The following is a 144,179-nucleotide window of genomic DNA, read 5'->3' on the forward strand; positions in this document are numbered from 1 at the left end:
ACACTGGGCTGGGGTAAACATCTCCTAATGTGCTTGTCTCCATGACACTCAATCCTTGTCCCTTTAGTGGTTCTTAACATGTTGTACTGCAGTTGCCCCCTCTATCATTAAGACTGTAAACTGGCTGGGTGTGGTGGCTCACGCCTATAATCCCAGCACGTGGGAGGCCAAGGTGGGCGGATCACAAGGTCAAGAGTTCAAGACCAGCCTGGCCAACATAGTGAAACCCCATCTCTATTAAAAAAAAAAAAAAATTAGCTGGGCATGGTGGTGGGTGCCTGTAATTCCAGGTACTTGGGAGGCTGAGGCAGAAGAATCCATTGAACCCAGAAGGTGGAGGTTGCAGTGAGCGGAGATCTTGCCATTGCACTCTAGCCCGGGTGACAGTGTGAGACTCTGTCTCAAAAAAAAAAAAAAAAAAAAAGAAAGACTGTAAACCACCTTGAGGTAGAAAACAAATATACACATCTCAGTCCAGTGTCCGGACAAAAATAGGAGCTCACTAAATGTCTGTGGAAAGCATAAATGCGTCCGGCATATTTATGCCCATTTTATAGGACACCACTGGTCTTTCCTAATGGACATAGCACACATATGTGGAGTGGGCGGTGAGTGAAGACTTAACAGTAGTTCCTATTTCTTGTGCTGCCATTAACAAAACATGATTTTAGAGGGGGACAGGATAAATAATTAAAATTTTAAAGAATGACTTTATCATTTTATCTTTGCTTTTATAACGTAATACTATTCCCATGCATAATTTTTTTTTCTTTTTTTGAGAGTCTCTCTCTCGTCGCCCAGGCTGGAGTGCAGTGGCATGATCTCGGCTCACTGCCACCTCTGCCTCCGGGTTCAAGTGGAACCTCAGCCTTCTGAGTAGCTAGGATAACAGGTGCACCACCATGCCCAGCTAATTTTTGTATTTTTAGTAGAGACTGGGTTTCACCATGTTAGCCAGGCTGGTCTTGAACTCCTGATCTCAGATGATCTGTCTGCCTGGGCCTCTCAAAGTGCTGGGATTACAGGCGCGAGCCACCATGCCCGGCCTCCATGTATAATTTCTAAGCAAAGGTTTAACTTCTTATAAAAATATTCCTATAAATATGACAATTTATATACTTCCACATTAAAAAGTGGTTAAAATGCAGAAACTGGCACTGTAAAGCTCATGCATCTCCACCATGGAATACAGTGCCATGGAATACAGAAAAGTGTCCTGAGGTCTGAAAGATCTAAGTGCAAATGCTGTGTCAGCTACTTAGGAGTTGCGTGATTTGGGAGCAGTTCCTTGGATGGCTATGAATGTTTAAAGTGTGATAAGTACCCCATATTGCACTTGGCACACAGTAGGGACTAAAAGGTTAGTTTTCTTCCTCTCACTTATGGTTTTAGGGAGATCTGGGAATACAGAGATTCATTAAGATGTTTTTCTTTCACTTTTGAAATAAAAGGCATAGTTTCTTAATTGTTTTACTTTGATGAAGCTACCTTTTAAGCAATAGATGATTCTTTAAGTATACATGAAAAATGTAATTTTGTGTAGTGATATGTGCCCCTATTCTCTCTGACATCTTTTAAAGGAAATAAAATTGTATTTAAAAATATAAAGGACGTAAAAAACAAACTGACAACTGTAATGTCCCAATGAATCCTGAAAATTTATTATCTGGGAGAATAACCAATATTGATTCTTTGTTTTACAGCTCATAATAATCAGAAAATACACATTTAAAATGAAAGTAAAAGAAAAGAATAATTACATATAATATATATTACAGATTTATTTGTACATAAGCAAAGCAGTACTAAAAGCATATTTATGTGCTCACAATTAGTGAACATGGCAATTTTCTGTTTAAAGCTGCAGCAACTCAAATCCTCCTAGGGTCAATAAAGAAAAACATGTTGAGAAATACATTTAGGGCTATCACCATGTCTGGCTGTAAATCTATTTTTAATCTTCCCCCTCCCCCCATATATATGTATATACTTTATTGCCTTTATATTTCTGCTGGTTTAATATAATTAGTATACTAAATAGTTTTCTACATTTATTTGGTTTCTAAAAATATATAAAATGCATTGAAAAGAGCTCCTGCAGCTTTCAGGCAGTCACTGTCCTGGCATCGAAAGCTTATTCTGGAGATGTAAAGCAGCAATACTGAATAAATAGTGATTGTTTTGTCTTTTTGATACAGCTGATGGCCTTCACCCCAAACTTCAAAATACTGTAGCAAATAGTATAAACATGCAACTTAAAAAAATGAACATAATATAAAAGTAATACTTATGAGCTAATTTTAATACAATATAAACCAATAAAGACAACTTTACGTAGAAGAGGGATGTGAACACAGCATTGTTATTTACATATAAATTAAGGCTCAATTTATAAAAGGCAATGCACAACGGGAACTGTCCATCTGCCCACACACTTGGCATGCCTGAAATCAAAAGTTTTTGTCTTTTCTGTGTTATTTCCTCAATTGATTACAGTTCTATCTTGGAAGATGTTCACAGAAATGGCTTCAAATGAACAGTTTGTTTCTCTAAAAACCATTTTGCTCTTATTCACAGAGAAAATTATCCTTTAATGCAGGTGTAAATTACATTTATGCTGTGGAAGCAAGTGCTTACATGTTCTTGTTACATATTGCTATACTTCACATTTCACACCAGAAATTGTTGTTTTGTTTTTTGTTTTTTTTTTACTGTATTTATATAGTTTTTACTCTGTCAGTCTTGCTGTAGCTCTTGATTATGACTAATTTGAAGGAATTGACTATAGGAATTGATGATTGCTCATCGATGACTGGGAGAATTCAGTGGGTAACTCCTATTAATACCAGTTGAAGTCTCATATTATAAAAAGCCCCTGTGCATCAAGACAAAAAACCAAATGTTATCAAACCCAAATATCTCAGAAGGACAACAAAAGGACTATGGATACTATGTCCATAGGCAACACACTATGGGCCATTCTCTGAAGATGACAGACACGCAAAAAGTCAAAACATACCAATGCTATTCTAAATTATTTCTTGGTAAGATAAAAAGATCTTTAAATGTATCTAATAATTGTAGAAAATCACAATAAAACAAGTTGCATTATGATTTTTTTTAAAAAAAACACAAAACATTGTAATCTAATTTAGTATTTAGAACCTGAATATTCCTCCAGAGGAAAATTTTGTATTTGGTATTTTTGTATACCATTGCCCACTACCCCTCCAAAATGTATCCAAGATATGGCACTTATTAACTCATTTGTATCTGCAATAGATAAAAATGATCATAAATATACTAAAATATCTTCAGATGTTTCTATGAAAATGAGTTTTTTCCCTCTGAGACTTAGAAAATATTCCTTAGATATGTGCTTCCAGAAGTAATATAACTAATTAAAAAGTATAGCTTATTAATGTACTCATCATATTCACATTTCTATACTTTCCTCATCTAGGAAATTATTTTTAACTTGTAATTATGTCTATGAAGATTATTTGGCAGCTTGGAAATTCTAATGAAGTTGTCAGAGAGGCTAACTGTGATACTATGCTGGGAACCCAGGACTACTACAAGTTGCTAGGATGCTGCTTGTCCTTCTTTAAAGTAATTAGGTTAATTCTGATAACAATTCATAATTAGTCAGATATTGACTGTGTTTTTCATGGTATGCCAAGGCATCTCTGCAATTTCTAATTACAAAGTTTAATACTGTCTCCAGTTTAACATTTTGATTTAAATAAAATATGATCAATTTATAAAATGTTTTTCTTTGTGAATAAGATCTCGATTTCTCTGAACAACAACAAAATTACTTCATATAGAATGACTTTTTAAAAAATAAGGCATATATTGAGCATATGTAAATCATTACTGTCACAAAAGCTATAAATTATTTTAATTTTTAATTATCCTAATTTTAAATATAGGTAGATAGAAAATAACTATTATAAATTGTGAACAAATGTGTACAGGTTGTAGTTATTTGGGTAAGAATCATTTACTTCTTATTTGCAAAGTAATATAATGGCAAGATAAATTTGATAACTCCAAGAACCCAAAGAAAATCGTATCTTCAGTTGAGGTCCGCCGCTAAGCTGCACTAGAAAGGCAACTCTGCATTATTACTTTCAGTTCTCTAGAAGCTTCTATACAGTCTCATAGTCATTCTTAAAATTTTTCATAAGAAACCTAAGTAGAGCAGCATTCTCAGCATTCACTAAACCAAAAATAAGTCAAATGTGTTAAAACATCCAAAGTTGCCTTCATGCATAAGACATATCTCTATTGTTACCAAGCATTACCATATCAATCCACTTTTATTTTGTTGCATGTAAATAATATAGAGGATGTAATTTCTTCAGAATTAAAACTACTTTAAATTTCAGATTAAAGTCTTAATTATACTGTACCAAATCTGAACAGAGGGAATGTAAGAATGGCTAAGTGGTGTCTGAATCAATCTGTCTAAATATTACTTGTAAATCTTAAGTCACTACTCATGAAAAAGGTGTTGATTCATTTTTGGTTTTACAAATAAAACAACATATGTACAAATGGAGATTAGTGTCTGGTAAAAGTCAAGCCTAAAAATAAAAACATATACTGAATTTGACTTTATTTCCTTGCTAAAACGTACCTAAGTTTAATCTCCTTTCCATCTAAGTGACTGGAAGAAACCACAATGGTCCATAATATACAGAGTAAATTATGTGTGAGGAATAACTTACCCATGGTGTGTACACCAATAGATCATACATATGAAGCGGGTTATTTTAAAATACATCACTTAAAAAGCAATGTTCCTGAATTGGACCAATCCAGCCCTCAGATATCTATAACTTACATGCTAAATCAGTTCTGAAGGTCCAGGAGTGTAAATGATAAGGCAGGGCAGAAACAAAAGACATAATGTATCAGGAAACCCCATGCTTGTATGGATACATACTTAACAATTACATTTTTGTTCAACAGTGTCTGAAATATTGCAAATGTTTTATACATACAATTTACCTCATGAAAAATTTCTGTTATGCTATGTGGCCACACATATATTTAGAAATATTGTAATGGAAAGACTAAATTCCAGATTTTAAAAACCCCTGAATTATTTCACCTAATTAAGCAATGGCTAGGACAGTTTCACAAAATGAATGCAAGTGGGTTCTTCTGGAGTTAGTTTCGATGGTGGAGCACCCTAGGACACTTGTGTAGTGTAAATCAGCAATGCATGGATGGAGTCTGGCAACATGCACATAGTCATAATCACATAATATGTAACATAAGTCTGTCACAGAATAAGTCTTAATAAAAAATATTAAAACATCGACATTCATACATCAGTTGATTCCATGAAATAAATTAACTAAGCCAGTCACAAATTTCTCTTCATTCTTACTTAAGTCAACGGTTTATTTACGTACACACTATATAATACTTTCCTAAAGCTCTCAAAATGCTACAAAAAAGGAAGGCTTTGCATTACAGCTGCTGGACAAAAATATCAACACTGTTGATGTGTCAAAACACAGTTTCTTTGTTCTTTAGCATCAGTGCACAGGGTATGGCTCCAAATGGTATGCAATTTAGAAGAGAAAAAACATAGAGCGGCTTGTGGGATAGATCCTCTGTTCATCATTGGCACAAATCAAAAAGGAAGTTTACTGTCCTTGGTACCTCTGTTGGGTCTCCCCCCTAAAGACAGGTAATGTCATACATATATGCCTTCAGGATTAAAACCAGATGAGATAGGATTCTGCAGAATGCGGAGATTACTGGGGAGCTGCCGAGATGAACCAGGTCGCTTCAGGGACCCAGACTGGAATGCTGCCTCTAAACAGGAAACAAAGAAAGCCACTTGATGAGCTCGTCAACTTGGAGTACTTAGCAATATAAAAAATTAGACTCCTTCCTGCCCCGAAGAACCCGAAAGAGAAAACCACATAGAGCAATAACTGCAACCCTCTGTGTGCCCTGGGCTGGGAGGAAAGGCTAAAACCCTCTCAGGTTGAAGTCTATTTGATAAATTAGTTTTTGGTGATTTGAACAGTGAAATGATCTTTACAAAAGGTGAATATTTTTGCTTCTTTTTCTTGGTTGTTCACACCATATGCATATACAGACTTGGAACTGTCTTTTAAATAACAGCACAAATTAATAATAACTTTTAGAAGAAATGGAAGGAAAGAAGGGGCATAAGGAACATAAAGAGGGAAGCAAAAATTCAAATTAACAGACTATGACTCATATATACTTCAGAAAAAAAATTTTTAATAAAGCAGTTTAAAACTAATGATATGACATCTGGTGATTACATGCTCACCTAAGTAAATAAATAACCTAAATGTACTGGTTTTCCTCCCAAAATGGGAAATATGTAAAAAAAAAAAAAAAAAAAAAGAATCTTTAAGTGTCCCACTTAAAAATTATCTATAAATGCTGGGGTAATATTTTAACTGAATACAGGCAGTTTATTCAAAGTTAAGCAGATGGCCAGGGATGCTGGTTCATGCCCGTGATTCCAGGACTTTGGGAAGCTGAGGGAGGCAGATCGCTCGAGCTCAGGAATTTGAGACCAGTCTGGGCAACATGGTGAAACCCCATTTCTACAAAAAATACAAGAAAAGAAAATCAGCCAAGTGTGGCGGCATGCACCTGTAGCCCTGGCTTCTCAGGAGGCTGAGGTAGGAGGATCACCTGAGCCCAGGAGGCTGAGGCTGCAGTAAGCTGTGGTTATACCACTGGCATTCCAGCCTGGGCGACAGAGTGAGACACTGTCTCAAAAAACAAAAACAAAAACAAAAAAATTAAGCAGTGAGAATAAAGGGAAAATAAACCATATTTAGCAACATCTCACCCCTTTCAATGTCTGCATGTGAGGCCTCTATTTCAATGGGCTCCGCTGGCAAAACAGTAACTTTTGTCCCTGTCTGCTGGATGAATTGCTGGAGATTGACTTGCCGCAGCTCCTTAGTCAACTGCTCCAGTTCTTGTTCTTTGTCCTAGATGGAAATTATTATTATTTTAAATTTGAGGATTCACTATTGGACAGTGCAAGACAGTGACAATCTATCTGCTACAGGGGTTAAATGTGGGATATCTGCTTTCATAAAAGCACATTTAACAAATCTGGTTTATATTGATACAATGGGCTAAAGAGGTCACTTTCGCTCTGTGGTAGGCCAAGAAATAAGCTAAGGAAAACAATAGTTTCTTTAGCCTGTCCTCTTAAATGTGATGCTTTCCTCTGGGAAACCATTATGCACCCTTATGAAATAAATATATTTCTATAAACTTTCATTAAAAACAAAAACAAAAACCAGTTTCTCAGCCTATAAACTCGTTAGAACATAAAAGAAAAAAACCCCACAGGTTTTTACCCATCTCTGTGTTACAGCAATCTTGCTAAAGTGATCATAAATTTACATATTAATCAGTTCATATTAACATATGACTACAAAGTTAATTGTAACTTGGTCCATGAATTTAGAATTCTGGTTTTTTGTAAGCTGTTTCAATTTTCTTGGATACATTATTGAGATTTATCTTATAGCATGAGGAAAGCAAGATTCCCACAAGATTCTTACTATGGGATTTTTAATCCTTGACAAAGATCTTAGAACCACAGAGCCCTAAAGGAGGAGATCAAGTTTGGACAGTTGAAAAGCTGTAAAAGCAAGGAAGGGCATTCTATTATTTAAACAGTTTTCATTTCTTTCTTTCCTCTACTGTATATAAAAGTATCCTGGCTCTACCCAGGCTGGGTGGGTCTCAAGGATTTGGTAGGGGTTGGGAAGAGATTAGAAGTGAACAGTTGTTTTCTTTACTTATTTGGGTGTAGGGGGTCCTTGGGGATATATCAATATTTGATTATCAGACATTTTTCAGTGGGTAGAGGGATTTACTAGTAATGACTGTGATAAGTTGGTGTTTCCTGTAAGTGACATCAAAAGCAACACAACTTCCACTTGTACCTTTGTTAAAGGTTAAAATGAATCCCAATAGTAAAATACTGACAAATCAGAGGCTGACAACCTTCTATGGCATGAGAAATTCTTGATCTTCAAAATTTTGGTGGTAGTTTTATCTCTTACTACAGATAGTGACAGAGAAGGGAGATCACATCAGTTCTTCCTAAGACCTCAGCTTTCTCTGATTGTGGAACTGCTGATGTTCTAAAGCAGCTCTTCTCAAACCTCACTGTACACAGGTACTGCTTCGGCATCTTGTTTCAATGTAGGTTCTGAACTTCTTACAAGTGTACACTGAAGCTGCCTGGCATGGACTACACTTTGAATAGTAAGCTCTAAACCAGCACAGTCCAACAGAACTTCCTCTAATGGTGGAAATCTTGTGTGTCTACATGGCCAGCAGAGCAGCCAGATGTGCTACAGGGCACTTGAAATGTGACCATGTTTGACTAAAACCAGAATTTTAAATTACTTAATATTTTTAATTACCTTATTAATCATAATTTAAATATAAACGGCCATATTATAATCAATTATGTGTCTTTCTCATCTCATCTGATTGATACATCTTTGCAATTTCTGCAACACAATCACAGGGTTTCAAAAATGGGCAAAGAAATGTAAGTTGAGTAGTTACGTGGCAAAATAGAAATTTTCTTGTACGTGAATTAGAAAGGAGGAAAATCAGAGAAATCTCTGTGCCCCTCTCAGGAAAGCAAAGGAGAGTACTGTGGAGAGGGGAGAAGGGCTGGGGTCAGTTTACGTGTCAGGAAAGAAGCTGGGATTGGCTGGCAACATGGAGAAGTGATAGGTAAGCAGTCAGCTAGCCACAACTATCCTGGCCAACCAATCAGTGGACAGCTCTTTTGGCTCTGGTTTCCCTATCTCTGAAAGGAGAAGGTGAGATTTACTATCTCTTCATTAGTGTCCATTACATCCCATTATCTAATGCTACAACAGCCACAGTTAAGAAAAAGCTCATCCATGGAGAAGGATCCGTGTGGCTATTGCTCTCATCTTTATTCTGATCTTACATCTAAGCTCACTCAGATACAAGTCACAAGAATTCAACAAAACTTTTAAACAAGGCTGGGTTTCTAATTCTTTGAATATAAGGAAAAATGGACAATTATGAAAAGGAGATTCCAAGAAGATATTCTTTTAAATGGGCCAAGTGTCCTTACCTGTAAGCGTTTGGTGGCTTGTCCAAGAGATCTTTCCACAGCTTTAATGCCATTCTCCAACCTCAGACTCTGCTGGCCTTGAATGTCAATTTCCCCTTTGACCTTACCGATCTTTCCTTTAACCTCTTCCTCATTGACCTGTGCCTCCTGAACTTCCCGTTGCAATTTTTCTGCTTCCAGACCACTTTCCATAGTCTGGATCTGTGCCAAATAGTCCTTTAATTTGTTTTCACATTCTGTTATTTTCTGTCTTATTTCTTGAAGTTGATCCTTCAGCTGTTTTTCATTTTCCTGTTCAATCTGTAATTCATTTTCCCAAAATTCTTCCTCCTCGATTTCTACATCGTTTCTTTTGATCTTTTGCTCTAGACGGACAATTTCCTCTTCAAGGTTGGAATTATACTTTTGCTCCCAAAATCGTATTTCTATTTCATTAGATTCCAGCTGTTTCTCAATGGACTGAAGCTTCTCTGTCTGCAGACGGATCAGCTTCTTCAACTCATCTGCTGTTGTTTTGCAGTTATTCAGCACCTTTTGCTTAAACTCAGTTTCTTTACCTTTTCCAAAAATGTCCATTAATCCTTTGGCACCTCCTGTAAATGTTAATGATTTCCTTTTAGGCTCTCTCCTTTTGATTGATTTGTCAATTTGAGGCCTCAGTTTAGCTAACGGGGGCAGACTCTGCCTGTATAAAGTTCTTTCAGGAATTCGAGCCACACTGTCTGAAGTGGGTCGCTCACTGAGAGATGGCCCGGTTCGTCGTAGAATGAGCTGCACATCACTAGCATATTGCCCCCATTTGTTTAAGGATATGATAGGATTTTCATGAGGTGCTAAGTGTCTTTCAGTATCTCTCCATTTCTCTATAAGGGTGTACTTTCCAGTTCGACCTAGGTAAAAAAGGTAAGGATAAATTCTCAAAATGGGATACTGGAACAGTGAAAAAATGGAGTAAGAACACCATTGGATGATTGTGTATTTTTTATTAGCATCAGAGGGTCAAGTTTTATAGTCTAGTCCAGGTTGCCTTTAAAACCTTCACTTGAAGATACCAAGCCCCTCAAGACATGGAACAACACAAAATCAGAAGATGTGTATTGCACATACTCTTCAAACTTGCTTAGAAATTCAACTTTATATTTTAAACCTTGCCAAATACCTGACTGCCTAGAACTTCTCATTTGGGGCAAGACTGAACAAAGTTTGTTCTCCAGCTGAAACAAAGGACAACAGAATCGCCATGTGAAGTATGAGGAGCTGGCCCTGGAACTAAGTGGAACTTCAAAACTCAGATACACTTCCACTGTACAAATCCCTCAGCTATTTTTTCTGTATCAGAACTTGGGAGGGCTGGAGGCTCCATTTCTTCTCCTACAAGGAGACATGGGGACCAATGGAGAACCTGTGACTCAGCCACAGGAGCTGCCTAGGCCTCCTCTCCGTCTCCACCTGAGTGCTCTGCCAACCCATTGCTCACACAGCTGGCATCTTCCTGGACACACATGGCAAATAAAAAATCAGCTCAATGAAAAAAAACCCTTCAAAACACAATTCATATAAAAAGAGGGGCTGGAAGAGAAGACTTGTTCAGTTTTGATAATAATAGGATAGTATCAAAGATTCTTTTAAAAAAAACTCAAAGCAAAATATTATTAAAAACAAACCAATGGGCTGGGTGCAGTGCTCATGCCTGTAATCCCAGTGTTTTGGGAGGCAAGGTGGGCAGATTTCTTGAGCCCAGGAGTTCGAGACCAGCCTGGGAAACATGGCGAAATCCTGTCTCTACAAATAAAATATGAAAAAATTAGCCAGGCATAGTAGTGCACATCTTGAGAGTGGCAACTTCCAACTGTATAAAGCTAGACAGAGTAGACAGGACAAGGGTTCTGGAGTAGAAAGGTTTGGGTCCAAATGTGGTTCTGCTACCTACTGTGCTTACATGATCTAAACAAATTAAATTAGCCTCAGTTTCCTCATCTGTTAACAGTAGCATTTCCTTATCTGACAAGGTTGTTCTGAGAGTCAAGTGAGAATGTAAAATATAAAATGTTTGTGAAATTGAAAAGTACTATGCAATACTAGTTATGTTTATAAAAATGCGCAGGCTAATAAGGAGGACGAAAACAAAAAACAAAAAAAACTTAGCACATTAGATTAGCTTCTTGAAATAAAAAATGTTTCCAGTGATTTTGGGGTTAAAAATTACTCTAATTGCCCCCAAAGAAAAACCATATCACACATCAGCAATGTTAAAACTGTCCCATGCGTACAAACTGCTTCCAAGGTCACAGCATTTTGTGCTTTTGGCTCTGCTGCCTATCAATGGCTTTTAGAAATCTTACTCTTCTCTAAACCTCTGTGTCTTCCTTCACTAATAGGAGGGGTTAGCTAAACCGGCAGAGTCCTTTCCAATTCTATCAGGCCAATGAGTATCTTTAAAAGAAAAGCTGAATCATCACATTACATGAACTAAACAAAAAATTTTAAAGGCCCAAATGTATTCATAATTAAAAATAAATCTGATTTTCCAGTGCTTAATGGAGCTGCTGCCCTCTGAGAATGTCTTGGTAGAAAATTATTTAGAATTGCTTTTACTGCCAGTATTTGTTTTTTGTGAAATAATGCACATTTAGTACTATTAGGCCAAAAAAAATCCATTTAGCAATATAAAAAAAGCCTTTAAAAAAAGGTAAATGAATTAATAGATTTGATTTTATTATACAAATTGGGTTTAAAATATTTTATATAGGAATTAAATTCCATAATCACTGTTTCTAATACTTATAGCTTGGCAGCGCTCTACAGATCTTCTTTCTTTCATTAACACAGATTTTGATTCCTCCTGCAAAACTCCTTTTAGTGTATTTGACTACATGGATATATTTAGTTATACTTTGTGTGCTATTTTGATATAATCTTAAAATGAATACAAAGGAATATCTATCTATCTATCTATCTATCTACCTATCTATCTTCTATGGAATTTGGCACTGTAGGACTGTATGACATTGTCAAATAATTTTGATCCAATTTAGTGAGGTAAAAAAATATTAATTATGGCCAGCTGTGGTGGCTCAGGCTTGTATTCCTAGCACTTTGGGAGGCCGAGATGGGCAGATCACCTGACGTCAGAAGTTCGAGACCAGCCTGGCCAACATGGTGAAACCCCGTCTCTACAAAAAACACAAAAATTAGCCAGGTATGGTGGCAGGTGCTTGTAATCCCAGCTACTCGGGAGGCTGAGATGGGAGAATCACTTGAACCCAGGAGGCAGAGCTGCAGCAAGCAGAGATCCCACCACTGCACAACCATCTGGGCAACAAACAACAAAACTCCGTCACACAAAAAAAATTAATTATACTTTTAAATATTGAAGCAATTGAGACTAACCCCAAGAATCATTAAATTTCTATACTGAAGAAACTGACATACAGATTTTAATGCATTAATGAAATCTTATTGAATGACTGACATAAATTAAAAGAAAACAGGATAACAGCTTACTTTCATTTAAGAAAGCAGAATATACAACTATGAAGTAATATAAAATTTTTTAAAATACACACAAAAACTCGAACATGAGTCACCCAGAAATTTATGCCCTGAATTCAATCATTTTTTAATACTCCAACAATTTTTTATAATTTTAGGAAATTTCTCCTTATAGTCATAAATCAAAATCATGATTTAAGAGTTACATCTTATTATTTAGTTGACAAATGTATATTGAATACCACATATTTGTCAGAAACAGTGCCAGGCTGTAGAGATACAGATTCTACTAAACACCTTCATCACCAATCCTCTTCCTAAGTTTTCATTTTAACTGACATTTGATGCTCTCTTCAGTATCAAATCCTCCTCACTCCAAAGATGCATACTGGACATTATTCAAAAGAACATGACAAAGAAGTGGCACATATTTTCAAGTTTCTGGACATATGAGAAATGATGTCCGTAACACCTGACTTATTCTTTATCTATGTAGGATAAGCTATCCAATAGCACCGAATTTTCCCGATAGTAGATGCTTTGCTTCTTGGGCTGTAAACATTTTCATGAAAATTTTGTAAAATATATTATACAGTCCAGGATGCTTATGCAAACTCTAGTAAATACAGCTAACTTTTTCCATAATGACTTAGAATTCTTACAGTAAATGTTGATCTCTGTAACAGAACTTATACTTTATTATCTTATAGTCTGTAAAATGCTTTTGATGCTTTTATGTATATACTCTTACTTAGTTCTGTGAGTTAAGCAGTATAGATATTACATCTTCATCTTATCAGTGAAGAAATAAAGAACTTAAAGAATTTAAAGTAATTTTCTGATGACATTTATTTTTTATTACATTATTTAAGTTCTGAGTGAAACTACTAAAATGACTCTTACCCTATAGTATTTCTCAGAATGACAGTGATACAATAAAAAATTATCTCTGAATATACCTGTCAGCCAGTTGTGCATTCAACCCATAGTCACATCATCCACAGTATATTTTCCCAGTGTGTTGATAAGGATATCATGTCGAATTACTGTCTACTTAGAATTATATAAGCTCACTCCTACTAAACATAATAAAAACAGTAACAGAGTACCTATGATTTTCTGGGCATTGTGCTGGTTACTTTAAAAAAATACAAACCAAAATAATAGAAAACACTTATCACTACAAACCAGAAGATTCTGAAAACTGTTCGTTGATGCAGCACAATCTAACTCACCTTGACTGATGCATGCAATGAATTAACATGTATTCACGTTCATTAAAATAATATTTTACAGATGTGGAAAATACAGAAGCTCATTAAAACAAAAAATAATTAGACTATTGTTACAAATATTAAAATTGTAAATTAATATGTGGAAAATTAATTCATAATACAATAAATGAAATATGAGACAATGAGTCTCAAAACTACAAAGACCATATGAAGAGTATAATTTTTTAAAAGCTCATCTATGGGTACACAAAAAACATTGTTTATTGCTAGGAAGTAGAATCATGAGTGATTATCTTACCTTCTGTTTTCTAAATTTCAAGATAATCTACAATAAATAATACCACTTTGTAAACATAGAAAATCTATTCTTAAATTTCTAAAATTGATATTTTAAATGTGAAACTAAGAGTTAAGTGTGATGATATAAAATATATATTCCTTCCCTTGTCTTCTCAATGACACCAGGTATCAAAGTATTATGGATCAGAAATCCCTTCCCTCAATTTCCTTGATTTCTTTCTTTTCCTTTTTTCCTCTCTCATGTTTTGTTAGCTAGACTTTTATTTCTGTGTTAAGCTCTAAGCTACCTGAGGGCAGAAATACATCCTTGTCATGTTTTTGGTTTGATATATTATAAAAGCAAATGCATTTTCTCCACTATTTGAGATAGATGATCTGTCAAAAGCTTTCTATTTCACTTAGATTTGAGAAGCAGTTTAGACCCTGAAAAAAAATGCACTTCAGAGCTATTTTACAGGGGAAACAACGTAGAACATTTAAATTTGGAATGTTTCAGAAAGTTCAGAAGGTACAATGACAAACTCCCAGTGCACTCTTGCAGGGTAGTTTAACCACTTCATGCCAAGAAGAGGTTTCAACTAAGGTTTCACTTTTAGTTATTCTGTCATAATTTGAGCAAGTATCCTATATCCATCAGCTAAATCTAATCTGTAAAGGTGGTCAAAGATTAGTGTAGAAAAGATTTCTTCCTACAGTATTAGATACATTCAACATCTTTCATCAAACTATCTTGTTTTTGGCTCTTTTCTAATTCAATTTGATTGATTAGTAGCACAAAGAAAACATTAGCTGTCATATATATATATTTACAGGTTGACAACTTGTGTGCATGTTTTCATAGTAAGTCATTTTGAGAGTTTCTACAGTTTCCTAAAAATAATTTTGACTATCCAGAAATACCCAGCAACTCCTAATCAAGAATACAGTGTGTGTGTGTGTGTGTGTGTGTGTGTGTGTGTGTAGTGCCCCCATGAGGCAAAGAGATGCACTTAAACCTAAGAAACCAGGCTACAACTTGCTTCACTATACATTCTTGACAGCCACCTGTGGTTCCATTCATCAGTCCACGCTCTACTAATAATCTAGATAGCCATTTACTGTGTTAGGCCTTGAAAGTTCTGGGGTTACTTTTCAAAGCGGCATTTTTCTCTAATTAATAAACTCTCACCACAGAAACCAGGATCCACAGCTCTTGGCTACTTGCCGGTGGAGTCATCTTTAGATGAATTCTGAATTCAAAGCATTTACAATACAGAAAGAGTTGTTTAGCCAAGTTTGGAGGAATATCATAAAACATTTATATTTGTTGACTTTTCAAAACAGCTCTTGAATTGAGTTATTGAGAAAGTAAAAATGAAAGGACAGATTTAGTTAAAATGTCTTTTTGGCTGGTTCATAAATAAATATACTCTGTAGTCCAAGTGGGCAAACACACACGTGGAACCTCTGGGCATTTTCCCTTGAAATTCTGTGTAAAAAGTGTGATTATGGACAGATGCAGCTTATAGTATTACTCAACTACTTTGACTTTTGTAAAAACTATTTTTTTTTTTTTTTAAGGCACTGTCATGGCTTAATTCTCAGAAAGCCTTTGACAAACAAGGATAGCTAAGTTTGACAATTAATAAACCTGTTCTTCACTAAGAAAAAAAAAAGCTGTATATTTTAATTCAAATAAATTATGTGAGACTCTTAGTAGGGACAATTACTAAATAAGCTAGTAAAAAATATGAAAAGATTAAATGCCTTAAATTTCTCCTCTTCAATAATTAAACTTAAGTCTATGTGTATATTATTCCCAAATGCAAAAAAGTTTCATTGGATGTGAAAGCCCAGAATTTTCAGCATTGCTACAATATATTAGTGTGCTATAGTGTTTAAGGAAAAATCAAAAGATGTCAATATTAAAAGAAAGTCTTGCATAGGGCACTGTCAACCTCTAACAGTGCATCTGCCACATCACAGGTGGCACAATCATCTCTACCAAATGCTAAAGTGCCTTGACAACAGTATGACTCATTTCAGCGCTGGGCTAATTGACATGTTTCCAATATAAGCTGGCAAGACATAAAATCAACTTTTGATAAGGAGCTCAAAGACAAAGAGGCCCTGAGCACCTAGCATGGTGCTGGCCACACAGCTTCCTCTTAATACATGTTTGTTAAATGAAAGATTTAAGACACAAACATAAACTTTGAACCACATTACTGGTTTTACTGATTGAGGTGTTTACGCCCTCATCATTTAAGGCAACTAAACATACATAAACTATGATGAAGATAAGCTCAAAATAAATAAGAAGAAAAGGTACAACACGGTAGGAGAATAAGATGAAGCCAAGAGCTGTGCTTCATCTTCACTGTATAATAAGATTTTATTTATTTATTTAGACTGAGTTTCGCTCTGTCACCCAAGCTGGAGTGCAGTGGCATGATCTTGGCTCACTGCAACCTCCGTCTCCTGGGTTCAAGCAATTCTCCTTCCTCAGCCTCCATAGTAGCTGGGATTGCAGGTGTGCACCACCATGCCCAGCTAATTTTTGTAGTTTTATTAAAGATGGGATTGCCAGGCTGGTCTCAAACTCCTGACCTCAAGTGATCTACCTGCCTCGGCCTCCCAAAGTGCTGGGATTATAGGTGTGAGCCACTGTGCCCGGCCAATAATAAGATTTTGAAAGTATACATTATCCTTCGAGTGAAGAATGATGTTACTTCATTTTTTGTATTTTCCAAAAGTATAGAGAAATAAACAATTGGTGGGATTTTTCCTAATGAGGGATTCTGGGAACTAAGAATCTAGATTTTGGCTCAAGAAAACATCATTAGTTTCGGAAGTCATTGTGTAGGCTGAACAACAGGAGAGGAGAAGGCGGTGCAGATGCTAACTCAAGAGTTAGTAAAATCTGGGGGTGTCAGAGAACAAGCATCATCACAGATTTACCTAAATACAGACAAACTATAATAAGTACAAGTGTGCCTGTGAGACTTATTATGGAATCAAATGAACAAAATCCATTAGAAACCTGTATTTAAAACAAACACATACAACGAAAGGAAGCATAATGTACTTTCCTCAGATACCCAGAGTTCACTTACCTATTGCTTGAGCTAAGGCTATGACAACCTCCTGGCAAGTTGTGACTTCAGTGACTCCACAAACAATCCTCTGAACTCCATCCACCCATACTTTAAGTTCCATGGTGCACCAACCAGTCACCTAAGGGCCCTGAGAGTGGTCATCAGGGTGTTAGGTCATGTCTCTAGCTGCAGGAACACGGAGTGGACAAGGCTGAGTCTGTGTAGTTAGCTAAAAAAAAAAAAAAAAAAAAAAAAAAAAAAAAGGACAAAAAATCACTTTTAATAAAATGAATCAACATTTCTTCTAGTAAGTATTACACAAAACAAATTTTAATATATCATAATCTTACTACAGTACACAGGCCTACTTACTTTACAGAAATGAATTAAGAAACACAAATGCAACTATAGTCACCTATCATGACACTCTTTCATGTTACCACTATTTACATACTAATTTTAATTATGATCTCATGCTCCATTAGGTTAAAAATTCTTATTTACTTACCAAGCCCTATTCAATATATGAACTGTTTTTCTGTCCTGTTTTTTATTTTGAATTATTTCATTAGGATAATTTCTAAAGTTAAAATAAAGTTTGTCATTGTAGAAATTATCAATAAAATTGAACCAATGTGCAATGCTTTGCCAATACTGAGTATTAACAATTTTTTTTTTTTTTTTTTTTTTGGGACGGAGTTTCGCTCTTGTTACCCAGGCTGGAGTGCAATGGCGCGATCTCGGCTCACCGCAACCTCCGCCTCCTGGGTTCAGGCAATTCTCCTGCCTCAGCCTCCTGAGTAGCTGGGATTACAGGCACGCGCCACCATGCCCAGCTAATTTTTTGCATTTTTTTAGTAGAGACGGGGTTTCACCGTGCTGACCAGGATGGTCTCGATCTCTTGACCTCGTGATCCACCCGCCTCGGCCTCCCAAAGTGCTGGGATTACAGGCTTGAGCCACCGCGCCCGGCCAGTATTAACAATTTTTAAGAACAATTGTCAAGGTATTTTACTCAGTTCACATTCCTGATTAAAAAAAAAAAAAAACAAAAACAAAACTGCTACTTGCCTGCCTAATAAAGTTTTTCCTTTATTAGTTCACTCTCTCTTCTCATTCTCTCACAGGAATGCAAACTAAGTTAGTAAGATGTCTTGACAACTGTTTTTAATGTGTCCCTTGCCTCCCTCTCCCCACAGGATGGAGAGTGTCTGCCCTGTTGAAATGCCAACACCAGGCACAGCATGAGAACAGGTGGGCAAAAAAATCTTAGTTGAAGGAAATAATTCATTTGATGACCAAAAATTTCCTGATGTATAAACTTCTGATCCTTTTCTCATTTAACGGGTTTGATAGTTTTCTTAAATTATGAGAGCTATTCAAAAAAGGTAACTTTTGTTCTACTTGCTGTGTTTACCCAGTGTTTGATTTTGTATTTGGCTGAATTATATGCCAAGCAGAAATTTTTATTTTATCATATAGTCAAATCAAATATTCTTTATTTCTTATATTGATAAGAATGTTATTAGCCTGCTAAAAATGATCACAATTCTTTTCCCTGTGGGCTTTAAAAAAAACTCAACTCTTCCTATGTAAATTCTCCAAACAATATGTGATTTTTTTGTTTGTCCATTGTTTTGTGGTTTTCCCACGTACGTATTTGTTGTTTTAACAAACGGATGTCAAAATTCATGAGATGTAATAAACATTGATTTAGTTAAGAGAACATCTGGATATGTTTTTAGGTTTACAGCGGCACTGGTATTTCAGAATTAATAGCTTATCTAAAAGCTTATTTTTAAAACACTAATAAACTTTTCTTGTAAAATAGTAGTTACTACAAACAGTGGCTTAGTTCCTTGCACATTATCTTAAAAGACCTAAGACAGTTCTAGGCCAGCTGGTCACCTAGGTAGATGAGTCAGGTGACCTCTCACGCAAGAGGAAGGAGAATAAACCTAATTACTTTCTCCAGAGAAGGTACACACATCCTTTTTGTCATCCTAAAAACAAGAAAAGCCTGGCTGAACATTAATCTCATAGCATGTTGCTTTAGTGCTCTGTCTACGATGCAGTATAGGTTTCATTACCCTTTGTATGAAGAAAGAAGGGGTCACCTTGGCAATGACAAGCTGATTCCATAACTGTGCTCCTCAGTTATGAGGGCCTGTCAGATATTAAAGTTCCTGGGAATAAAAGTCTTCTAAAGTTAAAGAAATGTAAGAAAGCCAGTAAATAAAGTTTAAAAAGTTCCTTTACAGCTGGACTTCTCTGAGACTTTAATAGGCTGGTGTGGACTCTAAATTTCAGAGGAGAGTTTTATATGCTGCCCAATCTAGAGCACATTTAAGGAAAGAAGACAGAAAAGTTCTGGCTTGTTTCCTCTTCTGCAAGGCACCCTATTTACTGAAAATAGAACATGTTTTGTTCTTTCTTGGGATAACATTAAGGTATCAAAAATGGCCAAACATTAATATACTGCATTATTACATTTTTAAAGCTGGATTAAAGTCTATTTAAAGTATCTCATTAGTCATTAAAAGATCTTAAACTTGGAAAATCAAGCAAGAAAGCGTACAGATCTCATTAAAGCCCCCTGTCACCAAGAAACCCGTCATTTAAAAGAATCCTATGGAACATTATTTTTTTTTCAATTGTGGAAGAACACTTAAGATCTATCCTTTTAGCACATTTTTAATGACATGATACAGTATTATTGACTACAGGCATCATGTTGGACAGCAGATCTCCAGAACTTACTCATTCTGTGTAACTGAAACTTTACAGTCCTTCAACAACCAACTGCCTGTTTTGCCTGTCTGCAGCCCCTGACAACTTCCATTTGAATCTCTGTTTCTATAAATCTGACTACCTTAGATATCTCGCAGAAGTTCTGTATTCCTTTTTAGACTTTAGCATACTGCCACATATTTTCCTATCTGAATTATCACTGGTTCACTTTGAACTTTTAATCATGAAATGAATACAAACAAACATACAACACATGTACATCTGTTAAAATATTACAGGACACAGGAATCTTATGAGAAAACACTGAACATAAATACAATTTCTTAGTAATATAAACGTGCAGAATATTTATCTTGTCAATCAGGCTTCCCACCATGTATGGCTCATCACACAAAGAAGATGGGTATTTGCATTTTTGTTTTAATACCACTAATAATACCTTTCAAACTGAAACTTTAAGGAGGGTAAGAAATGCCTTAATGGATCAGATCAATGGACCATCATGCCCCCAATTTTATGTCTACGAGAACATGGCTTCCATCAGGTTTTGGCCTGTACTGACAATCATCCCTTGCTTTGCTAAAAATCATGACATTCAGCATCATTCTGATACCAAAACCTGGCAGAGATTCAATATAAAAAGAAAACTTCAGGTCAATATCCCTGATGTTCATCCATGTAAAAATCCTCAATAAAATACTGGCAAACCAAATCCAGCAGCACTTCAAAAATGTATCCACCACAATCAAGTTAGCTTTACCCCAGGATGCAAGGTTGGTTCAACACAGGCAAATCAATAATGTGATTCATCACATAAACAGAACTGAAGACAAAAACCATGACTATCTCAATAAACACAGAAAAGGCCTTCGATAAAATTCAACATCCCTTCATGTTAAAAACTCTCAATAAACTAGGTACTGAAGGAACATACCTCAAAATAGTAACAGCCATCTATGACAAACCCACAGCCAATATCATAGTGAATGGACAAAAGCTGGAGGCATTCCCGTTAAAAACGAGTGTAAGACAAGGATACTCTCTCTCACCACTTCCATTTTATTCTCTGTCTCTATAAATCTGACTATGTTAGATATTTCATAGACGTTCTATATTCCTTTTTAGGCTTTGGCATACTGCCACATATTTTCCTATCTGAATTATCATTGTTTCACTTTGAACTTTTAATCATATGTTGAATCATTAATTCAACATAGTATTGGAAGTTCAGGCCAGGGCAATCAGGCAAGAGAAAGAAGTAAAGGATATTCAAATAGGAAGAGAGGAAGTCAAATTGTCTTTGTTTGCAGATGACATGGTCCAATATCTTGGGGATCAAAGCCCCATCATCTCAGCCCAAAAGCTTCCTAAGCTGATAAGCAACTTCAGCTAAGTCTCAGAATACAAAATTTATGTGCAAAAATTAACAGCATTCCTATATACCAACAACAGGCAAGCAGAGAGCCAAATCATGAACGAATTCCCATTCACAATTGTTACAAAGAGAATAAAATACCCAGGAATACAGCTAACAAGAGAAGTGAAGGAAAGAGGAATGACAAGCCATTGTTAAAGAAAATCAAAGAGGACACAAACAAATGGAAAAACGTTCCATGTTCATGAATAGGAAGAATCAATAGCATGAAAATGGCCATACTGCCCAAAGTAATTTATAGATTTAGTGCTATTCCCATTAAACTACCACTGACATTCTTCACAAAACTAGAATAAACTATTTAAAAATTCATAAAGAACCAAAAAACAGCCCAAATAGCCAAGAAAATCCTAAGCAAAAAAGAACAAAGTTGGAGGTACCATGCTACCCAACTTCAAACTATACTACAAGGCTACAGTAACCAAAACAGCATGGTACTGATACAAAAACAGACACATAGACCAATTAGAACAGAATAGAGAACTCAGAAATGAGATCACACACCTTCAACCAATTGATCTTCAACAAACGTGACAAAAACAAGCAATGGGGAAAGGATTCCCTATTTAATAAATGGTGCTGGGTGAACTGGCTAGCCATACGCAGAAAACTGAAACTGGACCCCTTCCTTACACCTTATACAAAAATTAAATCAAGATGGATTAAAGACTTAAATGTAAACCCCAAAACTATAAAAGCCCTAGAAGAAAATCTAGGCAATATCATTGAGGACATGGACACGGGCAAAGACTTCATGACAAAAATGTTAAAAATCAGTTGCAATGAAAGCAAAAAATGACAAATGGGATCCAACGAGACTAAAGAGCCTCTGCACAGCAAAAGAAACTATCATCAGAGTCAAAAGACAACCTAAGGAATGGGAGAAAATTTTGCAATCTATCCATCTGACAAAGGTCTAATATCCAGAGTCTATGAGGAGTTTAAACAAATTTACAAGAACAAAAAACATTAAAAGTGAATAAAGTACACGAAGAAACACTTCTCAAAAGACATACATGCAGTCAACAAACATATGAAAAAAAAGCTCAACATCACTGATCATTATAGAAATGTAAATCCAAACCACAATGAGATATTAAAAAGTCTAGAAACAACAGATGCTGGCAAGGTTGTGGAGAAAAAGAAACACTTTTACACTGTTGGTGAGAGTGTAAATTAGCTCAACTATTGTGGAAGACAGTGTGGCAATTCCTCAAAGATCTAGATGTGGAAATACCATTTGACCTAGCAATCCCATTACTGGGTATACACCCAAAGGAATATAAATCATTCTATTATAAAGACACACACACATGTATGCTCATTGCAGCACTATTCACAATAGCAAAGACATGGAATCAACCCAAATGTCCATCAATGATAGACTGGATAAAGAAAATGTGGTACATGTATACCATGGAATACTATGCAGCCATAAAAAAGAAAACAAGATCATGTCCTTTGCAAAGACATGGATGGAGCTAGAAGCCATTATCCTGAGCAAACTAATACAGAAACAGAAAACCAAATACCTCATGCTCTCACTTATAAGTGGGAGCTGAACACAGGGGTAGGGGGCAACACACACTAGGGCTTGTTGTGGAGTGGGGAGAAAGAGTAACAGGAAGAATAGCTAGTGGTTGCTGAGCTTAATACCTAGGTGATGGGTTGATCTGTGTAGCAAACCACCATGGCACACATTTACCTAGGTAACAAACCTGCACATCCTGCACATATAACCCAGAACTTAAAGTTTGAAAAAAAAAAAAAAAAAAAAAAAGAAAAGTAAAAAAGCAAGTTTAAACGACGAAAAAAAATCACAGCATTATTCACGAAGTCATCTGAAGACAGCCTATCTCTCCATCTTCCCAGCAGAAGCCCCCAGGGGTTGTAACCCTGATCTTTCCTTTGTATCAACTCCAACAGTTCAATGTCCAGCCCCAGAACCAGACTAGAGGGGAAAATGAAAGTCCTACACTGTAGGTGCACGTGATGGATAGTTCATTATTTAGATTAAAGATCTGGGAAGCAAACGACATTCCAATTGGAATTTGGAATAAATTTTTCCATGGAAACAGTGATACGGATAGAAGAAAGGCTCTACTGCAAAGGTTTTAATATAGTTATCGCTTTCATTATGAAGTTTCCATATGCAAGTCACTATTATTTTAATTAATTTTTACAATGAAGCACGAAGCTTATTCACTAACATGCTACTAGGGCACAAGTATTCTTTAGCTAAGAACCATTTATTGTCATAATGTCCTCCTGGAATTGAGCATCTGCATTTGTAGAAACATTAACTCAAGATCAATGCTTTCTTAAAGGAATTAGAGCCAGTCTTTATTGTTTGCAGATTCTGGATTTGTGAATCTGCCTAGTTGCAAAAAATTTGTTTGTAATCCCAAAAATCAGTATTTGTGGTACTTTCAGAGTTATTTGTAGATATGCACAGAGTGTGAAAAAGTTTTGGGCTGCCTGACACACATGCTCCCAGCGGAGACTGAACAAGGTGACACTGCTTTTGTGTTTCAGCTCTCAGACTGTCAACATGTGTCTTTTCTCAGTCTATGTGGTGCCATGTTTTCGGCAAGTTTTGTTGGTGGGATTTCACCATTTAAAATGGCCCCCAAGCATAGGTGCTGAAGTGCTGTTCAGGGTTTCTGAGGCAAGAAGGCTGTGATGTGACTCATGGGGAAAAATATGTAAGCTTTGTTTAGGCACAAGTTATAGTGCTGTTGGGGTGGGTTCAATGTTATTGAATCAATAAGCACTCAGTTGAGTTTCTTATTCAAAGCCCATCTCCAGATAGTTTATTGACAATTATATTTTTCTCAACCATATACAATGTTAAAGCTCTGTCTTTGACTTTGAAATACAGACTTCTTTCATACCTAGTAGTGTTAATCAACAATGCATAAAACAGCATTGGAAATCTTTTGGGAGTACAGTATTTTGCAGAATAACTAAAGAATAGCACTTATTTCTGAATTAATAATTTGGGTAAGTTTTGGCCTGTCAATATTTACATTTACTGTACACTAAATATAAATATAAATGTTCATATTTAATATATATTAAATAAGTTATCTTTAAACAGAAAAAAACACATAAAGCAAGGATATATATTAGTGAGTTACCAAAGATGTTGTGACCAGAAGCTTCCCCAAAACTAATAGGAATATTCTTTATTAAATTGAGTAAGTCCATGCTCTTTCTTCTACTTTTCATTACTCTCAAGTGGCAGCATTCAAACATGCCCAACGATTTAACACTCAAATATTACACACTTAAGTATTCAGCAACTATGGCAATAAATGGCACAAGTACTTATATGCTAAGCACCATGTACCATGTTTCATTTCTTCCCCACAACATAATTCATCAAGTTAGATATGATTAGCCTCATTTCAATATGAGAAAAGTGAGTATCAGAGAGTTTAAATAACTTTTACAGTGTCAAAAATCTAGTAATTTAGGAACACATATTTGAAATTTAGCTGAATACAGAAACTAAAGAATAAATAAGGCTAGGATTCTCCAAAAGGATTCACCATACCCAAATAAATGTTTTTTTTTTAAATGTCACGAGCCACCCTAAGAAATCTTACCTTTAATTACCTGGAAATTGATTTTTGTTAGTAAACAATGATCAGATAACGTATACAAACTTGCCATTTCAAAAGAAAGAAAAGAGGTGCTAAATCATGCTAAGAAATGGCAAATAATTAATTAATTCAAAGAATCTATGAAAAACACAGGCCAGGAAAATGAGCATCTGATGCTCTGGTTCCTTTTTCAGCATCAATGAATTATTCCTTCAGTTTTGGAAAATCACATCCAGCTTTATTTCTACAGAATCCTAAATAAAATATCTCTGAACATACACATTAATTTTAACTCCTGTCTTAAATACAAAGCAAAATTTCTTAGAGATTTCCTGCATTTTTGTTACATTCACACTATTAAAATATACTTTCTGGAATAAGCCATTTTGTTTGAGGCAAAGTTGATTAGTAGAAACAAGATGCACCAAGGTTCAAATCCCTAGTCTACTAGTTCCTGTGTGATTTATGTCAAGATGCATATTTTTCCAAGTGGCATTTGTAAGAAATTGAATGAAATAATATCTTTTCAAACTGTACCTTACCTAGCACAGGGCTTGGCACACAGTTTGAGTTCAAGAGTTAGGTCTGGGTATGAAAGTGAAAGTTCTAACTTAAAAAGTGTAAACTTAATTTTTATGGAAGAACAAATAAATAGCAAAGCAAATCGTCAGAAACACTTATATTAATAAGAACATCTGAAAATAAAGGCATTTTAGTTTTTTAATCCATGTACCTAAGAGCAGCAGCACATTCAAAAATTTTAAGTGAACATTAGAAATGCTAATTCATATTTTAAAATTTCAGTCACATCTAGTAAAAAACATGCTATGAATCAAGTTAAAATTCTTGGTATGAGAATACTGATCCTTTATTAAGAATTAGGTCTTTTCCTTAGGATAAACTTTTTAAATGAATATAACTAGTAACTTTAGTTTTTCATTTAGCATCAAATTTAAACTGAGTGCTACAAGGGCGCTCAGCTGAGCTTCTTATTCAAAGTCCATCTCCAGATAGCTTATTGACAATTATATTTTTCTTAACTATATACAATGTTAAAGCTCTATTACTTTGAAATAGAGACTTCTCTCATACCCAGCAGGGTTAATCAATAGTGCATAAAACAGCATTGGAAATCTTTTGGGAGTACAATATTCTGCAGAATAAGTAAAGGATGGCATTTACTTCTAAATTAACAATTTGAGTAAATTTTGGCCTGTCAAAGTTCACAGTAGAAATACAAGACTTTTATGTAATAATTGTAATTCAAGAAAAAGCAAAATCCTTATGTAAAATTACCTGTTTTAGAAAACCAAGAGATATGTTTTCAATAATCAAGGCTCATCTCAAAAATTAGCCCAGATTCAGAATAATCTCGACACCACTAACAAGTCATTTCTTCCAAGTTATGTTTTGTAAAATCACTCTAATGCCCCATGGAAACATAAGAACATGCTTATTAGACTGAATTCTTCTTTGATGTCTATCTGACAGAAGAGCACTTACAAGGGAAGTATTTAGCTTGCGATTTTAAGCCTAGAACATCATACCTTAAAAAAGATAAGGGAGGAAGAAGGCACAGAGAGGCTGGAGAGCCATGAGTGGCATGAGAAAATGACCACTTGGGAGGTATAAAAAATGGAAATAATGAAAAGGAATGGAAAGCAACATATAGAAATGTATAACTGGCCCCGTAGCCCTCATTACAAGCCAATTCCTGATGGGCCCAATCTCTCCAGTAGCAGCAGCCCTGAGTTAACTCTAGCTGGAATGCCACCATTCCACACAAATGCCATTATTATCAGCATATGCATCTTTCTTCTCTTTTCTTCCCTCCTCTCTACCACTCCAGCCTTGCTATATTCTTCTTCCCAGGTCATAACCCTACCAACAACATTAAAAAATAAATTTGCTTCTACCTGGTGAAGGCTCTAAAGAAGCTGTTACTTCTCATGCCTAGAGATGCCAGGGGCGGGCACATGACAGCACTTTCTCCAGGCATGGAAAAGGTTATTCATTTTAGAGTTCACAATAACCAAATGGATCAGCACAGTGCACAGTGAGTGCTTTTAAGTTTATGCTGCCTCAGCATCCATTTTAAAATATAAGTAAACCCGGCTCAGTTGCCCTTGATACCGTTTCCAATACTACAACCTACCCAAATGGTTCCAGCCAGTAGCCAGAGATAAAAACTTGGGAAGCATCTCCCCACCTCATGGATCGGGCTTCCCACTTTCCAGCAGCTTCCTTGCTTCCTTCAAATGGACCATGCAGGCATCTGCCTGTAACTCACATTTTATTGCCCAAAATAGAATGCTACTTACCAGCTCCTTTTCTCTCTCTACCTGCTTGCCACCTGACCTTCCTACATGTGGCCTCCAGGCATGCTGTGTACCCTCCAGGGTCTGTAAGTATTACAAACTCTTAAAGCTTTCACAGTATGGCTATGTCTTTGAAGCCATGCCTACAATCTGACCCCTGATGGCAGGGTAGCCCTGAAGGGACCCAGGCAGGTGGATCCCCTGCTGGTACTCTTTTGTCCAGGCCTCTCTGCTGCTGGAGATGGTAGTTACCAGCTAAGGCGACGTAGTTTCATTCAAAACAATACATCTCACCTTTCACAGCTGGCAGACCACTGGCCATCAACCAGTATATTGAACACAGAAGGCTGAAGCCTGAGCAGGTTATACACGGGATCAAGGTCCAATGCACAGGTGATAGCAGAGCCGATCTTTGTATAAAACTGATTTAGATTATTCAGAAAACTGAAATTAAATGATTAAGTTTTACACATATTTAAATAAATGAAGTGCCCAGTACCGAAGATGTTGAGGGAGCTGCCCCTCTCAAGAATTCTAGTTAAAACAGACCATAAAATCAGTTATTAATGATATAAGAACATTAGCAAAAAAACCTACGTGTAGTCTGTTCTTGCTAATTTTCTTAAATGTTTATGGAAGGTGGAACAATATGGTACCTTACAATTTGACTTTACTGGCACAAAATCTCATAAATAAGAAACATAAAAGTAATATACCATTGGGCTCCATTTCTTGCTGCAGTATTATTAAAAAAGGAACATAAAAAGCCATCTGTTTTGCAATTATACTTTCTGTTAGGGTCCTAGACTACTTTGCAACCCTCCAGAGATAGTTTCACACATGTGTGTGGTGCCAAGTTCTATGATGGTTTAACTCCTGTTAAAGGTTTCAGAACCGGGATTAGAGACCACACTCTCAAAGTCTTAACGTGAAAATACCTGAAATCTGGCATCAGTGAAATCATGCTTTCTACTACATTTGCTATTTCATGGCTTTCTTTCATGAATCATGAGAAAACTGGCAGTGAGTGTAACAATACACTCCTACAGAAAAACAGAATTAGTGAAAACAGTGATATTTTATAAGGTAGATTTAAGTATAAATACATCTGTGATATTTCTCCTTAAGTAGGCACACTTTGGTACCTTCATTGAAAACCAACTAGCCAAATGGTAACACCTTGCTTTTACTGAGTGTAGCAACAAGAATTCTTACTATGTGAAAGATGCAATGGTAACGTTTTAAATACATACTTTTTTTTTTTTTTTTTTTAAAGAGATGGGGTCTCCTTATGTTGCCCAGCTGGTCTTGAACTTCTGGCCTCAAGTGATCTTCCTACCTCAACCTCCCAAAGTGTTAGGATTATAACCATAAGCCACCATGCCCAGCCACTCTTTTATTTAATCCTTTAAAAAATTTTTTTAAAAATCTTTTTGGCTGTCACCATAGGAGAACAGATATTTAACCCTTTCAATACTCATCTGTTGCTCTATGTGACATAAATTATTAAACAAATGAGGAAATGGAGACATAATCAGTAACTTACTCAGGGTTACCCACACAGTAAGTGGCAGATGCAAATCTGACAACACTCATAACCACATACAGTTACTTCTATCTATGAAATAAAGTTATTAGCAAAGTTCGCAAGGGCATTTGTAATCACTAACTCTGGCTTAGGAGAGAAAGTAATCAAGTAAATGTGACCATGGGAGTTATAATTTCTAACACTAGTAAACCAAATGATATAAATTTAGTCAAATTATTGCCATGGAAATGAGGAGAAGCAAAGAGCTGGTGTTCAATAACCAAATCAGACTTAGGAACATACAACCCCTGAGGTTCCTGGTGAAAACTGCTCCTTCCAGCCTCTCTCAGCTCAGTAAAGCAGGAATAGAGGTCTGGTCTGAATCCAGATGTCATCTGGTCGCCCAAATTTATGTCCTTCCCATTAAAAGCTGTCTGCCAAAAATAGAATTACTTTTCTTCTGCACAACTGAATAGGTATGGGCCACCTGATTAGGGACTTTTTTCTATTTAAGAGATGGTAAATTAGGTTCATTATCTGCTAGTCACCATTCAGGTATAATGACTCTAATTCCTAAATTTAACATTTAAAAATCAAATTGCTTGAATTATTTACATATTTAATATTTAACATTTTGCAATGAAATCCACCATTTTACTTAATGGGGGATAAAAAGACATTTATTTTTTATCTATAAAGCCAAGATGACCATGGACTTCTCATTTATGGTATTGTAAATATTGAGCCCATAAATTCTGACAAACAAGTACATTTCTATAATTACAATAAAGTAAATGTGAAAACTTTTCAACAAAACATTATCCATTGTTAGGACTACAGTGGTGGCTTTGAAGAGCCAAACCTCACGTATCAAAGCATATTCCTCTCCAGGTATATGTTTCTAAAGCTAAGTTGGTATGGAAATACTTCAAAGACAAAATTTAAAAATTTTGTGATGTAATGGTAATAAAACAGATATATACGGTTAAGGAAAATCTGAGCCCCTGACTCATGAGTCAGAATGGCTGCTAGACTATAAAACTTCTACTGGACTTCAATGGTAAAATTTAATGAGCACAGTGGGCAAAGCAGAAAAATTTTATGTTTCTTAAAATTTCTTTACTATACTTGTTCAGTTGATAAAGTACTAAATGCTTTAAGAGAATAGAGGCCAAAAAGAGTATCTGGCAAAACTAACCATGCATGATCCCGATGAGTCTTTGCTAAGTTAAGGCTATTTCAGTTCATAGAGAACAACAAAAAAAAAAGTGTCCATTCAAACAATTTGAAAAGGCAGTTTTTCCTTAATCTCTAAGGTTCAAGAATAATTCTGATTGTTCTATTTGTTTTCTGAAGAAAATCTAAGCCAATTAAATAATTAAGTCCCCACATGATATCCATAAATGGGTGCATCCTTTGGTGATCTTTCAAAGTAACAGTTATCTTTCACTGTGGCAAAATTTCAAGAGAGGCTAATTATTCAATGTAATAAAACAAATAATGCTATTGTTCCAAACAGCCATACTTTATTCTTCTTATTCTCTATAGTCGTCATTCTGTTGAAAGAGATACTGTGTGCTGCTCCACAATTAGTTGGGAAAGATTTGGGCTTCAAACAATCTAGGAGGCGCTGTGCTGTTTAACAAGCATTTCATACTACTGGAGAAGACAGATACTAAATTTAAGATGTGCATCGTGAAATTCCAGAGCAAAAGACCTGATATTTATTGTAAATATCAGTGATAGTGATACTGATTAAAGTGGTACTCTATTTTACAATATTCTACTTATGGAATCGAGTTTAGGCCTGGTCCTTGCCCTTTATTGAAAGTATGTCATCAGGTGTAGATGAATGTGACAGTCATCAGCAGTCAGAATGAATGAACTATATGTCTAACCTAGAGCACATGAATAATATAAATAGCTCAACTGCAGGGTACAGCTACTGAATCAACTGTATACAATTCTAACATACTTTCCAAAATAAATTGCGAGCTTAAGGTGGGAAAAAGCCCTGGTTTTTACTATGGTTAAATATATTTGCATTTCATTAGTATATCTGACTTCCACTAAGTGTTTATGTTCAAGTCCTACATTTTCAGAGTAAAAACCAAAACTCAAGCACTGCTATAGCAGTCACCCTGGCAGAGATTTCTTGCAGAAGTATCAACCCATGGAATGAAATGGGTTAAGCAAACTGGCAAAGATCACTCCAGCACTCACAAAAACTTCCAGCCTGCCTCAGTGAGCTGCAAAGTGGGAGGAAGTAGCGGCACGGCAATAGTGACTATTAAGATAGAAGACGGCTGGGAATCGTATTGGGACAGTGTTCATGCCTAGCAGTGGAGAAAACTGACTGGAATTTTAAAGAAACGTTTTAATTGCAATATAACATACAGAAAAATTCAGCAATTCTAAGTGTTACGAATTTTCACAAAGTGAAACACACTCGTCTAATCACCTCCAAGATTAACAAAAACCCCTCTCCTAGTCCCAATGCCCTCCCTTAAAGGCAACTATTATTATAATCTTTATCATCACATACATATTATTATGATCTTTATCATCACAGGCAAAACTACTTTTGGACTCTATATGTAAATGGACTGCATCATATGTAATGGTGCCTGGCTTCTTTGGCTTAACATTTATATTTGCTGAACTTCATCTGCATAGCAATTGTTCATTCTTTTTCTCTGCAATTGAGATTTTGATTGTATAAACAAACTACAATTTATTCATCTATTCTACTGCTGACAGGCAAATGAGTTTCCAGTTTTTTGGGTATTACAAATAATGCTGCTTTGAGCACTTGAATCTAGGAATGAAACTGCTGCATTTTGCAATTGCCTGCTAACTGATCTCCCTACCTTCCCATCCTGTCTCCCTCCATGCACATCCACTTTGCATATTACTGCTAGAGGAAAATGCTTTTCAAATACAAATTGGATTCCATTCTCCTGGTCAGAATCCTCCAATGGTTCTCCACTGCTTCGGGATAAAATCCAAACTCTGTACAGGTTACTGATGTACTTACCCCTTGTTCATCTTGCAACTCTCCCAGTTCCCCTCTACCCTTATGTCAAGACATTTCTGTTCTCTCAATCTAACACTCAAGTATCTCTGAGCTCCATATGCTGCTCTCCTTCCTTGGTAAATGCTTTGCATTCTTCTCTACTAATGTTTCTTTAATTTTCTTTGGTATACTTATTTTAGTTGATAAAGTACTAAATGCCTTAATAATATAGAAGCTGGCCGGGCATACTGGTTCAACGCCTGTAATCCAAGCACTTTGGAGGCCAAGGCGGGCGGATCACCTTGTGATTGGGAGTTCAAGACCAGCCTGACCAACATGGTGAAATCCATCTTAAAAAAAAAAAAAAAAAAAGAGTATAGAAGCCAAAAAGAATATCTGGCAAAACTAACCATACATGATCCCTATGAATCTTTGTTAAATTAAAGCTATTTCAGTTCATAGAGAACAACAAAAGGGTCCATTCAAACAATTTGAAAAGGCAGTTAGTTTTTCCTTAATCTCTAAGGGCCAAGAATAATTCTGATTGTTCTATTTGTCTTCTGAAGAAAATCTAAGCCAATTAAATAATTAAGTCCCTAGATGATACGCAGAAACAGGTGCATTCTTTGGTGATATATCAAAGTAACAGGTATCTTTCACTGTAGCAAAATTTCAAGAGGCATCCTTCAACAGGCAGCTTTCCCCAGTTTTTTGGTCTGGAGGTGGCCACTCTCCCTGTGCTTCCAAAGCATTAGGTGGTTTTGTTTCATATGGTGACCCCCAGAGGTGCTTCTCTGGCTGCTCCTCTGATTCTCCTACTACCTCTGGAACCCCTCAGCATAACAGCTGGCACAGAAAGGGTGATCCATGTGTATTTCTCGAATAATATAGGCATGAATTGTACAAGACAGAAATAAACAGAGTTTATGCTTAACTGGGAGGAGGGGGGTAAGGCACAATACTAACAAGAAAATGTCAGTGTGATCCCAGAGGCAATAAAATTGGCATTCAAGTATTTTAAGTAGACATTCAAGTATTTTAAGCAATACTGCAGTAAAGCCCTTCAGTATTGATTTAAACTCCTGAAGTAAATGTTAAATCTTAACACTAATTGATGCTACTGTGAATATTATACCACACTGTAAAACTCTTAAATATATCCCAATGCACTATCTCAAGAAAAAATGCTATTGTTCTAAACTACAATTTGTGATTTCCATATGATCTTAAATGAAACAGTTTATTGAAGAAATTTATAAATATTTTAAAAACAGTGACAGGAAATGCTCAAGTAAATCATATTTACAGAGGTAGAAAAGTAATTACAAAAATATCTAATAGAGCTTGGAAATGAAAAAAAAATCAGTACAGAATAAAATCGTCCTGACACGTTTCTTAATACCTTATCACTTAAGCAAAGCCTTTTCCTTCCTAAAAGCGAATTAATCAAAATAGACTGAATGCCACCAGGAAAGAAGACATGCTCCACCCTACACACTCAGAAGGTTTTAATAAAAAGAAAGTGGGCTTGTTAAACAATGCAGACTTTTCAAGCCATTTTCAGATTCCGGTTTATAAATTATCTATCTGAATAACTTGTCTTAGATTATGAAAAACAAAAAACAAAAAAGCCCAGACCCATAGATAGGCCTAGACAGGCTGTGATTAATATTATCTCCCACTCCTAGGCTTGGGACGTATGGAGTGAACACAGCACAGCAAGTGCTCTCTTCCTAACCCTTCCTTCAAACGTCTTGTTTTCTCAGTTGACAAAATCTTAAATTGCTATGCTCCCCCTTTAACTGGAGAAATGATAAACCAACCTTTCTAATTTATAACTACATTTTGGAAAGGAATTATATTAAACATATACCTTGTTTCCTTTCTAAAATCAGACTGAAAATTCCAAAACATTTACAATGACTAGCAATTCATTCTCTCAGTATGATCCTGCCGTAAGTAAGAACAGTTGTCAAGTTTTGGGTATTCTGAATTTGTAAGGACAATACATATTTCTGTAGAGCTATCCAGCAAACTTTAAAATTTGCATCTAGAATTAAGACAGATACAATATATTAAATTATCAGAGATGTGACATAAAGCTATAAAACTCATTTAAGTATACTCTATACTTTAGCATCTCCTTAGCATTATTATACAGATTCATGTCATATTGTCCTATGCTTCCGCTTTAAGACTGATATAGGCTTGAAATTTAGTATTTTACTGTGTGTGTGTGTGTGTGTGTGTGTGTATACATAAAAATATACAGACTTACGTATGTAGATATATATGTGTGTATGTATACACACACACACACACACACACACACACACACCACTCTGTTTCTTTATCATTTAAGCTAGAAATCAGTTTCCCCCACTTCTTCACAATTCCTAATCTTGTGAACATAGTGCATAGTCATTAAATTAACTGTATTATCCAGTTGATAAAACTGAACTCAAATAAAAACAAACTGAACTCAAATATTCATGTTAGTCCTATATGAATATATTTAATGTCCAGAAAACAGGAAAAAGCCACGGTCCAAGAAAGGGTAAGCAGTTACCTTGCTAATAAAATGGGAAGGGGCCGGGCGCGGTGGCTCACGCCTGTAATCCCAGCACTTTGGGAGGCCGAGACGGGTGGATCACGAGGTCAAGAGATCGAGACCATCCTGGTCAACATGGTGAAACCCCGTCTCTACTAAAAATACAAAAATTCAGCTGGGCATGGTGGCACGTGCCTGTAATCCCAGCTACTCAGGAGGCTGATGCTGGCGAATTGCCCGAACCCAGGAGGCGGAGGTTGCGGTGAGCCGAGATCGCGCCATTGCATTCCAGCCTGGGTAACAAGAGCGAAACTCCGTCTCAAAAAAAAACAAAAAAAAAGAAAAGAAAAAAAAAATGGGAAGGAAATATTCAGGGACTAAGTAAGTTACTACTGAGGAGGCCAGGTGAAGTGGGGTGTTAGGAAAGATGTCAGCCCTGGGGCATGGGACAGATGCTTTCCCATCAGTCAAGAGATATCTCTCTGTAAGTATTCAACTGAAGCACTACCAGGAGCTGCAGATTCTACTGACCTGGTTCTCAAACTCTGTGGCACAAGCCCATCAGAAAAAAACACTTCCTACCCTTTCCTTGCCTCTTCCAAACTTTAGATCAAATTACTTTTCCTCCTCCAGGTAAGATACCACTTCATTACTCCCCTTGGCCACTATTACCCCTCAATAACCTTTACTGCATATCCCACCTCACTGACATTAGCCTACTTTGCAAGTTTTTCCACTGCTCAAAATTTACTTACTAATGGCAGAATGATAAGGGAATGAAATTGGGAAATTTTTTTTGGTTCAAATCCAAGGAGCCAATTATTTGTGTTTAGCTATCAAACTAAAAATCTTACGTTAAAGAGATAATTTCCTAATTTCTTCTTTAAAAGTCAAGAACACAAATATATTTCAAGTTATGATTCAACAATTAAAAAGGCAAAAAACAGATTACAAAAAGTAAAACAAAAGAGCCACAGTTTAAGTGAATCTTAATGCTCAAATAAATGGTGCTGAGAGAATAAAGTCAAGAAAATGAAGTCATAATTTTAAATATGTGATTCATAAGCTCTATGTTAATTACAGTACTACCAGGGTCAGACATACAGAAACATAGATGATTATGTAGAAAAGTCACAAATTACAAATATTATTTATCTTTCTAAAGTTATTTATTTATTAAATCCAGGCAAATCAATTTGTTTACAGTAGGCCATTAGTTATAACTTTTATTTAAATAGCTCCATTCAAGTAAATAACAAGTAAAAGCAAAAGTTTTCTCCTCAACTCCCAGGTCACAGGGTGATTCTTTCAAAAGTAACAAGTCAATAACATTGAATAAAAATTCATACTATTAGAGAAATCAATGGAAGATGACATAAGAATCACCAACTACTGGCACTTGTTAACATACCACGAAGTTTATGCAACAGGCAATAGTTTAATAACAGCTCTGAGATAACACCTTCCGGGTTTTTTTCCTCTGAAAAATTCAAATAGTGTTGACAAGTGTTAGATAATTTACATAAAGCTAGGCAAGGCATTTAACACTGTCATTTTGTAATACCCACTCCTTGCTCGAAAACAGCAAACAGCTGAGATTAACTAATCTACTCAAGAGTTAAGTTATAAGAGCTGAATAAAGAAGTCCCAAATCCTCCATCCTCTAACACCCAGCCTCAATGGGAATCTACCACTGAAATCAGAACTCTGCCCATCTAGACCCCCTTTTATCCCCCACAGAGTCACAAGGAAACTATGAGCAGCAGACAAACAGAGACCTCACATTCCACCTGCCTAAGAAAAAAACAGGGAATGAAGACTCTCCTATCTACTTAGCAAAGTTAATTCTTTTGGCAATGCTGTGAAAGGTACCTTAAGAATTCGCCTTCTGGGCCTGACCTCAGCAGTATGACAAATTTCATAGGAGAAGCATCCCCAATGAAACTCACTGCTGTGGACCATTCCTTTCCCAATCACAAGGAACACCCATGATGTCCCTTCCAGTTCTGTGATTCTAACGCTTCACACTGTGGAACCATTATAATAACTTTTTAAAAAAAGACAATTCAAAAGCAAACTTTAAAAATATAAGCATTTCTAGAAAAAAGGGAAAATGTCCTACAGTTACGTAGAAAGAATAAACATCTGTGAATGTACCACAAAGCTCTAAGTAGAAAAGGCTGATACAGACCTGAATGATAGGAAGGATTTGTCTTTGAAAACAAAGGAGTAATTTATCAGGGCTATAAAATTCATTGTGAGGACACTAAATTCAAATTAAATAAAACCAACAAGAGACAAAACAATGTCCTAGCTTTGTGCATTGGGAGCTAAGGCTTCACTAAGCACTAATTATATCTGTTGGAAACCAAGCAAATTAAATATGTTCCCTTTTAAACGTGGGGTGTGTGTGTGTGTTAACAAGAACATTTCAAAGAACAAAGCATTTGAGTTATTTTCCCAAATTAATCTTGGGAATTAAAGAGTAGGTTATACAAGGCTTTTGGATTTTTTTCAAATGTACCCTGGGTAACAGTGATGAATATGTATGCTGAAGATACATTTAAAAGCCAAATATCAAGTTTTGTAGTTTTGGGCTCTCCAGTATGCCTTAGAACCTGAGGTTCTTAACACAAAGAATGAAAACACATAAGCAAATTTGCAGGATCTAAGGCGTTCATAACTGAGAATGCAAAATACTTTCAAAGAAACAGTCGAAACCAGTTTTTAGCTTATTTATTTTTGTGGTCATCATTGTATTTCATCCAGTCAGTTCTATTTCCAAAAGTACTGAGGTTCTTTGAGTCTTTGATCTTGAAACAAGGCTTCATTCTAAGAATAAAGGAACAAAACAGTATGGAAGACCCTATTCTGAGAGCAAAGTATTTGAACACAGTGCCATTAGTTCACCCAAAACATACACATCACGTGGAACCTGTATGTTGACTCCGGAAGTTTATAATTCCAACTCGACATGACTGTGATGGGGGTGTGTACGGGGTAGAAAGACAACACATTAAAGAGGAGGGGATGCCACACAGGTACACACAGCACAGGAACTCAGCCCAGTCCCAGAACTGAGTCGGCCTTGGTTAATATATACCTGCTTTTCTCCCTTTCTCCACCTTTAAATTGTTTCACACTCAGGCTAGCTGGCTAGGGCACGATTTTGCTTCAGTCTCTGACTAAGAAAACAAGCTTGCTGTGTTGACCTTTCGGGGAAGCTCTTGATTTCAGGACACAGCCACTCCTCGGAAGTTCTTCTCACTGCATCCCATATAAGTATCTCTTTAGCACCCACCTCCCAACCAAAGCTAGAGGGGCCCACGGAAGTAGTCATGAAGGCCCACCAGCCACATAAAGACTACTAATGCAACAATGAAATATATATGCTTGTGAAAATAACTACCTGAATTCACCCTTGTTGTTTCTATGCCAATCTGATTGCTAGTTATAAACATCTAATAATAAAACCAAAAACATTAACTAAACACAATTTGGTAATAAAATGTTTAAAAATGGAATGAAGATTTTGGTACAACTATAATAAAATGGGATCTTGGTAGTAAAATAATTATAAATTCTACCCTCTTTCTAAATATGCCCTAAAAAGCATACAAAATACAAAAACTACATGAAATAACTTGTGTGAAAATTTAAACTAATTTGTATAGAGTTTACTTTTTAAAGAGTATACCAAAGGGAGTGAGGGTGGTGTTTGGCAGTGGCAAAGATCTACAGAGGAGACAAAAGAGCATCCTATCACTGATACTGTTTAAAATGTCTGGACTGGCCAGGCCTGGTGGCTTACACCTGTAATCACAGCTACTAGGAAGGCTGAGACAGGAAAATCCCTTGAACCTGGGAAGCGGAGGTTGCAGTGAGCCGAGATTGCGCCACTGTACTCCAGCCTGGGCAACAGAGGGAGACTCCATCTCAAAAAAAGAAAAAAAAATTCTGGACCATGGTGCTAAGGAAAGTAAGCTTTTAGGACTCTTAATTATTGTTAGGACTCTTTATTATTGTTTTCAAATTCTCCACAGACACTGCTTCCCTCCTTCCTCCTACTGCCCACCCCCGCCAAGGCCTCAGTACAGTACTGTCACAGGTTATCTAAATTTAATCTTTATGGCCTTTATATTCACTGTGTAGACTTTTTCATACAATAAAAGAAGGGAATTTCAAACAAATTATTAGGCAACCAAGCAATACTGTTAATAGTAAAATTAGATAAACTTTGAGATATAAAAGGAAAACACCAGCTTCCTATCACTTAGATACTACTTTACCACAGACAGTGTAATAGACATACACTTTTTTTTTTTTTTTTTTTTGGTGATGGAGTCTTGCTCTTTCACCCAGGCTGGAGTCCAGTGGTACGATCTCAGCTCACTGCAACCTCTGACTCCCAGGTTGAAGTGATTCTCCTCCCTCAGCCTCCCTAGTAGCTGGGATTGCAGGCGTAAACCTGCAAGCCTGGCTAATTTTTGTAATTTTTTTTAATAGAGATGGGGTTTCACTATGTTGGCCAGGCTAGTCTCAAACTCCTGACCTCAGGTGATCCACCCACCTCAGCCTCCCAAAGTGTTGGGATTACAGGTGTGAGCCACCATGCTTGGCCAGACATACACTTAAAAAAAAAAAATCAAGTTACCAGTCATCTGGGCTATACTAAATATGAGTTTAAATATTAGTCTCACAATCATCTTGGCTCTTTTAAAATAAAAATTATACACTTTACATTAAAATTTTAAAAATGAAACTGTTCCAAATAGGCCATATATAAAAATAACTTTCTAAAACATAATATTAAAATAAATACTAAACTTTTAAGAATAGCTTAATTTAAATTTTTGTGATATACTTTTCTATTTATTCCTCAGTAAGAATTTTTCAGTTCAAGAAACAGAAGACTTCTCTTTTTCTTGAAGGGATGAAGCAAAGCAAAACAAAAAGAAGTCGATGATTTCCCCGGAGTTGCCCTCCAATTATAAAGATACGATTCACAAAGAATATTCAGAGCGTCTCTGCCATTGCTGATCTTATCCTGAAGTTAATGAGGAACATGGATTTAAGCAAGAGAGGCTCAGATGTAGGTTAACATTAAAGAGATGAATGAGTGATCACTGGGAGTAAACTAGGTTGTTCTTGGATGGATTTGGGCTAAAGGAAAAAGCTAAAATGAAGACGCTATCATGGTATCTGCCCTTTAGACTGAGTTTGGGCCCTTGTGCTCAGAGGAGTGAAGTCACACAAAGAAACAGTTTTCATCTCCACAAAGAAACAGTTTTCATCTCCAAAAAGAAATACTCCATTAAAAAAATTTCAATACATGACTCTTTATGTTTCTTTCTAGAAGGTAGATACTATTGATGTTCATCTTATGTGTCTATCATTTAAAAAAAAAAACCAACAGTGCAGAATTTCTTTTTCCCTCTAAAATAACAATTTGGATAATTATATTATTATCATTTTTCTAGAGAAGCCATTTACATTCTAGAAAATGTTAATGTGCTTTCCTTGAAAGAATGAAAATAATACCTAAGCTTTAACACAAATAGAATGGAAAAAGTACAAAAAGATGTGGAATATCTCACTATTCTTGTCATTTTATATTGTGAAAACAAAAATACACTATAAAACAATGTGTGGCTTTTCTGTTATGACCTGAAAGATCACATTTCTTACTTAGTGCTTCAATACATACATGAGAAAATACCAAATTTGTTTGCTCAAAGGAGCTTCACCTTGTACAATACCTTGTAATGGCCTGAGAGCTGAGCCTCAGTTTTGGTAAGAATGTGGTCTCCCGCTGATCAACTTGATCCCGTTTGGTCTCATTACAGAGTATTCATGGGTTCGGCTGAACCATTTAGCTACATTTAAAGCATCCTTAGTATTTACCTCAGGGGAAAAGACACATTTCAAAGATAGCTGACGAATTTAATATATTTAGTTGCTACTCTAAAGCAGACAGGCCTGCTTGAAAACAAGATCACAGCATACATTGCTCTCTGCAGGACCTCTGTGGGTAGGAAGCTCTTTCTTTTAGCTGATTATGTAATATTTTAGCTTTGATAGTAAAAGATTCCAGATGTTTACTCTAACAGCTTTGTACACACATGGGGATTGATGTTAGACACATAATCACTGGTTTTGGAGCAGGGCCAATTGTGTACATACGCTGTTTAATTATGTCGACACTCCAGGCATTTCAAACATCAACAGAATTTCTCGGCTCATATTCCCATTATAATTTCTGCTTTAAATGATTATAGAGGGGTGTGGAAACTGGGCATTATACATGCTAATGAAATCTATCTAAATCTTTTTACTTTTAATAGATTTGGAGGTTTCATGGGTTAAAACTCTCTTAGGCTATAAATAGCAGGTAAATATAATACAAAAACTGCCAGGAAACATTTCCCTCAGAATTTTTTGCTGCACGCTAATGTAGCAATTTCAAAAAAAATTCTTTGTCATTGTTCTCCTTCCTAAAAATTCACATTTCACAAGGGAACCTTTGATTCAGTCACGAAACAGTCCTGAGTCCTACAACTTGACTTTGGGATATACTTCTGTATACAAACAGTGCTAGAAGTTCGTTTTGTATAAACATTCCAAAGTTCCTTACCTAGATGATTCTGAACAACCTGCTACGAGTACAAAAAAAAAAAAAAAAATACTCAGAATTTTGATTTATATTAATGGCTCAAATTACTCCCAATTCCTTTTGGGAAAAATGAAGCAGTGACATACACAATATTCCCTCAAACTTTCTAAAAGACATTTCAAAGTCTTATATGTGAAATTGCAAAATGAGTAGCTCATCACAAGAAAGGATAAACTGGGCTAAGAAACTGCTACAAACTGAAGGACTTTTTCAAAAAAGCAAGCTCAATGGAAAAATCCCTGATTGGTAAATTTTCCAGATACAAAATTTCCAAGCATCTGAAGACTATACTTATCCTAACTCACTACTTCTCCTGGGATATGGGAACTTTCCTTCATGTACTATAGGCTACTGACATCATGCACATAAATTTAAACTGAATACATACACCAAAACATATATTTCATCAAAGTAACTAACACGATGATGAGAAACAGGATATTTTCATAAATTTATTTGGGACATATTTATAGGCAAAACATATAGGTCAGATCAACCCCTTGAAGCATCTCCTCAGATTTTTCAGATTACTCTAAATAAGAAATATTTTCAAAAATGATGGAAATACTTGTAGTTTTACATGTGTGGCTGCTATTGAAATCCCTATTAAACATTTTTCTTTCAAGTTCTCCCATTCCCACTCTGATCCCTCAGACCCTACCTAAGAGGCTTTAGAAGCAGGCAGGCATTTTCCAGTCCTTTACTTTAAAGTCTCTCAGACCACCAACAATTTACCATTCTTACTCCCAACAGCATTAGTTCAAAACCTTTATCATCTCTGGTCCTCATAATTTTATAGCTGCTTTTACCTCTCTGTGATCCACCTAGCACACTGCCACCAAATCCAACCCTGGCCTCAGCTGGGCTCAAATCCTGTTGGAACCTCTACTGTGCATGTGGCAGAAGTTTACAGAGTTCAAGAAGTCTACACTGACTTCACACCATCACAACGAGGACAGATGGGTCTCAAGAGTAATGAAGAACCAAAATATACTTGGAAAATCCAAGTTAAAGGACAGTGTTAAAAACAAATAAACCAAAAAAATCTCAAACAATCTAGCATCTTGGGATGTTGGAATTTAAAAGTTTGGCGTTTGGCAATTGGCAAAATCAAAGTAATTCAGAACTCTAGCACATGTACTGGCAGAGAATCATAAACTCCTATAATACCTGAAAAAGACTGGGGAGGGGAGGAGAGGAGAGTCTACAAGTTAATTTGGCACCAAGTTACTAGTTGTAAAAGAAAGCTTATTGGATTGTTGTCTCAGATATTATATAACTGTAAAGAATCTTCATTTATACTGAAAGCTGCAGAAGTGAAGCTGGTCAGAAATCAGACATATTTAAGAGGAAATCTTGTATTGCCTACCATTTCAACTCATTGTTCCTATGACCATCGTGAAGGGGTCTGCAACTTATGGCCTGCTGCCTGGTTTTGTAAATAAAGTTTCATGGAAGTCAGGTTCATTCATTTATGTACTGTCTATGACAGCTCATGTGCACAGTGAAGTTGAATAGTAACAAGAGACCATATTGCCTGCAAAGCCTAAAATATTTATTTACCTGGCCCTTCACATAAAAAGTGAGTAGGCCCCTGACTAAGTGACAATATGGAAGAAGGTAACCCTCCTGGTCCTGGACCTACAGCTGATAACACCTGGCTACACATCTAGTCAGAAGTGTAGCCATTGGAGGCGGGAAAGCAAATAAGTAATTTTTCCTCTTTTGTTAATGAGCACAGATTTTCTAATGGTATCTTTTAATAGCAAATATTTTAATAAGGATAGAAACCAGTAGTGATGAAAATACTACAGTTATTTTTTAAATTTTAGTATTTGGATGTCTGTTTTCTGCATACTCTGTAATATTCATATTATAAATAAGATTTGTATTTTATAGATCATCTCTATGGTTTTGTAAAAACATACTTGTAAATATTGAGTGATTAGCACATTCTGTAATCAACTATAGAATATCTGTGTTGTTTACTATAGGACACTGAAATACTATTTCTATAGAAAATAACATTAAAATCGTGAAAATATTTCTATTAACTGATTTATGAAACAAAGATCTCTTAAGTTATCAAGTGAATTGGTGGTTTAGTCCAGGAAGGTAATAATTAAGCACAGTCTGGCCTTTAACTGCATTGCTTTGTGCCATGGTTGGAATATATTTTGCGACGCCTAAGTAACCCAAAAACCAGCCAATTGTCTGATACAGTATGGGTGAGGAAATACTTTTTGAACCTAACTTTGTCCTAGAAGTTAATATAGGATGCTTATCTACTAAAATCCAAGTTTAGAAAAAAAGATAAATTCAGGCATGTCTATTTGGTTTGTAAAAGAAAGAAATTAAACATTATTCACTCGACTAAAATGTATTTCTACACGGAAATTTCTGTTGCACTGCAGCATCTCAGCATTTTGACTATGGCATTAGCAATAGCACTGCAGAGAATCACAGGCTGTAAAAACATTTCCGTGTGTGATAGACAAAAACTTAATATTGGATTAAAAGGAATAGAATCCATCTTACCAGGATAAGTGGTTTTAAAAAGTCATCCTACAGAGCCCTGCAGAGCTTTCATTGAAAACAAGCATAATAACATGGAATAAATTCATTTCTGCTTACAGTCCCTCTACCTGGGTTTACAAACCATCAGAAACAATGAAGATTTACACTGTCACAGAAAATACTTAAAAACCACGGTTTTTAAACAAAACACGGTTTTATTTTCTCCTGAATAAAACATTCTTTGGATCATGGGGAAAAAAACTAAGAATTATTTTATCATTAAGTGTAACTAATAAAAGTGACAATGTTTATCAATTATATATTAGAAAACGAATGAATTGAAATCAACTTTGAGGCAATTTAGACATATGGTATCATAATCAAAATCCCAAGATACTTTATCCTTTTGCCTCATTTTTATTTCAAAATTTATTTTTACCCAAAATAAATTCACACAATAGCATGCTTCTTTGTAAGCTGCCTTAAACTCTTTTTAAATAAAGTGAGGCACAAATAAGCAAACCAGCAAAGATTAAACAAAACTGATGATTTGGCTGCCATTTACTGACAGACTAAACAAGTTAAGAATAAACATCTCTGAGGAAACAACCTAATTAAATGTTGGTTAGATGGCTGATTCAAAGATAAATAGTAACCAGGAGTATAGCTCGGACGTCAGAGTTTAAGATTGATTTATTTTTTCCTTAACCAGTGGGTAAAACTGTTTTTCTATTATGATAAGAATGGTCAACATTTAAACCAACAGAGAACTTTTAAGTTTTAATAACAAAAGAGTGCCAAGGAGAAGGTTTTGTTCATGAGAACAAAAAATAATCTGTTAAGGAAGTATTTTGGATCTTCAATTAAGGCCAATCATGAGTACAGAGCACAGCTGATGATGAACAGAAGATGCAGCATTTAAACACAGTGGTAGAACATACTGATTTACTTCTAATGAATACATGGTACATTACAAATAGTGATAAAAATGAACGTATTTAAACAACAGTAAAAGAAACCCTTTTGTTTCTTGAAATTGGGGCTTATGGTTTTAGCCACCAGAGGTCACCCTTCCCCAGAGAGATTAAAAATCAGGGCTTCTGAAGCACTGTCACTTATTGTGCATTTGTTAAAAGGATACAATGAAAAAAATAACATGGGTTGGCAATATTCTTCTTTCCCCAGCTAAAACATATTTGAGGCTGGGCCTGCCCCACACTTCTCCTTAATGCAGACATGCTGGTAATGGAGAATAGGAGAGCTACAAACAGCCTGAGAGGCTAAAGTGGTCTACATGATAGACTTGAAACAGATCACTGAGGAGTGCAGGACAGGAAGTGCAGTTCTCTGGAAGAAGAGAGACTTGTGAAACAGCACCATGCTAATGAGGGATAATGGAGAGAACTGGAAGAGGTTTCCAGAGTTCTTATTGTATTGTAAACACAACCATTCCTGGACATCCTTCAGCTAACACTGCAGTAAAATTTTATATGGCTTTTTTCAATGAGTTTTGCATGTCAAAACTAATTATTGCATACCAAATTTGGCTTTTTTAAAAAAACAAATTAACCTTCAGAATTCAACACATACTTTCAAAATCGAATTGGAGAAAAAGAGATATTTAATCTCTCATGGAGCCTTGTACAAAATATACCCAGTACACTCTTCCTCATGCACCCCTCCTTACATATAATACAAGAAGGAGCAGATAACCCAAAGTTTCAACCTCTTTTGCTTCAATTGTATTAGTTAAGAGGGCCCAGTTCTATTTATTGTCACTTACTGTAGCTGCAAGAAGTAAAATTCAAAGGTTAGTGTGCTTTTTAATAGTTTCATGTACGTGGCCAAGGAACATACAGACATCTATGATTATAACCTTCCAAAGCACAGTACTTATTCCATGTAGTACCAAAGGAAATCCCAAAGAAAATGTACTTAGTAGCCCAGAAGAATCCTTAGCAGTTTCTTTATGAAATATTTGGTTCGAATTCATTGTTTCACATTCCAACATACTGGCAAATAAGGTTATCACATATCATTGTATCTTTTGATACCTAACAACTTTTTGCCCCAACTACACAGGAAGAGTATGCTCATTAAAAAATATTCCAAAAATAAAAAAGGCTCTCAGAAAATAAAATCACCTATAGTCCCACAGAATGCCGGGAAAGAAAATAAAGTTCTGAGTGAAACATATTTTTAAAACACAAATTAAATTTATACACAGTTTCAAATTCTTTTAATTCATCTACATTATCCCCAAATCAACTATAATCTGCTCCCACTTTACCAATGACATAGTTCTGACCGGTTCATCAAGAACCTGATGCTGCATGGGCTTTCTTCATAGTTTCCTATTTCCTTGCACCTTCTTTGATGTCCCCAGAGCATCTGCATAGTTGACATTCCTCACAGACACTCTTCTGTCCTGACTTCTACATCCCATTTTCCATGGCTTCTCCCACCCATCTGGTCATGCCCCTCTGTCTTCTTCTGGGCTGTTCTTTTTCAGGCTCACATTACTAAATTTCTGGCCCAGTCCTCTATGCTTCGTATTCTATCCCCTCTCTCCCTAGGTGAAGAAAGCCATCCTTGTGTTATCAACTACTAAAACTACATGTTGAGGTGCCTAACACATAATAGATGCTTAATAAATGTTTAATTTTATTAATGGCTTAATGATTAACTATTTTCCAATCTAATCTCCAGGAAATCCTCGGCTTCAAGGCCACAACCACACCGCAGAAGCCTCTTACCACAGTTGAGACTGGTAACTGGCTGGTTAATCATAAAATCAGGTTAAAGCAGTGAATCATGAAAACATAAAAGTATTTTTACATTTAACTTTAACCAGACAAATGCCCATTCATCTGCCAATAATTTTAGAGTCAAGGCCATCTCTTAAGTGAGGGCCTGCTGACCCTTTAGTGTCTTTCTGGTCTAAATCATAACCATGGTGAATTCTCGGTGCTATCCAGATTCTGTTTGTTTGTTTAAACAACAGCTTTACTGAGATATCATTAACATGCCATACAATTCACCTATTTAAAGCATACAGCTTGATAGTTTTAAATGTGTTCACAAAATTATGGAACCATCACCAATCACTTTTGGGACATTCTCATTACCCAAAAAAGAACCCACATATCCACTGGCATTCACTGCCCATTTCCCATCAAATCTCCAGCCATAGGCGATCATTTACTTCCTTTCTGTCTCTATGGATTTGGCTACTCCGGATATTTCACATAAATAAAATCATACATGTGGTCCAGACTCAGCCATACTGTAGTAAATATCTGTAATTCACTCTTTTTATTGCCAAATAATATTTCATTGTATCATTATATCACATTAATTCAGATCATTTGAGTTGTTTCAATTTTGGGGCTATAATGAATAATGCTGCTAAGAACATTCATGTACAATGTTCTGCATGAACATGTACATTAACTTCACTTGGGTATGTAATTAGGAGTAGAATTGCTGGATCATATTATAACTCTATGTGTAACACTTTGAAAAACTGCCAGACTCTTTTTCAAGGTGGCTGTAACATTTTACATTCCACCAACAGTGTATGAGGGTTCCGATTCTTTACAATCTCACTCACACTCCTCATCTGCCTTTTAAAATTAATATTACGCCTGTAATCCCAGTACTTCGGGAAGCCAAGGTGGGCAAATCATTTGAGGTCAGGAGTTTGAGACCAGCCTGGTTAACATGGTAAAACCCTGTCTCTACTAAAAATAAAAAAATTAGCCAGGCATGGTGGTATGTGCTTGTAATCCCAGCTACTTGGGAGGCTGAGGCAGGAGAATTATTTCAACCCAGGAGGCAGAGGTTGCAGTAAGCTGAGATCACACCACTGCACTCCAGGCTGAGTGACAAAGTGAGACTCCATCTCCAAAAATAAAATAACTAATTAATATTACAGCCAACTTAGTATGAAGGGATATCCCATTTTCATTTTGATTTCCATTTCCCTGAAGGCTAATAATGCCAAGCATCTTTTATTTGCTTTTTAGCCATTTGTATATAGACATTTGTCTGTTCAGATACTTTGTCTATTTTGTAATTGGGCTATTTGTCTTTTTTACAATGAAGTTCTTATATACTGTAGAAAACAAGCTGTTTATCAAATTATTTGCAAATAATTGCCAATAAAGTTCGCATTTCACTTTTTGATGGCGTCATGTGAAACACAAACATTTAATTTTCATAGGGTTCTCTTTACCTATCTTTTCTTCTGTTGTTTGCGTATTTGGTGTCATATCTAAGCAACTGCTATTTAATTCAGAATCAAGAGGATTTATGCCTAAGTTTAGTCTAAGAGTTTTATAATTTTACTTCTTACATTTAAGTCTTTGATCTACTTAATTTTTACATATGGTGTAAGATGGGGGCTAACTTCATTCTTTTGCATGTGGATCTCCAACAGATCCATGAACATGGGATATCTCTTATTTTGGTCTTCTTTAATTTCTTTCAACAATGTATTATAGTTTTCAGTGTATAACTTTTGAAATTTTTGTGAAATTTATTCCTAAGCATTTTATGTTTTGATATTATAGAGATATTTTCTAAATTTCATTTTTCAATAGTTCACTAATAATATTTAGAAATGCAATTGAATTTTGCATACTGATCTTGTATCCAGCAATCTTGAATAGTTGAAGTTTTTAATGGATTCCTCAAGATTTTTCCATATGCAAGGTTGTATTCTCTGCAAACAGAGGTAGTTCTACTTTTTCCTTTAAAATCTGAATGCCTCTTATCTCATGTTCTTTCCTAAATGTCCTGCCTAAAACCTCCAGAGCACAATGTTGAATAGAAGTGGTAAGGGTGAAACTCCTTGTCTTTTTTCTGATCTTAAGGAGAAAGCATTCAGTCTTTTACCATTAAGTATGATGTTGGCTGTGTGTGTGTGTGTGTGTGTGTGTGTGTGTTAGATGCCATTTACTAGACAAAGTTGCCTTCTATTCCTAGTTTGTTGAATGTTTTTATCATAAAGAGGGTTGAATTTTATTAAATGCTTTTTTTTGAAATAATCATGTAGTTTTTGTTCTTTATTCTATTGATGCAGTATATTAAATTGACTTATTTTTTGTGTGTTTAACCAACCCTCACATTCCTAGGAAAAAAAATCCCACTTGGTCACGGTGTACAGTCATTTTTACATGCTGTTGAATTTAGTTTGCAAGCGTTTTTCGGAAATTTTTGAATCTGTATTTATTAAAAACGCTGCTGTACAGTTTTCTTGTAAAGTTTTGTCTGGTCTTGGTATCAGGGTAATTCTCGCCTCACAGAATAAGCTGGGACATGTTCTTTCCTATTTTTGGAAGAGTACACAACGAATTGGTATTAACTCTTGCTAAAATGTTTGGTAGAACTGACCAGTGAAGCCATTATGAGATCTTTATTCCAATGAGATATAGAAATGTTACTCCAGGCTGGGTGTGGTGGCTCATGCCTGTAATTTTAGCATTTTGGGAGGCTGAGGTGGGAAAACTGCTTGAGGCCAGGAGTTCAAGGCTGGCCTGGGCAACAGAGCAAAACCTCATCTCAATTTAAAATTTAAGAAAATGAAAATAAAGAACTACTACTCCAGTACAAGTATATCCTCTTCCCAGTTTTTGTGTCCTTATTGTGATACTTACTATGTAAGACAGTATCTACGGACCTTACAGGCCCCAAAATAAACCACCACACTTATTACTCTGCAGAATTCTTTTACTATTAAATAAGCTGAAGTAAGTAAGAATGGCAAGAGCGAACTTGCTATGTTAATCTTATTTACCATTACTCATTCATTTCTTCCTGTGGATTTATCAACTCGTATAATTTCCTTATTCCAGTACGTCTTTGCATCACCTGTCATCTCCTTTGTGTTGGCATTATGACATATATTATATTTCCATCTTCTGTTGAGCTTTTTGAGTGTATGTTTTCTATCAAATCTCAGAAGTTTTCAGCTACTTCTTTTCATGTTTTTTTTTTTTTTTTTGGTTCCTTTTTCTTCCCTCTCTCCTTCTAGTACTCCCATTATAAGGTCAGTGCCCTTAATGACATCTCATATTTTTCTCTAAGGCTATGTTCATTTTTCATCATTTGTTTTTATATTTTTTGAATTGCATAATCTCTAGTGATCTATCTTCAGGCTCATTAGGATTTCTTCTGTCAGCTAAAATCTACTGTGGAGCCCCTTTAGTAGATTTTTTTCATTATTATACTTGTTACTCTAGAATTTCTATTTTTTAAAATATATATAATTTCCCTTTGTAAAGTATTTTCTCTTATGGTTGGGTTATTTTATAGTTATATTCTATTTTTACATTTGTTTCATTACAAAGTGTAGTACTTTCCTGGAGATGCAACAGCAAATTACCATACACTGGGGGAACATAAAACAACAAATATGTTCCTCTCACAGTTCTGGGGGCCAGAAGCCCAAAATCATTTTCACTGAGCTGAAATCAAAGTGCCAGCTGGGCCAGGGTCCTTCCAAAGGTTCCAGGAGAGAATCCTTTCCTTGTTCTTCAAGGTTTTGGTGGCTTCAGGTGTTCCTTGGCTTGTGACCATGTCACTCCAATATATGCCTCCACAGTCCAACTGCCTCATCATTTTCTGTCTTTAAAACTCCCTCTACCACTCTCCTATAAGGACCCACCAAGATAATGCAGGATAAGTCCCTCTTCTCAAGATCTTTCACTGATTTATTTTGTTATATACAGTAATATTCACTATTTTGCCATATAAGGTGACAAGAATACACTTGAGATATACACCAAACGTGATCCTTATATTCATTTTCTTCCTGTTACATCTTAGACAAATGCCATAAAGCTGCAAATTTTAAGCTGAGCTCTGAGTCACCTCAGAGACACATCGTTTGAAAATCATTATCAACCAATCAATACCCAGAAAAATTAGTTCCCCCTTATAAGAAAATTGTGTAAGTCACAGTTTAAAATATGGCATTAAAATCTTAGTAGTATGTTTTTGCCTAATCCAAACATTTCTTAAAAGGAAAAATAAATCCTACTGGTGATACAATATGACATAATAAAAAACAGTAATAATTTTTAAAAATAGCATTGTACCCTTCTGCAAAATTATAAATCTTTTTCTACAACCAGGAATCCTTTTAAATTTCAAGATTTCTTTTAAGTCAATTTAGTTACACACACACACACACACACACACACACGCGCGTCCACACATGCACACACACACAGTGTGTGCACACAAACTTCCACACAAGCCTATGCCTGAAGAACATTTATGTTTTTTAGTCTGTTCTGGGAGCCATAAGAAAGTTTAGATTTTGTTGCACCAAAGTTATTTACAAGAATTAATAGCTGTAATGTAATGAGATTACATTTTTATTTAATACATAATTTCATGCATGCAGATGGGTGCTGTACCTATTAAGGTAGGCAATTTGGGAAATACATTATTTTTAATTTTTTGCTCCTTCTCAAAATATGTTTGAACTCCCCTTTTAGAAATTTCTTCTATATTATTTTTTATAGTCACATGGTCTTTAAAAACAGCATTCCTAAACTCACTCATGAGCAAAACTTACCCCATGTGACATGTTTTTGCTATTACTAAGATTATTTTGAAAGAATATACCACAATAGAGTATATTCTATACTACTCATACTGCAGACACTCTCCAAGGGACAATTATCATCACTCCATAATAACCTGAGCCAACTAACTCCTCAGTCTCCTTTGTGCAATCCATCCCCATGCCACCTATGACCCAAAGACTTCCTCTAAATGCCTGTTTGCTTAAAAGATAGCATATCACACCACTTTACCACTGTGGCTAAACCAAACCAGGTGGAAGTCAATAATCTTACTGAGCCATGATGCATGGGAGGACCAGATTTACCAGAATTTAGACCAGTTCTTGAGAAAAGCTTACTGGGCAAGTTTGGATGCATCAACTCAAGCCACTCATGAAGTAGTTATTCTAAATAATTTATCTGATTGCCAAAAGGTCAACACCAGACATTGGGTTTGGGGCCATATCAAGTTTGCCAGTGTACTTCCTCACTGTAATGACTCCTGTGGTGAGTAGGTGACTATCCCTGGTTTGACCCAGTACTTATTTTCTTTCCTCTGGGAGCAGCATGGGGTACAATAAGAACATAGAGTCACCTACACCCCCCGTCTGCTGGTTCTCGAAACTATGTAATTTCTGGTTAGTGATTCCAAGTTGTAAGTGTTGTTTACTTACAACTTTATCATCCTCTAAGAAATTAAAATCACATTCTGTGGCTACTAATGCTGAGATCCATGTTTGGTTTTATAAAAATTCCTATTTTTAGTTTAGTTTTTTAGTGAATGAACTTTATTTCTGTTGTCAATAAGAAATGTTAAAGTGACATGTTAGAAAATTTCAGTCTAGTTATATAATGTAAAGAATTTTTAAATTTAAAAAATTGATTTACTAAAAAAATAAATAACAAGGTTCTAGACCTATTTCCAAAAATATTTTAAGCAAGAATAAAATCTTCATAGGCAGCTCCAAATTTGCTAAATTCACTACACAAATTTAAATGACTTGTGTAGCATTTAAATTTATATCCTAATGGATATCGTTAAGAAACATGATTAAATTAAGTAATCCTTTAAAAAACGTAAACCAAAACTGGCTTTTACAGTGGCAAAGAAATTCTCAAAGATTCATCTCAAGAATACAGATATCCTCCAATGAAAAATATTAATGTTATTAGAAGTTGGATAAATCAATATGTCTAACAATCCATTTAACTCTTACAGACATTTCAGTAGAAATGAAATCATGTGATCTCAAACTATGATCGCCAATGGGAAAGGCAAAGTGGTTTTCACCATGAAAGATATTTCCGGTTATGTGGGCTATAAATGATTGCCTCTAGTCCAATTTCATCCTTTTTGCTTGTTTTATGAAAATGTATCTGGACCCTTAATTACTTTTTCTTAGTCACTCCGTGTGAAGTTTTGCCAAGAGAGGGTACTAGTGAGATAAGGGAAGGGCAAGAGGAGAGGCTTTTGCTTTCTGGGGTCCTCCTGTGGCATGGGGGCTTCCCCAGTGTGCAGGTCTTGCAGCAAATGCAGTTTCTCCTGTGCCCAGGTCCTACGGTGTACAAGAGAGAGCAGCAATCAGCAGGTTCCCTCAACACTCACCTTGGGTGGGTTTTTGGTAGAGTGCCCCTGGCAAGACACCTCCCTAGTAAGGTGGATTGCTGATAAATTCCATCAACAAGATAACTTCCCTACGACTTCCCTGCTTCCACTGAACCGGAGGCAGGCCCTCTCCAACATGATATGGATTTCAGTCCCAGGGGGCCTCTTCTTTGGGAATTCTATCTCAGCCTTAGAAGTAGTAGCTCTTAAGTTCATAACACATAATATTGTATCTGCTAGTCCTATATTCCTTAGAATTGTCTTTACCTCTTATTTATCAAACACTAACTTCCAATCCCTGGGTATATTTACAGTCCTTTATAGTAAACTTTCTCTATTCAAGTTATCATGCAGTTTCTCTCTCCTGACTGGATAAAGATTGATATCTGATTCTAGCAAATGAATGCAACAGAAAGCACTGTTTTCTAATTCTTCCTTGTGTACCTCAGGATAAATATTCCTACTTATAATTAACAATGATATAAAGACAAAAAGCAATCAAATTTTTTTTGTAAAAATATCTCATTTACTAAATAGCTTTTTACTCCCATATGAAAAATCAAAGAAAACCAAGTAAAAATGTTTCCTCATTTAATATTATTCATCCATAGGGAAAAAAAATTCCAGTGGAAAGTACTAAAAACATGAAGCAAATAAATTTGTGGAAAAAAATACTCGTCTAGTTTGTGCACAGCAGACAAATGAAAGAATTATGTCAATTTTACAACCACTAGAAATGAAAAGATAAAGATCTCAACTAGTGAATGAGCTTCAGATGTTATTTTTGTTAATGTGAGTAGAAAATTATGTGAATAACAGGACTGATACAAATCAAGTAACTTTAGGCAAGAAAGAGAGGAAGAAGAAAACATTTTCACACCTTATGAAATGGACTGACGTGGATAACTGTCAGCAAACTATAATTTTATAAGGAACTTAAACTCTAAAAGCAGTCTTTGATGATTTTTAGAAATTTTATATTTTATATTTAGAATTACCTAAAAATTAGTTTGCCCACTCAATATAAAATTTGCAATTTATAAAGCTCTTTCTCACAGATTCGTACATGTATCAACAAAAAAGGTCACTCCTCTTCCCATACCCCAGATCCCAAATTGTGAACTTCTAGAACAGACAGCAAAAATGTGCCTATTAATTAGGGCAACGTGGCAAGAAAAAATCTGGACATGAGGGCTACAGTTAAAGATTACTGGGAAGATCTTAAAATCTCAGGCCAAGGGAGAAGCTAATTCTTTATTTAAAGGACCACTATATCCAAAGAAAAAGTAGCAAAGCAAAAGTACTGGTTACTAGACTTTAAAACCAGGAAGATCCATTATATATTTCAGAAGCAAAACCAACCAAAAAACACATTTTTAAAAAAATAGCCCTTAATAACTTCCAGGTTTTTTAATGTTTAAAACAAACAAAAATGAATGAATTTCCCATGCATTTTAAGGGAAAATCAGCTCTTCCTGCCTCTAAACAGCTCTTCCTGCCTCTAGTTAAACAAACTCTTTAGTTGAAGGTTCTGAGTCTCCAATTTTAGAAATTATGACTGCTTGACAGGCAAAATACAGGTTAAAAATAAAGATAATTAGTGATTTGGTAACAAATTATAAACTCCAAATGGCCACAAGCACTTGAAAGTAACCATGAGTCAGAGTTAGTGGGGGTCTGTGATCATGTGATCAGAGTTATAGAGATGTGCGGCCTTCTGTTCTTGAAGTATGCACAGCTAGGTCCTTATCAATAAGGAAAAAAGAGAAATGGTTAGTATGACAGGTTAGATTATTGGGAAAAAGAAAAAAGAGAAATGGTATCACTGAACAAGTAAAGTAAAACTGAAAAAAAAATTACTAATGAGTTATTTCCTTTAATTTCATTTATTTTTCCACAGCACATTCAAATCAGCACTTCTTACAACACAAAGATAGAGCTGCTAACTCTAGGTATTCTGTTTTCTTCTCCTAACAACAACACTACAAAAATAAGTAGGTATAATTTCTGTTTCTTTGAAAACTGAGATAAGTAACTTAAAGTATAATCTTACTTAACTTTAAAGACATACACAAAACATAAACAGTTTCCATGGCCTCACACATCAATTTGGATTAAACTTCACCTCAATCGCTTTGCTTGTCGGGTAACCTATCAACGGAAAAATATTTTGACATAAATTATTTCTATTTCTCAGTTCTCTGTTTCCGATTTTAGAGGAGCAAACTGAAGAGAGCATTTTCTAGAAATGTAAACACTAAGCAGTAGGCAGGAATGACAAATTGATTAGTCAGTTTTAGTGGTCTTTGGCTCAAACTTTCCAACCCTGATCTCCGTGACAAAGTACTCCTCAATAATTTTGCAGTAGGTGTAGCATCTTTTATCAAAGGATCAGTAGAGAGCCTAAAATACCTTTTGACCATACACAAAATTATTTTTTTTTGGGATGGGGTCTCATTCTGTTGCCCAGGCTGGAGTGCAGTGGCACGATCTTGGCTCACTGCAGCCTCGGCTTCCCAGGCCAAAGTGATCCTCCCACCTCCGTCTCCTAAGTAGCTGGGACTACAAGTGTGTGCCATAATGCCTAATTTTTTTTTTATTATGTTTATTTTTAGAGACAGGGTCTAACTACGTTGCCCAGGCTGGTCTCAAACTCCTGGGCTCAAGTGATTCTCCCACCTCGGCCTCCCAAAGTGCTGGGATTATAGGCATGAGCCACCACGCCCAGCCTGTATGGAGTATTTTTTTAATGCTGTTTTCAACTAAAGTAGATGGTAGCTTGTGGTCCCAACTACATGGGAGGCTGAGACAGAAGGACTGCTGGAGTTCAGGAGGTCGAGGCTCCAGTGAGCTATGTTTACATCACTGCAATCCAGCCTGGGCAACAGAGTGAGACCTTATCACCCCACCCCCAAAAAAAAAGAAAGAAAGAAAAGAGGACTCACATGGAAGGAACGTCATGCCCAAGAAAAAACAAATCTGGGTACTAATCATAGGCCTGCGTATTTTAAAAATTCAACTCACATAATTAGCAATGATATAAATAATATACGGATATAGTTATGTTTAGGTGTCACGAGTGATATACTGGTATGAGGCTGAATGGGAATATGATGTCTAATCCTCCCTTTTCAGAAACACAGGAAGCTGTTTATAGCCACTGAAAAAAGGCTAAATAATGACAGTTCACACAACCAACACTCAAATATTCACTGCCAGTTACACTGCTATTTGAGGAAAAAGAGGAAATTTGGTTTTCTCACTTTTTAAACATTAAATGCCTGACAGCTTTTGTTCTATCTGTTAAATTCTTACCATATGCTAGGAGATGTTCTGTTTTGAATGTTCTGTTTTAAATGCAACAATTTATTTTTCATAATAATCTCATAAGGTAGGTATGATTATTGTTTCTGCTTTTCAGAGGAGGAATTCAGCACAGAGTAGTTATAAAACTTGCCCAAGATCACACACCTCATTAGAGGAAAAGCCAAGACTTCAATCCAGGCATTGTGGAACCAGAACTTTAATTAATACTCCACTGCCTAATAAGATAAAGAAAAAGAATATACATTGCACCTAATTGCTTCAAAAAACATTTACCACAGGCCTATTATGTGCCATGCATATGTTATTACATATTATACATATATCATAGATATGATATGCATAAAGTAACAAAGCTTTAAAGACACTAGATTTAAACTAAAGTTCAGTGTCTTAGTCCCTTTGTGCTGATACAGTAAAATATCATACACTGGGTGGCTTACAAACAACACGGATTTTCTTCTCACAGTTCTGGAAGCTGTCAGACTCAGCGTCTAGTGAGGGCCTGCTTTCTGGTGGACAGATGGTGATGGTGCCCTCTAGCTGTGTCCTCCCATGGAGGAAAGGGCAAGACAGCTCCCTGGGGCCTCTTTTATGAAGGCACTAACCCCATTTATGATGGCCCTACTTTCATGACTTCTCATGACCTAATCACCTCCCAAAGGTCACAACTCTTAACACCATCACATTGGTGATTAGGTTTCAGTATGAATGGTGGGCGGGGGGAGATGCACAAACATTCCAACCACAGCACTCAGTCTCAATTAATTAATAATGTCAAGTCACAATATTTACTTGACTCAGGTGTTTGTGGGACTGGAGGCAGAGAGGAAGCAAGGCCTAGAAGAGTAATCCACCACTATTAAAAATAATATTGCTCAACAAGAAGAGGAAAGTTCTTTTGGGAAACATCTGGCTAATCTTTTTGGAAAATAGGTTCTGAGGAAATTCTTAAAGAGGCCTGATTATGCAATTCTGGCTACAGTCAGTACCTACTATTTTCAATGGGGATTTCTTTCCATGGACACATGACTGACTCAGTTCTTAGGCATAACTGGGGCTAACACAAACCAAAATAGCCACAGGCCTCATCCCAAAGAAACTGCAATATAAACTTATGTCTCAAGAATTATTTTCCAGATGCTGTAGATGTTCCTGTAAGGGTTCCTTTGGTTTCTAAGGTTCAAAGATGGACAATACCTCAGATGGCCTCAGGAGACTGCTCTTAGATCTGCCCTGGGCAGAACCCTGGAATTAACAAGGTGAGTGATATCTAGCACTTTTGGATTCCAAGGAAGGAAAGACATAATAGTATGAGGGCTCTTACAACACTGAAATATGACAAGGGTGCTTAGGTGGAGAGGAGCTGTTTTTTTCTGGTCTTGGTGACCAGGATTGACCCTCATTTAACTCCTTTCTATCCCCCAGCTCCCCCTGGCCTACATCTCAGGTATCCAGAAGTCTCTCATGTTGTCCCGTGGTTGTGTAAAGGCACAGAATCAATCATTCCCTGCCCTCTCCTATTGCCAACAATAGAACTGTTCAGCCCAGAAGCATTCCTTTCCTATTCACCACGTCCTCCTCCTATTCCTTAAAGTGCCTAAAGTCAACTAAATACATAGAGTGAGGCTAGGCACTCACACCTGTAATCCCAGCACTTTGGAAGGCTGAGGTAGGTGGATCACAAGGTCAGGAGTTCAAGACCAGTCTGACCAACATGGTGAAATCCTGTCTCTATTAAAAATACAGAAGTTAGCCAGGCGTGGTGGCACACGCCTGTCATCTCGGCTACTCGGGAGGCTGAGGCAGGAGAATCACTTGAACCCAGGAGGCAGAGGTTGCAGTGAGCAGAGATCGAGCCACTGCACTCCAGCCTGGGTGGCAAAGCAAGACTCTGTCTCCGAAAAAACGGGGGGTGGGAAAGGAAATATCAGATTAAAGTAAAGCACATTCAGTTAATCTATAGTTGGTAACATGAGAAGAGGTAATTAGGGAAAGACCTTTCCTACTGTTTCTCTTAAACCACAGTGCCCTTCCCAGGGCTAGGGTCATCAGGCAGGTTAGGCAGCTGGGGCATCAATGTATGGAAATGCCACTCTCATGTGCTGGCACTGTGCCTGTAGGACCCTGAACGATGCCTCTTTCTACTTTGTGCCCTCCTGCATGACTCACTTGCTTTCTTCTACAGGCTCTGTGCCATCTTGGTAAAGATGGTCTCAGGGGACAAGAAGGAAAAACTTCAGCTGCTCTCAAGCCATTGCTTACAAAGAAGAACCCATTGGTTCTATCTTTCCTTCTAGTTTATCACTAATTTCTAATTTAATTTCTGACTTAAAGCCCAAACTCTTTGCTGGTGTCTGACCAACTCTCCCACAGAAAGAGGAACAAATGTTGGACAGTAAGGGAGCCTTCCGGCCCCAAGGCCCCAGAAAGGATTAGGCATCTGTTAGTCATTCCAGGGCCATGGCACACAGTGGGCCTGGGCGCCGGTACTACTGCAGACACAGGACCCTATGGGCATCAGGAATCCATCCACTTGCCCTCACTCCAGGACCAACACTCTCTCCATCAGTTTTTCTTCTGGATCAAAGAATAAGTAAGTGGATATTTTACCCATCTTAAACAAAACACCCCTCTTCTGATCCCTTTCCTCCCACTGATTATCTTCTTTTGCAGCAGAACTCCTTTCAAGAATTGTCTACACAAGCTTTCATTTTCTCACCTTCCATTCTCTATCAAGTTCATTCCTGCCAGGCTTTGGCCCCCACCATCCACCCAAACTACTGTTATTGAGATCACCAATCACCTCGCTAAATGCAAGGGTCAGTTTGTCACTCCTTTCTCCTGATCTACTTTCTTCACTCTCTTCCAGGACACAGCACTTTCTCGGTTTTCTCCTGTTTCACTAGGGTGCCTTCTCAGTCTCCTCTGCTCTAGGAATTTTTAATGTTTGAGTATCCCAGGTCTCAATTATTAGTCCTCTCCTTTTCTCTATTTCTATCCACTCCCTTGGTGATCTTGTACAATCTCATAACTTGGAAGTACCATATGCTTGACAAATCTCTATTTACATTTTTCTAGGTCAGACTCCTCCCTCACATCCAGATGCCTACTCAACATTGTCAATGCAACATCCACTAGCATCTCAGAATGAGCAAGTCTAAAGAACTCTTAATCTCAGTGCCCTAACCTGTGGTACCCACACCTTCTCATCTCAGTTCAAAACAACTAGAGTGCAACCCTTTAGTTGGTCAGGCCAAATGCATACAGTTATCCTTGACACCTCTCTCTCACAGCCCATATCCAATCTGTCAGGAAATTCTGTTGGCTCTACCTCTATCCACCCTAGTATTATCTTTTGGGAGTTACTGCAACAGCTTCCTAACAGGTCTTTCTGCTTCTAACCTTGTGCTACCCCCTCCCCCACATAGTCTAATTTCGATAAAGAAGCCAGAAAGAAAAGAAAAATGCTACAAGTGGCATTGCTGCCTGCAACATGGTTTTCCAAATTGGGGAACAACTCTTGTTCAAGTTCTGAATAAAATACAATTTTTGCCTAATTTATATAATAGTTATATTACTAGAAAATCCATTACTATTAAGTCTATCCAGAAATACTTTGTGTATACATGGAAAAATTATGTTCAGTTGTGCATTTCTCATTAGGAAAGCAAAGTGGCTCATTTGAAAGTCATTATGTGGAACAGTACGGTACACTATCGGATGCCCAGCATCTCTGCCACCACCCATCCACTAAATGCCAGTAACAGCCTTCCAATGATTGTGACAACCAAAAATTCCCTCACAAATTTCCCAAACACCCCTGATGGCAGAATCATTCCTGCTTAGAAACACTACTCTAGAAATAAGGTCTATGCTTCTGCAGGTATAGCTTTATTCTATAGTTTGGTCATAAGAAGTGTTAACAACATATTGAAAAGCACAAAATTCCATCTTGAGTGTGGAATTAAAATTTATTCAAGAATATCCTCATATATCCTTGGTTCTCAGCCCAGATAGTCCCTTATCCTAACACGTCAGTGAGCTTGGATTTCTTGTGAGAAAAGGATGGTGTTATGATAGCCGGCAGCTAAGCATCACATTACTTGAAACTTGGGAATGCTGCTATAGAAATCCATTTTGTGCTAGGAAAAAAGATGTGGAACTACCAGTGTGCAAGAAAAAAACACTGGACTGACTTGGAAGTCAAAAGACCTGGGTTGTAATTCAGGCTCTGTGAATATACAGATATATGTGCTCATTCGACAGAGCTTTATCTACTGGCAATGGACCAAGACCACCAAGATGAATAAAAGAGTGACTTGACCTAGAAAAGAAGGCTACAGGGAACATGTCAGTCTCCAACAATGTGTCTTGGTTTCTTCAACCTCAAATCTGAATCTCCAAAGTACCTTCCAAGTAAAAAACAAAATTAAGATTCTATGTAGATGCTTGCAATATGCCTTAGTACAGCATATGGAAAACACGAACAGAAGCAGACACTATGGTACCAGACACCTGACTTCAAGCCACCTATATGACATTATTTTATGTTCAAATGAGAACAGAAATATTACTATATGAAATTACTATGTTACTAATGTAAAAATCACTGTATTTCTACTTCTTAATATAAGATTGAGAATATACACTCAAATGATTCTTTGGAGCAAAATGGAATAGAAATGACGGTATCAGCCTGCTTTTCTGAAGGCATTATTTGTTGCACCCAAAATAGTATGTTTAATCACTGTATCCCTTACACAATTCCCACTCCAACAAGGCAAATTTGCAAAGAATTTACACAGTAAAATTGTCTAGTAGCTACAGCAGCTCACAGGAGAACATGCTAAAGGGAATGGAACAATATTACATCAACTGGCTAGAAATGGTATAGCTTTTAATATTATCTATCTGTATCTAACATTTAAGTGAGAACATTTTAATGTAATACCCTTTGAAGGATGAGGATGTATTAAATATTTAATTTCTTGAGATGATAAAGAAATGATCGGGAATTTAAAAATGTAAATTTTTCTACTTACAGAGATGTGAGGTTTAGGTTACTCCAAACTGTTAATACTTCTGCTTATCCTCCAACTAGAACTTCATGTACTTGTATAAATAATTTTGATCCTTTCAATTACCATATGGCCCAGTGCCACTAAGAGGATGTTTCTATTAAACTAGAATAAGAATGCTACTTTTAAGTCAGCCATCCCCTGGCCACACTTGGCTGTACTTGCTTTTTCCCAAACACACTTATGCCCCTGTGCCTTTCTGGGCTTTACAGAGGCCACTTCCTGTGAGAGTAAGCCTCTCTAAAAAACCTACTCACCTTTACAAACTCAGCTATACTGACATCAAAGAAGCAGCCCTCCTTCATCTCTGCACAGTTGAAGGAGCTCCTTCCGTGTTTCCATTCTGCTCTTGCACTACATATAACATGACTATTAATTACCTGCCTGTCCTTCCAGTAGATGCTGTAAGCCTCAAGTCTAGGTAATACCAGGTCTGAGTAAGGATTTGCTACTGAAGAGAACAACTTTGAAAGATAATGGTGAAAAAGTTTTGTTCCTTTTACAAAAGATCCAAATTTTGAGGCCTATTACTTCCTCCAGTCCAATGTTATGCTGAAATTTGATCCCCAGTGTGGCAGAGTTGGGAGGTGTAGCCTAGTGGGAGGTGTCAGGGTCATGGGGGCAGAGTCTTCATGAATAGATAAATGCCCTCCCCTGATGGTGAGTAAGTTCTCACTGTTAGCTCTGCCAGAGCTGGTTGCTGAAAAGAGCCTGGCACCTCCTCCCTCCCGCCAACCCCTCACTCATCAACCCCCACAGCACATGCTGGCTTGCCTGCACTTTCCACCATGAGTGGAAGCAGCCTGAGGCCCTCACCAGATGCTCAATCTTGAACTTTTCGAGATATCAGAATTGTGAGCCAAATAAACCTTTTTTCTTTACAAACTACCTAGTCTCAGGTATTCCTTTACAGCAACACAAAATGAACGAGGTATTGTTAAACTCCATTTAATAAGTAAGAACTAAAGCTCAGAAAGATGAATGTGACCTCATTTTGTCCCATCTTCCACTATTCCCACACTGTCCCACTCAATGGACAAGGGCTCTTGTTCTCTGAGCGTACACTGAGTCAGAAACGAGGCGTGTATCTAGGGTGACTGTGGGTCCTGGCTGGAACGGAAACAGTTTAAACTGTTACTCTGGTGTAACCATCAATAGTGTCCTGGTTCACTCTCCAAAGAGTGGTTTAAACAACTGCCCGTAAGTATAAAAGACTGAAAGTCCACTTATACAGACTACTTATATGTAGTCTATGCCTTGAACAAAACGAGCATTTGGGAAAAACAGTACTATTTAAATAAAAAGGATGAGAGTTATCATTCACTGAATTGTTTATATGCTAAGTCCCTTACATATATAATTTAATCTTCAAACATCCAATAAAGCAGGTATCATTATATCCAATATTCAAGTAAGGAGACTGGAGGTCTTAGAGACCTAAAAGAGATCTTAGAGAAACCAAGTCCTCCAGGGCACACAACTAATTAGCATGAGAAGCTGACTTGCACCCAGATTAATCATTCCAGAGGATACCTGGCAATTTCTGAAACTACAGAACACAGACACAGTTCCTTGAGACATCCTGAAAGGAAGAAGAAAAGGATGAGAGATAAGGATGAAGCCAGGGACCAGGAAGAAATCAAGGCTGCGTGTGTGTGTATGTGCGCATGTGTGTGTGCGTGTGTGTGTATGTGCGCATGTGTGTGTGCGTGCGTGCACATATGCACCCACATTTGTCTTAATAGAAACCAATGAAAGAAAAAAGTTTTAACATTTAAAGCTTTAAAGGGCAAAACCGAAGACCATACATTGAAATAGGTGAGAAAAGCAAATGAAAAACTATTCAACTGATACAGAACTCCGGTCTTAGGAAGACCACTGGGAAACTGTCACAAGTATTTTGAAACTGGAGGTTCAAGACAAGTTTCCCTACAATTTCCAAGGAGCAAGTATAGCCTAGCTGAAATCTGGGAGAAAGTAAAAGAAAGTAGGTGAGAGAGAGTCAGGGCATTAGTTGATATAATACAGTATTATGTGGCAATAAAAGCTGTATTTTTCCCATCTGATATGAACCTTAATATGGTGAGACCACATATCCCTCAAAGGCAGAAACAATGGATTTCATCCTATTCCAATATAACTTTCACAAAGCTCACTTTAGATAAAAGAAATTGCCTTTACAAAATTATTTTAGTAGAGCGTAAAAAAAAAGATTTTATGTTCTAACCTTGCCTTATTTTTATATATTTCTCTACTGCATTCAGGTTGATATAGGCACAGTCTCAATATCCAGGTATTAAAACCAGTCCATAGAGAATGACTTGACTAAGACGATAGTCACCAGTACAACGAAGAGTAGAATCAGTTGCACTCTCACGCCTATCAGGTAATTATATACTGATCCCATTTTTACAAACTCAGACAAATGAAAGAATGCAAGTCAAAAATAAATGGTCACCAAACTCTCACCAATTCAACCTGCAATCTAATAATCTTATCTGCCTTTAAGATTATTCTGGCAATTAAAGAAATCAATCTGTAAAACAACATAAAAACCTAGCATAAAGCACACACACACAATATCTGTAAAAATTTAAAAAGACATAAATACACATCTTATATGTACACATTTCCTTTTTCTGCAGAGAAACCCAAGAAATTGCTAATACTGATGACCTTTAGATAGAGGAAAAACAATGAGAAAGGAGGAAATCTTATTTTTCATTTCATAACTTCCATTTTTTTTTTTTTTTTTCACTTTTCGTAGAGACAGGGTCTCCCTTTGTTGCCCATACTGGCCTCAAAACCCAGGTGATCCTACTGTTTTGGCCTCCCAAAGTGCTGGGATTATAAGCATGAGCCACCTCATTTTATGCCTTTCATTTATTGTATTACTTTTTTCAATGAACAATTTAAATATACAATGAATAGTACTTTGATTTTGCTAAAAACCTATTTTCCAGAGCTTCAGAAAAATAAAAGGTACCAGACATGTCATGTCAGAAGAGCAATTTTCTTCAGTAATCCATCCTTGCCTTTTAAGGAGGGAATTAAAGCTGAAAACTTTTTCAATAATATAAAATCAAATTTTATTTGAACTTAAAAGTGGTTCATTTGTCATTAACTACAACTCTTTCAAAAGCAGACCAGGATGCCCCTTGTTGCTGGGAATTGTCTGATCATGTTCCCCTGGGTGACCTGTGTCTCATGATAAGACAGGTCCAAGGCTGCGCCACAGCAATACAGTCTGACCTTTCCAGAATCTTGAGTGCCACAGAGACCAAAGTTAATCCTAGTCACAAAAGGGTTGTGGAAGCCCACAAATTCATATATACTGCTAGAAAGAAAAAAAGTCCACCATAAGAACTGTGTTCAGGAAGAACAGCACAAAAACAAAGTAGTACTTAGTCTTCAAAGGCACAGTATCTCACCTAGGGCAATTTTCCTAATTGCTAATCAAAACAATAGTATCCAGGGGGGAGGAGGTGGAAGAGCAAATAACAAATCAAAATGGCTGTGGAATTAAAATAGCTGTCCTAATTATCCCATTTAAGACTTGAGTAAATTTGATTCAATGTCACTGACAATCAGTATTTGAACATTTAAACTGCAGTGGCACGGGATACGATAAGCATGCGGGAAGGGGATGAGATTTAAGCGTGGGGACTGTCATGGTTTGAATGTGTGCTCCCCACAAAACTCATGTTGAAATTTAATTCTCATTGTAAAAGTATTAAGAGGTGGGACCTTTCAGAGGTGATTAGGCCGTGAAGCTCTGTCTTCATGAATAATCACATTATCTTGGGAGCGGGTTCATTATAAGAGAGTGAGTTTGATCTTCTCTTTGTCTTCCCCTCTCCCCCAACCCCTTCCTCTCTTACCCTCTCCCCCTCACTGTTTACCATGTAATAACACAACAAAAAGGCCCTCACCAGATGCCAGCATTTTGCTGTTGGTCTTCCCAGCCTCCAGTGAATTTCTGTTCATTATAAATCGCCCAGTCTTGGGTATTCTGTTATAGCAACACAAAATACAGCTGACCCTTGAACAATACAGGTTTGAACTGTGCAGGCCCACCTATACATGGATTTTCTTCAGCCTCTGCCATCCCCAAGAAAGCGAGACAAAGCGCTACTCTTCCTCCTACTCCTCTTCCTAAACCTATTCAACATGAAGACCTTTCTGATGATTCATTTCCACTTACTGTATAGTAAATATGTTTTCCTTATGATTTTCTCAAACTATCTTTTCTCTAACTTACTTTGTTGTACGAATACACTATATAATACATATAACATACAAAATATGTGTTAATTGACTGAGTATGTTATTGGTAAGCCTTTTGGTCAACAACAGCAGTTAAATTCTGGGGTAGTCAAGAGTTATATGCAGAATTTTGAATGCACAGGAGGCTGGCACTCCCTAACCCTTATGTTGTTCAAGGGTCAACTGTAGACTAAGACAGGAACACACTGTTCTTTCTCATTCCCAGAGATGCTGATCCCTGCACCTCCAAGAAGCATGGTACTGATAATCCAGGCATACATCTCAGTCAAATCATTCATTAATAATAGCGCAGGAGTTCAGTATATTCAGCCCTGCCTAGAAACTGTGATATATGCCCCTTGTTATTCAATTCTGTGTACAGTCCAGTCTCAAGAAGTTTTGTTTTTTGTGTGTGTGTTTGAGACAGGGTCTCCTTCTGTCAACCAGGCTGGAGGGCAGTGGCACAATCATAGCTCACTGCAGCCTTGACCTCCCAGGCTCAAGCAATCCTTTCACCTCAGCCTCCCCAGTAGCTGAGACTATAGTCATATGCCACCACTCCTGGCTAATTTTTGTATTTTATGTAGAGGTAGGGTTTCACCATGTTGCTCAGGCTGGCCTCAAACTCCTGGGCTCAAGTGATCCTCCCACCTCAGCCTCCTAAAATGTTGGGATTACAGGCATGAGGCAGTACACCTGGTTCCTCAATACATTTATCCTTATGGTAAGTGTATTTTTTACTGTAAATACATATGTATTTTAAAAGGCATATAATAAAATCATAGACAACAGGTCAACTTTAGACTTTAAAAAATATAACCTATATTAAATTTTCTGATTATTAATATAGTACATACTTGATTTACATAATCTATGTTTTAAATGAACACAGCAATTATTTTCCTGTAGTTTTGCCACTTGGAGAAAAATCATCATTAACACTTTATTGTGTTTCCACCCAGGATTTTATTCCCCCTATCTAGTTTTTTTTTCTAAAGGTTATATTATGTCCTGATATTGTCACTTTTCAGGTTATCACTTTTTTTTTTTTAAAGAAAAGCAAGCAGATACTTCAGATTATCATTCTTCCATTTCATTAAAGAGTTAAAAAAATCTATAGATAGGTAAACTCTTTTATTGGCTGCATAATAATTTGCCTTCTAGTTGTACTATATGAGCATTCTTATCTTACTTCTCTCACTGCCAGAATTAGGAATGACAAAAGTCTTCAATACCCCTGATGAACAGATGCAAAAGTCCTCAACAAAACATGTGCCAACTGAACTCAATAGCACATCAAAAAGATGATCCATCACAATCAAATGGATTTTATACCAGGCATGCAAGAATGGTTCAACATAAGCAAATAAATGTGACACATCACCAAAGCAGAATCAAGGATGAAAACCATATGATCATCTCAATAGACAGAAACAGCCTTTGATAAAATTCAATATCCCTTCATGATAAAAACACTCAACAAACTAGGCAAAGATGGAACATAACTCAAAATAATAAAGGTCATATACTATAAACCCACAACTAACATCATACTAAATGAGGAAAATGGAAAGCATTTCCTCCAAGAAGTGGAACAAGACAAGGTTTCACCACTCCTATTCAACAGAATACTGGAGGTCCCAGCCAGAGAAATAAGGCAAGAAAAAGAAATAAAGGACATCCAAAGGTGTGCATGGTGGCTCACGCCTGTAATCCCAGCACTTTGGGAAGCCAAGGCAGGTGGATTGCTTGAGCTCAAGAGTTTGAGACTAGCTGGGTAACATGGTAGAACCTTATCTCTGCAAAAAATACAAAAATTAGCCAGGTGTGGTGGCATACCCTCGTGGTCCCAGCTACTCAGGAGGCTGAGGCAGGAGGACTGCTTGAGCCCCGGAGGTCAAGGCTGCAATAAGCTTTAAGTGTGTCACTGCACTCTAGCCTGGCTGATAGAGCAAGGCCCTGTCTCAAAAAAAATTATAAAAAATAGAGGGCCAAATTAAAAAATTAAAAAATAGGAAGTCAATTTATTTTTATTCGCCGATCTGATCTATATCTAGAAAAACCTAAAGACTCTACCAAAAACCTCTTAGATTTGATAAATGAATTCATAAAGTTACAGATACAAAATCAATGTACAAAATCCAAGAGTGTTTCTACACATCAGCAATGATAGAGCTGAGGAAGAAATCAAGGCAAATCCCATTTACTATAGCTACCAAGAAAACAAAATACATAGAAATAAATGTAACTGAGTTGATGAAAGCTCTCTATTAGGAAAACCATAAAAATTGAGGATGGCCCAAACAAAAACATCTTATGCTCATGTATGAGAATAATTAATATTACTAAAATGATCATACTGCCCAAAGCAATCTACAGAGTCAATGCAATCCCTATAAAAATACCAACATAATTTTTCACAGAACTAGAAAAAACAATCCTAAAACTCATATGCAACCAAGAAAGAGCTTAAATAGCCAAAGCAATACTCAGTAAAAATAACAAAGCTGAAGGTAGCACATCACCTGACTTCAAAATATACTATAAGACTATAGTAACCAAAACAGCATAGTACTGGTATAAAACCACACACAGATCAATGGAACAGAACAGAGAACCCAGAAGTAAAGCCACATATTTGTACCCAACTAATCTTTGACAAAGCCAACAAGGACATACACAGGGCAAGATACCCTCTTCAATATATGGTGCTAGGAAATTAAATAGTCAAATGTAGATGAATGAAACTGGACCCCTATCTGTCACCATATATACAAATCAACTCTAGCTGAATGAGTTACGTTTATGTATAGGTTATTTATATGTGTGTCATATATATGTTTTTGAATCTTCAATATTATAATGTGCTAAATATATTTCTTTGTTAAGTATTAAAACTGAACAAATCTTTAAGCCTACATTGGTGTGTATTCTCTCTTAAAAGGTCCACTAAGGGCCACAAGCAAATTGTTTCAATTAAGTACTGATTTTTTTTTTCTGACTTGAAATATTTTTTTACATAATACAAGTATTAACTCTATTTGGGTTTTTTGTTTGTTTGTTGAGGAGTTTTGCTCTTTTACCCAGGCTGGAGTGCAGTGGCATAATCTCTGCTCACTGTTACCTCCACTCCCTAGGTTCAAGTGATTCTCCTGCCTCAGCTTCCTAAGTAGCTGGGATTATAGGTGCCCGCCACCACACCCAACTAATATTGTATTTTTAGTAGAGACAGGATTTTGTCACGTTGGCCAGGCTGGTCTCAAACTCCTGACCTCAGGTGATCCGCCCACCTTGGTCTCCTAAAGTGCTAAGATTATAGGTGTGAGCCACTGTACCCAGCCAACTCTATTTGTTATATATTGTAATTAAATAATACAATGTCATACAGGCATGTACTGCCTAATAATGTTTTAGTCAATGATGTACCATATATACTCCTGTTAGATTACACTGGATCTGAAAAATTCCTATTGCATAGTGACAGTGTAGCCATCATAACATTGTAGTACAATGCATTCATTACTCAAGTGTCAGTGGTAATGCTGGTGTAAGCAAACTCCTTGCACTGCCAGTCTTAGAAAAGTACAGCACTTATAATTATTTACAATACATAATATTTGACAATGATAATAAATGACTATGTTATCAGTTTGTGTAGTTACTATACTTTGTATCTGTACTTTAGAGGGTATTCCTATTTATTTTTTTTTTTAAAGTTAACTGTAAAGCAGCCTGAGGCAGGTCCTTCAGGAGGCATTCCAGAAGGCATTTTATTGCCCCTGAAGACCTTCCAGCATGACAAGACGTGGAGGTGAAAAGTGATTTTGGTAATCTTGACCCTGTGTAGGTGTAGGCTAAAATGTGTGTTTGTGTCTTAATTTTTAACAAAAAATTTTGAACACAAATAATTTTAAAAATAGAAAAAACTTTATAGAATAGAAATATAAATAAAACATATTTGCACAGCTGTACAATGTATTTGTATTTTAAGCTAAGTGTTATTACAAAAGAATCAAAATATTAAAATCTAAAACTTCATAAAGTAAAAAGATTATAAAGTGAGCTACGATTAATTTCATATTGAAGTACAAAAATTATTAACAGTCTGGGCACAGTGGCTAAAGATTTTTCATTTTTAAAAATTAAAAATAGGCCTGTAATCCCAGCTCTTTGGGAGGCTGAGGTGGTGGACTGCTTGAGCCCAGGAGTTCAATACCAGCTGGGCAACATAGTAAGACCTTGTCTCTACCAAAAAAACTTAAAAATTAGCTGGGTATGGTAGCATGCACTTTAAAAAAATTAAAAATTAGCTGGGTGTGGTGAAATGAACTTGTAGTCCCAGATACTCGATAGGCAAAGCGGGAGGGGCACTTGAGCCCAGGAAGTCCAAGCTGCAGTGAGCTGTGATAATGCCACTGCACTCCAGCCTGGGTGACAAAAATTCTAGTCTAAAAAAAAAACAAAAGGTAAACTTTTAAAGTAAAATTTAAAATAAATGTGCAGCTTAAGTGCACAGTGTTTATAAAGGCTACAGTAGAGTGCAGTAATCTCCTAGGCCCTAACAGTCACAAAACCCTCACTCACTGACTCACCCAGAGCAACTTACACACCTGCAAGCTCCATTAAAAATACTGTATAAAAGTGGTACACCTGCATGGGGTAATACCCACTTTTATGCAGTATTTTTACCCTACTTTTCTATGTTTAGATACACAAATACCTCCCACTGTATTACAATGGCGTACAGTATTCAGTACAGTCACATGCTGTACAGCTTTGGAGCCATGGGCCATCACATACAGCTTGGGTGTGTAGGAGGCTATATCATCTAGGTTTGTAGAAGTATGCTCTGTAATGGTCACGCCTCAACAACGAGCACTTAAAGGCACATTTCTCAACATGAATTCCTGTTAAGTGACAGACGATTGTACATTACCAATGTAATACTATAATGTGATTATATACTATGTAAAGAAAAAAATTTGAATGCGACTTGAATATTTTCCCCAGATGTCTACCTTTTTATGATCTGATATAAGCAAAATTAAATTATTTTAATTTTTAATATCATTACACATACGAATTGTTCAGTAATTTTAACCTTTGCTTCTGTTTTAATACATTCTTTCTCCCAAACCCAAGACCAGATATTCAAATACACTCTTTTCTGATAAATGTATTCTATATTTACATTCATTATTTGCAGTGGCACCTTTATCAATACAACATTCTTCTGTACTTTCCATTCTGCTCCAAGTATTTGCCTATTTTATTAACATCACACAACTTTCAAATTAATATATAGCATTACAACTCTCCATTATTCTTCTTTACTGTATAAACATTTATTGGCTCTTATTTATTCTATAAAAATGTAAAATAATTCAAAATCACTGATATGTGAGAAATTCCTGAGATTTTGATTGGAATTATATTAAACTTACAAATCAATATAAAATATTAAAAGTAACTAAAGAATTGTCTTTGTATCCAGAAACAGAGTCTCGTCATCATCCTCAGAGCAAAGTTTACTAACTTCCTTTCTACAGGTGATTCGCATTTCTTACCAAGTTTAATCCCTAGCATATATCTTGCTGCTACTATCAATGGGCTTTTTTCTCATATTTTTAAGCTGGTTATTATTACTATACACAAAAGATCATGATATTTACATGATTTATAGTGGAATCCTACCAAACTCCATTTTAGTTTATTATCCTGGGAACCTTCTATTATCTACAAATAATTTTTATTTTCCCTTTCAATGGCTCTCTGTCTCTGTCACCCAGCGGGGAGTGCAGTGGTGTGATCCTCCCACCTCAGCCTCCCGAGTAGCTGGAACTACAGGTTGCAATACTGTGCCCACTAATTTTTAAAAAATTTTTTGTAGAGATGAGGTGTTGAACTCCTAAACTCAAGTGATTCTCCTCCCTCGGCCTCCCAAAATGCTGGAATCACAGGTATGAGCCACCATTCCTGGCCCATCAGTGTTATTTTACACAGTACTGATAACAGCAACTATGTTGACGATTTTAATAAAATTTTAGATCAAATTCACCATTTTCGTATCTTGGCTGCTGACAGCTTGACCTCAATGTTGTTTACAAAATTATAGATACTTCCCATAAAATCTTAACAGTAAATAACTCTAAATATTGAGAGGAGCGATGTTATTTTCCTTCACGTTTTCCCAGTAAACACATTTCTGATTTTTTTTATTAGTTAGACTAGCCATGAACTCTCCCTATTTATTTTCCAAGTTTCCTTAAATGAATAGACACACATCGTGCTCATATACATTCAGCCTTTTCACTTTATTTCTCCTAGTGTTCTTCATTTCAGAATTTTTAACTTCAAATAATTTTGATTAGCAGTCAATATCTTGCAGAAGGAAAGAGAATCAAACCTTAAAAAAAGCTTTCTCTTCAGAAACAACATTCTATAGTGAAATATAGGATATCTAAAAATGATGTCTGGATACACACTTCTCAAAGTAAGCTTACTTCACTAATAAAAATGATGTCTCATCCTTTTTACTAAAATACATTTTTACCCAATTAAGACTGCAGTACGAGACGCCATAAAATAAAAATATTAGCAAACTGATAATAGGGAAGTCATAACATTCTCAAGTCAGAGCTCTATGAAAACCAAATTCCAATATTCTTAATATTAGACTTGCACGTTAACCAATGAATACGGCAATTTCTTCCATCCTTATCAAATCCTGTTTCTTTCGCATTTCATTAAGTAAGCATCACACCAAACCTATCTCAAAATCTGAAACAACTGGTTTGTGATACATTATCAGAAAATGTCAATCTCAAATATAAACTGCTGAACTTTTCATTTTTATTCTACTAGGGAAGTTTCAAAGTGCTGAAACATGCAAACCATTACTCATCTTCTAAAAACAGAAATAAAATAATTAGATCACAATGGATGGCTCCTTTCTTGGCCAAAAAAAGGATGATGAATGCAACTGGAATGTTTATTGTCACTGAAATTCTTCAGGCCTGGATTCCAAGTATGCGTCCTGATGCAGGTTACTATGACAACTTAAATTAAAGAAAATTTGTCCCCCTCGTACCAAGTAGTTTTCTCTGCGAGATCATTTCAAGCCTTCTAAAGCTTGCATGCACATATTATCTGTAACAACAATAAACAACTCATTACAAGTTTTATTCAAAAATGCCCCATCTAAACCCGTACAAACGGGTGTAAGCATATGAAAATAATTCCATTAAACCTACACGGGATAGAAAAAATAACCTGAAAACACACACACACTCACACATACACACACCCTTTAAAATATAAAACATTGAGAGTATTTTTAAACTACTTTCCATTACCAGAGGCACAGTACATTACTACCATATGTTTCATTCCAGAAACTATGGAAAATTACTGGCAGTTTTGAACTATTACAGAACTAAGCCCTGTTTATCATTATTTTCCACTCACTAACACATTTTATGGGAAGGTACCAGAAAGAGGAAATAAGGGAAGACTGTAGTCCTATCTAGAACAGAAACAGAAGCAAATAAATAATCTGTAAAATTTATTGTTTTACCCAATCTGTCTATTTACACAAAATATGAGCTTTAAAGCTTCTTTTCACACAGCCTAACAAAGGTGTCTTGTGATAAACTTGTGAATTATTCTCTAACATCACATGCTCTAAAAGAAAAATGGCTCAAGAGAAACTGCATCATTATGGAAAAAATGTGATTTAGTAGATATGCTGATTGCAAGAAATTAATTTTTTTTTTTTTTTTTGAGATGGATTCTTGCTCTGTCACCCAGGCTGGAGTGCAGTGGCGCGATCTCACCTCCTCCTCCCAGGTTCAAGTGATTCTCCTGCCTCAGCCTCCTGAGTAGCTGGGACTACAAGCACATACCACCACGCCTGACTAATTTTCATATTTTAGTTAAGACATGGTTTCACCATGTTGGCCAGGCTGGTCTCAAACTCCTGACCTCATGATCCATCCACCTTGGCCTCCCAAAGCACTGGGATTACAGGTGTAAGCCACCGGGCCCAGCCAATAAATTAAAATTTTTAAGTAGCTCCATGAAAAAAAATTAAGACTGACCGGGCGTGGTGCCTCACGCCTGTAATCCCAGTACTTTGGGGGGCCAAGGCGGGTGGATCACGAGGTCAAGAGATCGAGACCATCCTGGTCAACATGGTGAAACCCCGTCTCTACTAAAAATACAAAAAATCAGCTGGGCATGGTGGCACATGCCTGTAATCCCAGCTACTCAGGAGGCTGAGGCAGGAGAATTGCCTGAACCCAGGATGCGGAGGTTGCGGTGAGCCGAGATTGTGCCATTGCACTCCAGCCTGGGTAACGAGTGAAACTCCGTCTCAAAAAAGGAAAAAAAAAAAAAAAAAAAAAAAAAATTAAGACAGTTTTACAGTGTAGCAATACCAAGACTTCAAAGCTGGTTTTGCTGCCCATCAAAGTTAACATGACTGAAATTGGATGTTTCATTCAGAAAGGTTTAGGGAAGTCCCTCTGCTGTAAACTGGGTTCAGTCGTCAACATAGGCAAATACGTTTTCTAAGTTTCAGATATAGATATACCTCAGTGCTAGGCAGGCCCTTCATTTATTTAAAACATTTTAAAATAACACTTCATTCAAAAAAGGGAAACAAAGCAATAAGCTAAAGAAGTCTCTTAGCACTGTAAGTCAAAGATCAAAGGCTGCTGATCTGGGGAATACTGAATGTTTGAAAAGAAACTGCAAAAAAATAAAAACTCTTCAGCAGCAAACTCCAAGCAACTCATACAACCCCACCTGTATTAGCGGATAACGACTAATGATCCAGAAAAACAAAATAACTAAAATGTTCAAACCCAAATACACAAAATCCCCAAACATTAATCCTGAACCACAGTTCCTCTTAGTATAACTTACTCATAGATCCTCCTTAATAAAAAACAATTAATGTATAAAAGAAAGCTTTATAGCATAGCTTCATCAGTAATGGTGGCCAAAACTAAAATTTAAGTGACCATCAGAGAGAACTTTAGTCAGCTGTATTACCTAGCACATTTTTTTTTTCTTATGCTTTTCTTTTTTAGACCATATTACAAATGGCAGGGCCTTAAAAATAGGGTCTAAATAGGTCTTTTTGGCTCTCACATGGATATAACAAAATTGCCTTATAAGAATCAGGCTATCTTTTTACTTTCAACATCCGTGGCCTTCTAGTCATAGTTTTTGCTAACGTTGCAAGCAACACAGCAGGGTCTACAAAAGAGCAACTGAACCGGTGAGGATATGGATTTGTGGTTTTAGCAGTCCAGCCTCTTCATATAATCTAGGAATTATTAAAAGGCTGTAAAGTTAAAGTTTTTTATTTCAGGGGGAAATCAGTTTATGTGAGGCCTTTGAGATCCATAATCTAGTTTAAAATGCACGCACATAACGTTTGGAAATGAGAGATTAAGGAATTTATGAGACATCAGGCTGGCTGGTGCCCTTACAGAGTTTATTCACCTGTAGAGTGTGAACAATTTATGCATAAGTGATTTAACTACTACAAACAAGGTCAAATTATTTTCCCTCCTGGGACCAATAAGTCATTTAAATACTCAAGAGACAAAAGATGACATACAGCAAGCATTCTAAAACTGAGATGTAATTTAGCTGCATATTCTGACCTAAGGAGATTTTTGTGTCCCCCCCCTTGACTTAATGAAGCAATAACAGACATTATTAAAGAAACAGAAACACAAGCTATAGGATTTTTCAGACTTATCAAGATTATTATAGAGAAAAGTCTGAAAAACTAGTTAGCCATCAAGATTTTCTAACTTTTCACTATTAGAAATACTTCTCTGCTTTAAAAGAGGCTGCCAATTTATAGCATTAGTAGAATTGTGCTCAGAAAGCCCAAGAGTGGTGACATACAGCTTTGAAGTATTTTGCTTCAGACTCCAAATCTGAAACCTAAGGCATGTTTTATGATGCTTTTAGTGTCAACCCAAATTTGGACCTAGGAGTTATATTGCAGTAGCAACAGATAGTATCACCAACTATACTCAGTCCTTCTCTAAATAAAGGGCTTACAAATGATGATTCTTAAGAGTTTACTAATAAACACGATCTATAAAAGTGTCCTGAAACTTTGGAAGGTTTTTTAAAAAGTCACTGAAAGTGCACTCTTCTCGAATGTAATGCATGTGAGGAGTACACCTCCGCACCACTCACCTCAGCATGCAGGAGTCTCTGAGCCAGTGAGTACGAGGTAGTCTTGAAGAAGGACGGCACCACACAGGTATTCTAGGAGGATCTACACAGGTACCTGCAAAGGTACACAGGGTTCTTACAGTGCTGGCTGAATTTTTATCTTAGAAATCCTAAATCATTCCATTTTAACTTACACTCAACAAAGAGCAAAACACAAGGGTATGGCTTCAAATAATTTTCCCAAGAATTTTCCTCCCCTGTCCCCACTTTCCCTCTTAGCCATCTGAATTGCAGTCCTTGTGGGGAGGGTTTGTTTTCTGTTTGGTTTCAATTAGCATTTTTGTGCTTTTGAAAGAGGAATTTCAGTTGTTTCTATAAAAGGTCATTTGATGGGCCCATGGAATTCTAGGAGAGACTTTGTGCCTTCTTTTTCTACTGACCCCAGCTCTCTGTGATACCACACTAATTTCTTGAAAGCAATTATACATTTGGAAAACTGACTAAAGCCGGGGTTAAAACTGAAGTTGAAGGAGACCTCTCAGGTCTTCAGTCCTAAAAAATAAAAACAAAAACACACTGCACTTTTCCTTGGTAAGTACAAATTCCTTCTACTGAATAACCTAAGAAAGACAGTAACTTGGCAGCATTTCTTTCGACCATTTTATTGCCTAATGCTCTGAGAATGTGAAACTTTGCCACAACATTAGCTATAAAGAAAGTCCAAGGAACAATCTTGGCCACAAGATGGGAATTGATGCAATTCATATGTCTGCCACATTCAGACTATGCCCTTCACAGATGTTTCTGCATTTATTTATAGAAAGATTTACTTTAGCAACAAGACCAGCTTCCATCAACCATTAAAAAAAAAAATCTATCCAGACATCAAACTACTTGTATTATATGAATAGAAAATACTACCCCCAAATGTTAAAATCTGTAAATTTTTAGTCATGAAATAATATGAAATATCAAATTAGAGCATAAGGAGAAAAAACTGGCAGACCCCAAATCTGATGCAAATGTAAGAAAACATACATATTTCAAACACCACTGAGGAAGGGAGAAGTTAATCCAAAGTTTCCCCTTTCTCCCTGCACAGCTGCTATATCCCTGAATGAAGACTTTGTCTCCAAAGCTGGTTACTACACTCACACTTCATATAACTTAATAGTTGTTATAAAAATGCCAATGCATTTCTGATTATTTTTTAACTGCATTTTAGGTTTTGGGGTACATGTGAAGAACATGCAAGATTGTTGCATAGGTACACACATGACAGTGTGATTTGCTGCCTTCCTCCCCTTCATCTATATCTGGCATTTCTCTCCATGCTATCTCTCCCCAACTCCCCACCCTCGCTGTCCCTCACCTATTTCCCCCCAAACAGACCCCAGTGTGTAGTGCTCCTCTCCCTGTGTCCATGTGTTCTCATTGTTCAGTTCCTGATTATTTTTTACATAATGTTACAGTTGCAACACAAAGGTGCATTAGTGCCTGCTTCAAAATTTTAAAAGAAAGTAGCAGTTACATTTTTGTTCTAATAAAAACACACAGATTTAAGCTAGCTAGGTATCACAGAATTTCTACTGCGTCTTCTTATATCAGATGTTGGGTTAGAGTCTTCTGGCTTCAAGTAGACCTACCTACTTCCTAAAGAAGCTAGAAGAAACAGACACACCTGAGGGTGATAGTACTTGGCAAAAGAGCTTGTCTATGGAAGGTGTCATCCAAAAAGCAAGGAAGGGTCAACCCTGCTGGGAAAGAGGGCTGGGTGACAAATTCAAAACCAAGTAAGAAGAGGTTAAATAGACTAACAACCACCCGAATTCCCATCCTTGGGCCTGGGAGCTGTCTGGAATCTAGCCTAGCTGCCAAAAGTATTCTTAGTTAACTAAATCAAAACCTCTTCCTAACCAATTTTTCTTCACTAAAGCCTCATCTCTCTTTTTAGTTGTGTTTTCAAGAAAAACTTTTGAGAATGGGAAGTGGACAGTTGAGAATGAGTTTCTGAAACTGACATATCATTATCTTCTTTGTCTAGTTGTCATTAGAGCCAGAGATTTAAAGGCCAAAAAGATGATGGTGCTTATTCTCTCATATGTAATTCAAACTGACACTAACATATATGCAGAAAGTAAAATCTCTCCTTCTTAGATTTTTATAATTGCAAAATTCACTTTGAGATGAGTGGTGCGGGCAGGGCAGGGGGCAGTTCTGCGGGTACCCTGGGACTGTAATGTGCTCAGGATATCTCTGGGAAAGGCCAAGCTTGGCAAAAGTCCAGGCTTGGGCTCTGGTGTACCTGCCCCGCTCCCTAGCCCCCTGTCGATTCCTATAACCTCCTAACTACTCAACTCATTGTTCACTCTTCACCAGGTCACTTTATAGAAACAAACAAACCAAAAGATCCAATCCTATCATCCTACTGCTTTTGAAAGGTCTCCACAAAAAGTTCAACCTTCTCTTGTTTGTCAGTTAACTGCAGTGACAAAATGTTCCTAACCACAAATATAAACATGAGATCTGGCAAGCGTGGCACTATCTACAAAGGCAATGAGAAACAACAGGTTTAAGTGAAGATGGTCTCAGGAAACTGCATGCACTGCGTTTTTTCCATGAGCCCCTTCACATCCCTTGAGGCAGCTGTCCAGGCAGGCCCACCTCCAGTGCCTCCCCTGAAGCCGCCACGTGGCATGCACGGCCTTACTCCACTTCAGATTCCCTGCCTCTATCTACTTCAGGTTGGCATGCCAGGTGTAGGCCTTACCAAATTTTTGTGCTGCCCAATCTCCAACTTACTCTCCAAGACTCCACTCAAATGTGATCTCATCACCCCCTGGAAACTTCCCTTATCAAAACTAGTCACTCCAGGTATTCTCAAGTGGCTCACACTTAGTACTTGCTAGTACTGTTCATTGAATTCTTATAACAACCCTGTGGGGCAGGTAATCTGTAATAAGGAAATAATTAGAAAAGAATCGAAATAACTGGCCCAGGGTCATACAGCGATAAACAGGAGAGGCAAGAACTGAACTCAAGCAAATTGACTTCACAGCCCATTATCTTCAACAACTGTTTGAAATGTTTGTTTCTTCTTGAGGGCAGAGACACTTTGCACTGACACCTGCATTCACAATGCCTAGCACATAAGTGGTGCTAGATAAATGCTGAAGGCTTGATAAATTCAGAGTTTTACAGAATGGCGGCAGGTTGTACAGCGGTTCTGAACTTATCCTCAGTGAAAGTCCTGCTAACCTGAATGATTCCTTTTACCTAGATATAATACTCCCACTACCACATGTCTGAAAAACAGATTTCTATTATATAAATACTTGAAATGGCCATAAATCAATGAACACTGACATGAAATTGTGGGGAAAAGGAGAGGATAAAAATTGGAAGTCCCACTAATAATTATATTATTTTTGGTAAAACTTAAGATTACTCAAACATTAATTGGACACTTATAAAAATGCACTAAAGATTAAGCAGTCTTTTATTTTGGTAGCTAGCCTCCACAATGGCCCCCAGAAATCCTCTCCTCCTGGTTTTCACACCCTTGTGTATTATTCTCCTACAATGAACAGTGGTAACCTGTACAGCCAACACGGTGTTGTGGAATGATGTCATAAAGACATGGTAGCTTCTATCTTGCTTCCATCAGACACTCAGGCAGCCAGCCCTGTGAGGTCCATGTGGCGAGGAGCTGAGGCCTCCAGCCAACAACCAGCAAAAATTTGCAAGGTATATGAGTGAACTACCTTGGAGGTGGATTTTCCTGCCCCAATCAAACCTTCATGCAGACTATGTACAAAATGGACTGACACCTGGGTTGCAACCTTATGAAAGATCCAAAATCAAAACCACTCACCCAGACCATTCCTGGATACCTGACCCAAAAAAACTAGGTGAGAGTTTAAAAAAAAAAAAAAAAGTTACTGTTTTAGGTCCCTAGGCATGGGGTAACTTGTTATATAGTAATAAGTAATTTATTTAAATTAAATAGTTTATAGCAATGCAAATAGAAGTTATTAATGTTAGCACAATATCAGGTTATTGCAATTCCTAAACACTGAATGCAAGCAAAATAGAATGCTCAAGAATAACTCAAGAGCAAAATAAATCCCAATTTCCAAGAGGCTCTTTTTTTTTTTTTTAAACAACAGAAGAATACAAACCCTTCATTTCCTTGTAGTTGTCTTTTAATGACTGCTGATTAATTGTTGGGTATGTTCCCTTTCTCCAAATTAAGCCCGCCAGGAGAGATAATCAAAAGACAATATTGTTGCTTATACCCATTACTGGAGATGGATGGATGGAAGGATGGAAGGATGGAAGGAGGGAGGGAGGGAGGGAGGGATGGAGGAAGGAAGGAAGAAGGAAGGAAGGAAGGAAGGAAGGAAGGAAGGAAGGAAGGAAGGAAGGAAGAGAAATAGACAATATTGGCATTTCTATAACTGTAAAAATGAGAAGAGTTTATTGCTCTTGTTATTTAAGTATTATAGGTCTGACAAAAAGTCTAAAAGTTTTGGAGGAAACCAGCTACTCTCTACTCTGTGATTCCAAGATCCCCAAAATATTTTTCTGTGTGTTTTCTTGAAGCACATTTCTTTTTACTGAAAAAAGAAAACTCATCTGAAATTCTAAATATTCAACTACAAATAAACTATGGTAGCACATTTTTATAAGTGATATAACTATGTATCCATAAAATAAACTATAAATATTACAGAACTCTAAACTACTCCTAAATTTTTGTTTCTCTAGTAAGAGTGGGAACATTCAATGTGGTTTTTTTTCCTTCTTTGACATCAAAATACATAGCAACACATAATATTAGTAAGGAAAATATCTTAGGTTTTTACAAAATCCAGATGAAATGTTAGCAATATGATCACAGAAACAATAAGGTAGATATTCTGTGGAAATAAATCCATTATGATGCTATTAAACTATGTTAGTTTGCAAAGCAGAGAGCAATGGTAATACTGAAATTAATTATTTATATAATAAACCTTTACCAAGCTCTTACCATATTTGAAATATGATGGGGATTACAAAGATGAAGATACGGGTTTCATTCCAGTAACTGCAGTATTTGTGAAATGTAACTAATGTCTAGTAACAATATCAAATGAATGTTTGGTAAACAACAAGGAGACTTGGAAAAAAGCTACAGCAGAGTTCATACAAGAGAAACCACTAATGGCTGGTGGATATCTGTGAGGACTTCATGAAATTAAGCCCCTTATGCTTGTATATGGCTGTAATTTTTTTTAGCTTTTTCATATTAATATATCAATATTCCCATTATATAGGTTATATAAAGTTGAGTTTAAGATTAAGTGACTTGATCAGGATGCAGTTCCTGGCTTTGAAAAGTGATAATTGGCACTCAACAAATAAGTGCCAGGCATCACTCTACGTTCAGTTCAGGCACAGTTCGTGACCTTATTACAGTCTCCATTTTGCACATGAAGGAACTAAGATTTCAGATTTTGTACTTTCCTAGGTTCAGGTGGCTAGTAAATGGTGGAGCTCTGATTTGAACTCAGATATATTTGATGTTAAAACTTCTGCTAGTCTCCCATACAGGGTAAATTCACCTATCCCATGCTGCTACTAGCAAATGTTCATACTCTCTACCGTACCTCCTCCCACACCCATGCCCCATTCCACCCTTGGCCTAATAAACTGATCCATAAACCATAAAGAATTGAGATGCATTCTTGTTAGTCTTACGATTTCTTAACTGTTATGTAAGAAATCAGAAGAGTGGCAGAGAAGGGATAGGACAAGAAAGAAATATGATCGTTTTTTAAATAGCTAAGTAATCATTTTTTGTTTAAAGCAGTTTGGAAAGCAAATTTTATCAATTTTAGTAGATAAGCTATAAGATGATCATTTGCATAAGGTCGTCTTCTCCTGGATAACACTTCAATATTTCACACAAAAGAGAGCTATTTTCAGAAAACCAACTTCAGAGTTTTGATAAGTATTCATCATATTATTTAGGTGTCTTTTATTATTGAAGATCCATTATTCCAATTTGAATCAGTAAGAAAGAGAGGGGTGCGGGGAAAGAAAGAAAGACACTGTTAAATGCCTGTAGATTAAAAGACAAACCACATTAGCAGTAGAAACTGTTTCACTAATAGAACACACATCAGAAAATGTGAAATCAGGACATAGTAAAGGCTTACATCAAGCAATCCCCGACAAAAGAACAGTATGGCTCTGGGTGTGGCCCGGTGATTGTAAGAAAACATAAGGTTAGGCCACAGTTTTAAGAGGAAACCATTCCTACAGACAGAAATGTTGGGAGGGAAAGAAACCCGAAGAACAGACAAGTAGAATCATTCTGCAAAAGAGACATCGTAAATCTGTCTTTACTATCACTTGGATCATTTGGTAAGTACAAGGCTTCGTTGGAGGCACAGTGAGTTTACAGATGAATTCTGGCAAGATAGGTATACCCCTCAGAGATGCTTTCTAAAATCAAGATAAAATCAAAAAAGTTAACTAGTTTTTAACTTAAGTGAAGAAAATTACAAAGGTAATTAAACAGATGCTGTGAACCATCCTCCAGGAGATACAGTCGCTCTAAACATACTATAGGGATTCTTTGGAGGTTTCCATACTGTTTTGTGTTACTTGTTTATACCTACCCTCCCACTGCACCATGGAATCCCATCCCATTTCTTCTTTATGGTCCCACCACCTAGCACAGGATCTGGCAAACTCAATAAATGAGGACCAGAGGAAGGCCAGGGGTGGCAGAGTTCCTGATAAAGCAGGAATTTGACACGTTATTTCCTGGACTGGCAGTGCAGGCGGCTGATACAAATCTCTCTTCTTCTCCCCTGCAAGAAATGATTGTTTGGGGTGGGAAGAGGGCTCTTTTCTAAATGAAAGAAAAAAAAATTTTTTATCAAAATGACTTGTGACTTTAAGTTGTATTTTTGTACTAACAGAAACAAATCCCAAATAATGACTGCAGTCACCATTACCCAATCACCCTGGCAATTTTTCTAAATACTACAGATTGCTCTAGTTAACCCCATCTTAGCTCATCAGATTTGATTATCCAGCTTATTTTTCCAATTAACCATCTGTTCAATAATGCTGCTACCAGACAATAATAAAAGTTCCAAGACTGCTTTTAAAGACCTGACAAATCTGAGGTGAAGGTTTTCTACATGGATGTTTTATACTTTTTCCCATTTTTTCCCCCTTTATAGTCTCAAAAAATCTTATTTTAAAAACAGCCTACTTAAAAAAAGTAAGCTCCACAGGAAGGAATTCATTTTTTAAAAAAATAACATTAATTTCAAGCAATAATGACCTTCATTCTCTTTTTAAAACAAGAGCTAGTAGAAATTTTTAGCATATATTTTTAAAAGCCAAAAAACATAGAAAGTGAATAATATTCTACTGTTGGATAGAAAGTTAATACAATATGTTGGCATGTTCAAGTATGTTTTAAACAACTAATTTCTTAAACTGATCTGTTGCATAATGTATGTTAATTCTGAATATTGTCCTTATTTCAGTTCAAAAAAAGCATAAACAATAAAGCCACTTCAAGTTGAAGAAAAAATATTTAAGTGTAAACACCACTTAAGCCAGGCAGTTGTATAGATTATACTTTACCTGTTTTTGAAATCTTACCATTTCCTGCCTTAGTACAGAATTAAAGCATCCTAATTATTGGCTCGATTTTAGTAGACTCTTCCCCTTGATGAAAGCATATATTGGCTGTAATGCTGTTTTAATAACATTCAATTTGGTTCCAGCCTAGTCAGAAGAAAGCTAAGAGGCAAGACTGCCCAGCTCACAAGATGTACTGTGGATTTTGGTCACTTCACATCATGAACATTCACTGCCTAGCAATGGCTCCAGAAGTCAAGAGTTCAATCCTGCCCCAAGTTACAAGAAAAATGGTAGAAATACACAAGTGACAGCAGGTACAAATACATAAGAGGGGAGAAGAGGATAAAGAACGGAAATTAAAGTAAAGAGAAGCAGCAGCAAAAGAAGAGAGAGGCAGCAGCAAGTAACTAGGAATCTTGTCAGTGTTGTGAGAAGCCAATGGCCACTGGAAAGAATAGGTAAGATTACAAGAAACACATGGAAGGAGTCAATGAATGTCTAGTCCCTACACAATTTAGAGGGAAACTGGATTAAGAGGAGCAGCCGAAAGAGGTGCTCAAAGAAGAAGTAAGCTGCTCTTGTGGAGCTTGAAAGCTAGGAGCAGCCTACACATCTTAGAACCCAAAAGGGCACAGAGAACCTCCAAGTCTTGATAGTCCAGTGGACCAAGACATGTGAGGTCATCCACATTGTATGAAATTAAGGTTTCAAAGGGAAAACTGTCCTTCTCCTCTGTACATTCTAGAGGTAATACAGATAACAGCAAACATTCTAATTTTAGCTCTTCTGTCATGTGAACTTGGGACAGTCACAACCTCCCTGAGCTTCAGTTTCCTTATCTGCCAAGCAAGTTCTTGGAAATAAGTACACCTGGTATGTCTTTTAAAAATTGCCACTGGTAGGTCTCTATAGCCCTGGGAGGTGCAGGATCCTGGAGGAGGAAGATCTAATGAATGTAAATCAAGGCAACACCTACTCTCTGGGTGTGTCAGAACCCAAGTTTGGATGCTGGGAAACTAACGGGATATAAAAATCTCACTCTTTTAAGACTGAGGACAGGCTCTGCTACAGGGTCACAGAGACCAAGAGAATCACTTGCTACAAGCCAATGTAGAAAAAAACTTCACCAGACTCTTCACTTTTAAAGCCCTATGTGCCAAGCCACTGTTCAAAGTACTTTATGTATGTTAATTCATTTAATTCTCTTAATCTCATGAAATAGGGATTTTCCTTATTTTCTGATGACGCAAGAGGCACAGGTAATTAAAGAACATATGTCCCAGGTCTCCCTGCTAGCAAATGGCAGACCATATAGAAATCCAGCTCTGTCTGCTGCAATCTGTGCTCCTAACCACCCTGCACACTGCCTTTAGCCAGGACTCCACAGCCCTAGCACTGCACTGCTGAAAGCTTGCTCTCCTGCCCTTCTTCTCTCTCCCAAATATTAATTTTGGCGACCCCTCCTTAAATTCCCCCTCTGTAAGATATGGGTAAGACCACTTCATTTCCTATGAAGTGGAATATTTTTATGAAAACCCCTAATATTTGGCACATTGCAGATTCTTGATAATTGATGATTTACTCATTTACCTCAAGTAATTATTATCCAGACAAATGCTGCCATCTGCCTACCCCTCCTCGTTTATAAAAAGCTAAGACCCTGGTCAGACAAACTGGATCCCTGCACTGCCATAAACAGAAAACCACAGGATTGAGCCCACCTTTCCTCTGAAAGGCTCCAAACTAAATTTTCCCCATGTATGTCCCTGCAGTGGATACTACCTGAATCTAGTGATGCCTTTGGGAGCTGGGGATAGCAGAGGGTTTGTTTGATCGCAGCAATGAAAGATCCCTTGTTTCTGGGCTATTATTTGGTATAATACAGTAACATGCCATAGGGTCTACAGTTACCGCATTAAATGCCTCCTCCCTCCCACACAAAACCTTTAGCAAATCATCATACTAAAGAACATCTGTGGAATTTCTTAGAACACATTTCTGATTGGTGCAGCAAAAAGTACAATACCCTGGGAGTTAACAAGGTTTGTATTAAGCACTAGCAGGCCAACCCAGGGAAGTTAAAACCACTAATAGAATGTGTGTGAATCTGCATTTGAAAAATGAAAGGCTCAAGACCAGGTTGGTGGTTTATATCACCACCCTGGATGTTTTCCTCTGGACACATTCCAGTTTGTTGATGGCCATAAAATTTAAAATTTGGCACACAAAACTAAAAATAACTTTCTAAAAATGGGTTATCAGCATAAATGACTTATTGCCTGTGTTAATCCTGCCTTGACTTTTTAAAATTAATTTTACTAAATGTTGAACAGGCAAAAGAGTAACCATAAAATGAGTAAGGTATAAATAATTAAAAAGAAATGCTCATGTACCCACAATTTTAAGAAAAGGTAAATGACTATCACCTCTGAAGCTCCTTTTGTGATCCTTCTTAATCCACCCTCTTGTCCTCCACTAAGAGGTAATAACTCTTCTTAATTCTGTGTGTACCCCTGCCTTTTAAAAAATAGTTTAGTCCAGGCACAGTGGCTCACACCTGTAATCCCACCACTTTGGTGGGCTGAAGGAGGAGGATGGCTTGAACCCAGGAGTTTGAGACCAGCCTGGGCAACATAACAACATTGCATATCTACAAAAGAACAACAACAAAAAAGCTAGGCATAATGGTACATATCTGTAGTCCCAGCTACTAAGGAGGCTGAGGCAGGGGGATTGCTCAAGTCTAAGAGTTAAAGAGTGCAGTGAGCTATAATTATGTGACTGTACTCTTGCCTTGGTGACAGGGCCAGACCCTGTCTCCAGAAATAAATACATACATACATACTTATATTGATAAGTTTTGTCCAAATTTCTGAAGTTCATATGAATGGAATCATACTACATAAAATCTTTTAGAACTTGTTTTTCTGTTGTTGATGCATGAACTGATAGTTCATTCATTTTCAAAGGTGTAGAAAGGGCTGTTACTCCCTGGCACGCATAGGTATGAGCTGAGGCTCGCTGTTTATGGGCAGCAGCCATACTAACTGCATGGTGTCTACACACTGATTGCTCATTGTTTTTAATATCACTCCCACCCTACAGTAATCCACTATACAGATAAACCACGGCTTATGCTTTCTATAATCCATGTTTTTTTCCCCTCCATTTTCTTAATTTTTTCTTTTTTTGGTGCCACACAAAGTGCTCTGAACTATGGTAGACATGTGCTGGGTTGTAGGGTACATGCATTTTCAATTTTAATAAAATCAGTTTTCTTCAAAACTATGGTCATGACCCACTATAGTTTAACAAATTTCCTGAGTTGGTTCCAACATTTTTAGTAAAAAAGAATAAACAAGAAAAGCAAAATAGTAGAGAACACTACCTTTAGTAGAGAACTAATAAGATCAGCTCCTAGACACTTTGGCTTAAATCATACACATGTATCATATACATACACATGTGTCAATAAGTGAATTTCTTTCTGCGGGTCACAGTCCAAAAGCTCAAAACTGTCTTCCAGTTGATTAATTCTTTCTCTGGCTATGTCTAATTTGCCATTAAACCTATTTGCTGATTTTTAAATTCCAATTATATGTTTAATTTCTCAAGCACTATTTAGTTTTTTTCAGATCTTCTTTGTCATTTCTTTGGACCACCCATAGATCTAAATTAGAAGTGCAAACTTCCATGAATGCTGATGATTATTGGTTATAAAATACTAGGTATTTTTTCTGAGATTTGCTGCAGATTGGGAGGTGGACAAGGGAAAAGTTATATTTCTAGTTCTACAATACACTTTGAAAGTAGTCTTTAGAGGTCCCAGCTCTATGTGGAGACATTGTCTACTAAACTGTTTTCCCCAAAGCAGGCTCTGGGCTTTGTCTCGTCTCTAGACCAGCAAGTGACCAAAAAAATCCAAGCTCAATTGGACTAAGCAAGTACTCTCTTATCACTCTGATTTCTTGCTTTCACTTTCAGGCCAATATTTGGTCTTTTATTTTCATGTTTTCTTGCCATTTAGAGATATATTTTATATAATTTATCCAGCATTTTTATTTGTATTCATTTTTAGTGGAGGAGTAATTCAGAGTATCTAGTTTCACATCCCATTAGAAATGTAAATACACTGACATTCTAAACAGCCATTATTATACTGAGCTTGTGTTCAACTAAAACCATTATATCTTTTTCATATGAACTACGTTGTTTCCTTATTCCTGTACTTGCATAACTGCATAACTACTATTTTAATCTAAATGCTAAAATTAATGTTCTGACCTATTCAACTTACATCTTATGTTTCAGTCATTGTTTTAAGCTATTAAAGAATTCTCAATCTCATTTAAAAATATTATTTACTTCAAACTTTTTCATTCACAAACTTGATTAAAATGTCTTCTATAAGGCCAGGCGTGGTGGCTCATGCCTGTAATCCAAGCACTTTGGAGGCTAAGGCGTGCAGATTACCTGAGGTCAGGAGTTCAAGACCAGCCTGACCAACACAGTGAAACCCCATCTTTAAAAAAAAAAAAAAAAAAAAAAAAAAAGTCTTCTATATTTTATTCTAAGTTGGAAAAAATGTGGAACACTGTATCATTCAGCATATAAGTTATTTTAAGCTTTTAAAAAATAAAATGGATCCACCTGCAAAGTAGTACCCAGTACATTCAATTTCATATCCCAAAAATGTTTGCCTGAAAAAGTGCTTTTAAAAAATTCGTGTTATATTATCTTTACTTCAGTATCATTTAAGGACGATTATGAAAAAACACATCCTTGAAATAAGGATTGCTATGCCTCCCTCATAGACCACAAATTAAATTTGATATAGACATAAGAGTAGGTTAAAGTTAACAGGATGGATGGCTTTGAAAGCTGTAATATGGAAATAATCAATCATGCTTTTGATGGTGCTGACAAGTTAAAGCCCTGACAGCAATAGTAAAGATCATTCAGGGAAGGCTAAGAGTCATTCTGAGGTTTAGCCTTTGCTTCAGTGATTAATTTTATAGGAAACAGCAAGGGCATTCAGCATACCTGCCTCATTCCACCTCTGTGAAAAGGGGACCAGCAACTAGAAATCATATTAACATTATGTAGGGTGACCATACAATTTATCCGTGCATGGTAAATGCATCTGATAGCAGTAACTTCAGCATACCATGAGAATAACCCTGTATGGCAGGAGCCCCTGAATGTTCCAAGTTAGGGAATCCTGGAGTGGCCAACCAGGAGATTCATTTTTTGTCTATGAGGAACATCAGAACCCCCAACCTCGCAACCTCCGAGGTCTGGTGGAATGCAGGCCAGACAGAGGATCAAGGCCCTTAGTTGTGGGTTGAGGGAAGACTGCCATATAGAGATTGTTGAGGGTGGAGGGGCTAAGTGAAAATGCTATATAAACTGCATGCTTTTGAGGTTGCAATGAGACTCTCTCAACAGCCTTTCTGGTATCTACATCCCTTTTTTGGCTTCACCTGCTCATAGCTCACTGAAATTCCGTCTCACAGGACTCAGAACTCAGTACTACCCCAACCCTACTTGCACCAGCTAACAGGAGGATACCGATACAACCGTAAAGCACAAATCCAGCTTCTGTAAGTGTTTTATTTGGCCAACACAATGTTTTGATTCTTTTAAAGAATGGAAATCATCCCCAAAAATTGCAATCCTTGAAGAAAATCAAACTCTGTGTTTGGAAGACGCAGTTTCTGGATGTCCAGTGTTTGGTGAAGGCACAGAAATGATGACGGAGGAAGGGTCTTCCCTGCCCCATGCAGAAAAGATAACAGTTACTGCATTTACTCTTTAATCCCTTTTTAAAACCAAAGATAATGACCATTTCGTTGTATATATGGTTTTTATCTTAGAATAGATTATGGAAAGAGTCTTATTTCCCAACTCTAAAGCAAATATACAATTAAATTACGAGTATTCCAGTATAATGGCCCACCTGTGGGTTAGGTACCCTGTTAAGCTAAACCCACTGGAGACTTTTAAAAACATGGTATATTTGCTTAAATTGGTTTTTAACCATGGAGGGTGGTACTTAGAAAACCTGATGAAAGCACAAAAAAGTAGCCCTTAAGGATGGGAGCTAGCTTCTCATGCCTAAATTTTCATATCACTCTGAATGTTGTCACTATGAACCTCTATTTAAGGGTCACCTTTTCTGAGAAACCCTTCCTGAGGCCTCCCTTCCTCTCCCAACAGTAAAAGCTAGCAGCTGCCTTCCCTACCTGCTACATCCTTCACCCCCCCAGCAACTGAAACACTTCCTGTGCTGCTGATTCAGCTCCTCTAATGCACTTGTAAAAATTGCTCAAGGGTAGGGATTGTCTCTTCCTCCGCATCACCTATACAATACCAAGAGGAACATGGATACTCAACCTCTCTCCTCTACAGTGAAGCATCAGCATGGAATGGTAGTTAAAACCAATAGTCGGGGAGCTGCCTTTGGCCTCAAATCCTAGCTCTGCCCCAGCTCTTCCTACCTATGTGAGTTTGGGCAAATTATTCTGTCTCAGTTCTTGCAGAAGTAAAATGGGGAATAAAAAAAATCAAGTTATTTTAAGATTTAAGTGAGTTAATACATGTAAAGTGCTTGGGACCTCACACATCACAGATACTCAAATACAGATTATAAATTAGTTTTTTTTTTTTTTTAAATAAAAAGTCTCCAATTCTTCAACAATCCTCAATTCATTGCTAACCTCACTGTTCTTTAGAAGATCCTCATGATTTCCTCACTGCCAAAAGTCAAGCTTTTATCTACATGATTTCCATCTCAGCTTTAATACTGCTGACCAACTCTGTTCTTGAGACTCTTTTCTCCTTTGTTTCTAGGGAGGGCACTAATCTCATTTTCTCTCTCTTGGCTTCTCTTCTTGCCTGGAGCCAGCTGCCAGAGCTCCCTGCTGCTTGATTCTCTCTTTATACTACCTGCTGCAGGACAAGCTTATCTACTAATTGGTCTTCAACTATCAACATTTTGTCTAGTCTGTCTTAGGACTGATCATGTTGAATGAGTGACTGGAAAAATGATTGGGCTATATTGCTATTTCCAGCCCAAGCTTCCTTTTGAGTTTCTAATTATCTTTGTTTCTTACTGACTTCTAGGTACTATCCATCTAGAACTGAACATACTACCTTTTCTTTTTCTACTCCCTCAAATGTGCTATACTTAACTAGCATAAGGTACTGTGAAATCTTTCTCTCCCCAGATCGGGTACCCTATTAACTATTAAATCCTACCTATTCTAACTTCCAATAGCAGACAAGAAACATCCTCTCTTCCCTGTCACCGTAATAAAATCCTTTCATCAAGGTTTCCATGCTCTCATTTTTATTACTGTGCTACCTTCTGGTCTCCTGATTTTCAGTAATCCTGGGTTGAAGACAGGGAAATAGGTGCCTCATAAATGATGCCACCAGAATGACCAGCCTATCATGATCTGATCCCATCATTCCCTAATTTTAAAAAAAGTATTAACCTACATGTACACATTTGAATACAGTCCATTTACTAGTGTATATTTAATGAGTGCCGCCCATGCTGAATAAAGCCCTGAGTCCCAAAGAGTTATAATAAGAAACAGTTCCTGCCTCTAAGGACCTAGTTTGGCAAAAACTATTTTGTTGCTTATAAGGTACACACACACATGCTTCTAGTCTAAAATCTAAAACACTCTGGACTGGAAATGAGATAAGCAATACCTTTATTAACATAATTATATGTAGCCCATATGTAATTAACATAATGTCAAGAATTAATAAAGATAGGAATGAGGGAACGTGGAGGTTTGTGACTGCCACTGCAGGTGCTCTTCTTAGGCGCAGTTGGCCAGTCTAACTTCCAGAATATATAAGGGTGTTATATCTAGGCCCAGTCCTAGTTATTTAGGAACTTAAAAATAACTTGATTTGACCTGATCTGGAACACCTAAGTGTTCCAGATCGGCTTTCTGTATCAGAATCTCAGAAGCTTCTACATATTCAGCTAGAGTATATTGTACTCTAAAAAATTGTGTTAGAAGAGCTCCATCTTTGTTTCCATGACAGGCCTGAACCCACTGTCATTAATAAAATGCCATCAAAGTGTATTCCCTCAGCACAGATAAGCAAGTGGGTAGAAGGGCCAGGCCAAGGAGTGACCCTCTCAGCAACAGAGAGCCACTGAGGATTAGAACAGAGGAGTGTCACAAGTTCTATGCCCCATTTTACCACTAACTATGACTTTCCACTTCCACTCTTCAGTGACTGCTCTTCTGAAGATGGTACAATGACCTCCCAAGCGTCTCTCAGTGTCGATATCACCTGTCACTATGGAATTCCACAGACTGTTTGGTGTCAGTGGTCCTTAATTATAAAAACTAGTATCTTTGCCCTTACTGTAGCTGCCTCACAACCTTAATGTTCTCAATAATAATTTTTAAAAGGCCAACTTGGTAACTACTGGCAAAATCAAAGTATACTTATAAAGCAAGATTCTCAATTTTTTTTGCCTTGCAAATTTCATATTGCCAACTAAATTCACTAAATTAGTACACACTTAACTTCGTTAGCTTGCTAAATATTTGAAAGATGGAAAACAATTTTCCTGTTAAATACATGAGGTCAAGAACAAGAAATGCAATGATTTGGGTTATTTCCAGAAAAATAAAAATAATCATGTAAATGAAAGAGACTTGCCAAGAAGTTAGGTTGTCCCTTAAATTGAGGAAAAATGAATAAGACAATTATGGGCAGGCTGCCATATATGCCAGTAAGTTTCTCTCTGTGTAATGGTCATGGATATAGCCCATAATCTCACCCATTTCAAAATACTTAAGTCACAGCCCAAGGATGAATCCATGCAAACTTCTCAGTGATGCCATAACGACACGGCTGGTGTGCATTCACTGGTAATAAGTCAGACATCAGTCAGGTGGAAGGCTGTGGTGTAATGACTTAATGGAAAGAAGCCTGAAACAAACAGAGTCATAATGACAGTGTTGTTAATCTCATCTGCAGCTATTCGCTTAGGCTTTGCGGGATTCATTTTCCTACCTATAAAATTGCCAGACCTGATTATTTCTAATGACTGTTAAGAATCAAATTAGATAATGGACACAAAAGTGGTTGAAAACTAAATAGTGCTCTGTAAAAATCTAAGGTGAGGGGAATCAACAATGAGGGGATAAACTGTGGACTAGGAAAGCATCATGAAATTGTAGGCCAAATTCACAACTTTTCTTGGCAATCTGTGCAAAACCATGAGAGTCCCAGGCATGTGGTGTTAGGCTCTGGGAGTTACACACTGGGCTTGTTCTTCATGCAGCAGAGGGAGGACGAGAGGCTGGAGACAGCTGTGTCACCGGTAGAGGGTCCTGACTGCAAGTTGTCCAGGTTCTTGGCATTTTGAACAAAGAACTGGACAAAACACCCAGCAAAGCAAAGAAAGGATAAAGCACCAAAAGACCAAGGCAGGGATTTATTGAAAACAAAAGTACACTCCACAGTGGGGGAGTGGACCCAGGCAGCAGCTCAAGGGCCCAGATGCAGAATTTTCTTGGGTCCAAATACCTACTAGAAGTTTCCCATTGGCCACTTCATGCTTACCTCATGTAACTGAAGTGGTAGTCCACAATCAGTCTGATTGGTTGCAGAAAGCAGCCAACCAGGAGCTGAAGTTACAAATGTCACACTCAGAGCAAAAAGCAACCAATCAGAGGCTAGGGTGAAGTTACAAAGTTATATTTCTGTGCAAACCAAGACTCTGCTGGCAATCAGTCTGATTGGTTGAGGACAGCAACCATTCAGAGGCTGGACTGAAGTTACAAAGTGGCAAACGAAAACTCCACCTGCACTCAGTATGATTTGCTGTGGAGAGCCAGTTTCCCATCCTCTAGACAGAAAAGGTCAAAGGGAGTAGCCTATGGTCCTTTTGTTACTGAAGTGGAAAAAGTTAGGGTTTTCCTTTCAATTTAGTTCTAGGAAGTCAGCATGAAACAGCCTTCGGTTCCCTGCCTCCAGATCTTATTCTCCTGCCTCAGTGGCATCCTGGGTGAGGTGAAGAGACCAGAAGACCTGTTCATAAAAACCTACTGGCTTGGAATAAGGTCCTTCTTTGGTGCAGCATCTAAGACCCTCTACACCTGGTCCCAGTCACATTATGGGCCCCATTTCTGTCTACTCCCATCCCATGCCGAGTGACCCTAGATAATGTGCTGCCTCCCAAAGGTACTCTGCACATCTATGCTCCAGAGCCAGCCACCACCATGGTTTTCTGGCTGTGGTGGCCTCTCCCCAGAACACTCCATCACCTCTCATCCCCCTCTGTGCCACTGTCCTCAGGTATGCCATTATTCTGGTCCTTTGGTCCTTGATCAGTATGTACTACCTTCTAAATAGCTTTCACTGTTTCTCCTTCCTCTTTCCTTTGCATTTATCTCTATTTCTAAAATAAGTCTTCTGAAGTTCAACTTTCGCTTTGCTAGATTGCAAGCTTTTTAAAAGGCAGAGGCCATTTCTCATCTTTGTAACGCCAACCACCATAAGCATCGTTCCTTTGACTTAATACACTCCATAAATGTTTGTAGAGTGAATAGAAACATGTCAATCTTAATACCACTGGAAGGCACTGAGCAGTATGCTGAACCCAGGTTATTCTAAAGCAATCCCAACATTCTCTAATATAAAATCTGAATATGTTGAAATCTTAATTCAGGACAAAGACAGGAAAAACTGCATCTCACAACCAAGCTTGCTACCAACTGAAAGCTAAGCAAACTCTAGGACAGCGTGACATCTTTTACCCTGGTGGGGTAGGTAATTATTCCTAACCTCAGCTCCAGCCACTCCCCCAGCCCACTGTGCACATCTAACTTTAATGATATCAAGACTATTTGTTCTCTGGCAGACCACATTCTCCCTTACACTCTGTGCCTTTGGACTTGTCCTATTTGTATGGAGTGTCCTCCCAGAAAATGCCTTTCATCCTCAAGTCTTAGCTCAAAAATGAACTTTCCTCATTAACATTCCCCAATTTCCTCAGGTGGACCTAGGAAGATCTTTCCAGAAGCACTCACTTCCAATCCCACCCTAGGAACCCACATCTCTATTGATCCATTATCACACTTCACAAATTATTTGTTTAAAGGCCCCTCCTCTAATAAAGTGTCTAAAAGATAAGATTGGTTCTTACTGTTTTTGCAGAGCCAGTTTGCAAGCACTCAACAGATACTGAATGAATGAATCAATGACGAATAAAGGTACCACCCAATCTACCAACATGAATTATCTACCAATAGTTAACCTACACACGCTGCGTTCAGGGTTGAGTGCCCACCCGTCAACATGACTGGAAGAGGCAAACAAACTCAGAGTGCAGCCCCAACAGTTTCCACCTACCTGAGCAATATTCCCATAGAAACAATACTACCATCAATGTACAGTTTTCCAAGCTGGCCCATCAAGCCCTGTTCAATTTGAAAACTCCAAAATAGTTAAAGCTGTATTGAGGAAAATTAAGATTTCAGTTTTTCAGATTCTCTACTAGGAAACATTGGGATTGCTTTAGAACTAACTTGGGCTTAGAGTACTGCTCAGTGTCTGCCAATACAGCGCTGTGGCTAAAAAAAGTATTTTAGTAAAAGTCCCTTTCTGCTTTGTAGACTCTCTTGGACTAAACAAAAAACCTAGCCATCCCTTGTAGGATAAATACCTTTGGAAAGACATGTTCCAATTCACTGTGGATCTCTACATTGCTCACATTTAAAATCAGAGGCTTCCTTTAAACGGAATCTCCATTCTCTCTGCAGATTAGCCATAGTACTTCTCACGTGTTGGCTGAGCTTTCCTCCTCCCTCCATCGTCTTTCTTTCACCTCTTCCACTTGCATGATCAGGAAAAATTAGTTTAATATTAGCCAAAATAAAACAATAATAAATAAATCTTCTAGGGAAAAAAATACACTCCATTTACATTTACGCTCCAACCTCAGTGGGGGCCCCAACACTGCTGAGCATCACTCCTTTCTCCCTGGACCACCGAGCTTGCTCAGAACTTAGCCACTGCTTGCCCCAAGCTTCTCTGTTTTGCTCAAACTCCAACCTCAAAGCCATGTTTTCACTTCCAGATAACACCCTTCCCTCATCCCTCACTTCACAGAGAAATTAATGGCAGCTCGGCAAGGGTTGTCTTACTCCATCTGGGCTGCTCTAACAAAATACTATAAACTGGGTAGCTTATCAATAACAGAAAGTTGTATTTCTCACAGTTCTGGAGACTGGAAAGTCCCATGATTATGGCACCAGCAGATCAGATGTCTGGCGAGGGCCCACTTTTTGGTTCATAGATGGCACCTTCTCACTGTGTCCTCATATGGTGGAAAGGAATTGCTGGTTCTCTTTTATAAGGGCACTAATCCCACTCATGAAAGCTCCACCTCCATGACCTAATCACCTTCCAAAGGCCCCACCTCCAAATGCCATCATCTTGGAGGTTAGGATGTCAACATATGGACTTTAGGGAGACACAAATATCCAGACCATAGCAGTCTCCCTCTCTAATTTTTAAATGAAGGACCCCACTGCCTGGCAGTCTGTCTCACAAACTCAGTATCTCAAGTTAACCCTCATGGTCAGTTTTTAAGAAAGATACCATTGCACCTAGCTGGCCAATGAATGATGAGCAAACTGAGAATCAAAGAGATTAAATCATGTGTCCACAGTCCCATGACCACTAAGTGACAAACAGAACCTGGTTATCCTGACCTTCAGTTCACACAGCATGCATATCTGTTTCAGTATAGTCCCAATTTATCTTTTCAATTTCCCCTCCTATGTCCCACGGTCTAGCCAAACTGGCCAACTGAACCTACTGAAGAATGCAAAAAAATAAACGAGACTTTGCTTGAAAAAAAAAAAAAAAAAAAAAAAAGCTATATTTTTATGATTATAGAATATTTGCTTATTCTGGGGAGACTGAGGAGGGAGGATCACTTAAACCCAGGAGTTCAAGGCTGCAGTGAGCTATGATCTTGCCAAGCACTCCAGTCTGGGCAATAGGGTGAGATCCTGTCTCAAAAAAAAAAAAAAAAAAAGTAATCCATAAAAAAAATAAAAAGAATGAACAATCTACAGTTACACACAATATGAATGAATCATATAACCTTGGGTGCCAGAAACCAAGACACCAAAGAGTACATGCTCTATGATTTCATTTACACGAGGAACACAAAACAGTCAAAACTATGAGATGCCATTAGAAGTGAGGAACATAGGGCCTATGGAGATGCTGATAACACTGTATTCTTGATCTGTGCACTTGGTGCATAGATTTGTTCAATGTATGAAAATTCAATGAACTGTATATTTATGCATGTGCATATGCATGTATGCACAGACATACTTGAAGTCAAAAAATAATGTTAATATTTTGTTATGTCTTCATTCTGGTGCTTTTTTTTTTACTTTGATATTACTGTTTTAAAAAATAAAAATTGTTATCACATTATATGCATAATTTTGTATTCTGTCATTTCACCTTATGAAAAGTAAAGCATTTACCCAAAGTACTGTAAATTCTTTCTAAATACTTATAATGGCTATATAACAGCCCATCTGGAGTCAGTACCATAATTTACTTAACCAGTGCCCTGATACCAACCATTTAAACGTTTCTAATGTTTATTATTATAAATATTGTTGAAGTAAATACCCTTACTCTTTTAGTTTTAGCCACTCTCTTCTCTTACTCTGCTTTACATATTTATAATATTACATATTATAGCTTATATTTATGTACTTACTGTATCCTCAATGGTTGATATAAATTTCCCTAAATAATAGACCATTTCATTCTCCCTTGTAATCTTATGTCAGTCTCCTGAACATGGTCAGGTACTTACTATTTGTTCAAGTGTTTTCAGAAGCCAAGTAAAACTTCCATTCCTATTAATCTAGATTTTGGTATCACCTAAGTCATCCATGTAATACTATGAATGACTAAGTCAGTTATATTCCAAATTCTTCACTTAGTGTTCATACCTAATGTCCATAGGCAGTTTGGGATGGTCCTACTTGAGGATATAAATTCACTCAACAACCAGATGTGCTGGGTCCAAGCATCCAATGAGAATCAGACAAGTGCTTGCCATCAAAGAGCTTGCAGTCAGTGGATAACTAAACATGGATCCTGCTTTCCAGGAGACCCAAAGTCTAGCAGAGAAGGCAACGCTAAACCAATCTGGACTCCTCACTCTTGTGACTAAAATCACAAATGCTCAGATGGGAGCAAATATCAGTTCCAGAGCCAAACTCTGAAAACTCCCCCTGGGTGGTTACTTTTATGTTTCTTAGTCTGTGGATGAATGTGCCTGCTGTATTTACAATACATTTTGAAGTGTTTTACAAACATTACTAATGCCATTGTATCTGCCAGTGCAAAAGCACAGTACATTTTTTAAGTGCTAATAAAAAGAGACACACTATAACAGAAACAAAAAGAAAGCCCATTGGAAACAGCTGAGAGTGGTGAAAAAATATTTTTCTTTCTTTTTTTTTTGCATATGGAATGAAAACTGGGAAGATCCCTGAAGGGCAAAGGATAAAATACAGCGTTAATGACTAACCAGAACACAGAAGAGAGATCATCAGAAGTTTCTCCATTCTGAATGTGCAACAGGATGATCAGTGCCAACGGGGGGAACTTGGCCCAATGTTAGTTCAGGAGGCCAGAAAATTGTTCTACAACAGAAAGGCTGTGCACAATCAAGGCTCCCACAATTCAAGAGGTAAGGGGTGAACCTGGATATCAAGAGCTACTGAGAGGCTCCCCAGGGCACCACAAAAATCATTAAGAAGCCATGTACTTCAAGAGATTTTTAATGCAGACAAAGTTGTTCTATTTTAGAAAAAGATACCCCTAAAACATCCAGCAGCAAGGACATAACCAGTTACAGAGCTTCAAAGAACCAACTTGCATTCCTTGAACTGCATCGAGGACTACAAGCTTAAAGAACTCTTAGTCACTTGAAACTCATGAATAAATGTGCTTAAGGAGAGCCTCTCAGAAGCTTACCTGTTTGAGGTAGAGGTAATTTTAGACTCTAAAATTACAGCAAAGGAATAAGAACTATGTATGCATACGGTATAGAAGGAAGGCATGATCATTTCCTAAGGGAGTGAACTCCTTCCACAGGTGAAAGCGACAGCCAGGCTGGTTTTAGTGCTATCGAGTATTCTGGCAGGCAAAAAAGAGGATGAACCATTTCTTCATGTCATCAAATAGCATGTTCAGATGTTTCAGCATCAATCCATGGGAAGTCTTATTAATGTAGTCCTGCTGGCATCTGGTGCCCAGCCCCTGAGAACGTTCAAGGGATGGGAGGGCAGACAAGCAGTAAGGCAGGACAGCCACGTGGCCAGCCCAGGGTGTGGGACCAGAGCCAGATGTCAGAGATCTTGTGTACCATTACAGTGTCTGAACTCAATCCTACGGGCACTGAGAGTTGGGCTTTTGGCAGGTCAGTGACATAGTGAGATTTCTGTGTCCAAACGGAGGATGGATTTCAGGCCAGGAAACCAGTTAAGAGGAAAGTCTAAATGAGAGATGATAAATCAGGGCAGTGAATGATGGAAAACAGAGAAAATTTCCTCAGCTGTCCTGGAGGTAAAATCAGAAGAACCAGATGAATTAATCAAAGCAAGATGGCACAGAAAAGGCAATATTAGGAGTAAGATGGATGATGGTCCCACAACAGCTGGCAGGAAATCAAGGAGGAAGTTAGGTGATGCACTGATCCCAACACATAGTTCAGTGGGCAGGGGCCTGGAACTCAGGGCACAGAGCACTGCAGGAGCACAGGCCTGGACATGCAGCACCATAAAGGTTGGAGTAAAAACAATGAAAGTGGGTGATGGGTGAGATCACTCATAACAGAAATTCTTACATTCTTAGCATGTGAACTCCCTTCAGAATTTGATGAAAAATTCTGCAACCTCTCACCAAAAAAAAGGGGGGGGGGGGCCAGGGGGAGGAACGAAAGACAAAGGGTGTAAAAACACATGAACGTTTGAGAAAAAAATATTAGGAAGCTCGTGGGCTCTCTGCTGCCCACACGGGGATGGTGGGTTAAAAAATCTTGAGGAGGCAGGTGGGCAAGGGTAGAGGGGTACAGGGACAGGAAGTGAGTGGGAGGTCAGGGGAAATAAAGGTCTAAAGCAGCATTTCTCATCCAGGATGCCACTGGCACATTACGAGGAAGAAGTCTTCACCAGGTAGGATGCTGAGGACCCCTGGCCCTGCGACTGGCCACTAAATGCCAGAAATACCCATATCTCCAGTCTCTGTGCCAACCAAAAAATGCCCCTACATATTCTGGAATGGCACCGCCCCATTGGAGAACCCCTGTTCAAGAGGGAGAGGACAAGGCAGCAAAGAAAACTTGGAAAGATCCAAGATGAAAAGAAAAGCAGATCCAATTATCAAGCCACCTCTCCAAAATATATGCAGGATGTGACCCTTCTCTTCGCTTCTCACCTCCACAATCAGCACCTCATCTAAGCCATCCGTTGCATGGATTGTTGCAATTATCTCCTATCCCCTAACTGGTCTTTCTACTCCTATCCTTATTTCCCCTTGGCAAACACTTTCAATATGGCAGCAGAGTGCACCTTTTCAATTTTACCAATTCTATTTAGCAAACACTTTTATAATACTACCTGCCATGCTCTGTTCTTCACAAATATTAACTCATCTAATCCTCATGACACTGTAAGACAGGTATCATTACTACCTCTATTTTACCAATAAGGCACACAGAAGTTATAGAATTAATCCATCATCCTACAGTCAGCACGTAGGGGGTTGGGTTTTTACCATGGGAGCCAGCTCCTGAGTCTGTGCTCCTGCTTTCTACCCAGGCTGCAGGAAATCAAGGAGGAAGTTAGGTGATGCACTAATCCTGAGAAACTGACACATGGTTCAGTGCGCAGGGGCCCGTAACTCAGGGCACAGAGCACTGCAGGAGCATAGACTTGGACATTCAGCATCGTAAAGGTTGGAGTAAAAACAATGAACGTGGGTGATGGGTGAGATTACTCGAGTTTATTCATTCCGCTATTCAAGACCCTCAACTGTCTTCTCACTCAGAGTCAAAACCAAGATCTTTGTAATAAAGATCTAGCCAATAAAGCCAGGGGTATAGGGACCCCCACTACCTCCTTGGCCTCATCTCCAGCCCTTTGCTCCCTCCAGCCTTACCCGCCTGGCCACTGGGATGTGGACACACCTGTGAGCACCAGCTCCAGGGTCTCTGCACTGTATCCTCTATCTGGAGCATTGTTCCTCCAGGCAGCTAGAGAGCTGGCTCCTTCATTAAGTTCTCTGCTCAAATGTGTTCACATTAGCAAGGGCTTCCTATCCATCCAATATCAAATAACACCTCCACTATCACCCATAGCAGTTTCAATCCCCCCACCTTTTTTTCTCTAAAGCATTTCTCATAACATAAAGTGAAAATATTTGTTCATTTATTATATGTCTCCCCCAGTAGCATATGCTCTCCGTGCAAACAGGAGCTTTGTGTGTTTTACTCCTGCTATATCCTCATTCATGGAAAGGCGTGCAGTTCAGCTTTGAATGAACAGAGAAAGAGTGATGCCAAGGAAGCAATGTTTCAGGATGGACGGGATAGCCCAACAGTGTGAACATGCTGCAAACAACTTCAGTTATATGAGGGCTGAAAAGTTTCCACTGGTTTAGGCAGTTAAGATATGGATGCCTGTGGCATGAAATGTTTCTAAAAAAAAAAAAAAAAAAAAAAAAAAATGGTACCTGGCTAGGGAATGAGTTGGCAGGTGAAGTAACAGAAGCAATAAACACAACCACTGTAAGAAGCTGCCTGAGAAAGGAGGCAGCTAGAAGCAGCAGCAGGATCAATGGACTTGGAACACATTGTTTCCAGGCCCAGGGCAAGAAGTCAAGGAAAAGCGAAACTGAATTCAAGAGAGAGAATGAATTACTGATAGCGAAGGGCCCTGAAGACAGCCGGCTCCTTGGTGTGCACAGTGAGGATCTCTTCTCCCACCCTTGCATGACTTAAACAGACGGGGTTGTCTCTAACTCCAGTTCTCTTCAGAACCACTTGCCTGGACAGACTGCAGAGGGTCAGTGCCTGTCCTCCCCAGAGAGCACTGAGGCCTGTCCTGCCTCCCAGTTCAAACAGAACGATTATTCAGGCCTCACGGAATCGGGTAAGGGGAAGGCACGAACTCTCTACTGAGGTACTTCATATCCATTTGTTTCCACATGTGGACATACATAAACATCTTTATTTTAAAACAACCCACAGGGAAGAATCAGTGGCCCCATTTAGATATTAGAAACTTGAGGCTTGGTAAGGCTCACAACTTCTCCAAGGCTATACCTGTGTAGTCAAGCTTTAACTTAAGTGGGCATTCTTTCCAAATCATGCTGTTACCCAGCAGAATACAACAGGGGAAGAAACACATAATCAAGACTAGAAAAATTAAAATGAAGCGAATGATCTAGGTTGAGAGATTTTCAACAAAAGAAAACTAATATAATTATCAATAGAAAAGATAACAAAAAGTGTATTTGAGATTAGTTAAAAGGGGCAAGGTATGTATGTGCCCTCATCACCAGACATTATTATTATAACAGAGAGCATATAACAAAAAGAAAAAGGAAAAGAGGGAGAAGGAATGTGTGAGTAGAAAAGCCTTCCAGGAAGGCTATTGAAAGGAAACTAGACATGTGATTAAACATGACAAAAACACATTATCAAGTACTTTCTTGGAGACAGCTGCTTTTCATTTAGTTGGTTATCCAGCTGTGATACAATATCAATACTGTATGATATGATGTATATATCAATTGATACAATAAAAAAGGATTTAACAGACAACTGATTTTTGACAACGGTGCAAAAGCAATTCAGTGGAGAAAGAACAATCTTTTCAACAGTGTTGGAACAACTGAATTTACATATGCAGGCAATTATCTTCTACCCATAACTCACACCATATAAGAAATACAAAATGCATAACAGATCTAAATCTAAAACCTAAAACTACATAAAACTTGTAGAAGAAAACATAGGAGAAAATCTTTATGACCTTGGGCTAGGCAAAGATTTCTTAAATACTATCCCAAAAGCACAATCTATAAAAAACAAATTTATAAGTTAAACATCATCAAAATTAAAACCTTCTGCTTTTGAAAAGTCACTGTTAAGAAAATAAAAAGACAAGACCCAAACTGGGAGAAATCCTTTGCAAATCATGTATTTTATGAAATATTTGTATTCAAAATATATAAGAATTCTCAAAAATTAACAATAAGAAAACAACCCAATAAAAACACCAGCAAAAGATTTGAACGGACACTTCACCAAAGATACAAAGATAGCACAAAAAACACATAAAAAGATACTTAACATCACTAGTTGTTAGGGAAATGCAAATTAAAACCACAATGATGGCTGAACATATGGCTCATGCCTGAGATCCAACCACTAGGAGGCTGAGGTGGGAGGATTGCCTGAGGCCAAGAGTTCAAGACCAGCCTGGCCAACATAGCAAGACCTCATCTCTACAAAATATTTTTAAAACCAGCTGGGCATGGTGGCACATGCCTGTAGTCCTAGGTAATTGGGAGCTATGGACTGTAACACTATACTCCATCCTGGGCAACAGAGTAAGACTCTGTCTTTAAAATTAATAAAAATTTTAAAAATCTAAAACAAAATACCACAAATGACTAATAAAAACCAACTATGGCAAGTGTTGACAAGGATGCAAAGAAAGCAGCATGTTTATCTGCTATTGGTTAAGAATGTAAAATGGTACAATCATTTGGGAAAACAGTTTGGCAGTTTCTTAAAAAGCTAAGCATACACCTAACCATATGATTCAGCCATTTTGAATCCTGCGTACTTACCCAAGATAAATGAAAGCATACGTCCATACAATATTTGTATGCAAGTATTCATAACAGCTTTATTTGTAATAGCCAAAAATTATCAACAATCTTGGTGTTCATTAATAGGCAGATTAATGAGTTGCTGTATACTCACACTATGGAAAACTACTCAGCAATGAAAAGGAATAAACTACTACTACATACATCAACATGAATGAATCTCTAAATAATTATTGTGAGTTTAAGAAGCCTCAACAACAACAACAACAAAAGTACATACTGCATGACTCCATTAATCTAAAATTCTAGAAAATCTGAACTACTCTATGGTAACAGAAAGTAGACCAGTGGTTTAGAGGAAAGGGGAGAATGGAAGGAACAGAAGTTACCAAGGAGAATGAAAAAATTTGGGGCAGGGCATGGTGGCTCAGGCCTGTAACCCCAGTGCTTTGGAAGGCCAAGGTGGGCAGATCATTTGAGGTCAGGAAATTAGCCTGGCCAACATGGCGAAACCGAGTCTCTACTAAAAATACAAAAATTAGTCTGGCATGGTGGCACAAGCCTGTAGTCCTGGCTACTCCGGAAACAGAGGCAGAATTGCCTGAACCTGGGCTGCAGACGTTACAGTGAGCCCAGAACATGCCACTGCACTCCAGCCTGGCCAACAGAGCAAGACCCTGTCTCAAAAAAAAAAAAAAGAAAAAAGAAAAAACAAAGAAAAGAAATAAAAGAAATTTGGGAGGGTGATGGGTAAGTTCATTCCCTTCATTGTGGGAATGATTTCATGTGTATACATAGATCAAATCTCATAAAGTTGTACGGTTAGGTATGTGCAGTTTATTGTGTGTCAATGATATCTCAATAAAGCTGTTTTTAAAAAGAAATAAAAGGGAAGGAAGTCATTATACACTAAAAAAAAAAAAAGAAAAGAAAAATACAGCACAAATAAACTATAAGATTTTCTGACAATGTATCAGGTATTAGAACTTCCTGTAGAAATGGCCAAATTTTACCTTCAACATTACAAAATATCCCTAATCTACTTCTCAATGGTATTTCTACAGTAGAGTTTTATAGATTATAAATCCATTCAAATATTTTAAGCAAAAATAAGGGCAAAATCTTACTTTCTGCCCGATATCTATCCATTAAGAGAATGCTAATTTCTTTTAAACATATGTACAGTACGTGTATCTGGAAGAGTAATTTAGTCTTATTTTCAAGTAGTAAAATTACTAGAAGGATAAACATGATTTAGCACTCACAAGCCAATGATAGCTAACAACAGTGACAAAATATAACAGTGACAAAATATATTACCCACATAAATAAAACCTGGTGGCAAATTATCACAACTCTCCTCCTGTTGTAATCTGCATTTACATCTGATTTCTTTCCAAAACAAAGAGTAAAACATATGCTAATGAATAAGAAAATATTTTTTGCAGGGAGTGGTGGCTCACTCCTGTAATCCCAGTACTTTGGGAGGCTAAAGCAGGCAGATCAAGAGTTCGGGAGATCGAGACCATCCTGGCTAACACAGGGAAACCCCATCTCTACTAAAAATACAAAAAATTAGCTGGGCATGGTGGCACATGCCTGTAGTCCCAACTACTTGGGAGGCTGACACAGGAGAATCACATGAACCTGGGAGGCGGAGGCTGCAGTGAGACGAGATCACGCCACCACACTCCAGCTTGGGCAACAGAGTGAGACGCTATCTCAAAAAAAAAAAAAAAAAAATTAATTTTGACAGCCCTACAGTTCACTATAATATTTTGATACAGCTGAATGTGATAAAAAAAAATTGCTAAGAATAGCCTTCTAAATCCCATAGGAAGGATGTAAAATAAATATTATTGGTATTAAAAAAGTTCCAGGGAACTTGTTCAAGGTCACCCAAATAACCAGTGGACATATATACATGATGGAAAAAAAAGTAACAATGACTCCCAACCATAACTTTCCTCTCCTCCACAGTGGCGGCTACTCTTGATGTGAATGTCCTGCGGGCACAGAGGCCCTGCACAAGGCAAATCACATGGTGTGTCCCTCTCAGCCCTTGCTCCCAACATTTTTTTAAATCGGGTCTAAATAAGCATCAGGGTAAGAGTCTGGCTAGCAGGGGCATCTCTCTCTTCTCATACCTTCCTGACTAGAAAATCAGGGGTGTGGAAATGTGGGAACAAAAGGGACAGTTTTTTTGAATGAAGCAAATGTATGGAAAGAAAGATTCACTTTTCCAATTCTGACCAGGTAAACTACTCACTCCTCATCTATGAGAGCACCTAACAGGGACTCAAAAATGCTGCTTTCCTCCTCCTTGCTCTCCCAACCCAAGAGCACCCAGGCTTGGGAAAGCTCAAGGTCAAGACCACTCAAAGGTGTCACAGTTTGGGAACCCCCGAGGTGGAGTAGAGGAGTACATTCTGAAGGACTCAAATCAGCTCCAAAGTGCTCCTGCACACTCAGTGCTCTACAAGGTACAAAACTATGAAAGAACCAGAACCACATTCTAAAGGCATGAGGGAATAATTCTTAAGGAATACTAAAGTCTTTAAAAAAAAAATCAAGAGAAAAACACAGAATTATGTAAGAAATAGAGATTACAAACATCACTAACAGACCTAAGTACTTCAGAGTTAGAGGACATCAAGCCAGTATTTCATAAAGAGCAACCACATGACAAAAATACTCAAAGCTGTAAGCCTTCCTTGGCCTTGGAAGGTCATGAGACTTTTTGGCTAAAATAAGGAATGCTTTAGTGAGAGAGAAGAAAAGAACTTCCAGGCTTCTAGGTGGCTCCCACTTTTTTAAAAAACCTTCTCCTCTCTCTTAAGTGGATGGTCCAATGATGTCTAGTTACCATGCCAGTCATATCAACAGCGGACCAGCACTGAGCATCCTTAGAACTCTAACTCTTGGCTGGGCGCGGTGGCTCACGCCTGTAATCCTAGCACTTTGGAAGGCTGAGGTGGGTGGATCACCTGAGGTCCCGAGTTCAAGACCAGCCTGGTCATCATGGTGAAACCCCATCTTAAAAAAAAAAAAAAAAAAAAAAAAAGAACTCTAACTCTCGTTTTTCTTTTTTTTTTCTTTATTGTACTTAAGGTTCTGGTTCTGGGGTACAGGTGCAGATCATGCAGGATTGGTGCATAGGTACACACCTGGTAATGTGCTTTGCTGCCTCCATCCCCCACACTCCCGCCTCCCCCGGCTCCCAACCTTCCTTTGATGTCTGGCACCAGTAACCGACAGCAGCTGACTAACGTATTATCATGTGACACTGTGTAAAATAGTGAGGCACAGTAAGGTTTTTTTTTTCCTTTTCAGTAATCCTGTGCTGGTAAGAAAGATAATTATTTTAATGATGTACTTAGAAAAAGGATTATGTACAACAGAAAGTCACAAGGGTAACACTAATTAAAAGGTGTCTCAATTTATTACTATGACTCCTTCACAGAGCCTAAATGCATTTTTACCTGATATTTGCGAAGACAATTTAATATTACACATATAACCAGCAAAGAAGGAATACAGAAGTGTGGGTCTGGCTTTTCTATCATGAAAAGCAAATTTCACAGTGATAAAGAAAGCAATCAAGATACAAATACAGAAACTGGGCAGGGTGGCACATGCCTGTAGTCCCCGTTACTCAGGAGGCTGAGGCAGGAGGATCACTTGGGGCCAGGCGTTTAAGACCAATCTGGGCAACACAGTGAGACCCCATCTCAAAAAATAGATACAAACTGATATTACGATCTTACTCATTATATCAGCATATTTATTGAGCACTTACTACATATACCAAGCACTGGTGAATAAATCAGGTATTATTAACTTCATATTAACCTCAAGGGCAAGAAAAGGACCCTAAGTGATTAAATAATATATGATTGTAAATATTAAGAAGGAAAAAATAATTGTGCTATGAGGGAGAAAATAAAGGACCTCTAATTCATATAAGAGTGGCCTTGTCAGAGATGACCTTTATGAGAAAGGATATTTGAGCTAGCACCCAAGGATGGGAAGTTACTCAAGAGATGATCCTAAAATAAGGAGACCAACAGCATGAGCCACAGACCTGAGGCTAGCCTGCTGGAGAACTGGCCAAGATGACAGCAAGAGATGCAGGTGGAGGTAGGGACAAAGTCATGCAGGACCCTGAAGTAATGTCGAGGATTTCGTATCTTATCCCAAAAGTAATTAAATGTGTTTCCTGAGAGCCTTGAAAACTTTAAAACAGCAAATGACTTTTTTTTTATTTCTTTTTCAGGCTGCTGGTAGGAAAACAGACTGGAAGAGGTACCGAGTATGTGCAGGAGGCACTGCCCCAAGGAAAGATAATACAGTACAGTGGCTTGCATTGGAACAGTGGAATAGTGGGGACTGAAAATCAGACCAGTTTGAAAGAGATTTTGCAATAAAAATGGACAGCAGGACTTTGTGATGAACTGGTTTGCTAGGGCTAAGAGAATAGAAGAAAGAGTGGTGTGGGCTACTTCTTGGGTGGATGAGATGAAAAATGGAGGAGGAACATTTTGAAAGTCTGAGTGATCAAGAGCTCAATTCTGAAGGAGTCTGACATGTTGCCATTTATTGGCTGAGCTGTCCAAGCACATTTAATACATACTGGATGTTCTACTCACCACAGCATCCCTTTTAGTGGTAGTATCCATATTTTCCAGAAATCAAACTGTAGATCGCAGAGACTAATGTGTCATGGCCAAGCTCACTCATCTTGGGAGTGACAAAGTCACAAGTGCAACCGAAGGCTGGCTGGCAGTGGGGGTAAACATTCTTTCCACTATAGAGAATACTTGGAAACTTTTCACTTTGAATTTTTAAGCCCATTTAGGGTTGGCGCAAGTTAGCATCAAAGAAGAGTAAACAGGCATTACATTATTTTTTTAATCAAAATCTTTAATTTATGATGCATGTTCTTCTATCCAACTCCCTACCCACTCCACTTTTACCTGCAAAGAGTTTTGTAATGTTTGGAACACTAGCAAGAGATCTAAGATCTTAATGTTTTACAATAAACGAGCAGTCATGCCAGGAATTAACCATAAGAAAAAGGCAACAATATCCCGCAGCAAACAATATTTTTATTTCCAAGTCATTATATACATCAATATAAAACAGATCAATTAATGAGTCAGAAACCCTCAAGAACTGATCATTTCTCAAAACACAAGACAGCGAGGTCAATAACTGACATAAGTCACCACTATAGAAGGCTACAAGAGCCAAGCACTGAAGATTCAGATTAAAAGGTTGCAACCTTAAAAAATAAATAAATAGAAGGCAAAACAAATTATACAACTATGCAGAATTTCAAATCTGTAATTCCCAAATATCTGAACCAAATGCCAAATTCAGGAAGCACGCATCCTATAAACAACTTAAAATACTCTCTGTTCTTTGTAACTGCTCTTTCCTGAAGAACACTGACACTTTTGCAAAGTGAAATGCCTTCCCTACCTGCACAGCCCCATAATTTGCTCCCTCTCAGGGCCATCTAATGCACCCCTAAGCTACTAAAGTCCAGAAATAAGGTTTGATTAAGACACCTAGAAAGAACTCAATGCATAACTGCCAATTGTGTCCATTACAGAAAGTACCACCCGGAGACTCTTGAGGAAAAAATAAGGAAGGGAAAGATTTTTGAAAGGTTTTATCATATATATTACAAATTATATTTTGTGGCATTTGATCCTTCAATAGAATCATCATCAAACTATGTTCAGTCTTCTTCAAGCGGAGGATGGTCATGTGTAATTTTATGGTTTTGGGAGACTTCTTCATGGAGATAAATAAAATTGAAAGTACCACTGGTATGCCCGCTAAAAGGTAAAACTCACACAAACAACTTCCTTGAATGATAGTGCTGTCTCCTGCGTTCTGATTCTTGCGTCCACCCTGCACTTCTCCCTGCAGAGCTGGCTGGCATTCACTACTGCCTCACTCAGGCAAAGGATGGGATGTCGAAAACCCATTAAGAAACCTTTTCATTTTCTGTTCCTTCATAACATGATCGTAACTCCTGGCAACTCCAAGATGAAAGGCAAATGAGAAAATAAAAACTACCTGGGGCCCCCTACCAGAACGAGTGGTTAATCTAATGGAGAGAAAAGCAGAGATTTATCCATATTCAAAAATGCTTCCTGGGAACAAAGCAGATCTAATGAATTGCTGAGCCACAATCTACTAGAAAATCCATAAATGTTCGCCCCTGCTGTCACAGGGCTAGAGGATTTTTAATGCAACGCTTTAATGCTAACCAGACAGGACTAATCTGACAGGTTAAGTTAGCTATGAAACGTGCTTTGCATTTATTTCGCTTCTAAATCCCTAAAGATCAAGAGCAATACTGACCCGCAATTATATATCCTACGTTGCACTGCCCAAGATGCTATTTGATGCTGGGAAAGTAGTGGTTTAGCAACACCAGGCGGCTCTATGATGCTAAAATAACGCAACACTGGTTTCCGAACCCAGGTACTCATATTTTATAACCCAGTGCTGCACCAGGACCCACATTCAAAGCTCGCATCCTTTCAAGTTGAATCTTCAGGGTTTGTGCAATTTACCCTCTCAAAGTTTCTAGTTTGCAAGACAGAATTACTCTGAGCGTCCTCTCTTGTTGACTTCCCTCCCCAAAGGGACTGACAACAAGGGGGAATAAGAACGCAGATGGTTAACAGTTCAAATGAAATTTTAAAACATATAAACCAATCTTTTTTTCAGAGGAGAAAATAAGCATTCACCAAACCGCCACCCGGCAAGCGAGCATCCGATTTCCATCCGGAGGGAACAAACATTTAAAAAGCCAGACATAAAATTCCCTTCGCAACAAAAGTGGCCTCTAAACTCCCTTGCCAAGGACACTGAGAGGAAGCAGAAAAGCAACGACCAAGCTTGTACTTTTCAGTCGGCTGCATGTGTGCCGCGGGGAGAGGCGCAAAGGGTGACACACCAGAGAAAGGTGAACGCAGAGGGAGCAGGAGCCCGCCGCGGGCAGGGTGGGGGCGGAACGGACGCGGGACCCAAGGTGCTAAGAGAGGGGCGATGGGGCGGAGGGCAGCCCCGAGGCTGCAGGCGGGGCGGGCGGGGTCCCCAGCGCAGCCCGGATCGCCGCCTCCGCCGCGGAGTAAAGTTAATACTTACTCAGTTTCGCAACTGCGCCGCCCCCGCAGGCCGCCCGGCGGGGCCGGCAGGGGCGCTGGGGACGCGGCGGCACCCGGAGCTCCGCGGCCGCCCAGCGCCGGTCTGCAAGCAGCACACCCCGGCGCTCCCGGCGCCGCGCGCCCAGCACGGGCAGGAGGCCACGGCTCCCCGGCGCGCCCTTTCCGCGCACCTCCCGCCCCGCGCTAGGTGAGTGTGGACGCCCTGGCGAGGGTGCCGCGGTGCGCGAGCGCTCGGCCAGCGGCAAGGACGCCGCGGTAGCCGCCCCCAGAGCCACCGCCGCGGCGGGAGCGAGCGGGCGAGGCTCGGCGAGGCTAAGCGAGGAGCTGCGCTGCGGACGCTGAGCGGGGCGCTGGGCGAGCGCGGGCAGAGGAGTCCGCGGCCCGCTCGCTCCCGCGGCCGGTGCCTCTGGGCTGGGGGCCGGGCTGGGGGCCGGGCCGGGCCGGGCGGCCGGGCGACTCCGCCCCTTCTCCGGGCCGCGGCTGAGCGCGCGAGAGGAGCGGCGCGGGGGCGCCCCCCTCGGCCAGGCGGTCGGGTTTCAGCCGCCGCTCCCCCGCGCCCCGCCCGCGCCTGGCCCGTTCGCCGGCGCCGGGAGAGACCTCTTAACGGAACTGGGACGCCAGCGCTGCATTGTGGGAGCTTTTAAAGCTGCGGGAAGCGCGGCGCGACCCTCGGGCCCACCGGGCCACGCTCGCCAGGCCCGCGACGCACCAAGGCCTGAGGACCCGCAGGCCGGGCGCGGGGAGATGACCAGTGCCTCGTGACGCCCCCACGGGCAAAACCTTCCATCGCCCGCGGCTGAGACTTGTCAAACTGCCCTCTACGGTCACCCGGAAAGTAGGAGGCTTTTTCCGCAGAGGGAAAAAAATTGTTTTTAATTTAAAAGAGCCCTTCCATCCCCGCCTCCAAGGACTGGGTTTGAATTGCTTTTCATCTGCAGTGGCAGTGATTCAGCGTCCCTCTTAGCAGCAGGCAATGACAGAGGCAGGAGACGGGAAAAAAAAAAAAGAGAAAGAACACACAGCAAATGAATCAAACGGACGTGAGTAACAAAAGTTTAGAAAGAGCTGGGCTCGGGTTCAGAAAAACGCCTCATCCCCACCTTCCTCCCTCCCCTCCCCCAACCCTTTTAAAAATAGCAGATAATCAAGGAAGGAAACACTGCTTTCATATGGAAATACAGATGTGTATGTTGTTTTCACTGTTCCACCATTCTTTGTGTGTGACATGCAATTACTCAAGGAACTGGACAGAATTCAACCTTTGGATTTTGTGCTCACACACACCCCAACTCCGCAACAGCTATTAATTTGGAGGGCGATGGGGTGCAGATAGTGTATGAAGCACGAGAAAGCATTCTAGTTAATGTTCCTCACCTTTGCTTTTCCAGACACTTGGTTTTTTTTTCTTTTATTAAACATCATCAAAACAAGAATATTAAACTTGAAGCAGAATTTGTTACAGCGTATCTGACTCAGGACCTGATTTAAGGTTTGGGGTTTTTTTTTTGGCCCTTTGTTTCTTCCTCTTGTTTTTTGACCTTTAGTTACTCCACACCTCATTAGTTCCTTGACCTGCAGGTGGACTGAGGAGAGAGTGATGTTAAGACTTATATTTGTCAAATCAACATTTGGAGAGGAGAAATTTCTTTCTGATTCAAATGCAAAACCTAAGGGAATGGTATTTAAAAGCCAACCTGTAGGGCATGGATCCTCCCTTAACCCTACTATGAAAGGAGTTGCCTAGCCTTAAGGTGAATGTTTCCTAACCTCTCATTCCTTTGTCAGCCTTTCATTCCACTGAACATCAGCCATTGCTTAATTGCCAAATCTTATGGAAAAATTTAATCCCCATCTTGTGCTCTTTGAGGCATTTGCCAATGTTGACCTCTCCTTCTTAGAACTTTCCTCTTTTGGGCTGTGGCTCACGCCTGTAATCCCAACAATTTGGAAGGAGGAGGCGGGTGGATCACCTGAGGTCCGGAGTTTCAGACCAGCCGGACCAACGTAGAGAAACCCCGTCTCTAAAAATACAAAATTTGCCGGGCATGGTGGCGCATGCCTGTAATCCCAGCTACTCGGGAGGCTGAGGCAGGAGAATCGTTTGAACCCGGGAGGCTGAGGTTGCAGTGAACCAAGATCGTGTCATTGCACTCCAGCCTGGGCAACGAGGGCGAAACTCTGTCTCAAAAACAAAACAAAACAACAACAAAAAAACCTCTTTTCTTTGTGGTAGTCATCTGTTGTGTAGGTCTTGAAGCAGGGGTGAGTGATAGCAGGCAAGAGTGTGGTTATCGTTGGACCAGGATTCAGGATCTGACCAAGTAGCTAACTCTTAATCTAGTCTGTGTTGACCACCAGAAGGATCTGGACCTCGGTGTTATCACACCTAGAGGTCAGCAAGTTGACTGACTCCTGACAACCAACTCTTACATGATCAGCATTTAAACAGGAACCGAACTTCCTGATTGGATAACAGTATCCACTATTTAGGAGAAACCTTTCCTAAAAATCCAGGCATCTGGTGAGGCATCCTCACCTCCAATCTTACTTTGGTAGCTGCCAAAGTCAGTGAATTTGCCTCCATCCAGTGCTGAATAAAAGCATTATTTCTTCAGGGTATAGTACAATTTGTTTTAGGCTTTTTTAGCCATGGTCACATCCCTAGTAAGCCTTCCTGAGATGACACCAAGTGTCCTTGGTGAGATTTGCAAACAGCCCTTCTGGTTTCTAATGATATTCCAGAAAGGAGCCTAACCAGAGTCAGTGAGTATTCATGCACTTCAAACCCTGTGGCATAGTTAGATTTGATTTTTAAGAAAACAATGTGTGAGGATAGATTCAGAAAAGAGGCAAATCCAAAGGGAGAGTCTAATCTGGAAAGCAGTGGGAATGAACAGGAGGGAGCTGTATTGAGAGATGAATGTATCATCTTACAGACCTGGAGGTCATAAATCTAAAATCAAAGTATAGGCTGTGTTCCTTCTGGAGGATCCCAGGGAGAATCCATTTCCTTGCCTTTTTCAGCCTCTAGATGCCACCTGCATCCCTTGGCTTGTAGTTCCTTCCTCTATGTTCAAGGCCAACTGCAAAGTCTCTTCCCTGCTTTTTCTTTGTAATTTCTGCTTCATGCTGATGGGGACATTTCTCTCTAGTAGGAATTGATTTAGATGCTTTGCTAGCCGTGTATATTACAAACTAAATGCAATTGAATTACTTATGGGAGGAGATGACAGGTGACCTCATTATTTGTCAAATCATCGTTTTATAACTGACTTGACTGTTTGCTGAAGCAGTGATTTATTACCTCAGCTAAATCTGTATCAATCTGGTGACCCATGTAACTGAAACCAAGATGTTAACACCCTAAGAAAACCTAGCTTATGTCTGCAGCTCTTGGGGATAAATACCTTTATCATGAAATACCTGGCAACCCCTTTTTAATGTCCAGTGGAATCACATTGCCAAGTTTGAGACATGTATCTAGACCAGCATTTTCCAAACAAGCCACCAGGGAACACCAATCTGTAAGATGGTGATATCGCTTGGATGTTTTTCCCCTCCAAATTTCCTGTTGAAATGTGACCGCCAATGTTGGAGGTGGACCTGGTGGAAGGTGTTTGGTGATGGGGCGGATCTCTCCTGTAAGGCTTGGTGCCCGCCCTGCAGTAATGAGTTCATGAAAGATCTAGATGTTTAAGAGTCTGGGATCTTCCTCCTCTCTGTCTTGTTCCTGCCCTTGCCAAGTGATATGCGAACTCTGCCTTTGCCTTTCACCATAATTGGAAGCTCCCTGTGGCCTCACCAGGAGCAGATGCCCATCCCATGCTTCCTATACTGCCTGCAGAACTGTGAGCCATGATAAACTGAATGATAAATTGCCTTTATAGCAATGCAAATGGACCGGTACAGACGAAATGCTGGGAAGACAGTTGTTCCATGTTCAGTAAAGTCCATGTAACACAGTTGTAACTATATTCTAGGCCAGCCAAGTTGCTTGTACTCAGAAAGAGATGGTGTCAGGACCATAGGAAAGGGAAACAATAAAAATAAGAAAATTTTAAAAAGGGATTGTCAGTGAATCAGAATTCATCAAGGGCAAAGTCTTAGGAAATTCCTTCATGAGGAAGTTTAGGGGGACAATGGAAATGAAAATTTTTAAACAAATAGGTATGTGGTGGTGGCAGGAATAAATTATGGACTTATGAATGTAACATAAGGTTCTTTATTACCTGGACTCACCTGTCTTTCCAGCTCTGTCCCACTTCTTCACCAATTCTGTGTTTCACCTATAATAAGCTACTTGCAGCTTCCACGTGTTAAATTTAGCCAAAAGCTGCCTCCTTACGTATTTCCAGTCAAACTAAAAGTTCTCCATATATAGCGAACTATAACCTAATGATAAACAGATTGTAACCTACTCTTGTACCAGTCACCAAGTTTCAGCCAGTCAGAGAGGTGGCCTACTTGTTCAAACCATGCTCAAATAAGGGAAATGTCATGGTGTAACCAATCGAGCTGTTTCTGGACCTCACTTCTGTTTTCTTAGGTTACTTTTCTTTTCCCTTTTTTTTTTTTTTAGACGGGGTTTCACCATGTTGGTCAGGCTGGTCTTGAACTCCTGACCTCAGGTGATCTGCCCACCTCGGCCTCCCAAAGTGCTGGGATTACAGGCGTGAGCCACCACGCCCGGCCTACTTTCCTTTTTCTGTCCGTAAATTCTCTCCAACCACTCAGCACGACTGGAGTCACTCCAAAGCTATCCTGATTCAGGGGTCTGATTCACAAGTCGTTCTTTGTTCAGTTGAGCTCTGTTAAATTTAATTTGCCCAAAGTTTTCCTTTTAGCAGAAGGTGTCAGAAATGGACCCCAAAGTAGAGCTCCCAGTGACCCCTCAGGAGCACTGACCAACCAGACGAGGTACCTGCTGGGCCCGCTCTCTCTCAGTGTCCACTGCTCTCTTGCAGCAACTGGGGATTGTGGCTTCGTCCTCTCTCAGATTCTGAAGCTCCATACATTGTTGTTTTCAGCTATTCGAGCTTGCTTGAGCAAATTTATCTTAGCTGGGTTTAGAAGTCAATAGACATTGGACCGGGTCCAGGATTTGATTGGATCTGATAATTAACTGGCTTGGATCCAGTTAGATGCCTCGGGTATCTGACTGGGTCAGACAGAAACCACCACTAAATATTTTAATAGCAATACTGCAGAGGTATAAACTCCAGCTCTAAGAAACTCACAAGGATTTCTGTGTTCTATCCCCTTTGTTTCTTTTTCTTGTGTGCTTTGGTAGGGAAAAATCATTAGCCAAGTTAATCAAGGGGATCTGAGAGCCAAAGACAAGATTCAGCATAAAAATGGGATCTTTAATTTCTGAGGAACGGAGTACTCTACCTTCTAGCTACACCTACCTATACCTGTATAAAGAATAGGCCCTGGAAACAGCAAACACAGAAATGGTGAAATCTTACTAATACTTAAAGTTATGGTGGAACATCCCAAATGAACAACCCTGCACTTTAAGAAGTGCATTTAAAAATGAAGTATCCCAATTTAGTATCATCCAGGGATGCCTGTTAATGTTCAGAAGCTTCTAAAAAGATTTTAATATTTTTACAGATTCTTTTAAAAGATTCTTTATAAAAGGCAAATAAAAAGCTTAAGTGACTAATTGATCAGAAAAATTAGGTCTTCTAACCTTTTGTCATTGTTACTGTTCTGCCCTGAAAGAGAAAAGAAAGCTGGATAAAGGGTTTATAGAACGTAGTACGTGTGGTGGCTCATGCCTGTAAGCCAAGGTGGAAGGATCGCGTGAGGCTAGAAGTTCAACACCAGTCCAAGCAACATAGTAAGGCCCCATCCCTACAAAAAATGAAAATAAAAGCCGAGCATGATGGTGCATACCTGTAGTTCTAGCCTCGAGGGAGGCTGAAGCAGGAGGATTGCTTGAGCCCAGGAGTTCAGGATTGCAATGAGTTATGGTCACACCATGCACTCCAGCCTGGGTGACGGAGTAAGACTGTCTCAATAAAAAGAAAAAAGAAAATAAAAAGATAGGCCCTTAGGTAAAGTAAGCTTGCTTCTTTGTTAGAGCTATCCATGCTGAGTACAGGCAAAGAAAATGCTTTCTTTGCCCAGTTCAGTAATGAGCTCTGCCCAGAACTCAGTAATTTTAGCAAAGAAGCAGTAGCTAAGTTAAGAAGGCCACCCATTGAACTAAATCAGTCTTCAAAATATACCTTTCTGGCATTTAGCTGGCTACTTTAAAACCCTTTTGTAAATGAAATTTATAAAGGAACTCGCCATTTGTAAGGGCATCTGCACTGAAAAGAGGATAACTGGGTCGCTAGAAACTCTTACCATTCATTTAAATTAACATAAATCTTACCATTGTTTAAGATGCTTTTCCTTGCCATCTTGTCTTAATTGGGTCTTTACCTACACTTTTCTTTCTTGGTTTGGGGAACCGATGGTACAGTATTTAGCCTGGAAGTCTCAGCTCTGTGCTTTTGAGATATAAATTTGTCACCTTGTTCCACCTAGGAGTCATCCCTTAGAAGTACAGATTTAGGATTGCTTAGGGGAATGAATCAGGCATTTGGAAGATTGTTAGTCTAAATGGGGAAAAGAGACTATTTGAAAGCCAGCAAATGGGAATTGTTTATGAAGGTTATAAGATTTGCTTCTGTCTTTGTGTCTGTATGTCTATGTGTGTTGTGTGTATGTGATAATATTTGGTAACTGAAGATAGCATTTAGATTGTTAGCAAAATAAAATAGAATTGAAAACACCTTTGCAAAATTATGACAGTAAGAAAAATCTGACATAGTCAATTCCATCTTGCTTCTGACCCCTAAACTGTCTTTGGTCATTTCATAGGCCAAGCTAACTTTCTGAGGATTTTAGTTTATAGTTTAACGTGAAAGCAAGGATAATAGTCCCTTCCTAAAATGAATCCCTTCCTTGCTCAGGGACCAAAAACCCCCTTTGTAAGGCTAAGTAAAGGCCACAAAAATAGGATTATGGGAGGGCCTGAACTCTGCTAACATGTAGGCATAGTTTCTATACCCTCATACTGCCCAGGAGTCATGTGGCCAGAGGTCACCAGACTTGTGACTTCCCTGATTGCCCCTATAGATAACATTCTATTGTAGAAACTAAGATGGTTTTTTTGAGATGTTTTTCAGACTGACCCTACCCAGACCCATAACTCATGACTCAGCTGGAAGTATTATACACTCGGCCTGAGGACTGTTTTCCAAATCCCTATGATTTCATCTCCAACCAATCAGCAGTATCCATTCCCTAGGCCCCTGCACACCAAATTGTCCATAAAAACCCTAGCCTCCCAGCCTTCAGGGAGACGGATTTGAATGATAACTCCAGGCCTCCTGTATGGGCTGGCCTCATGTCAGTTAAACGTTTCTCTACTGCAATGCCATGGTTTCAATGAATTGATTTTGTCTATGCTGTGAGCAGAAAGAACCGATCAGGCAATTATAGAAATAGCTTCAGAATTGTCAGTTAAATATACTTAAGGCATTTTTGCTTTATAGCCTACTGGTCAGACAGGTCTTTGCTATCTCTGATACTTGTTTTAAGGTCACAGAACTGCTAATTCTGCAGTGTTTTAGGGACAAGGTTTTCCGGTGTCACCTAGGCTGGAGTGCAGTAGTGTAATCATATCTTACTGCAATCTTGAGCCTCCTGGGCTGAAGCAACCCTCCCACCTCAGTTTCCCCCGTAGCTGGGACCATAGACACATGCCACCACACTCAGCTTTTTTTTTTTTTTTTTTTTTTTTTTTTTGAGTCAAGATCTCACTGTTTCCCAGGCTGGTCTTGAGCTCGTGGCCTCAAGAGATCCTCCCACCTCAGCCTCTCAGAGTGCTGGGATTACGGGCATGAGCCACCATTCCTAGACTTAATTCTGAAATATTTTTAACACTTACTTGATTTGCACTCCAAAGTCTTGCACACATTTTACTGTGAGCAAGTAAAATGTCTGTTGTTGTTGTTTGTTTGTTTTGTTTTGAGCTGGAATCTCACTCTTGCCGCCCAGGCTGGAGTGCAGTGGCACGGTCTCAGCTCACTGCAACCTCTGCCTCCCAGGCTCAAGCAATTCTCCTGCCTCAGCCTTCAGAGTAGCTGAGATTGCAGGCACCTGCCACCACACCCGGCTAATTTTTATACTTTTAGTAGAGATGGGGTTTCACCATGTTGGCCATGCTGGTCTTGAACTCCTAACCTCAGGTGATCCACCTGCCTCAGACTCTCAAAGTGCTGGGATTATAGGCATGAGCCACTGCAACTGGCCTGTGAGCTTGTCTTTGGTTTTGAGCTTCTGGAGACTGGACAGGTGGCCATGGTAAGGCTTAGAGTCATGTCCTCACTGCCTAGACCAGCAACTGCAAGGCAGAGTCATGCCCAAGAGTCACCCCTTCTTCCTGGCCATTCTGGGAATGATTAGATCCTCCAGGCATCTTCTTTAAAGCTCTATACTCTGTCCTGAGTTGTATACCTAGAGCATAATATCAAAATTCAGAATGGCCCAGTCCTCATAGCTGTCCTAGCTACCATGTGAGTACTCAGAACCCAGGACTTGTAGGGAAGACATTAGGGAGTATACCTGTATTAGTTTCTAAATTATTTTAAGTAATTTAAAATCTTAAAATGATGTTATATTACAATAAGTAATAGATGATTATGAAATAACCAAGTCATTTCTAAGTAAGTTAAAATTCTGAAACATTATTAAACATAAGTTTAATTTCATATATGTTGGCATCTTATTTTCACATGACATAGAAAAGCTAGTTATATTCAGATCTGTTAATAAACAAAAAATTGAGGAAACATATGTTTCTAAAAATTTATGAAATGATTTTCATCTATAAATACTTATGGGCCAGGTGTGGTGGTTCATGCCTGTAATCCCAGCACTTTGGGAATCCAAGGCAGGTGAATCATTTGAGCCCAGGATTTCAAGACCAGCCTGGGCAATATGGTAAAATCCCATCTCTACAAAAAATGCAGAAAATTAGCCAGGAGTGGTGGCACATGCCTGTCCCTGCTACTGAGGAAGCTGAGATTGGAGGACTATTGGAGCCCAGGAGGGTCAAGGCTGCAGTGAGCTGTGACTGTGCCACGGCATTCTAGCCTGGGCAACAGAATGAGACCCTGTCTCGAAAACAAACCCAAAAAACTTAACAATAAAACAGTTCACTTCTAGATTTTCACAATAAATAAGGTTAACAATTCTGCATATGAAGTTTATTTTTTTAAAAAAGCAAGATACGTTTTTGGTGAGGAAAGTGGTAAAGGCATAAAAAGGTATGTTGGCTGGGTGCAGTGGTTCATGTCTGTAATCCTACACTTTGGGAGGCCGAGGTAGGGGGATCATAAGGTCGGGAGTCTGAGACCAGCCTGGCCAACATGGTGAAACCCCGTCTCCACTAAACATACAAACATTAGCCAGGCATGGTGGCACATACCTGTAATTCCTGCTACTAGGAGGCTGAGGCAGGAGAACTGCTTGAACCCAGGAGGTGGAGGTTGCAGTGAGCCGAGATTGTGCCATTATACTCCAGCCTGGGCAACAGAGTGAGACTTCGTCTCAAAACCTACCCCCCCAGAAAAAAGCCAGATGTGGTAGCGAGGGTGTGCAATTCCAGTTATTCAGGAAGCTGAGGCAAAAGAATCTCTTGAACCCAGGAGGCAGAGGTTGCAGTGAGCTGAGATAGCGCCACTGCATTCCAGCCTGGGCAACAGAGTGAGACTCCATCTCCAAAAAACAAAATAAAAGGTTCGTTGAAAAAGTGTTGTGAAGTTACTTAAAGCTTGTTTGAAATGGAATAAAGAAGGCATAGATAAAACTAAATATAGGAAGTTGGGAAAATAGAAGAAAAAATGTTATTAGATTATAAAAGGTTTATGGAAATCTTGTATGGTCAAAAGCTGACTGAAATTGAATGAATTTGTTTATAAGGTTTTATTAAAATTGACTTTAGTGTTTGTAATACATTAATATAAAAGTAAAATTGGTTTTCTTTTGCATAAGATTCTCATGTAGTATTAATAAGAGTTAGTAAAAGATTTTTTTTTCACCTTTTACATAAACTGTAAAGAGAGAGAAGAGAGGAGAGACCAATTCTGTCTTAATTCTGCCTCTTGCTGTCTTTGGTAGGTCTTTTGATTATTTAAATGGATTCTCCTCTCTATCAAAGGATAAAGGTTTTTGCTTTTTAAAACCTTTTCATTATCAGTTTGGCTAAATGAATGACAATTTTACAGTGACCTGTGTTCCTATTTTAGTTAAGTGTTCTAAACTTTGATGTGTTTGACAGGCTTTCCAAAATTAAATTTCAAGTTCAAAATTAAGTCTTTTTGACCTCAAACCAACTTTGGGATGTTACAGAGGGCCCTTGCAGCATCCAAAACAGAGATAATAAACAAGATTATTTGATATATTAAATTTTATGGGAAGCATTGTCAAATAAGAAATGATGTTTAACTTTCCTTGAGTTATATTTTTATGGATACATTCTTTTGTATTTCAAAATTGTATGAGATTCCTAAAATTCTGTTATGTCTTACTATATGTTATTAGTCATAATTACAATTATGTTAAATTATTTATAGGCTGGCCAGGGGCAGTGGCTCATGCCTGTAATCCCAGCACTTTGGGAGGCCAAGCTAGGAGGATTGCATGAGCCCAGGAGTTTGAGATCAGCCTGGACAACATAGAGAGACCCATCTCTACAGATTTTTTTTTTTTTAATTAGCTGGGCATAGTGTTGCACACCTATGTTCCCAGCTACTGGGGAGGCTGAGGCAGGAGGATCACTTGAGTCCAGGAAGTTGAGAGGTTGAGGCTGCAGTGAGCTGTGATTGTGCCACTGCACTTCAGCCTGGACAACAGAGAGAGACCCTGTCTCACAAAAAACAAACAACAAAAAAGCCCAACAACAAAACAAAAAATCATAGGCCACAGAAATAAACTTTTTTGTCAATTATATCTTTAATGATGACCATTTTAAGTCATTTCTATAGTCAGTTGTCTAATTTTGATGCATTTCTGAAAACTATTTATAAGCAAGTAAAACCCTAGAGAACTGTGCCTTCAAGGAGATTCATGTCAAGGATGGAAAGAACTCTTGAATGCATGTTGGTGATAGCTTTAGGATCATATCATTTGGACTGTGTAAGAATTCATGGAACTCATTAAGAGACTGATGGTTTATAAAACTGTTAATCCAAGCAGGAGGAGAATTAATTTAATACCAAAGAAATACTCTGCCAGAGATTTTCATGCTAAATCAGTCAGCACTGAAATCATTAAGATGTGCAGTTTGAATGAACTCCATGATCCTAGTCAAATTGCCTATGATGACCCATTTAATAAACAGGGCTGTGCACCTGAATTGGAGAAACAGAATTGATACTTAAATCTAGTGTTAATCATAGATTCATGGAAAGCCTAGATGGCTGCTTGGGTCTTCCTGAGCCCTTAAAGCTTCCATTATTAAAAGATCTGCACTTTATGAGTTATCATTAAAGAGAGGAAATAATCCAAATTTAAAATATACACAGTGTGGTGACTGTTCTAAATTATGAAAATGGTCTACGACCATTTGGTTTGTCATGCTCATAATCCTGGAAAGACATTAAAAACTTCAGGTACATTTCTGCTACCCAATGGGCTATTTGAATATATATAGAGAGATTTCATTCAATTGCCATTTTCAGTGCATGTTTTCTGGTTGTATAGAAGCTTTCCATTGCAAGAAGGCTGATGCTGTAACAGTAGCTAAAAGATTAGTAGGAATCGTGTTTTCCCCCATGGGGCATTCCTGGAGAAATCTCTAGCAATAAAGGTACTTGTTTGACTGGACAAGTTATAAAACAAATAAGGTTTTTTTTAGGTGCCACAGCATTAGGCAAAGCTAACTGAATTGACTGGATTGTCATAGTCAAACATGCTGCAGATCTGCCTCTAATGGAAGACAACAAAATAGTCACTGGAAAGCCTGTGCCCCTAGTATTAAAACCTCATCTATCTTCTGCTCCTAAACTCTGATGTGACTAAATGCTATGAGGTTTTAATTCATTATGTCAGTGTGTATTTTCACCAGGTAAAGGAACCTTTACCTGATCCACTAAGTGAGGACAATCAAACACTTCATGATCTAGTATCTGGAGACTGTCTTCTAAAAATAATATCAGAGAAAGACTGCCCTCACTGCTCATACTGTAGCAAAACTTTGAGGCTTTGAATTATGGGTCCATAATCTCACAACTCAGAAGGGCACCTCTAGACTCATGGAACTGTGTATCTATTGGAGACTTTAAGGTGAAGATGACCAAAGATAATTTTCGCCAGAAGCAGATAGCACCATAGTCATGGACAGCTTTCCCAGGATCACAAAGCAAGACTTCTCTGTTATCATGAGACTCATACCTCTTAATTTTTTCTTGCTTATGCTTCTATGAACAATAGAATTGGAAAAGGGGTCTTGTGTGCACCCGTAGGGTATACTTTTATTTGTGGAGGATTTTGCTGCCAACCTTATATGTGGGCAAACTTATGCCTTGATGGATGGAAGATAAAGGGCCAATATGGGTTAGAAATTTTAATGTTAACTTTATTTCTCCATAATAATTCAGAAACAGAACACTGGTCCACTCCTGTTAACCTACATCATAGGTTGAAGAAAACACTATCAGGAGGCCTTCACTCTTCCAGATGGGCATCATTTGTTGGGTCTTTTTCCATGGCGTGGAGAAAATGAGGCAATATTAGAAATTGCTCCCCTAGCTGGGCACGGTGGTTCACACTTGTAATCCTAGCACTTTGGGAAGTCAAGGCGGGTGGATCACCTGAGGTCAGGAGTTCAAAACCAGCCTGACCAACATGGCAAAACCCCATCTCTACTAAAAATACAAAAATTTGCCAGGCGTGGTGGCACGCACCTGTAATCCCAGCTACTCCAGAGGCTGAGACAGGAGAATCACTTGAACCTGGGAGGTGGAGGTTGCAGTGAGCTAAGATCATGCCACTGCATTCCAGGCTGGGTGACACAGCAAGACTCCATCTCAAAAAAAAAAAAAAAAAAGAAAAAGAAATTGATCCCTCATAATAGGCTCTATAGCAGATTCTACAACAAAGGCTATAGTTGCAAACAGACTTCTTTGAATTTGCTTGCTAAACTTGTGCTGGATAAAAGAATTGCTCTAGATTGCCTACCGACAAAACAAGGAAGAATCTGTGTAGCTACTGACACGACTTCTTGCACGTAAAGGAATATATCAGGTATTATAGAGACTCAGTTGTAAAAGATTAGTGAACAGACTGCTTGTTTGAAATGAGTAGACCCTTTATCTGGCTCAGACTTTGATCTATTTGATTTTAGTTGGTTTGGTTCATGGGGACCCTGGCTAAGGAGCGTATTCTAAACTCTTAGTATTATCTTCTTGATAGGCGTAATAGTAATCTCCCTGGTATACCGTATTCTCTGAAAAGTTTTAAATGTTTGCATGCAGCCATCTAAAAAATGTCAAATGGTCTCTCTTCTACTGGAATAGCAAAAACTCTAAGAAATGCATGATCATGAGGAAACACTGTGCTAAGATAAGTAACTGAGAGTAGTGCTGAATCCCTACAATTTTGGTTACACTCTCACCTCAGTGATAACCTGACTAAAAGGGAGATTTATTCAACAAAATTTTGTGAGGCCATTGTTTTGGACTAAGCTCATGCGCCAGACCCCAATAGGCCAGAACAAACCAAAATGGAGTCTCTCATGCTAAATTCAACATAATCAAATGTAAAGGGAGGCAGACAGATTCCAAAACTGACCAGTTTTTTTTTTTCTTCTGAAGACAAGAGATTCCAATACAACAACGAAGTCCCCTCTGCTCTAACCCTTAAAAAAAGTAACCTAAAGTCCTTGTTCCCACCTTATTAAACCTAAAGTTCTGCTACTTCCCAGTGGGATTTGAGATTGGTGACAGAGTGACATCAGTGCCTAAAGTCTTCGTCAATTTTTAAAAATTGAGAGGCTTACTAAAAGGGGGGAATTGCTAAATTAAGTTTAGCCTAAAACTGCCTCTTTACATAGTTTAGGTTCACCCTCAAGGTTTCTCCATACATGCTGAACTGTAACCAAACCATATTCTGGGTCATTTTTCTTTGTAGTGAAATGATACATGATGAAAGATAGATTATGGTCTTAATTTTTTTAATTAGAGAAGAGTTATGTTATATTAAACATAGGAAATTGGCTGGGTGCGGTGGCTCACGCCTGTAATCCCAGCACTTTAGGATGCCAAGGTGGGTGGATCATGAGGTTAGGAGATCAAAGCCATCCTGGCTAACATGGTGAAACCCCATCTCTAAAATAAATAAATAAATAAACATAGGAAATCATAGAAACTGTTAAGGTCTATGGTAGGAAGAATTTGAAGTAGTATTGATTAGGGGAGCTATTACAATAATTATATGTATTTGCTTTCATATAATTTCCTATTTTTGAGAAGAAAATAATGTGTATTTTCTCCTGTTTAATTGGGTTTTTTGTTTGTTTGTTTGTTTGTTTTGAGACGGAGTTTCGCTCTTGTTGCCCAGGGTAGAGTCCAATGGTGCGATCTCAGCTCACTGCAACCTCCACCACCTGCGTTATTTTCCTGCCTCAGCCTTTAGAGTAGCTGGGATTACAGGAGCCCGCCACCAGGCCTGGTCAATTTTTTGTATTTTTAGTGGAGACAGGATTTCAACATGTTGGCCAGGCTAGTCTCAAACTGCTGACCTCAGGTGAGTGACCCGCCTTGGCCTCTCAAAGTGCTGGGATTACAGATGTGAGCCACTGCACCCAGCCTCTCTTATTTAATTGTATTCATTCTAATGTTTACTCACTTCTTCAATTTATAAAATGGGGTCACTTAGAGTTCTTCAGCCTATCTTAACATTCAGCCACTATTACTAATAATTTGGATGGAAAAAGAAAAATAAATCATATCACCTCTCCTCTTCAGTGTATGTGTGTGTTAACCAAGTAAATATAGTATTCTTTCCCATTTCTAATGAAAATTCTGTTCACATACTGAAACACTGCAAACTTCTATAAATATTGTGATTTATTTGACCAATACAAATGATCTTTTTAGAGACAGCAAACAGTTCTCAGACCTATAGGAATTATTTATTTAATGATAGTTTCTTCTTAAAAAAAAATAAGTGTTTAGTTACCAAATCATAAACAACCCCTTAAAAGACATTCAATCTCATGGGTCAGGAAGGTGATGAGTATATTTTGTTAATAAAATATAGCAGAGAAAGCATAAACTATAAATAGAAAATACAACAGATTATACCAAAGAGAATACATTGAAATGTATTAAGAAATCGGATTTAAACTATGATTGGATCCTTCTTTAGGTGGAAGTTATTTGAGAGGATAAGTCCATGAAAATTAAAAAGTCATGATTCTTTCATTGTAGGCTATAAGAATGGGCTTAGTCAGCTGAGATTAAGTATGGGGGACTCTACAAGAACCTATACTAGGATAAGAATATTGGAGGAAAAACAGTGAATGAGGTACCAGATGTTATGGTGTTCCATCTTTGTAAATACATTCAATAAAATCTGGTCTATCTGGCTTTCTTTCAACCTGAATGCCACTCACCAATCTCACTACATTGCTGCAATACTGTAATTGAGGTTTATAATGATGACCGACATGACTTCTGAATCATAGCAGAAGATTAAATTATGTTCTGCTTTTCCTTCATGTATTAATTATATTTTTATTAGTTGCAAACTGGAAATCTGACCTGTTTGAAAACCCTGCTAGATTAATCAGAGCCTCCTTATCAGAGACCCAACCATCCTCAATAGCAAAGTTTATAGTTCATGGAGGAAAACAAACAAAAAAAAAAACCACCAAAAAAACACCCAGGAACTGATTTTTAAATGTGACATTTGTACTATCATAGCAAGAATAATTGTTACAAGATAATTTTGAATCATCCAGCCACATTTTAAATAATTCTAACAAATGAGTTAATAATAAATGCTATGTAGTTACTTCTTTTTAATAAGTATACTTCATATTCTGTAGTGAGAAAAAATTTACCTTGGACTGAATAAATAAATCTTCATCTCGGATCTGATAGAATGTGGTTAGTGTCAACAAGAGAGCAGATATTAGGCATATTATCAGTTGAGTTGGTTTGTATGTAAAAGTTTGGTTCGAGGGTCCCATTAAGCTGCTTCTCATCTCACCCTTGGTATACCCAGAGATGTATCTGATGGCTCTGGTGACAAAAAAGGCCCTCTAATAAACATGTGAACAAGCATGTGTCCTAGGTCAGCTTCCCTGTAAGAGGAGCCTGAGACAGGGATTCTTGTGCAAATGTCTCTTTGAGGATGGTCTCTAGGGAGAGGGGGAATGAGGAAGGTAGCAGGGAGCAAGAGGTTAAAGCTAAAAAAAGATGTGGCCTCAGCTGGAGACTGGCTTTGATCTGATCCTGTGGGGAACCTGCTATAGTTTGGAAGTTTGTCCCCCCAAACTTCAAGTTTAAATTTAATCTTCAATGTTGGAAGTAAGGCCTAATGGGCAGTATTTGGGTCATGGGTGAACAGATTAACGCCCTCCCTGGGTAGTGAGAAGGAGGGAATTCTTCCTCAGTACCTGAGAAAAGAGCTTGATGTTGTTAAAAAGAGCCTGATGCTCTCCACCTCTCTACCCCTCCTCGCTGCTTGCTTCCTCTCTCACATGTGGTCTCTGCACACATGGGCTCCTCTTCACCTTTGGCCATGAGTGGAAGCAGCCTGAGGTCCTCACAGTGACATGCTTCTTGTACAGTTACAGAACCATGAGCCAAATAAACCTCTTTATAATTCACCCAGCCTCAGGCATTTTTTATAGCAACACAAAACATTCTTTATAAATTACCCATTCTTTATAAATTACCCAGCCTCAAACATTCCTTTATAGAAACACAAAGACAGAACCCTAGAGCAAGAGTGGCACCAGTGTTAGTCCCCTTGAGACAAGGAGGTTGGCCTTTTATACCCCCAATGTCAGTCACTCACTGGCAGTGGGTCAGTGATAACCCCCAGGCAAGGAACTTCTATTCCTGGACTGGCGAGAGTAACCTTCCAAGAACAACTAACACAGCAGCCAGGGATGTTCACCAATCCAAGAAGGGGATCTGGGCAGGGCACCACTTACCCACTGCACATGGAAACACTCTCATATATGGGTTACAGCTGCAGAACAACCCCTAATAATCCAACAACAAGCAAAGCATACTATGGAAAGTACTGCAGCAGCCAAACAACATGCATGACCTTGTTTGTAAAGGAATATATATTCCAAGATCAACTAGAAAAAAAAAGAACAACTAGAGATGCAAGGAATGCATCTCCTATTCTAATGGGGCTTAGGAATCCTGTCTCCACTCTCCCACCGTTTATGCCAAGCAGTGGCAACTGGTGGTGACTTCTGGGACTGAGACAAGGTGCCCAATAGAGGAAGAACTGAGGATGCTAGGAAAATTTAGGATGGGTCTAGACAGTCTGGGATGGGACAAGGGAACCCTTGGGTTAAGGCTTATGTCTGAGGCTTACTTGCCAATCTCCTTCTTTCTTGTCTCTCACTAGCCCTAGAAATATGCTTGCCTACTTATCATTCCTCTGCCAATACCTTTTGCTGCCCACTAGGATTGCTATTTTCCCTAGCCTCCTTACAGTCATCTCTGTCTCTCTTCAGACAGTTTTTCCACCACTCTTCATATAACCACATTCAACTTCCGTTTCCCTAACATTTTCTAATAGTTTGACAGTTAAATAATATGGGAAGGGGAAACAGAGTAGACATCTTTCCCATGCTATTCCCCTTCCTAAATTTATTTCTTTTATTTTAAAATTCTTATTTATTTTGAGACTGAGTTATGAGACTGGCTAATTTTTATATTTTTGGTAGAGAGGGGGTTTTGCCACATTGCTCAGGCTGGTCTTGAACTCCTGGCTTCAACTGATCTACCTGCCTCACCCTCCCAAAGTGCTGGGAGCTGAACTATCATGCCTGGCCCTCCTTCCTAAATTTAGCCTCATGAGCTATACCCAGCATGGATATTTCTGATGAGTTTTTGGGAAAAACAAAGACTGTGTAGTTGATTCACCTGAGTTTCACGGGAGTGTGTAGAAGCTGTCCTGGGAGGTGCTGAGTGAAGGTTTTGGTTCAGTGATGAAGTGGAGGAGGTGGAGAGGAAGCTCCAGAGGTGAGATGGGAGCTTGGTATACCTCCAGCCCTTCCCTCCCCAGGGCCTTCACCAGCTCCAGACCTTCTGCTGAAGATACCATTTTAGAGTAATGGGAGATACAGTGACAACAGAATGTGTGGGTATGGGGCAAGAGTGACAAGATATTGGCTACTGTGGGCTCTGAAGAAACAGAGGAAAATCATATTTTTTTTCTTTTTTTTCCCCCCCTCTGGAAAAGGAAAAGAAATTCCCTTTACTCCAAGGCTGTGGTAGAATTAAATGACTGCAAGAACTACTGATAGAGGAATGAGAAATACAACCACTTTGGCTGGGATCAGAGCATGATACTGTAATCAGGTAAACAAGGAACCTGGGGTGGGTGCCAGCAGCACAGTTTGCATGGGCACCGTGTGGCATGGTGGAAGGCAGCGGGCGAGCTAGTTAAGACATTTACTGTGTCATTATCTCATCCCTACCACCTTCCAAGAGAAATCTTTCCCTTCCTGTTGCTCTTCCATCTGTGGAAAGCCCAGCCTTCCTGACCTGTATGGGAAGTGAGACAACTGATTTATAGAAACAACTTAAAAGAACTCTAAGACCCTTTTCTGGAGAGATTGAAAAGATACCAAGACAGATCTTAGTTCAAACCCTGGCTCTGCTTCTTTCTACCCAAATGATCATGAGCAAGTTAGGTTCTCTGGTGTTTATTTTCTGCCTCCCATTTTTTTTTTTTAATTGATAAAGAAAAGACGTTTAATTGGCTTACCACAGTTCTGCAGGCTATACAGGAAATGTGGTGCCAGCATCTGCGTAGCTTCTCATGAGAGCCTCAGGAAGCTTACAATCCTGGCAGAAGGAAAGGGGAGCCAGCTGTCACATGGTGGGAGTGTGAGAAAGAGAGGGAGAGGGAGCGGAAGAGAGGAGGATGAGAGAAGAAGAGAGGGAGACAGAAAGGCCTTAACTTTTTTATCTGCAAAAAGAGAAGAGGGTGGTAGGAAGGGGAAGATAATATTAGTGGCACACGCAGAGTTATTGTGAGGATCAGCTGGAATGTATGTAAAGTACAGTGCCGGGTACATAAGTAATGTTATAACATCATAATTGTAATAATTGTTATTATCTGGAGGCTGTTAGGTGAACATATACTTTCATCAAAGCAAATAATTCTGGTTTTCTATTTCAGTATATTCTGTGCCAGGCACTGTTCTAAATGCTCACATATCAACTTTTTTAATCCTCACAATAACTCTTAAAAATTAGGTGCTATTATTATATTTATGTTGTAGATTCAGAAGCCAAGGCACAGACAGATTAAGTAATTTGCCCACAGTTTTATCCTTAGATAGTGGCAGGGCTAAGATTCAAACCCAGGAAGTCTGGCTTTGAAGTCTGCATTGGCCATTGCAATAGATAGCTAAAGAGTGAGGCGAGAATCAAAGATAACTGATAGAATTGGCACCAGCTCAAGGTGAAAAGATCAGAGTGGAATTGCAAGTTGAGAGTTTGGATTAGGCAGATTCCTTTCACCTGGTGCCCAGAGTGTGCTGAGGGTGAGGAGTGAGTGAAGATTGGGCGGACCTGCAACATCAAAGCCTCACCATAGACTGTTCACCTCGAAAAGTAAGTTAGTCTGTTTTATTTTAGAGTGACTGGGAAGTTTCCAAGTCACTTTCCAAACAAATTGGGAAAATAACCCATGGATGACTATGACTAAGATAACTAAGTGCGTTTTACTTGTTGGCCATCCTATGAAACAATACTGTGAGTAATATTTCATGAATTATCTTCCTGAACTGGAGCAAGTCACTTTGCTTTCCTGTGCGTTCTCTACGACAAAAGGATGATCTGAAAATATGCCTCCCCGGCGAACTCCAGCCCTGGCTGGCAGATCTGGCTGGCTGGAAAAGAGTCCCCTTTTCCTCTCCATGGCTCCTGTGCATTCCCCCTCAAGACTGTGTGTATGTTCCAAGAGGACTGCATTCCCAGTTGGGGCCGTATTGTTCTTATAACAAAGGTTTACAGAATTTCCTCGAATGTTGCATCTAGTTTTAGCGTTCTGAATCTATGAATCACAAATTAGAATTTGTGCCTTTGGAAGAGGAGATGGGAGATGAAGCTTGCTCCTGCTTCTGATAATGCCCTAAAGAGCAGCTCAAAATACAACTAAAAGAACCCAGAAAACAAACTAGATAAGTCTTGAAGAGAGATCAACATTAGGAACATCATATTCACTTAATATAACTCTGTGGTCTATTTTATACTTTATGGATTCACTGTTAGTATCAATGTCTGAGCCGTGGTTCCCATAAAAGTCATTATCCAGTGAGCTCTATCAGTCACTAAAGCTTTATAACAAATAAATTAGCAAAACTGATAGCCTAAGAAGAAATAGCCCTATGTCACTTGTTGCCCCTTGGCTCTCAAAACTGGAAGGTCCACATGCTAATAGGGGTTGTGACACTATATCAAACTGAAAAAAAAGCCTAACGACACTCCGGTGATTCTAGACACAAGTAGGTAATTCAGCCCCATGTAGTTTCAGAGAGTAAATGAAGAAAAGGAAATTTTTTTCTTCCCCTTAGGGCAGAGATGTTTTTTAGTTCTGTTTTTTTAATTTTAGCACTTGATATTCCCTTGGGAAGGGCTGGTTACAACAAAAACACTATTTATTAGAATCCAAGTATCTGAAATTAAAGATAGATTAGCATGCCAGTCTCCCCTTTCCTCTTTTGTAATGTAAGAGCAATAGTCATTTTACTATGAAGGCCTTGTCGGGAAGGGATCCAATCCTGTCTGGTCATGTTATGCAGGAGCAAATAAGGAGATAAAAAAGGATTTTTACAATGAGAACACATGGACACAGGGAAGGCAACATCACACACTGGGGCCTGACAGGGGGTTAGGAGGAAGGGGAGTGATAGCATTAGGAGAAATACCTAATGTAGATGATGGGTTGATGGGTGCAGCAAACCACTATGGTACATGTATACCTGTGTAACAAACCTGCACATTCTTCACATGTATCCCAGAACTTAAAGTATAATAATTAAATATATATATGTGTGTGTGTGTGTATATATATATATAGACATATATATATATTTAAGTGTTTTTATAAAAAAATTAGTAAAAATATTTCTTAATAAGCAGAAAGTTATGTATGCCGAAAGATGTACTGGAAGGTAAACAGGCGTGGCAGAGGTTTGAAACGCTGCTAGGCACTGGATTATAATCATTCTAGGATATGGACAACATCTGGGAGTTATTTTCTCTTTCTTTCAAACCTGCTCTTTCAGAGCCAGTTCAGTACTCACTGTGCATGGGAGAGGCTTGAGTGAGTCTTTGTTAGATAAATGAAAAGCAAATTAATCCACTTTTCAGAGCTCTCTTCAGAGGCCTGAGCCTGAACAAGACAATTCTCTAAAGGACAGAATCTTTGGGAATGAAAAACAAGGACATTAGAAGATGCTGTTTGTTACTTTTTAAATCCGTTTTTCATCCTTGCTACCCTAACTCTTATCCTCGAGGGCAGGAGAACAGAGAGATGGCTCCAGGCAAGTTGTGAGTTGTGTGGCATCAGCATCTGTCTATAGTGATGCTGGTGCTGACATGAGGTGGTTTATTTAATCTATTTGGACCCCCAGCATCTGTATGTGTAAAAGGGAATGATGATAATGAGTATTTTCCCAAAAATGTGGTTGAAGGATTAACTGTATTTGAGATAGAGTAAGCCTCAGTTCATGTCAGCTGCTAGCCTTAGTCTGTCTACAGGAACAGAAGTTTCAGGTTGGGAGAAGCCTAGTCTTTTGGTGAGGTGCTTTCTTACAGTGGGACAAGGTGTTGGTGTGACCAGAAACCCAGCCTCTCAGGAGCAGGAAAACAGGAGACTTGATATTCTGGTGGTGATTCTGAGATGAGCGTTAACATTAGATATGGCTATTAGTCCCCAGGTGGGCAAACAGAAATGTTTCATTCATGCACTTGTTTTGGTTTCTCTTCCTTCTGCTAATAAATGTTCTTACTCAGAGGTAATTACTGCAAACAGTAAATTAAAAATATTGGTAAACGAGGCCTCTGATGTGTTATTGTTTAAAAAATTAATGTTTTATTCAGAGTCTGAGTCCAACTTGGCTTTGTCGTTCTGAAAGAATTCTGCATGGCAGCGTGGGGCTGAGCAAAAGAGTAATGTTCAAAGGGTTTCTTGGTGTTGACTGTGAGTGTCTGTCTGTGTTTTTCTGTAAAGTTGGCTTAGGGTAGCCAGAACATATGGGAAAACCTTTTAAGAGTCATATGGCAGCTTTTCAAAAACTCTTTAGAGCTGGGTACAGAATTTCCCTGGACTTACCTCCATCTACGCAGCTTCTAGCAGAGGGACCAGAGCAACAGTAAGATACCTGTTCAGGGCAGATTTGCATTGGCCTGAAGCAGGATACTCCATCCCAAGCAACCACGGACTGCCAAGAAAGTTCCCTGTCACGGCACAACTTAAACTGAAAAATCAGCATCACAGCCTGTTGAGCTGGAAGGGGTCCCAGAGCTTCTATCATCCAATCCCTTCATGTTCTAGTTGAGGAATCAAATCTACACATCTGGTGACCTGCTCAAGATAATGCAGCTAATTAGGGTCAGAGTTAAGATTTGAGACAGAATGCAGACAATTTTTTTAAACCTTCTGTACTAACATTTGTTTTCATTAAACTTGATACCATTTCTATCCCTTGTTTGTCAACTTTTATCTCTGAGAAATAATTAATGTTGCAATAAGCTGGAATGAAAGAAACTGGGGAGAGAAATTGTTCTGGCGTGTTTGGGGGTGTCTTTGTATTCTCTGAAACCACAGAAAACATTTGATTAAATAGTTTGCAGCCAATGTGACAATTTATGTTCATTTTCAAAGGGGATTGTCATTTTCAAAAGTTAAAGAAATCTTTGTTTTCATGTTTGGGCTTTACAGTCTGGCTCTTGATACCCATGGTGATGGGTTATTGTTGCTTGTACCACGGTTAAACCAAGTACTGCTTTGAAAGCAAATCAAGGCCATTTTAGAGGAACCCAAATGTCATGTGTGTCTGACTATAGTACATGCAGTTGTCAAGCTACAAAACCCAGTATCCATTGGTGAGCTTTGCAGTCCATGAGCTGTGAGCAGTCAGTCAGGTTCCTAGGAAATAGCCCACCACTGTGTTTAAAACACAGGGCTCATCCCCAGATCAAACTGCTCCAAATTGCCGTCTTACTCAACATCAGGCATCATCAGAAGTCATGTTATAAGCCATAGGGGAACTATTAAGTTGAACTGAAATAGAACAGCTAGAAAGCAAGAAACAAATATGTACTTGAAAGATGCAAGGAGTGTGGGCATATTCATCAGGATCCTGTGCAGAGGTAGTATCTTTTTGTTTGCCCTAGGCTAGTTTAAGAATTTTCTGCCATGAAGATTCTTTTAGTTTGCATTTTAAGATGTTATCCTTCTCTTAATTTTAAACCATGAGCTTTCCTTGTGCCAAGTGAAAAAAAATAAAATGAAACAGAGGTCAGCCTCTCCCTGAATTCCTCTCAGCACGTGAACATTCTTTCTCTACACATGGTCACTTGAACACTGCCCCACCCCCCCGGCCGGAGACCTGCACTGCAGGCACTAAACAAATTCCTAATGGTCGGGCCAGGGAAAACTCAGTTCCAAATTACTCTCCGCCTTTCCCCTAAGAGATCATGCATCAGTCAGTCTTTGTCCCTTGCCCTGACCCTCAATCTTGTCCTCCCTCTGCCATCGCTTTCTTTACATGCACATGTGGACATAGAGACTTATACTTGGAAAGCTTTTCCTCCTTTCTGCTGCCGCCCAACTCTTTCCTGTTTTCTTCTAGAATCCTCTCCTCCTCCACTTCCATTCATTATTTTCTCTCTCCCATTTTGTTCCCTAAATCTACCTGTAATACACAGCTGATAAGCTATGAATTTTGCTTGTGATAAACCTTGAAGGAAGAAACAGCAAAATCATGCATTTTGGTGTATGTTCACTGCCACAATGCTTTTAAGAATTTACTTCATATTGAAGCCTTCATTTCCTACGCCCTGCTCCACACCATACACTTCTCTAGTTGTACTTAATTTCCTTATTTAAAATGTACTTTATGGCCAGGCATGGTGACTCAGACCTGAAATCCCAGCACTTTGGGATGCCTAAGCAGGAGGATTGCTTTAGCCCATCTTTACCAAAATTTTTTTAAAAAAGAAACAAACAAACAAAAAAAAACCTGGGCATGGTGGTGCATAACTGTAGTTCCAGCTGTTTGGGATTCTGATGTGGGAGAATTGCTTGAGCCTGAGAGGTTGAGGCTGCAGTGAGTTGTGATTATGCCACCGCACTCCAGCCTGAACAACAAAATGAGAACCTGTCTCAAAAAAAAGTACTTTAAACTTTTTTCTAGTTAACAATTTTTCCATTTTGAATGCAGTACAGTATTGTCTTCCATCGCTTTTCATTGCTGATGTAACACACAAAATAAATAAGTCCTCTTGAAATAATTTTGGAACCTGGCCATTTTTAGAACATTGTTTCAAAGAGAAAATGAATATCCAGCTTTTAGAACATAATTTAAGTTGGCTATTTCCTCTGTCTGTTTGGTAACAAAAATCTTTTTGATGTGATAACGTAAAATCAGAGAGGCCTGCCTTGGTTTTTACCTTTTAAATATGTTTGTAATAGAAAAAAATTAACCTTTCATTTCTTGTATTTTATTGTGTTTGTATAACATTCTTAGAGCCTATATTAATCTGTTCTCATTGCTATAAAGACATACCTGAGACTGGGTAATTTCTGGAAAAAGAGGCTTAACTGACTCGCAGTTACACAAGCTATACAGAAGGCTTGGGAGGCCTCAGGAAACTTACAATCATGGCAGAAGGCGAAAGGGAAGCAGGCACAATCTCACATGGTGGAGCAGGAGAAAGAGAGCAAAGAGGGAAATGCTACACACTTTTAAACCATCAGATCTCGTGAGAACTCACTCACTATCATGAGAACAGCACGGGGGAAATCCACGCCCATGATCTAGTCACCTCCCGCCAGGTTCCTCCCCCAACATTGGGAATTACAATTCAACATGAAATTTGGGTGGGGTCAGAGATCCAAACTGCATCAGAGACCTTGCAATGCATGTTGCTAATTATTTATAATTTTTCGTAATTGAAGAGTATATAGATACCATCGCTTTCCACTATTTTTGTTCTTCCCCTCTTTCTGGGCACATGAAAGACTCTATTATCCAGTCTCCCTTGTATTGAGGTGTGGCCATGTGACTGGATATTTGCCAATTGAATATGAATATGGGAGGCTTGAGGAACTTCTGCCTCATCTACATGAGAGGAATCCCCTGGCCAGGGATTCCTCTTCCCCCATTCAGACAGCTGGAATGCCTATGGCCAGAGCACACTGGAAGCTGACTGTTGTTGGCAGAGCTGCTGCCAGCCTAGTCTCCAGTGACTGATGGGTGCAGAGCTGCCCACCACGCTGGGACACTTACCTGGGTTGTTACCTGGGACACCAATAAACTTGGCTGTTCTTTGAGCCACTAAATTTTTAGGGCTCTCTTTGGTACAGCAGCTTAGCCTACTCTATAATACTAAGACAATAGTATATTGTATAGTATATTGTTGGAAACTATTTTACCCCAATATACTGAAAAATCAAAATATATAAACAAAAATAATTTAAAAAAAAGAAAAAGTAATTTTCTTCATAAAATAAAAATCTAGACATTTGTAACTATTTTACTTTGGTTTTGATTATGAATTTCTCTATACATTAAGACATTTATAAGGCTGGCTGGGTGCAGTGGCTTATGCCTATAATCCCAGCCTGTTGGGAGGCCAAGATGGGTGGATCACAAGGTCAAGAGATTGAGACCATCATGGCCAAAATGATGAAACTCTGTCTCTACTAAAAATACAAAAATTAGCCGGGCATGGTGGCGTGTGCCTGTAATCCCAGCTACTCAAGAGGCTGAGGCGGAAGAATTGCTTGAACCTGGGAGGCAGAGGTTGTAGTGAGCTAAGATTACGCTGCTGCATTCCAGCCTAGCGACAGAGTGAGACTCTGTCTCCAAAATAAATAAAAATAAATTTATAAGGCTAATTTAGTCTTCCATTCAAACATAAAAATTTACTTAAGCCAGACATATTTCCCAAAGAGCTGTTATATGAAAGGGGCAATTTGTTCTGGCCTTCGTTATGTCTATTAAAAGAAAATGAAAACAGAATACTCACCTCAGAAGCACATTTCTTGGATCTAGTATCCTGTGATAATCCCATTTTAATTGGGACCAAATTCTGTTTATGATGAACTGCCTTCTCAAGAAACAAAACTCTTCATGGGTCACTTGCTAATAACAAAGCATAAAGCAAAGTTAACATCATTAAATGTTTTAAAAAGAATTGTAAATTGGGATAAGGGTACAATCATACCTGTTCATGATTTGTTTATTTCCAAAGTTGATATCGTACCTAATGATACTTCTTACAAACTCTTGAATATTTTTGTTTGTACGTTTGTTGGTTTGCTTTGTTTTTCCTCACAAAGCAAGATGTCATCTGAAGTTTAAGGTATTTGTAAGGTTATTTAATCAAAATATGTATTATCAAAATAATATAAAGTATGAAAGTTAAAATACGTGGTGCCAAATTGGCGTGCCAAATTGGCCCATGGCTAAAAAACAAACCTTCAGGCTTTGAGCGAAGTCAAGATGAATTCATTTCTCACAGTTCTAAAATTTAAGAGATAGGAAAGGGGGTTACAGAGGAATCTGTACCTTTAATCACCTTATAAAAACTAAGTGAATGTTACTATCTTCTTAGTAGAACTCAGAATTCTGAATGAGTTCTGAGAAAATATATTTAAAAGGATAAAATGGTCTACCGGAAAATAATTCATTCTTGTTTCATATATTTGGAGCTCATAGCAAACTCATTGTAACTTTTTTTTTAATAATGGGCTTTAACTCTCTTCCTGTACCAGAATGATTATGGTAATTGTTAACTAGATCTTCATTACTCATATGAAGCTTTCAACTGTAGTCTTTAACTGACGTCTGTGACACTTTGTGCCTTAGTAAACATTGTCCTTCCTCTTCCACCCACTCCTGGCTACCTGACTAAGCTAAACAGAAGCACCATAACCAGGCATCAGAATGACAAGAAAGTGCATGGGTAGCAGGTAGGGTGCAAGATGAGATGGATTGTAGATTTGAAAAGGACCTTGATGAGTTTTCCAAAAAAGAACCTCCATGAGTTCTCTAATGATTTCTCCCTTTTTGTGTTGAAATATGTAAGCAACACATTATAGGCATTTGACTACTGTGTGGCAGTCTATCTAGAGTCTTGGGCCGAAAAATCCAGAAAATTGAGTTATAATGATGGCTTCAGTATGACTTAACTCCTTGACAAATCCCAGGCTGAGTCTCAATGTCTTTATCTGAAAATAGGAATACTGTACTCATACTTGTTTTCCCCAAGCTCACTTTAGACAAATCTGTACCTGTAGGAAATAACATAAAACACAAGTGTTTTAAAATAAAAAGAGGCTGGGCGTGAAGGCTCATGCCTGTGATTCCAGCACTTTGGGAAGCCAAGGTGGGAAGATTGTTTGAAGCTAGGAGTTCAAGACCAGCCTAGGCAACATAGTAAGAACCTGCCTTAAATAGATAGATAGATAGATAGATAGATAGATAGATAGATAGACCTAAAGAGAAAGCAAACTCCCAGCAGGGAGGGAGGAGTAAATGGCTGAGGAGATGGGTACTGTGGGAATCTATAGAACAGGGGTCTGCAAACCACCTGAGGGCCAAATCCGCCCTGCCATATGTTTGCAAGAGCTAAGAATGAATTTTGCATTTGTAAAGTTTTTTCTAAAAAAATTCAGATAAGACTATTTTGTGGTACATGAAAATTATATGAAATTCAAATATCAGGCCGGGCACAGTGGGCAGGCACAGTGGCTCATGCCTGTAAACCCCAGCACTTTGGGAGGCTGAGGTAGGTGGATCACTGGAGCCCAGGAGTTTGAGACCAGCCTGGACAACATAGCTAGACCCTGTCTCAATTTAAAAAAAAAAAATCAAATAGCAGTATCCTGACAGAGACCATAGGGCCTTCAGAGCCCAAAAGATTTACTAACTGTTCTTCATAGATAAAGTTTAACAGTCCTTTCTCTAGAATATCCAAGGTGGAAATGTCCAATCGGCAGTTAGAATTTAGATTTTGGAATTATTCACAACAGCAATAGTTTAAAATGTGGGAGTCGACAAAGTCAAGGAAGACATGGGAGAACAGAGGTCTGAAGAAAGCACCTAGTGGAAAATGTCTTCTGAGAAGACGGGAGAGGACAGAGGAAGGAAGCATAGAGAAGGCACCAGAAGAGCGTGATAAGTTCCCAAAAGCCAAACCAGGGGTGAGTTCCAGATGAGCTGATGCATAAAAGCAGACATCTCAAAGAGATCAGGTAAACTGAATACTTTTTTAGTTGATTGGATTTGGCAGTGGTTAGAGGTCACTGGTCGTCTCTGAGAACATTTCCGTTTCTCTGAAACAGTGGCGCATTAGCCAGTTTTCAAGAGGTTCAGGAGTGAACAGGTTTAACCCTGGAAAGGAAACTAGGAAGATAGTAATCTGAGGGGATTACAAAACCAGGGGAAATTGACTTTTGTTTGCTTACTTGTTTGTTGCTTTTCGTAAGAAAGTACTGAGAGTGTTTATTGGCCTAGCAAAGGCATTCAGGAAATGGAGATGAAGAGACAGAGCAGAGTAAAGGTGAGGGAAATAAATGGAGAAAAGGTTGATGAGATGACCAAGTTGCCAGTGATATCACTCCCTCTGAAGTAAAATGAAGGAAAAGGGTGAACGTACCAAGTAAGCTTGAGGGGGAATGCGGGAAAGGTGTAATGGCAGTAAGTGTCAAGGCCACCTGCATAGAGTAAGAGAGCCGGGAGTAAGATGAGGCGTGCCATCCTGCAGGAAGCTGCACAGGACCCACGGAGAGTATGAAAAGACTGATGAGGAAAAGCAGTTAACATGCTTTCATAGCTTTTCCCTGAAATCTGGATGTTTAGGTGTGTAGGTGGAAGAGAAAGTTGAGATGATCAGTGGTTGCAATTAATGTGGAAATGTCAAGTAAAGTTAAAGGATGGAATGAGGGTTCAAGAAGACCGTGTTGAAATAACTTGTCCTGCCAGGTGCGGTGGCTCATAACTGTAATTCCAGCACTTTGGGAGGCTGAGGTGGGCAGATCACTTGGGACCAGGAGTTCAAGACCAGCCTGGGAAATATGGCAAAAACCTCTCTCTACAAAAAATGACAAAAATTAGCTGGGCGTGGTGGCACACACCTGTAATCCAAGCTACTTGGGGGGCTGAGGCATGAGAATCACTTGAGCCTGGGAGATGGAGGTTGCAGGGAGCTGATAGCATACCACTCCACTCCGTTCCAGCCTGGGCAACAGAGAGAGACAAGGAAAGAAGGAAAGAAAGGAAAAGGAAAGAGAGAAAGAGAGAAGAAGGGAAGGAAGGAAGGAGGGAAGCAAGGAAGTAAGGAAGGAAAGAAGGAAGGAAGGACGGACTTGAGCTGATAGTGTAAAAAGAAAGAGAGAAAAAAGAACAGAACGGAACATGTCCTGGACTCCAGAATCTTTGGTGGAATAAGGGAAACTAAAAGAATGTGATTAGCTAGGATTAGAAAAAAGATTGAAGAGCCAGGTGTAGTGGTGTGCATCTGCAGTCCTAGAGACTCAGGATGTTGGAGAATTGCTTGAGCCTAGGAGTTTGAGGCTGCTGTGAGCTATAATTGTGACACCATATTCCAATCCGTGAGGCCAAAGTGCCACTTCTTTAAGGAGAAGGGGTGTACAAAAGATAGAGATTAATGAAGATAAAATCAGAAAGGATCATCATCACCACCACCGAACTTAAAATCTTGGAGTATTGATCCTAAGATACAAGACTGGCCATTTTGGTGGCTTCTGTGGGATCTCAGAAGTAATCGGAAGATGCCACTCTGGGCATGTCTGCTTGACCCTGGGAGGCTGTTGCTCCTCAGGAAGCTTGCAGGGTTCCTTCCAACATCCTGCAGGTGGAAGACAATCAGAGAATAGACAGGCAATGTCTGCTGTTGTCAATGGTAATAAATCACAAAGGAAAGCCTTTGCCAAGAATCTTAAATTGAACCTAAGGGGTTGGTTGAAACTGAGCAGTCCTTTGAAATGGAGCTGAACAATGACTCAACTCATTGACTTTGGCTCACTGGGCCCCTTTTCCCTCCCTCCCAGGGAAACTGAGATTGAATGAATAATAGCTGTGAAATACTCCCTTGAGAACAAGACTCCTACACACCAATAAAAACTAAATGCTTTTCATTACAATTTATGTGAATGACTTGCTACCCTAAAAAATGCCTCATAGTGAATGGCATAAGAAGGGCACTTCCCCCAAATGTTACACATTCGTATTAATTTATAGCAGAGTCATGAATGTCTATACATTTTATTGATTGAAAATTAATTTGCATAAACATTTGGGAAATGGTGGGAGGGAAGTTAATAAATACATGAAGTGTTCAATTATTTGAAGTACCTAGGTATAAGTGAACATTCACTACAATATCATGTAAGAGTACACTCGGCACATTGAATAGTGATTTTTTGGAGTCATTTGAGATGAAAAACATCTTTGTTTTCTCAGATCCCATTTCACTGCTTCTCTTCCTTCCCCTTGCCCTAACCCTTCCAATCCCTACTGACCTTAAATATTTATTTCATAGATTCAGCAAAACTGGGAAAGAAAAAATTCACTTATTCCAGAAACCAGCTAATTTCCTGGTCTTCATGACATAAGCATATTAGCTCTCCTGCAGTGAAACAAATTGGATGACAATTTTAGGATAATTGAATTGCTTGATGCTTTTCAAGTTGTTAGGGAATCAGTGCTGTGAAAAACAATGTTTTTCAATGCTACCTATAGTGTCCTGTGATAGGAGATTTTTCTATTTACCCATTCAAAACGAAACAGAGCAAAGATTTATAGATTTGTGAGTGGTTTGTGTTATACAATGGCTGTGAAAGTGAACACCTGGTAAACTAAGTTAAAACAAATTAAGTTGTCCAAATTTTCAGTTAATTAGATATCATAATTACGGAGTGACAAAAATCTGTATAAAGGAGATCTGTAGATCCTAATTTAAAATTATTTCAGGGCCTAATGGCAGCCTTGTTTGTTTTATGAGACAGCGTCTTACCCTGTTACCTAGGCTGGAGTGCAATGGCATGATCATGGCTTACTGCAGGCCCAACCTCCTGGACTCAAGTGATCCTCCCATCTCAGCCTCCCAAGCAGCTGAGACTGCAGGTATCACCATGCCTGGCTTTTTTTTTTTTTTTTTTTTTGTATAGACAAGAGTCTCGGTATATTGCCCAGGCTCATCTCAAACTCTTGGATTCTAGTGACTCACTCACCTTTGCCTCCCAAAGTGTTAGGATTACAGATGTGAGGTCAGACCACCGTGGTGGCTCACCCTTGTAATTCTAGCATTTTGGGAGTTAGAGGCAGGCGGATCACTTGAGGTCAGGAGTTCAAGACCAGCCTGGCTAATATGTCAAAACCTCATTTCTACTAAAAATACAAAAATTAGCTGGATGTGGTGGTGAGTGCCTGTAGTCCCAGCTACTCTGGAGGCTGAGGCAGGAGAATCACTTGAACCCCAGAGGCAAAGATTGCAATGAGCCAAGATCATGCAACTACACTCCAGCCTGGGTGACAGAACAAGACTCCATCTCAAAAGACAAACAAAACTGGATTATGGATGTGAACCCAGCCAGCAGGCAGTTTTGGATAGAGATGGGGATGGTGGGTTTTGAGTTATGAAACAATTGATAATGTTACCAAATGAAGTGGTTAGTAATCATAGAAGAGACTAAGTCATGAAAAGAAACTTTAGAGGGTAGAGAGAAGCCATGGATGTGAACAGAAACTGAATGATTTAGGTCTCTGGCTCTCACAGTTGAACATATATCAGAATCACCTGGAGGGCTTTTTAAACCACAAATTGCTGAGTTCCACTCCCAGAGTATCTGATGCAGTAGATCTGGGGTGGGGCGTGAGAATTTCCATTTCTTTTTAATTTTTTAAAATATGTTATGGGGTCTCACTGTGTTGCCCAGGCTGATCTCAAACTCCTGAACTCAAATGATCCTTTCACCCCAGCCCCGCAAAGTGCTAAGATTACAGGCATGAGTTACCATGCCTGGCCAAGAATTTCCATTTCTAAATTCTCAGAAAATGTTGATGCTGCTGGTTCTGGAACCACACTTTAAGAACCATTGACTTAGAGCAATATGTGGAAACAGAAGTATTTAATAAGAAAGTGTTGAAGACAGTGAGGAGAGAGAAGAAAACTTATTGGAGGGAACTAAAGGGAAGAAGAAACTAGGATAATGGAGCGATCACTAAAATAATAGAAAAGGTAAATTTTAATTGAATGTCAAGCCTTGTGCTAGACACTTTATATTCCCAACCTTGCCAGGTTGATAAAATAATGATAACATACAGAAGAGGAACCGGAAGATGCACAAACACTTGACAAATATGAGTGGAAATGATGGCTATAATAACTTTCTGAGGTCAGCACAGTTAAAAAGCAGTCTTGAGTTGTAAGCCAGTTAAGAGAAAGACAAGGAATAGGACAGATGGAGATCAAAACACCATACAGTACTTACTACTGATTAAGGCTGGGAGGAATAATAAGGCTTAGGATTGCAACAACTGTGAGCTTCCTAATTCTGTATCTCAGAAATAGGCAGACTTATCCATCAGTCCCAGCCAGATAACACATGATTCCTCCTGTGGGGTCCTCCCCTTATAAAATTTCAAGTGTGGAAGAGAAGATATGAACAGATATATATATATATATATTTTTTTTTTGAGACAGACTCTTACTCTGTCACCCAGACTGGAGTGCAGTGGCACAATTTTGGCTCGCCACAACCTCCACCTCCCAGGTTCAAGTGATTCTCCTGCCTCAGCTTCCTGAGTAGCTGGAACTACAGGCGTGTGCCACCACACCTGGCCAATTTTTATATTTTTGATAGAGATGGAGTTTTGCCATGTTGACCAGGCTGGTCTCAAACTCCTGACCTCAGGTGATCAGCCTGCCTTGGCCTCCCAAAGTGCTGAGATTACAGGCACGAGCCACTGTGCCCACCTGGGAATGGTATTTTTAAAAATGAGAATTCTTTACTGGGAAGATGCTGATGAAAGAATCACATGCTGTTTCAGTAGCATGGTAACTTGACTATCTGGTGATCAACAAGTGTTCATTGCTTGCAAGACTGAACATTGAAAATGGGCCTGGCTGGTGGCTGGGTCAATGTCC

At 38.4% G+C, this 144,179-nt stretch overlaps 1 protein-coding gene across 4 annotated transcripts; it reads right to left on the bottom strand.

Moving 5' to 3' along the window:
- Nucleotides 1-1,640: 1,640 nt before the first annotated feature.
- RASSF8 (Ras association domain family member 8) lies at nucleotides 1,641-110,573 on the bottom strand. 4 transcript variants are annotated; one of them, XM_032287076.1, is made up of 6 exons: nucleotides 110,483-110,548; nucleotides 75,743-75,836; nucleotides 17,283-17,493; nucleotides 9,161-10,050; nucleotides 6,863-7,007; nucleotides 1,641-5,838 (listed from the first exon to the last, which is right to left on the bottom strand). In XM_032287076.1, the coding sequence occupies exons 3-6, from the start codon at nucleotides 17,383-17,385 to the stop codon at nucleotides 5,717-5,719; spliced, it is 1,260 nt and encodes a 419-aa protein (XP_032142967.1). In that variant the 5' UTR covers nucleotides 17,386-17,493; nucleotides 75,743-75,836; nucleotides 110,483-110,548; the 3' UTR covers nucleotides 1,641-5,716. The 4 variants fall into 4 exon arrangements, with proteins under 4 accessions (XP_032142967.1, XP_032142959.1, XP_032142976.1 ...); XM_032287068.1 differs by lacking the exon at nucleotides 110,483-110,548 and adding an exon at nucleotides 79,903-80,030; XM_032287085.1 differs by lacking the exon at nucleotides 75,743-75,836 and having other exon boundaries at nucleotides 110,483-110,573.
- Between the last annotated feature and the right edge of the window lie 33,606 nt (nucleotides 110,574-144,179).

The sequence above is a fragment of the Sapajus apella genome, unplaced genomic scaffold (assembly GCF_009761245.1).
Source record: "Sapajus apella isolate SASKATOON/1434 unplaced genomic scaffold, GSC_monkey_1.0 scaffold2, whole genome shotgun sequence".
Taxonomy (NCBI): Eukaryota; Metazoa; Chordata; class Mammalia; order Primates; family Cebidae; genus Sapajus; species Sapajus apella.

Coding starts and splice junctions, on each gene's coding strand:
- RASSF8 (XM_032287085.1), bottom strand. CDS start 17,385: ATGGAACTTAAAGTATGGGTGGATGGAGTTCAGAGGATTGTTTGTGGA. Junction 7,008..9,160: donor AAGCCACCAAACGCTTACAG/GTAAGGACACTT, acceptor ATTTCCATCTAG/GACAAAGAACAAGAACTGGA. Junction 5,839..6,862: donor ACATGCAGACATTGAAAGGG/GTGAGATGTTGC, acceptor TTTCCTGTTTAG/AGGCAGCATTCCAGTCTGGG.